Consider the following 144,179-nt stretch of genomic DNA (forward strand, 5'->3'; position numbering starts at 1 on the left):
GAGATTCATTGGTCTGTTCCATGCTTCTATGTCTCTGGATCTATTTTGTTCATTCGTTTATTTTGTTCATTAGATTTGAACAAATGAGTGAGATTGTGTGACTTATCTTTTTCTGACTGGCTTATTTCTCCTTCTTATTTTGAATATGGAAAATGTTGGTGAAAGTAAGCCATCCCTAGACAACAAGAAGTACCTTTTGTAAGTCGTTAGGTCTAAAAAACACACCCTCAAACTTAGGGTCCATTGCAAAAAAATAATACAAATCACTTGAAACCATTTAAAAAATTTTAATTCTTAAATAAGCACAATTAATCATTAATGGGATGTGTGCACTCATTAAGCACTGAAATCTTGAAACCAGACTGGATATCACCACCCTCATCTCCTGTTTCACATTATTGCACTGCAGTACTTTGTTCTTATCACTTCAATCTAGGAAACTCAGCAGTTTTGGAAGCTATGTGTCACTCAAAGGAATTTAACAATCTAAAGTCAAAACTGAAATTCCTTGAGCTAGTAGTTCAACCAGTATCTGACAGATCTCAGAAATTAGTGTGTTTCCACTGAAAAAGCTAAACATCCTCCCCACCACCCTTGTGAGTTTGCAGCAGCGGGCCAGGGCATGGTGACCCACAGCATCTCCTGGTTTGCAGGGCTCCTTCAACTCCAAGATGCTATAATTCTATGTTTAGAGAAGATTCTTGCACAAGAAAACATTCTGTGTTTACAGCAAGTAGATTTGAGGACAGCATTACATAGAGGAGTCAATAATTTGAAGCCAGGCACCTATGGATTTGTATCCTGCATCTACTACTACTCTCTGGGGGCCAGCGAGTCGTTTCAATTCCCTCAGCTTCTTCAAGTGAAAATTAAGATAATGTTACGCACACCTCACTGCAGCACTGTGATGATTAAATAATGTAAAGTTCTCAACCAAATGCCTAGTATATTATATAAGTGCTCAATACAAGTTAACTTTTAAAATGAAAATTTTAGCCATTGGTTGAGAAATGTTCTTAATATGTTGAGTTTTTCATAAGTAAATAAAGTATATCACTAAGTTAACTTAGAGAATTGAGACTGAAAAATAAAGATTTATGAACTTATTTAAGTAAATAGTAATTCATTTTCTGAGTACATTCTACCCTGTTTAAGAGCATACCAACTTTTAAAAATATAAGTATGCATAATTTCTACTTATTTCATGAACATATAACCCTCCAAAAAAATTCTGTTTTCCAGATTGTCCAGAGAATTACAAGATGGCACAATCCTGGGAAATTATTAACAACATTGATCACTTATCTTCTTTAAATACTTAAAAAAAACCCTATTTAAATTAATCATGTGATTTACATAAAAGTTTTGTTTAGTAAAAATTTATATCAATATAGCATTCCATTCATCAACATAAAGAATAAAAGATTGAATCTTTCTTTTTCCCCAATTAAGCTTATTGCCAGTTTCTGAAGCTTTCCACTCTGCGCCTGTCAAACATTGTTTCTCAATATGAGCAAAATAGATCTTGAAAACTATGGCATGTCTCATTTTTCTTCTGAAAGGAGAGTAGAACTTGGAGAGAAGAAGGGAGAGATGAAGGAAGGAGTGAGGAATGGGAAAAATCAACCTATACCTGTATTACAGATACATACTCAGGGGTAAAAGAGAAAACTTGTTATACTGGCTTTTCACATTCTTATCAGTTTGCATATCATTTATGATAGTTGTGCTTGGTTGAAGAGTTATTTAAAATCCTTGAATCATATCCTAATTTCTAGATAAGCTTCAGATCTGACATGAGTACATTTAATATCACGTTTGACAGTCTTGCAGCTGTGAGACATGATGAGTTTACCACAGGACCCAAGCTTGTGATTTTTATTGAGCAGCATTGTCCCTGTAAACTGACTTCATGGAATAGTAAAGGGTAACAATCAAGGGCTGGAACAGAGCTAGTCAGCAGTGCAATAACATTATTAGGCAGTAGCACCCTGGTTGATTTGGTGGGGCAGGGATTGCACAGCTCTAGTGAAGCAATCACCTCTGATACAGTAGGCAGAAGATGATCTGTAGGACTGAATCTGCACGCTAAAGCACAAGAAACTGGAGAACAATAGCAATGGACCAAAATCAACTAATATTCTTGGCACAAAAACATGTATGAGATCCCAGAAAAAAAAAAAAAATACTTACCCACCCGCAGGGAAAGCAACAGTATCCCAAGAGGAATCGAAAAACCTTCCTCTACTTGAAAAATTTATCTACATATTTTCTGTGCATTTTTCTCTACCTCTGCTCTCTCAATGTTACTCTAAAGAAAGATTTTCCTTCTCTGGCTCTACAATGGGAGAACATGGAAGCAAAATAATGACCCAGAGGAGCCACTGGCACAGAAAGATGACTGTACTTTTGCAGATTTTTGTGTGTGTAGAAACTAAATTTGATTGGGAATGGGGGCGGAGAAGACAGATAGAACTGAAAGGAAGGGCCTGGCTAAGAGGTAAGAGATAAGCAGTATCATGAGATAGAGACTCAACATTGAACAGCCTAACTCTGTACTAGTAGACCCTCTCTGGAATGTCTGTGTCCAGTTCTCTTTGCAAAATCCTAGACTTTTGTATGCCCATCTGCGAGTGGAAGTATCTTAGGTGGAGATGAAGGCATGAAAGGAAAATTCTACTCCTGACCGAAGTGAAAATAAACAAAACCATTTGGGCATCTCTCTTTGAGCCTGAGCAATAGTTAATACACTGCCAAAGTTAAAATCTTCATATGAGGCCATTGGTTTCAAACAACATTATGAGTTCTAGGAAATTCTGAAAAATTCTGCAACAAATGTCAAAAAATATTTCTAATGTTGAATAAAATTTTTAACAATAGGAATTACATAAATAAATGGGTTCTAATGAAATTGATGGAAATTCTCTGAAGCCAGGAATGAAGCAAGAACACAAGTCCAGGAGGTAACTGAATCCTGGAGCAGCCCAATGACCCAGGGAAAATACCTCTGGTAGCTTAGAACTTTGGTTTTTAATTATTGAAGACAGGCAAGACAAAGAGTAGAGCCATTATATAGTGAGGAATTAGATTGAAGACCCTTGTGTAAAGCCCAGAGTTGTAAATACCTAAATCATGGAAGGGATGAAATAGGAGACATCTCTGACTAGAACTGACTTGGCTAAAGGGAGAAGCAATAGTTTTTCCAAAATATTTTTGTCCATAGACCTGCTCCTTAGTGGGCTGGTAGCTTTCTGGGACATAGGAGAAGTAGGCACATTCTTTCTTAGTGAAACATTCTCATATTAAACCTCAACAAACTCCTGCAGAATTTTACCAAACGTATGCTCAGAATCAAAGATCATAAAACATCGAAGTAAAACAAGGACTTGTGAGTAAGAGATGCAGTACTAACAGATACCAGGAAGAGACAAATATTGGAATTATTAGAAATATAAAATGAGTATGACTAATACATTTATATAAATAAAAGATGGAATAAAAACCATGAGTAAGGATCAAGCACCTATCAAAGATGAGCAGACGTAGTTGAAGAAAAGCAAAATTGAACTTTCAGAAATGAAAAATGTAGTCAGTGAAATTAAAGCTCAGTAACAAAATAACAGTTTAAGAGATAATTACAAGTCAGAAGATATAAAGTGAGAAGTAATACAATTGTTACAGAGACAAAGTGATAGAAAAGTATAAAAGAGAGGTTGAGAAACATGGAAGACAGAATGAGCTAGTCCAACACATATGTAATCAAAGTTCTGGAAAAAATAATACACTGAAGAAGCAATATCTTAATAGACAATGGCTGAGAATTTCATGAGAACTAATGAACTAATTCTGATGAGCAACAACAAATCCAAAATAAGTTATCATATGTAGGTACAAAAATATTCTTCAGTGCACAGATGTAATTTTCTGCCATCAGATTTTCAGCAGGACCATTCTGTTATTGCCATTGTGTTGACCAGTAGTCCTTTCACCAGCCTTCCTTTAATTCCTAGCTTATTATTTTTACACTAGAGGCCTGGTGCATGAAATTTGTGCATGGGGGGGGGGTGTCCCTCAGCCCAGCCTGCACCCTCTCCAATCTGGGACCCCTCGAGGGATGTCCAACTGCCTGTTTAGGCCCAATCCTACCTGGATCGGGCCTAAACGGGCAGTCAGACATCCCTCTCACAATCCAGGACTGCTGGCTCCCAGCTGCTCACCTGCCTGCCTTCCTGATTGCCCCTAACCGCTTCTGCTTTCCAGCCTGATCACCCCCTAACCATTCCCCTGCCAGCCTGATTGATGCCTAACTGCTCCCCTGCCAGCCTGTTTTCCCCTAACTGCCCTCCCCTGCAGGCCTAGTCTCCCCCAACTGCCCTCCCCTGCAGGCCTGGTCAACCCTAACTGCCCTCCCCTGCAGGCCTGGTCCCCCCCAACTGCTCTCCCCTGCAGGCCTGGGTCATTCCCAACTGCCTTTCCCTGCAGGCCTGGTCTCCCCCAACTGCCCTCCCCTGCAGGCCTGGTCACCCCCAACTGCCCTCCCCTGCAGGCCTGTTCCCTCCCAACTGCCCTCCCTTGCTGGCCATCTTGTGGTGGCCATCTTGTGTCCACATGAAGGCAGGATCTTTGACCACATGGGGGTAGCCATCTTGTGTGTTGGAGTGATGGTCAATCTGCATATTACTCTTTTATTAGATAGGATAGAGGCCTGGTGCATGGGTGGGGGCCAGCTGGTTTGCCCTGAAGGGTGTCCCAGATCAGGGTGGGGATTCCCTTGGGGTGTGGAGCTGCCTGGGTGAGGGGCCTGTGGTGGTTTGCAGGCCGGCCATGCCGCCTGGTGACCCAGGTGGAGGCCCTGGTATCTGGGGTTTAGTTATCTTCTACAATTGAAACTTTGTAGCCTGGAGTGGAGCCAAGCCTTCTGCTTGCTCCGTGGCAGCAGTCATTTCTCTTGGGATTTATGTATCTTCTATAATTGAAACTTTGTAGCCTTAAGCGGAGGCCTCGGCCAGCCAGGGTGTGCGGAAAGCTTGGCTAACTCCATCGCTGGGGGCAGCCCTAGCCTCCTGCTCTTTCCAGCTCCATGGCTGCTGCCATTTCTGTTTGGGTTTATGTATCTTCTATCATTGAAACTTTGTAGCCTTGAGTGGAGGCCTAGGCCGGCAAGGGCAGGCGGAAATCTTGGCTTCCTCCATTGCCGGGGAAACCCAAGCCTCCCTCCTGCTCTCTATGGCCGTAGCCATCTTGGTTGGGTTTATTTGCATATTCACTCCTGATTGGCTGGTGGGCATGGCTTGTGGGCGTAGCTGGTGGGTGTAGCAGAGTGATGGTTAATTTGCATATTACTCTTTTATTAGATAGGAGGATAACATCCAATTGTCTCCTCAGCCTATTCTATACATGTGAAAAGAAAAACTGCAAAGCACCAAATAAAACAATAGGTATTTGTAAAATAACAGAGAGAAAGATAGATTACTGTATAGACAAAGGAATGGAAACTACACTAACGTGACTTCCCAACAGACTTCTCAATGGAAACCAGAAGGCATTAGAATCTTCAACATGCTGAATGTTTCTTTCAACCTAGAATTTACTCAGCAAAGGCATCAGTCAAAGAAAGACAAATTAAATACATTTTTGTATAATAAGTGGTCTACCACAACAGATTGTCCCTGAAGGAACATCTGAAAAATATACTTTAAGAAGAAGGAAAAGATATTAGGAAGAAGGTCTGAGCTGTATAGAAACATGGGACACAAAGAGAGATAGCTGGAGAGGGCTTACAGGAGACTTCAATAGCCTAGGTCAGGGGTCCTCAAACTTTTTAAACAGGGGGCCAGTTCACTGTCCCTCAGACTGTTGAAGAGCCAGACTATAGTTTAAAAAAAAAAACTATGAACAAATTCCTATGCGCACTGCGGGCCCGGGATGAGTCAGCTGCTAAGCAGGACAGGCAGCGGCACCCGGCGGGCTTGATAAATGTCCTCGGCGGGCCGCATGTGGCCCGTGGGCCATAATTTGAGGACCCCTGGCCTAGGTAATGTTCTATTTCATTCTACTTATTATATATACACTAGTGGCCCAATGCATGAATGAAGATTTGTGCAAGAATGGGCCTTGGTTCCCCTGGCTGCCAGCACCGCCTTCGTTCTGGCCTGAGCAGCCTTTCCGCTCCAGCCCAGAGCCACCTTTCTGCCTTCCCATGCTGCCCAGAGGCCAGGAGCGGCTGAGGTGGTATGGAATGTCTGCGTCATCACCATGGCGATGATGCAAGCGTCCCGCCCAGTCCCCTACCGCTTGGCGCCTATGTATGCAAATTAACCCACCATCTTTGTTGGGTTAATTTGCATACTCACTCCTGACTGGCTGGTGGGCATCGCAAAGGTACGGACAATTAGCATGTTACTTTTTTATTAGGTAGATATGTTCTTTTATGTACCAAGTGCATTACAATTTTATTTTTTTATCCAGAAGAGTACACTTTTATATGCAATACTTTTTCAAAATGGCAATGTATTTTGTAAAAAATCAATGGGAAAAGCTAATGCAATAAGGAGTGTTGGCAAAACTGTACACCCATTTGGAAAAACATAACATGAAATATCAATATGACATGATACAACCATACATGAAATTCCAAATAGATTTAAAATACAAAGTTCTTAAAGAAGATGAGAAGAGTGTTTGTGTAATTTTGAGGTGAAACAGAAAGATAGACTTGACTATGTACTACAGCTTTATGACAAGAGACACCATGAGCAAAATTAAAAGATTCATAACAAAAAAGACAAATATTGCATATAAAAATTATTTGTTGCTATATAAAGAGCTTTTATAGCTTATTAGGGAAAAGGGACAAAATAAACAAGTAAGCAATTCACAAGTAAAATAACTACAAAGGGCAAATATATTAGTCAACCATGTTAGTAATTAAAAAATACAAAGTAAAGATTGTTTAATCAGCTGTCAGATTAACAAAAATTAAAAATTATCTTTAGTGCCCAATGCTGTTATGAGAAAATGGGTAGCTCTTAAAATATTTAGATTATAAATTTAAAAATACTTTGGAGGTTAATTTGTTAATATGTGTCAAAATTTTTAATGTATATATACCTTGTTATAGCAACTTGACATCTTTCAATTTATTATAAGGCAGTAGTGATTTGATATATATACAAAGATGCATTTTCATTGTAATCTACACTAATAAAAGAGAAAGATGCAAATTGACCATACCTTCGTGACACCCACCAGCCAATCAGGAGTGAGCATGCAAATTAACCCAACAAAGATGGTGGGTTAATTTGCATATGCAGGCACTGAGCAGCCGGGGGTGGGGCAGGAAGCTTGTGTCGTCGCCATGGTGACGATGCAGGCATTCCACACCACCCCAGCTGCTCCAGGCCTCTGGGCAATGTGGGAAGGTGGAAAGGTGGCTCCGGGCTGGAGCGAAAGTAAAAAGGCGGTTCTGGGCCAGAGCAAAGGCAGTGCTGGCAGCCAGGGGAAGGAAGGCCCATTCTTGCAGTAATCTTTGTGCATCAGGCCTCTAGTATTTATAATAATGAAGAAATTATAACTAGCCTAGAATTTCATCAACAGGGGACACTTTATTTTTTTTATTTAATTTAATTTTTATTGAATTTATTGAATTTATTGGGGTCATATTGGTTAATAAAATTATATAGGTTTCAGTTGTACAATTCTATAATAGAACATCTGTAAATTGCATTGTGTGCTCACCACCCCAAATCAAGTCTCCTTCCATCATCACTTATCCCCTCTTTGCCCTTTTTAACCTCCCACCTCCCCCTTTCCCTCTGTTGTCTGTGTCTGAGTTTTTTGTTTTGTTTTGTTTTGCTTAATCCCTTCACCTTTGTTTACCAAGTCCTCCACTCCTTTCCCTCTAAGTACATTATAATTTTAAAAATAGATGAAACTCACTATATGATTCCTCTAGAAAAAAAAATACTGTAGTATAAGAAAAAGAGAAGCATGTTATTGTGACAATGCAGTGAAAATGAAATCTTTGGAAAAATCTATATATATAAAAAACCAGCGACTGGAACATCATAACGAAATGACCGGTCGCTATGACGCCCATTGTGGCCAGGGATCTGGCCCGATCTGGGGGTGGGGCCAGCCGGCCAACCTCTTGCAGCCCCACCCCCTGGCCAGCCCCACCCCCCGATCATCCTGCCCCACCCTGATTGAGCCCCCCCAGCTGGCCCTGCCCCTTATCTCCCCTTCCACCCTAATAGGGGGCAGGGCCAGCCAGCCAACCTCCTACAGCCCCTTCCCCCAGCCAGCCCCACCCCCAAAGGGCCCCCACCACTCCAATCAGCCTGCGGCCCCTCCCCCCAGGCAGCTCTGCCTCCGATCAGCCCCCCCTCCCACACCAATTGGGGGTGAGGCTGGCTATCCAACCTCCCACAACCCCTCCCCTGGCTGCTGACCCCTGATCAACTCCTCCCACCCCATTCGGGGGCAGGGCCTGCCAGCCAATCACCCGTGGCCCCTCCCCCTAGCCAGCCTGGCCTTGATCTGGCCCCAATCGGGGCAGGCCAGCTGACCAAACTTCCATTGTCTCCTCCTCCAAACAGGCCCGGCCCGATCTGCCAATTGGGGCCAGGCCGGCCGGACTCCACCTGTGCACGAATTCACACACTGGGCCTCTAGTAATTTATAAGAGGATGGAAAAAACTTTTAGACAACTGTCTGGATTGTAAAAATGGATTTTTGCAGTTGTTGTTCCTGAGAAATATGAACATCAGTCAAATCTATAGAACAGACTAAGGAGATAATTTCATGTTATCCTATATTATAAAGAGGTAATATGCAAATTGACCATCACTCCAACACACAAGATGGCCGCCCCCATGTGGACACAAGATGGCTGCCACAAGAGGGCTGGCAGGGGAGGGCAGTTGGGGGAAACCAGGCCTGCAGGGGAGGCCAGTTGGGGGGGACCCAGGTCTGCAGTGCAGGGCAGTTGAGGGTGACCAGGCCTTCAGGGGAGGGCAGTTGGGGGTGACCAGGAAGGCAGGCAGGTGAGCGGTTGGAAACCAGCAGTCCTGGATTGTGAGAGGGATGTCTGACTGCTCACTGGGATCGGGCCTAAACGGGTAGTCGGACGTACCTCGAGGGGTCCCAGATTGGAGAGAGTGCAGGCTGGGCTGAGGGACACCACCCTCCCCTCCCCCCCGTGCATGAATTTTGTGCACCGGACCTCTAGTGTAAAAATAAGAAGCTAGGAATTAAAGGACTATTGGTCAACACAATGGCAGTAGCACGATGAGCCATGCTGAAAATCTGATGCAGAAAATCTGTGCACTGAAGAAAAATTTCAGAGTTCTCTTAAAATAAGGAACAAAATAACAAGGTGAAGGAGATGATAAAAGGACGGTAAACATGAAAAACAGAGAAGGGAGATACAATATTAAAAGTATAGGTAGTGCTGAGGAAGGACAAAAACAGTAGGAATGTCCACAACATACTTATTGAGAGCCTCCTGTTTGCAGGGGCTGATATACACGTCAGGTCACTTACTAACAGGTGAGGTCAGTATTAGTTCCCCAGTTACAAACAGGAGATTAAGCCTCAGAGAAGGGTTTACTAAAGATCAATTAGTTGGAATTTGAACCCAGGTTTTTCTGATTCAAATGTTTGAACTGTTTATCTTTCCCAATAACATCATTAAAATTAAAATTCAAGTTACTTTGGATAAGGGAAGAGTCACTTTGTATGCATAACAGACAAAATCAATGAAAAAAATATTAAAATTTCATATTCCAAGTAATATAGCATGGAAATATTATATATGTGTGCATATATCATATAGATCAAAGGAGAAAATAAAGACACCAATATAATTTGAGTGTGCATACAGAACTCTAAAATAAAATCAACAACTACTGAATTCAGTAGCTGAGTTGCAAAAGAATAAAAACCACATGCATTGTTTAATCTTAAAATTTATGTAATATTTGATTTAGATATGTCATGGGAGAAAATGTATTATAACATCATTTATATAAACCAAAGAAGTTCAATTACAAGGTAATCTCAGTTGTACCCTAAAGGCATTTAATAACCTTAAAACTTTTCTATAATAAAATGACTTAATAAATGAGAATATACTTACGTCTTTCATATGCTGAAGAATATAGGGTGTCCTAAAAATGTATACATACTTTTTGAATAATTATAAAGGCAGTGTTTATTAAAATACATTTTGTTTTCAAAATTGAGCTATCAGCTGTTAAAGTGTGTATACATTTTTGGGGACACCCTATATTTTTCTAACCAACAGCCAAAATTACATTTAAAGGTTAAAATATCAGAACAATTTCCAATCAAATCGAGAAACAAGGCGGTGCTGCTCCTTCATGCACTCTCCAGGGAAAAGAGTGTCTTGATAAAATAACAGTTATTTGATTGTGTTTGATAGGACAAGGGTCTCAATGTCAGGGCACTTCTTACTAAATGCTATTTTTGCCAAATGTTAAAATGTATCACAGTATTTTGCAGATGCAGCTGTAAACAAGAAGAGCTTGAGAGGAGCCCAACAAGGTAAGTGTAGCCAACTGCAAAGAAGAAATTAACATGTAATAAACCAACTAGTCTAGTGTATATAAACAATGGCTAAGCCTCCCTTTCTGGAGACAGAACTTTGGATATGAATCCCCTTTCCTTTACTTGTTGCAAGTAAGTGAAGCTACTTAAGGACGACCACGTCTCTTTCTGGAGTAGAGCACCCCAAGTGGTGAACCCCATTGACTTTGGTAACAATTGGGCTACTGAGAAACAGGACAAGTGATATTATACTATTAAGCACTCAAATATATATCAGAGCCTGAACCATATTAAAATTGCTGAATTTAATATGGTGAGGCCTCCTGACAACCAAACAGCTGACCTTTGCTGGTAACAGCCTAAACCTGTTCACCCTGATGAAAACTTGATCATGTAAATTATCTCTTTCTTACTGATTGATTTGAGAGAGAGAGAGAGAGAGAGAGAGAAACATCGATGTGTTGTTCCACTTATTTATGCTTTCATTGGTTGCTTCGTGTATATGCCCTGACATGGGATCGAACCCACAGCCTTAACGTATTGGGACAATGCTCTAGCCAACTGAGCTATTTGGCCAGGGCCTCATATAAATTATCTTAAATTAGTTCTCACATTACTTTGAAAGTTTGTTATGCTTGCCAACACTTTACAAGTGGAAACTGCAGGATCACACAGAAATTAAATGGTGAATCAATATTTGAGCCTAGGTCTCCCTCTTACTCTCCAAAGCCCCATGTTCCTAGTATGTACTTACTGCCAACCATGTGCCAGGAACTCAGCTCTGATCCCAAAAGTAACATCACAAACAAGGGATTATTAAACAAACAAACAAGCACCCTGTTTTCTCTTCAATCTGTCCCAGCTCAAATACATTTATTTATCTGGTTTCTGAGAGGCTAATCATTGCCAAGCTTGTACCACCTCTCATTGAGGAAACATACACATCCAAAACAGCTGGAGAACAAATACATATCAGTATGAACAAGAACAAAGGAATTATTCTAAAGGAAGAAGAACATGACGTCAACATGGAAAGTCTCCTTGAAGGGGATATCTCTTGAGATGGCCTTTGAAAGAGGATTTGGCTTAATGTGTCAAATAAATATTAACCAGAAAAAAAAAAAAAAGAGCCAGAGAGGCACATTTAAAGAGACAGAAAAGTAGGAGGTAGCCAAATGATGTTTCTTCAGGGTAAATATAATTATACACATTTGTAAAGAGGGATGAAACTCAGTGGTTCAGCTAATGAAAAGCTAACCCTAAGGAGCTGGTGTCTGATTTTGTAAGCAGTTACCCTAAGGTTCAGCTGTGACTGCCACCCAGTATGTAAAGTTGGTGTTTGATCTTTTCCTATGCAAGTCAAAATAGCATGTTATCTTCTGTTTCTCTAATTAAAAAAGCTGTTTTACTGCTTATTCTGAGACTTTTTTGTTAAGATTTTAGATTCAGATATGCTTTTTTTCCTACTTATGAAAAATTATCTACTACACAAAAAATCTGATGACTCGTTTATAAAGCTGAATGATTTATAGGTTCCCAGAAAAATGTCCATTTCACAATTACATTGAAGTACTATCACAAGATCATTTTAATTGGCTGTGTTTTTTTTCCTATTGTTGTTTCTTGATTTAGTCTCCAAGGAAGTATATGTAAATTTGTGTGCGTTTTATTGAAACACAGGTGGAAGTATGAAAATATTACTTTATGTTATTTATTTAGCTAAATGTCCTTTGGCACATTATTTATTGAACCTACTTTTGCCATATGTAAATTGAAAATAATAACTCCGACCTTGTTGAGTTTAGTTTTAGGATTAACGATGACACATATTAAACCACAAGGGTATATACAACTGCCATATTTAGGCAGTGAGTAATATAACCATTGTTAATCATGTATGGGCTGATGTTCAGTGAGCTTACAAAATATTAGGGAAGATGTGGCTTTGCTAATTGAGATGGGTTCAAATATTGGATTCAACGCTTAATTTCTGCATGATCTTGGACAAGTTTATCTTAGATCTCTAGTTTCCAAAAGAAGCCAAATAGATTTAAAACTAGACCCAGCTTAGAGTATTTCCCAAATGTGCCATGCTGACATCACACAAAAAAATCTTTTCTCAGTGGATCCTCATCTGTGAGTTAAATTTGTATGGTTGATGGTACTTGCTTAAGTAGGTCAGAGTCTTTGAGTCTTTAATTCCAGGACTCCTTTCTCTCAATTTTTGAGTACACAAGAATAAGTATATATCTGGCATGAAAATTCTCATTAAACCATCCTAGCAGAAAAGCTAGCTAATTCAGCCCTGGCCGGTTTGGCTCAGGGGATAGAGCTTCCGTCGGCCTACGGACTGAAGGGTTAGATTCCAGTCAAGGACACATGTCGGCTTGCGGATCAATCATTATCTTTCATCAATGATGTTTCTACCTCTCTCTTCCTCTCTAAAGTCAATAAAAAGATATAAATAAAGCTAGCTAATTCAGATGATATTGTGATATTACCTCAAAGTAATTGTGATAGAAAATACTAGCAAAGATTTTTTGTATAGGGTTAGCTACAAATCATTATTTGTAGTCATACTAACCTACAAAAATCAACCACAACACATTCTAAACTTAATGTGGCAATTATGTCACATATTTTCCCTTTGGACAGGAGGGATTATACCTTATATTGTACTACTTCATAAAATCTGTGGCATGTAGTAAATTCTGAATGCAGAGTTAGCAATCAGTAAATGCTTGGGAAGGGATGATTTGATAGCATTAGTTTTTGGCCTGTCAAAGCCTATTTTGAAATCCACAAATCTTAGATTTCCCAAACTACTCCTTTTGTAAATGCAAGCAAAGGTAGGTTTTAAATGGAAGATCTGTATTTTTAGGGGTTAGACAAGCAAAAGAAGGAGCAAGGCTTCCAACACAATTCACGTATCAGTAACTAGCTCTTCATGTATGGGTGAAAGTACATTCAAATACTATGCATAATGATTTCCAACACTTCTTCTATTTTCACTATTTGTGAACATAAAAGTAAGCTTTGCAAAAGTAAGATTTTCCTTTGCCTGTACTATAAATTCATTTCTTACTTATGTTTCAAATAGAACAATATTGCCAACCCTCCCGTTTGAAAGTCATTTTTTTTTTTTCAGGGAAATGGCCATTCAATGTTTTTGTGAATTTCTGACTTTATGCAATCAATAGTAAATTTTGAAATGCTTTCTTGGAACATAGCACCATTTTCTATGTGCAGTATTGGGCAAGAATCCAAACAGGCATGATATTACATCTACCTAAAATTTGATTTGCAGTTTCAACTGCATGGGGGTGGTTATTTCTGTGGTTTGTTTAATTAACACAGTGTTTATTGACAACTCTTTCTTGTCTGGGATCAATGCTGGTTTTGGCTGAGTCCTTAAAGGGAATATTTTGAAATGTAATCATTATCGTCCCTTTTAATTTAAGATCTACAGCTGAGCAATTTTAGTGATATCCTTGTCACTTATTAAGACATCAATCCTGAGGTCTGCTATTACTTAGATATTTCATTAGATAAAAAGTACCTACTTTCTCTATGCCCCAGTTTCTTTCAAAATAAAGTAGAAATATAGGCTGAGTTTCTTTGTAAGACTAATGCCTCTTCCTGGCAATGTCTTCCAGATTCCTTTAACTAGAGTTTAAATTTGAGATTCTCCAGAGAATGTTTACATGACATTTTCTTCATTTTAATAAATCAAGCTGTAAATGACTATTAGTGGGTGAATAGTAAAGTTGTACAGCTATTAAAAATACTAGAGGCCCGGTGCACAGATTCGTGTACTGGTGGGGTCCCTTGGCCTGGCCTGCAGGGATCGGGCTGAAATCAGCTTTCCGGCATCCCCCAAGGGGTCTCAGATTACAAGAGGGCACAGGCCAGGCAGAGGGACCGTAGCAGGGCTCCAGGGTGTGTCTGGCCTGTCTTGCCCAGTCCCGATGGGCCGGACCCCAGCAGCAAGCTAACTGGTCGGAGCGTCTGCCCCCTGGTGGTCAGTGCATGTCACAGTGACTGGTCAAACTGTTGGACACTTAGCATATTAGGCTTTTATTATATAGGACAGGGGTGGGCAAACTTTTTGACTCGAGTGCCACAATGGGTTCTTAAACTGGACCGGAGGGCTGGAACAAAAGCATGGATGGAGTGTTTGTGTGAACTAATATAAATTCAAAGTAAACATCATTACATGAAAGGGTACGGTCTTTTTTTTTTATTTCAATAGTTTTATTCATTTCAAACATTTTAACAAGAAGAATGTAAACACTAATTATTATAATTTGAAACTTCAAAAAATGGAGGAATCATAGCACAATAACATACCTTATATTGAAGATGGCAAAGGCAAAATAAAATTGCCTAACAGAGGAAAGGTACAAAAGCCTTTCAAATTAAACTTAAATATAATAAAATAATTTAAAACGAAAACAAATAGAAAAGAACAAAATGTGTAAACAGTAAATTAAACATTTTCTTTAGTGCAACTTCCAAATTATGCCCGGGACGTAGATGTAGATGGCAATGTAGACTGGGTTGAAAGGTTTTTGGTCTTTAAAACATCAGCTTCAGTGGGAACAGTGTTGTTGGTCTCCTTTTTAGCTAATGCTCTGATACTGTGCTCTCCAGGGGCGTGTCTCCCTACATCACCACGATAACGTGTCTACGCATTCCCAGGGTGATGTCGGGGACGCGTCCGAGGGCATTACAAGGAGCCTCTGGAAGATTGAGAGGTTGTTCCTTCTACTGAATGGGTGGATTTGTTTCCCGACGTTGCCATGTTAACACTGCTGCTGGTGAAGGAGCGGAGGGGAGAGCAAGAGAACCCTTCGCTCTTTCGGGGCCGGATAGAACAGCCTAATGGGCCGGATCCGGCCTGCGGTCCGTAGTTTGCCCACGGCTGATATAGGATGTAGGTGAATCAAACACAGAGCATATACCATGACAAAAATAATTATTTGATGATTGTGGCTCTTCTCCCTCAATTAGCATTGATAATTTATTCCAGAAGCAAGTAATGTGTCTTTAATAACACTTTGCAAATGTGTTTTCTGGAATACAAGTTCTATATAAAATTAATTGGTCTTAGACCAATATATTTGAGAAATAAGTCAAACAATATCAAACAGGATTTGTAATTGCAGGATTCTCTGGAATTTTTAGTATTCTGGTATTCATTTTGGACTTTCTAAAAAGAGTTTATATTTTGATGAAATCCATTATACTTTTTTTTTTTCCTTTCATAGTACTTTTTTGTGTTCTGTCCAAGATATTTTCATTTACCTAAAGATTGCCAAATTTTTCTTCTATGCTTTCTTCTAAAAGGTTTATATTTTAGTTTTTACATTTAGGTCTCTGAACTACTTCTGTGTTCATTTTTATGAATGATATGAGTTTAGGAATTGAAAATAATTTTTTTCAACTAAAAATCTAGTTATTCCTATATTGTTTGTTGAAAGATAATTATTTCACACTTATCCTGCCACAACTGCCAAAAGCAAATGACCATGTGTCTATGGATTTTTTTTTCTGAACTCTTTATTCTGTTCTGTTGATTTTGTGTTTATTTTTATGCCAGTATTACACTGCTCAGGCCTTTTGTAGCTTTATATTAAGTCTCGATATCTGGTAGTATAAATCCTCCCACTTTTTAAAAAGTGTTTTGCCTCTTCTAGGTCCTCTGCATTTGCATATCAGTTTCAGAATCACCTAATCAAGTTGTACAAAAAAGCCTGCTGGATTACATTGAATCTATGAATAGGTTGGGGGGAAAGTGGCATCTTAACCTTGAATCCTCTAATTCATGAATATGGTATTTCTTCAAACATTTAGATAAAGACATTTAGGCAAATGTCTTCTGTAAAGTGTAGTGTAGTAAATGTTGTTTATGCTTTGCTAAATTATATGGTCTCTGTTGAAATTTCTCAACTGAAAAAGCTGCCATGCCCAAACGATACAAATGGGTGTGGCTGAATTCTAAAAACAAAATAGGCTAAAAGCTGTAGGCCATAGTTTATCAACCTTTGATTTAGATCACCTTCAGTTTCTCCCAGCAGTATTTTGTACTTTTCAGCATACATGTTGTTAAATTAATGCTTAGGTATTTTATGTTGGATACTTTTGTAAATTAATTTCTTAAAACTTTTAATCTCTAATTATTGATTGATGTATAAAACATATAATTTATGTTTATATACTTATCTTGTATCCTGCTAAATTCACTTACAGTACTAGGAATTTTACTGGTAGGGTCCTCAGGAACCTATTCTCTGGAAATAAAGACACTTTACCTATTTCTTTCCATTCTTTATGACTTTTTCTATCTTATTGCACTGTCTAGGTTCTCCAGTGTCAGTTGAATAGGAGTGATGAAAGCAAAGATCTTTGGTTGTAGTTGATTTTAGGGGTAAAGCATTCCTCTTTCACTATCAAGTAAAATGTTAGCTACAGACTTTTTTGTAGTTACCCTTTATTAGGTAGAGAGTTTTCCTCCATTTCTAGTTTGCTGAGAGGTTTCATCATGGCTGAATGTTGAATTTTGTCAAATGGTTTTTTCTTCTTTGTTCAATTACTACTGAGCTTTACATTGATTGGCTTTTACTGGTAAATGTTATCCTTTTTATACATTAGGTTAGAGTTTTAATATTTTGTTAAGAAATTTCGTGCCATGTTCAAAAAATATTCTGCTGTAGATTTCTTTTCATATAATATTTTTGCTGGTTTTGACAGAGTAATTAATGGCCTCATAAAATAAGTTCCTCCTATATTTTCTTAAACAGTTTGTGTAAGATTGGCATTATTTTTCCTTAATTCTTTAATGGAATTTGTCAATGAATCCATTCAAGTCTAGAGTTCTATTTGTGGAAAGGATTTTAATTATGCATTAAATTGCTATAATGGATATAGATGAATTTAAACATTCTGTGTGTGTGTGTGTGTTATCAGCTTGCGGCTTTCAAGGAACTGGTCTCTTTAAGATGTCAAATTTATTGCCACAAAGTTGTTTTTTATATTCTTTTTTTTTAATCTATTGTGTATGTAGTGATGTCTCCTTTTTCAATGTTGATATTGATAATTCTGCATTTTCTCTTTTTTCCTGATCAATTTAGCTAGAGATTTGTCAATTTTATTGATCTTTTCAAATGAATAACTTTTTTTCATTGATTTTCTGTTCATTTTAGCTTTTATCTATTGTTTCCTTCTTTATCTTTGTGTATATTGTCTTCTTTTTTTCCTAGTTTCTTAAGAGTGGAAGCTTATTCTATTAATTTTAACCCTTTTTATTGTAATATAAGTATTGACAACTATACATTCTTCTCTAAGACCTATGTTAGTTGCATCCCTTAAATTTTGATATATCTTGTTTTCATTATCACTCAGTTCAAAGTATTTCATAAGGTTAAAAAGTGTTTTTTAACCTCTGTGATTTCTTCTTTGATACATGGTTAATTTGAAAGCTTTTTGTTTATCTTGGAAAATTGTCAGAATACACTTTTAGAAAACTATTAAACACAATTCTCGTTTAAATCTAGGACTAAGGCATAGGTAGAAGGCCTCAGGACTAGCTTAATAATTCACTCTCATATTATCTTTTTGTATTTATGTAGATTAGATAGATATTGATATAAATATATACATTCTTATGTTACATATCTAAGTAAGGGAATTTGAACTAGATTTTGATTGATAAGGCCAGCCTTAAAACTGTTCAGAATAGTATTAGCACATTATTTCTTAATTTTATTTAAACCTCTTCTCTCCATTACTAAGTACCAAAACATTAAAGATTCCATTTACTTTTAAATATATTAAAAATTAAGTATGTTATTACATAACTATTTTTAATTGCTCTCGATCTTGAAACTAGGTGTCCTTTCCCCACTTCGATGGGTACACTTTTACACTTCAGTTCAAACAAAATCAACTATCTCTAAAAGGACCCAACCAGAGTCTGAAGGCTGCTAGTTCTGCTGTTTCTAACTCTGCTAGCCTTTTGTTAGTCACTTTATCAAAATACCCTATTTGTAGTGGCACTGTAACACCCAGACCAGCTTCATTACACAAACACAATGAGATCAGGAAGCATAAATTGAAGGGAACTGATGAGTTTCCTCCCTGGTGGTGGCTAAAACTACTCTCAGGAACTTTTTTGTGTTGGAAGCCATGGTGAGTAGGTGTCCATTTAGAGGCTGCAAAGGGTAGGGGATGCAAACTCAAGCCAGACCTGAGTTCCAGTTTTTGCTGGGCCACTCAATTGCATGTGACCTTAGGCAAGTCGTGTAATTTCTCTGGGTCTTGGTTTCTCCATCTGTAAGATGGACATAATAATAGCTCATATCTCACAGCATTGCCATGAGGGTTTAATGAATTATTATTTGTGCTTAGCAAGTACCTGGGGACACACCATAGAGACTACAGATGTGTTAACTGGTACGTACTGCTACAGCTCCAAAAAAGCGGTAGTTTAAGAAGCTCTTGAAAACTTAAGTCATCTTTAAGAGGAGGAGTATTACTCTATTGTCAGAACCACCAAAAAATCAGAGGTGGGAGCAACCTTGAGGTAAGGTTGCATTTCAGGTATGCTTTAACCAAAATGAAACTGGTGGTATCATGGGTCATGTTTTTCAAAGACCAGGAGACCAACTTGTTCCTGGCCTGTGATTTATTCTTAGAAGAATCATAAATAAGGCCATAGTTATGGACTTTGAACACCAAACCAGATGAGCTGACTTTCAACTTCTTCCACATAGTCTGAGAATCTATAGAAAATATTTACTAGTAGTTTATTTTAAAGACAATTGCCAAATTGTCAAACATTGTCTTTGGAATGAAAAAACAGACACTAAAATTTATTAAACTATAATTTTATTTTTAATTCTTTAAATTAAAAAAAATATTATGGTCAATTCTGTGAGTTTAGTTAATTTTTGCTGTTTTCCACATTATAATTGTATCAGTTATCTTCAGGCAGTTTCAAATTATTTCATCAATTTTGGTCTTTGCTTTTAACTTATATTGTGGAATATACTTGTTCATTGGTGTGAGTAATTTCCAATCGCTTGCCAAACAGCCTGTGGCAACTGAAAAGCAAGAATCATATATTAGACTTTTCTGTTTGTGTTCAATGCAGCAAAAACAATTTATGCTGAAAACCCAACTTTATTGAATTGCAGGCACTTACTAGTATATAACTAATTAAAAAAAAAATACTTCTCTTTCTGTAATTAAGAAAACAATATTGACCTATATAGTTGGCAGGCAAGTGGTAGAGCAAAGCATTTTTTATGGCTATAATCATTTTCCATTTCACTTTATTGTTATTTATGCTATTTTATCTCCTCAATCTGACTAAATGTATTCTATATCATCCCGCCCGTCTTGTAAGCTCGATCAATATTTGAGACCAATTTTATTTATCTATGTACTCAGATGGTGCTTTAAAGCTCAGCTCTAGGAAGAAAATTCCCATCAGTTTCAGTGTTGTGCAAACTTTTCAGTAGCTTAGAACATTCAAGATGGCCCTATACTCAAAGTGCACTGTCAGCCACTGATCCCTTCAGCCCTGGGGACAGCTGACAAGGTTCTGGAGCCCACCAGCCAGTGAGCCCAGCTAAGAGCAGAGTCTAGTTCTCCCAGGCAGCCCAAACGCAGAAGGATTTAGGATGTGAAAAAAACTCCTCTGGCAGCAGCCCTATCTGGCTCTGCTACTTGGTACTGAGGGCAGCCAGTGAGGGAGGGCCTTACTGTCTGGACATCTACTTCTGCCACCCGCTGCAGAGCACACAACCGCATTGATCACAGGGGTACAGCAGGAGTTCACTCTGTAGGAGCTCACGGAGCTCTGCGGTCCTCCAAGTTGAGGCTGGGGACAGATCCATTTCTCCATCCCTAAACTCTAGATTCACACAGACAACACTTGAGTCCTTTTGTGGCTGCCATATCTTTTGCAACGGACTCCAATCCAGATGCAGGCTTTCACAGAGCGTGCTCATGCTGCAAATCCAAATCAGAACTTCAGCATTTTGCTATGAAAAAATCTGATCAGATTTGAAATCATTAGCATCATCACGAGAAAACTGAACATTACATTGTCTTAGACAGAAAAGAATGATTGCTTCATTTCCAACTATGGTGGAATTTTGAATGATTGTAAAAAAAAACTTTTTACGTTGGAAAGAAAAGGGGGAAAAATAGATATACAGAGGCAAAGAAGCATTGAACAGACTGTCAAACTACAGCGGGAAGGCAGAGGAGGTTTGGTGGGGGGGCTGTAAGAGATCAACTGAAGGACTTGTACGCATGCATATAAGCATAACCAATGGATAAAAGACACTGGGGGGGGGGGCAGGTAAAGGCATGTACTGGGGGGAAGGGGAGGCCGGGGGGGGGGGGAGGTCAATGGGGAAAAAAAGAGACATATGTACTACTATTTGTAATACTTCAAACAATTAAAAAATAAATTAATTAAAAAAAGAATAAAAAAACAAAAAAACTTTTTACGTTTTATTTCACTTGTTTTGTTGATAGTGATTATCTAGAGATCAACTTTTTCGTAAAGATATGATTTTATGTAGAACTTTATGCAATCTAATATTTAAATCACTTCTCATATTCTTCTATTCTATTTTTAACCGTCAGGATGATATAGAATACATCGAGTCAGATAAATATTTTACTAAGCTCCAGGAAGCCTTATCATTTTTTCTATGACATAACCCTGAAAACTTTGGTGGAGTACCTTCCATTTGGGATTTTCGGTGGCTCACAAGTGTGCAAGGTTCTCCAAAGTGCTTCCAAAACTGGGCGCGAGCCCTTTTCTCCTGACCCTGGCACGCAGATCACTTAGCCTCAGCAATAGAATACAATAATAAAATTTCACAGGACCCCGTGAAATGAGGCCAAGTGTAATGTTTATACTCAACTACGCACTTGATCAGCAGACAGACTCATTCCCTTCACGTTCAGCCTCCGTGCCAATTGCCTTGGACAAAGTAGTTACTCAACATTTTCTCTTTAGACTTCAGAGCCTTCCTTCTTCTACCTTGCGCAGCGAGCCAAGGGGCTGGGCTGGAGAAGCCGCCCATTGCGATCCACACATTTTCCCCTTTCCTCTGGGCAGCGTGGACGCGCACCACGCCCCGGTCTCCAGGCTTCTTTGGGGCAGCCTCCTGCGCCATGCCTGGCTCCACAGACGCGGCCGGTGGGCTCCGAGCCATCGCCTCGTGCTATATCGGCAAATGCCCAAGGAGATACCGGCCGAAGCCGGAAACCAGCGCTCTCCGACCACCTCCCAAGACCCCTCCAGGTTGTGCGCCCCTGCGCGTGGTAGTGCCAGAAACCTGACCGGCATACCAAACCCAGGGGAAGGGCAGCGCGACACCTTGGGTAGTTATCCAGGAACTGCCATCCCACCCTTCCCCCATCGCCTTGGGTGTTTATCTTCGCGTCTGCTCCTCACCCGTTTCTCTTTCACTTTTCTTTTCGCTGGGGGGTTGGGGATCCCTGAGTTCAGAGCGCTCACCCAGTTCACTCGCTCTCCGTCGCAGTAGCTCAAAAGGAAAGGCAGTCGGGTGGCCGCGCCCTCTGGCTGCGCCACCTGCCGCCCCTCACCCTGCAGCCCGGACTCGATGGAGGTACAGAGCTCAGCCTCTCCGCTTTGGGAAGGGAGGTGTTGGTGGTTGAAAGGGCGATAGAATTCCCCCAACAGTCTCCGCCTTGGACCCCTCCCACCTCCAGCTGGACCCACCCGTCTCCGCCGGCCGGCTGCCCGCCCCGCCCTCTTATAGGGAGTACTTGACTGTGACTTTAGTTTTCACTTGCACTTCGTGCAGAGGTTTTTCACCTTCTGCCCTTTATTTCTCTTGTGTCCTCTTATCGCCATCCTCCGCTTCCAGAGGAGCGCACATTGCTGGTCACTTGGCCGTTCCCTAGCGCGCTCCTCTCTTTGCGCGTTGCCAACTGCAGGTGAGACTCCAGGTGGGTTGGCGGAAAGCAGTGACGCGTGCCTGACCACCCTCGCCAAGCCGCCGGTTCCGAGAGAAGACTGCATCTGGCTGCACAAAGCGCTGAGTTTCTCACCTAATTGAGCTCAGAAAGTTCAAGAAGGTACTGCATCTTCCCGCTCCTTCCCTGTTCCCTCCCAAACCCCCTGCAGTCCTGTGTGAGCCTGCGCGCGCAAGAACACACAGGACTGTCTCTACCTTTGCTGGCAAAATCAAATTACCCTCCTTTTCTTTGTTCAGGAACCTTGCCTTCCAGGGAGAGGAATTTGTAGGAATGGTCACTTTTGGCAGTCAGACCTGGGTCTGTATTTTTAGTTCCAACCCTGGACAAGACACCTGTCTCTTAGAAAAGCAGTATCAGAAACTTGGAAGAAATGCAGGAGATTTGCATTGCATTCGAATCCTGTTCAAGGTGGTTTTAAATTAAATTCCAGTTAATTTTTTCAAGTGTTATTGAGACTGCATTTGCAAGTGTATACAGTTTATTTTAATTTACATAATTCCATGCACTTAAGGGTTTCTTAACTTCTGTGTATGTATAAAGTATGGTAAGGTTACTCTTCAGTGATGCTTATAACAGATTCTTAAATAGTGAGTCAGACGTTTTGAAACTAGGAGTGAAGTGGTAGTCACTAGCTATTATTTTCCACTATGTTTTTTTAAAGCTACTTTCTTTTTTATTGAATGTATTGGGGGTGACATTGGTTAATAAAATTATATAGGCTTTAGGGGTACAATTCTATAATACAGCTTCTTCATCATGTTATGACACTGGTGATGGTGTCAACTTGTAGCTGATAGGCATCTTCATCTTGTCCATGTGCCCACAGAGGCTTTTTTCAGTCTGTATGTTATAGCGCCCTGCTGGGTGAACTGGGCAATATAGATGAAATTTCAAACTCTTGCCCTTTCATGAAAAAGCCGGGTCAGTGGGTGTGGTTGACAGAAGGAGGAGGTACTAAAGAAAGAATGTAAAAAAATATTTGAAAGAAAGGACTGAAGACAAAGCAATAGTCACTTTAGATTTTAAAAGTGATGAAAACTTTCCTTCCTATAGTTAAGAAGTGTCAGAAATTTCTGAAGTTTTTATGGTAGTGTTTTAATATCATATTCTTATATTTCTCCCTGTTTTATGTTCTCAAAGTTCTAGTCGTACTCAGAATGGCCTTCCCTGCAGCCCTCTGCTCTGGGACAAAGTGACAAAAAGGGGTTGGGTTGGCCACTGGTCCAGAAGTGTGTAATAGGCAGAGTGTTCGCAGGATTCTACTCAGCTTTTTAAATGGGTCTCAGACCCAAAACAGTTTTTAAAACATTTGAAATTCTTTAATCTGCTCTGCTGATTAGGAGTGGAAACTCCAGAACCTGATTTGAAGCTATAGTTCTGGAATTTGGAATTCACCTACGGATTACTGGTGGGCTTAAGAAAAACAATGGGATGCTTTTTGTTTTAATCCATGAGATTCAGATATAAGTATGAACAGCTGTATCACAAAACATGTTTCTCAATGAATTGCATGCTTATAAACTTCTTTGGAAGATGGGGGAAATAGCAGTTTAAAGTTTATTGGAATAGTTTGATAACTGGAGGATTTTAAACCCTAGGAGGTCCTCAAGTTTGCCTTCTCTGAGTAAACCTCAGGAAGACTGTGAAGGAAGTCCTGAAATTTGTGTATAAGTGTATTTTTCCAAGGAAAATACCCATAATTCTAATCAGCTTTTTAAATGGGTCTTGGACCCAAAACACTTTTTAAAACATTTTAAAATTTAGAAGACTGTCCTTTTTTCCTATCCTTACTATTAAGTTTTGCTCATTCTGTATCTATTCTTTTGAAGGTTAGGTAATGATAATACAGAATACTGTCTTTGGGCCCACAACTTGAATTATGGGAAATAATACTAATCCTAGCTAATTTTTTAAGATCTTATTATGTATCAGATGTTGTTCCAAGAACAGATCTATTTTTTAAATTGTCATAATAAACTTATGTGGTGATAAGGATTGTATTTTATAGCTCAGGAAATGGAAGCATAGCGTAATTTAGTAACTTCCCCAAAGTTACAGCTAAAAGGTGGTAGAGCTGGGATTTGAACCCAGACAGATTTGGTCACTGATATTTATGAAGGATGATATTATTTCCATAGAAATACTTCCCACAATTTGACAGTGACAGTCAACCCCTATTTCATTTTGATGCAGTGTTATAATGATAGAATGTTGGGTTTAAAGCAATGCTTACATGGTTCTTACATGATTGACATCATTAATTATATATTTAAGGATTGCCTTTATGATCAAATAATATTCACAGGAGTGTCTATATGTGTTTGATTATTTGGAGACATTTCATTTATGGTTCCTGAATGAAAACATTTGTCTAATTTGTACCAGTTTTTGCTGACAGAGATTGACAAGTAGTGGGCAAATGTGAATTGATCTATATGTTTCTATCTATTGATCTACCTATCTATTCATCCATCCAAACAGAAACCTGGGCTTCATGGGGAGATCAGGACAGAAGACTTTCCCATTCTATCACAACTGAGGTGGTAGAGTCAGCTGTTTGAGAAGTCTGCTTTCAGAAGGATTTAAGTATGACGGTTGGCAAAAAGCCAGCTTTTTTCTTCAGCTCAGTATTAGCTCTTGGATTAATTTACCTAGTGATTACAAATTACTGCATGAGTCTATTGAGACTGATCATTGCCTAAGTGCTTGCTGCTACCCTATTTGATGGATTGGATGGGAAAATCCCATAGGAGAGTTGAGAGGACATGTGGGGTTGTAGCCAGTATTGGAATGTGTTATAACTATTGCATTTATTACTTTGCTCTATGTCAAGGAATGGTTTCCTTTTAAAAAAAAGTTGTTTAGTGCTGGAATCAGAAATAGAAAATAAGAGGCCCTTTGATCTCACTTGTACATATTTTATATCAGGAGGCGGGTATTTGTATGCATATATTTTCCAGTGTTTTTATCCCACTTTGAGTCTATTGGTGTCTTGCCAGTCATTTTCAGAAGAGCAGAGGACTGTATACAGACCACATAAAAATGGACCAAGAACTCTGAGTCCCTATTAGCTGATCATGTTCAAATAATACACAATTGTTTCTTCCACCAATACTGACAGGATGCAGAGAAGATCAGGAGAATGACAGAAAGTGTTTACTCAGATAAAGGAATTGAAACTGAAAATGATCCTAGAAGAATATATGATGCTTTTAAGGTGGGGGGAGGGAAGCTCTACTTATCACAGGGACATGGAGAGAGACCAGTGACACATTCAAGGATCTCTTGTGTCATTTCTCCCCTTGCACACTGTTAGCACAGACTTCTGAAAATTTCAAATAATTATTCTTTAACTGAACATGTTACAGTTAGAAATCTTACAATATAGCTTTCCAATTTCTTTGACTTCCTTCATCCTCTGCAGCAACAAAAATAAGTATTGAAATGTAACCATTTAAGAAATAATTTTATTGTTGAAAACTATTATTTATGTTAAATATTATTAGTATGCAATTAACCAAAATAACTTACTAACTTTTGATAAGAAATTATTAGGCATAAAACTAAACTATTTTGGAAGTGTATATGTGTATAGATGAGATATGGGTGGTGTTGCGATCAAGGCTTTCATTGGAGAGGGTTTTCCTAACATCCCTTTTTCAGATTGCCCCTTTATTTGGCAAGAGGCAGGGTGAGAGAATGGATGGGGCGGTAGATGCCTTTCTTTTGTAAAATGGGAGGAGGCTGGTTATGAAAGGGGAAGAGGGAAAGGAGAACTTGCTAGAAATCTGCTTGCCTCAGGCACATTTCAGGCATATCACTCATAAAAAGAGTGAGTCTGGAAATAGGTTTCTTTAGAACTCTCTATGCCCATATAGACCTTGAAAAGCTGTCAGCTTCCTCAGGAATGTGTGCATTTCGCTTTGAAGGTCTCTAATCTAGTTCATTCTTATTGCCTGCCCCCCACCTGCTTAGAGGGGCGGGGGTGGGAATACTAGTCACACTTTATCTGGGCTCTAGACACACTTGCTATTTATTTGTCAGCTTTCCTGTGTCCTATTCAAAATGCCCGCCATCTGTAGCTTTTGCTGTCCCTTCTACTGCCCAGGCTGAATGATTTTCTCATATGAATGAGAAATATATGAATGTATTTGGTGCTGTCTGCATCCCCCTTTAATAGCTTTTGTCTCTGTAAATTCATCTTATTATGTGTTTGTCTCTGCAGTTATGTTTTAAATAAAGATAGGACAATGTGGCCTGTATGCCCAGCCAAGGGCAGGTCACATAGTTGACTTTTCTTGACTTCAGTGAGAGTAAGTCAGGTCACCCAACAGCTTGCCACCTAAGCAGAGGAATGGAAAACATGTAGAAAATATAAGTAATATAGCAAAACCAATGTTACAATATTATAATAAAAGCAGTATTTTAGGAAATTTGGTCTGGGGTAGGATTTATTGAGGAAAAAACACATTAGAGGTAAGGGAACGAGCCCTAAATTCACGGCAGTCTTTCAGGTGTGTAGTCTCCTTCCTGTCACCTGCTCAGGGGCATAGCTCTAATAATCCACCCTTGCTCTCCACCATCACTACTTTTCACTCTCTGATGGGTCTTTCCCATCACTATATAGCCATGCTATATTTTTTTCCCATTAAAAAAAAACAACACAAAAACGCTCATGCTTCTCTCCCTAGTTTTTCTGTCCCCATTTTGTGGAAAATTTTCAAAGTCAATTCAGTTCTCTGTCACCAATTTCTCTCTTCTTAGTCTCTCTTGAACCAGCCAGGTTGTGGTCTCCACTGCTCCACTAAAAATGTACTTGTCAGAGGTTCTAAGAACCCCCGTGCTAAATGCAGTGGTCAGTGCGTGGCTCCCACCTGTGCACACCCCTAGAGTTCTGGATTGGCTTGGAATACCTTATTTCCTTTTACCTCGCCAACACCTATCTGCCTCCTTTACTGGTTCTTTGTTTCCCTACCCTTTTAAATATAGGAGTTCGAGGGCCCAGTGCTTAGGCCTTTTCTCTGTCCATACTCACTCCCTTGGTGACATCATTCAGTCTCATGGCTTTTAATGTCTTCATACAGATACTTCTTATATTTATATCTCCAATCATGACATCTCTCTGAACTCCAGACCCAACAGTCTTTCAGCATCCCTGATTAGATATCTAGTACTCAGCAGATTCCTGAATTAATGCAAAACTGCTCCTTCCACTGTCTTCCCGATCTCAATTGATGGCAATTACATATTTTTAGGTGCAGAGACAGTTAATCAATGAATCTTGGATTTGTCCGTAACATCTCTTTTTCTCACACCTCACATTAACCTTCCACTAACCCCTTTACCTGTGCCTTCCAGCTGTTTCCCACATCTGACCTTGTCAGCCCCTTCACTGTGCCACCTCATTCCAGCCATTAATATCATATCTCATGGTATTATTGCAAGAGTTGGTCTCCCTGTTGCTACATTTCACCTTCCACCCAACCCCCTTCTCAGTACAACACAAGAGCCAGAATGTTTCACTTAACCTGTTTCTACTCTGCCTTCATCCTATCTAATAAAGAGGGAATATGCAAATTGACCATCATGCCATAACAAGATGGCTGCACCCACAGTGGAGGCAGAGTTCCCATAATGAGCCTTAACAAGCAATCAGCAGGGACCAGAGGCTGTGTGGCACTGGGCTGGGCCAGGGGACCTGAGGCTGTGCCCCCTGTTTGGTGGGGCTTGACAGGGGACCTCAGGCCACACCCTTTGCCCTGGGCCAGGGGACCTGAGGCCATGCCCTGGTGCCGGGCCGGGGAACCTCAGGCCATGACCCTGCCAAGTGTGGCTTGACGGGGGACCTCAAGGCATGCCCCCTGCCCCAGTGCCAGGCTGAGGGACATGAGGACACACCCCCCACCCCAGCGCCGGGCCAGGGGACCTGAGGCTGTGCCCCCTGCCCAGCAGGGCTTGATGGGGGTGGGGCTGGCCGGGTCTGGATCTCACTTGATTTCTATGCACGCATGGTTGGGTGGGGACTTGACTCTGCGTCCCATGGTGCACCCTGGACTCTGATAGGAGGAACATTTTCATATACATTTTACTAATTTTCTTTCATCTCTGACACTTCTATTATAGAGAAAGGGCAAATAGCAATATTAAAATATTTCCTCTAATTAAACCCCTTTTGATGTGCACGAATTTCATGCACCAGGCCACTAGTTAAATAATAAAAACAAAAACAAACCCACCTGAGAAAACAAAACAAAACAAAAAAATTCCTGAGAACAGTAACTTAAAAAAAAAAAATCCCACAATAATTTATTTGTCATTATTGTGCAACTGGACTACCTTCAGCTGGTTGGTTCTTCTTAGGTTGCTGGGATGAAACATTCAAGAAACTCAGCAGGGCTGGCTGGAAAGTTAAAGGCTTTCCTTTACTTTGTTCATGAGAGATAGCTCTTGTTAGCAGTTGAGAAGGCAGCTTCGTGTTCATAGAGAGTTAGGAATCTAGAGACCTTTTGTGTTCTCCCTTTTGTTTTGCTGGTGGTACTTTTTTTTTAGTAGAATTTTCTTATAAATCTTGGGGGCTTCCTGTAAATTTTTTCATTCCTTGAGAAAAAGACATGGCCACAAAACTCTTAAGACAGGCTCCTCTTGGCTTTGGCTGCAAGTCAGAATGCTGAAGGAGGAGCCCTTGGGGTTTCAGAGGCGCTTCTGTCTCCCTGGCAGAGCTACGAGGCACTACATTTTAAATCTTTCTGAGGTCTTAATGAGAGATTTTTTCCAGCCACACGCTTGATTTGATCTTTAACCTGAGAGCACATGGTGCTAACAGACCCCTGGATGTGATTTTTGCCCTAAAACTACTTCTTTCTTTAATAATCTTTTGCTGCCTAGACAAGCAAGCATGACAATAAATTTTCTTTTCCAACCTAGCAAGTCCTGATTTCCTCTAAATTCTGCTGAACATTTCAGTTCATCTTTCTCTTCCTATAATTAATCCTAGGCAGCAAAATGAAGTCAGTTATCACATTTAGAAATCTTAAGCATGTCCACAGTTCATGTGATACATTTCCTTAATTCTGTATTATTGCTGGTGACAGTATTGCCAAACATCTTACTATAATATAACACTAGAGGCCCACCTAGGCCTGGCTGGCAATCAGGGGTGATCACCGCCTTCTGGCTGCTGGCTGGGGCCTTCCTTCATTCCGCGCCACACCCTGGTGGTCAGCACATGTCATAGCGAGTGATCAAACTCCCAGTCTCCCAGTGGAACTCCCGAGGGGTTAATTTGCATATAAGGCTTTTATATATATAGATGAGTAGCCCTCTCTCTGATAATAATTTCATCAGTGCCCTTCTAGTTGACAGTGTCCTTGTTTCTCTTCAGGTGTTTCTCCACCATCTGGTCTCTTATTAATTTTCGTGCCAGTTCTTAATTGCTATGTAATAAACTACTCCCAAATTTGTTCAAGGTTTCCAGCTTAGAAATTTGGACAGAAAAAAAAAGGCAATGACTTGTCTCCACAGTGTCTATGGTCTCAGCTGGTATGACTCCAAAGCTCAAGGACTGTCTGAGATGGCTTAAGACATTGCGTAATATATATGGGGTCTCAGCTATGGCTGTTGTCTGATTCCTTCTTCTCCACTTGGCTTTTCCACCAGGCTAAATTGGGCTTTCTCACAGCATGATGTTCTCACAGTTGTCAGACTCCTTACATAATATCCAGCTTCTATAAAATAGAAAGTGGGAGCTTCAGATGCTCTTAAAAAGCCTGGGTATGAAATTCCCAGGCTGTCACATTTGTCTCATTCTATTGGAAAAGCAAGTCAGAAGGTCCTCCCAGATTCAAGGGGTGAGGACATTAACTCTCTCTCTCTCTAACTTCATCTCTTGATGGGTAATGTTGCCATGCTTGTTCATGGAAGGAAGGCATTGATTAATGGCAGCTATCTTTTGGAAATCTGCCACACATTGTGATCCTGTTTAAACAGTAATTCAGTCATGCCATTCCTCTATTCAAAACTCTCTACTGCTTTCTCACTTCATTAAAAACCAAATTGCATTGCAATGGTCAGTGAAGCGATAAGTGATTTTTATCTCCATGATCTCATCCACTACTTCTCCCTTAGCTCACCAATTCAGTCATATTGGCAAGCTTTCTATTCCTCAGCCACACTGCTCTATCCTTATCTAAGGGTCTTTGAACTTGGTGTCCCCCTGCCTAGAATGCTGTTCTCAGAGATCTGACCCACTCCCTCAACTCCTTCAGAGCTTGGCTCAAATATCCCTTTTGAGTGAGGGTTTCCCTGACTGGTGTACTTCAAACTGTACTGCCACCAGCACTCTGGGCTTAAACTCTGCTCCACGCACCTATTACTATTTGACATACTACCAGGTTTTTACAGTATTAGACCAAAACTCTTAGAGTCAGATATGTTTAGAATTCAGAGTCTTTTCCAGATTTTGGAAAGGTAATTGTTATAGACTGAATTGTGTCATGCCCTTCCCTCCTCCCTCCAATTTATATACTGAAGCCCTAACCGCAATGGGACTATATTTGAATAAAGGGGTTTCAGGAGATAATTAAGGGTAAATTAGGTTATTATAAGGGTAGGCCCTTAATCTGATAAGGCTGGTGTCTTTATAAGATTCGGAAGAGATACCAAGAGTGGACATGCAGTGAAAGACCGTGTACAGACATACTGAGGAAGTGGCTCTCTGAAAGGCAAGAACCAGAAACCAGCCCTTCCAACACTTTGGAGTTCCAGCCTCCAGAATTGTGAAAAAAAATTATTTTCTATAGTGTAAACCATCCAGTCTGTGGTATTCTGTGATGGAAGCCCTAGCAGAGCAGACTGAGATACAAATGCCTTTAATATATACCATGCAGCAATCAAGCTGATTCAGGTACCTCCCCAAAAGTGAAATAAGTGCAGATTATAGTCTTATGTCAGTTCAGTTTATGTTTGGTTAACCTGTGAATTAAGAAAAAACTTTCAGTTTTTAGAGCCTTTTTGATTTAAGTTTTCAGATAAGGGATTTAAATATGTTGTATTTGATTGTTTAATACATGCCTTTCTCTATTTGAATGTGAGCTACAGGAAAGCATGTACTTTTGTTATTTTGTTCATTGCAATAACTATCGTTTGTCATGACATATGGATGGTAGGCACTATTAAATATTTACAGAATGGGTGTTAAAGAGTAGGGTATGTTAAAAGTAAAGGGGAATAGAAAGAAGAGTTATTTCAAAGAAGATCAAATTTATTTCTTCATTGTGTTGATCTGTTTCCTTTGGCAACATAATCTTCAGTTCCAAATATGGGCAAGAGGCTCTTCTAAGTACTTGACAGGCCTTGATTCAGTGGGAGGGGCAAAGTGCAAAGAGAGTCTGGTGACCTCATCAAGATTTTAATCTTGGGAGACAGGAAAAATAAACATTGGAGGAACAGATATTGTTTATAGCTGGGAAATGGATGAACTTGATTTTGCAAATATTAAGACTGAGATAAAAGTGGAATATACAATTGCATATGTACTGTAATTTGTTAGAAATACTGGACTGAAGATTGGGTGAGGTATTTGTACAGATATTTTGTTTTGTGACTTAATAGTAAAGAATGATTGACTGAAGCAACTGTCAAGAGTATTTCCTCAGGAGGCCAATGCATGTATAAAAGGTTGTGGGAAGAAGACCAGAGGGACCTTTATATCACTGTGCTGGGCTCTGACAGAAGAAATATTCAGAAAATGTCTTCAAGAAGGTGTTGGCCAGTTTTTAGGTCTTCAGAGAGAATGTCAGACTTCACACCTTCCTGCCTTTGCTTCCCTGTCATACTTACTCTGTCTGATGCTCTCATATAACTAGTTTTTATATCCTCATATAACTAGTTTTATGTACTCATCTTTTCTCTTTTAATTACAATATAATTGACATAAAACATTATATTAGTTTCAGGTGTATAACCTACTGATTCAATATTTGTATAAATGGCAAAATGATAATCACAATAAGTTTAATTAACATTCATCACCACACATAGCTACTACATTTTTTTTCCTTGTAATGAGAACTTTTAGAGACTTACTCTCTTAGCAACTTTCCAATATACAGCATAGTATTGTATAGAGGTGTTCTCTCTTTTCCACCTCAGCACGGAAAAGGAACGGGTCCCATTCTGAGTGGAGGAGCTGGGGATTAAGAAATAAAAGAAAGAGACCAGATAGAAAGATAGAAACAAAGCTGGGAGCCAAGTGGGATGCCATCCTCGCTGATGGAGAGGCAGGGATGCCCGGAGCCCACGCAGCAAGTTTATTTTATACCCCCAAATACCAGGGGGTTTCACCAGAACTTAGGATCAAAGGAGCTTATTTGCATTCTTGAGTAGGCCTGAGCATTCCTGGTGCTTGACTGGATTTACATATCAAAGCCCGATCCCCTGCACCTGGACAAAGGTAAAAAGTCAGTACTGATAACAACGTCCCTCCCCACCCCCCCCACCCCCCCGCCTTCTTGGGGAGGGCGTAACCGAGATGCGGCTCTGCCAGTTGCCTTGGGCTCAGCTGACAACAATTTAAAGAAATGCCCATGTGCCTTCCCAGGCGGCCCTCTACATCTCACCCCTTTTTGTTTTTAAGCTACTATAATAAAAGTAAAATTTGAACATTAAGAATAAAGATCTAATATTAAAACAATTCCAAACAATGCCAATGCAAAAACTAAACTACATACATGTTATCATTTTCAAAACTTGAATGTCAAGAGCAAAACTCTGGCTATTAAATAATAACAAAACAATGCTAAAGCAAAACAATAAGAGAAATCAAAACTATAGACATGTTAACATTTTTTTGCTATTAAATGAAAGAAAGTCTCTTTTGCTGCTGGTGTATATTTACTCAGAGTCCTTGGACTTGGCTGTGCAAGAGTTTGCAGAAGACTGGCAGTCGGCCATGGGCAAACTTCGGCCCTCCGTTCGGCTGTTCTATCCGGCCCGTGGAGCCGAAAGAGCGGAGGGTTCTCTTGCTCTCCCCTCCGCTCCTTTACTTTGAATTTATATTAGTTCACACAAACACTCCATCCATGCTTTTGTTCCGGCCCTCCGGTCCAGTTTAAGAACCCATTGTGGCCCTCGAGTCAAAAAGTTTGCCCACCCCTGTAACAGATGCTAGCATGAGCAGGTACATGGTTGAAGAAGTAGCTTCAACTTCTTGCTTTTCCACAATCTGCTGCGCTTCAGTCGTTAACTTCTTCAGATGACCCTATATTGGCACCTCAGTCCCTTGCGTAGCTTTCAGTTTTCTTCTTCCGCTTTGCTGTCATGGGGGCAGTACTTAGTCCTTTTGAGTGAAGGGACACAGGAGCTTGTCTGGGTCCATTGTGGTGACACACGTAACGCTCTGGCACCCAAATTGGCTGCATTGCTCCTTCTGGAAAGATATAAAACACAACCTCTTCCCCACATCAGTACTGAATCTGATAAAACTCTTGTCTGGTTTGTGCTTCCTTCCACCTAGCTAACTGGGTGGAGGCTATTGTACAGGAGGCCTGATGCCTTTCACCTGCTGTACGATCCTCTGCATCACAATTCAGAAATTTTAAAGTATAAAGAGCATGACTGAGTTTGTTTTGAGGTGACACATAACATCTATCTCCCCCTTTTTGTTTTAGTAATTGATTTTAAGAGTTCGATTGGCTCTTTCCACTATTGAGTGACATTCATTTTGTCAGATTTGATTAGGTTTAAGTCCTCGGGGATTTACCCCTAAAGTTGGCACAGAGAGGTGGATAACACACTGAAGACAATGCTTCCAAGAAAACATGGAAATTGTCGTTCTCAAATAACATTTTAAAGGCTGAAAATTAAATGAAAAAGTTAAATATAAGAGGTTTGAAGGACCTTTGCTCCCCTGCTGCAGTAGATCCAGCCTTTCCAGAACTGGATCCATCTGTAAAAATGGTTAATGCCTGAGGTATAACATCTCTTTTAAATGTGGCAGTTAATACCATTCCCTGTGTTAGAAATAAGGCAAGGCCCCCAAGTCAGGGGTCCTAGTAGAAGACAAAACATCAAACATTTTGACTTCTATGCAGAAGGGTGCGCACACATGGTCTAGAAGTGTGCACACCGACTTTCCTTTGCCCTTGGTCCTGGGCAACCTGTAGCAATGTACAGCTGCTGACTGCTAGCATGGCAAGGCATCTTCACCATCTTTATTTCTGGACTGTTTTTCCTCTGTTCTCGGGAGCCACTACTTATCCTGTGGCTTGAACAGTCCTATTAGGTCCTCTCTGGGATCTGTTGTTGCAGGAATCCATATGGACTTTTCTGGAAATATGCAAACATATTCTCGACTAAGGTTAATAAAGAAATCTTTTTTATAAATTAGACTTGGGCCCTGACCGGTTTGGCTCAGTGGATAGAGCGTCGGCCTGCGGACTCAAGGGTCCCAGGTTCGATTCCGGTCAGGGGCATGTACCTTGGTTGTGGGCACATATCCGGTGGGGAGTGTGCAGGAGGCAGCTGATCGATGTTTCTCTCTCATTGATGTTTCTAACTCTATCCCTCTCCCTTCCTCTCTGTAAAAAAAAAAAAAAATCAATAAAATATATTTAAAAAAAAAAAAAAATAAATAAATAAATAAATTAGACTTGGGATCCTTTTGATTTTTGTCCAGACGATTTTTTTTTTTTGGCTTATTCTGACACCATAAGATTTTATGGGTGTTTTGTTATCAGCATTATAAATGAAAAATAATTTTAGAGTAAAATTTTAAAGCAATTAAAGCTTGATGTAATTTACTTACAGGATATTTCTTTCTTACAGGATATTAATCTATTAATCTCCCTTTTATTATTATGAGGCTTTTGTAAAATTTTTAATGCAGTCTTGATAACCTTGTATTTTTAATTTCTGCTTTGGATTCATTACATGTTAAGCAATTTTACTATGAGATGAACCATCAATAAACATTTTTGTTAATACTTCAGGAACAGTTTTTTTTTGTGCAGTACAATTAAGTTTTTATGAATATCCACTTATTTCAATTAGCCTATTTAAATTAATCTGAAATAAAGCTTTATTTTTTAACTGCACTTGTCCTAGATTATGGACAATAAATGACATTAAGTTTCTGCTATTAATCTTTAATTTTACATAAAACTTATGAGAGAAAAAAAACAAATTATTTACTTTAGTTTAAGAGACCAAATATATAAGCTTTCAATTACAATCCTTACAACATTTGAAGAAAATCTCTATTTCCTTCCAGAATAATTTTCAGGCTACAGAGTCTCATTTAAGAACCTTTGTCTTTCTTTTTCCAACATACAACTTTCTATCGCTAGGCCATGGCACATGAAACACTTTCTCTTAAGGTTATGGTGACCACTGGTACGGATCAGATTTAATATTTTAATAACGATCTTAGTTTACCCTGTAAATATTAGTGTAAGAGAATTCAAAACTTTAAAATTTCTCCTTTTTATTAAAATTATAATTATACTTTTAAAGTACCCTCTTAGGCTTATTTGCATATACAGAGGGATTATGGGAAGCCTTTAGTAACTTTCTTAAAAGACTTCTTTAAATTGCTTACAAAGACATTGGCTTATTTTAAAGGAAGGGGGTTGGCCTTTGTTATTTCAAGATGGCAGCCCCCATGGACAAGCCATGTGGCCAATATGGCAGCTGTCTAATCTGTTCTTTTAAAATACAATCAAAATCACATTGCAGACAAACAGAAATCTCACTAGCTGTTTCTGGTCTTTATTGGAATTGTTTATAAAAATATTGGCTCTTCATTTAGCTGAAAACCTTGATTATAATTTAATAAGCTAATTTATTTAAGTAATTAAAGTAGGTATCTTCATTTTAAAAGCAAAGCAAATTTAGTTGCCCTGTCTCTAGCTTAATTAAGAATGCAGACGGCTACCATGTCAGGCAGTAAATGGTGGCTTCTAATCTGTTCTTAAATTTTGCTTGGATTCAATTACTTATAAAAACATTGGCTTCTTATGTAACTTAATTTAATATGAGACCTTGATTATATTATAAAAAGCTAAATTATAAGGTAACTGAAGTAGGTATCTTTAATTAAAAGCAAAGAAACTTATTTAGTAAACTTATAGGTCTGATCCAAAAGCATAAACACTGTCCCACCCCGAGCCTATTCAAAATGCAGGCTGCTTGGGGCTTTTGTCTTTCTTAAAATTCTACTGCTGTTGAAAAATTTGGCTATATTTAAGAAATATATTGATTTTTCCCTCTTAGAGGCGAAAACCTTCATAACATTTAATATATATGTAAAATATATTGATTAAATTTTTATTTGATAAAGCTTTCCATGCGATTTCAAGTATCAATTGGTTTAATTAAAAAATATTTCTTTCAGGAGAGAACAGACTTTTGAAAAACATTTCAGGGCCCATGAAATGTCCAAAAGTTACTCTCAAAACCTTGAAATATACTTGGAAAGATCAAATATATATATTTATATATATGTTTATATATATGTTTTAAAGATTATATACTTAAATATCTTAAAAAGTATCAATTACATTATTAAAGAATTTGGTTGGAATCACAGAATCCTTTTTTAATTAGACCAAATAAGTAACATATTTTGAATTCCTAATTATCAGAGAAAACACAGTATTTTATTTTCTCAAAAACACGTTTTTTATATTTTAGGCATTTAATTACCACATTTATATAATTTCTCCCAATTAAATTTGAACCTTGAACTTTTAGAGCTGGCAAGTCAAATATTTAGCAGTTCCTAGATTAATAACACTTTTATACTTTTAAGAATATACTTCAAAATCCAATAACTTCAAACCGACCATGTTTTTTCTGCCCGGGGAAATTGAGAAGCAAACTTGTAGGTATTCAAATGCAAAATGTCCTTTAAAGAATGGCTACTGGCGGAAAGCTGATTTCAAAGGAGCCACTTTTTATTTAAGAGTTTGCCACTGCAGGAAAAACTGTTAGGCTAGCGCAGTGGTCGGCAAACTCATTAGTCAACAGAGCCAAATATCAACAGTACAACGATTGAAATTTCTTTTGAGAGCCAAATTTTTTAAACTTAAACTTCTTCTAATGCCACTTCTTCAAAATAGACTCACCCAGGCCGTGGTATTTTGTGGAAGAGCCAAAGAGCCGCATGTGACTCGCGAGCCGCAGTTTGCCGACCACTGGGCTAGCGAAACAGGTTTTTTGGCCTAGCCACTTGACCTTTTAGGGGAAGGGCGGCTAGCAAATGTGTAGCCATTTAAATGCAAATTAACGCATTCTTTAAAGATGGCTGCTGGCGGGAACTGGCCTACCAGTTCTTCTGGGGGAAGTGCGTCTACCCCTTCCTCCATTAACAAAGGGCGTTAGCTTTAAAACCTTTTCATAGTGAGAAAAGAGACCTTAAACTTTCAGAGCTTCAAATTTTAGGTAGCAAATTAAATACTTAGCATTTATCAAATCAATAATACTTTTGTTGTGGGATCGAACCCTGGACTCAGAATAAGACCACTGGAGGCTGCTGATTGATTAAAAAAAGCAGGCAAGGATTTATTGAGCTGGCCAGGACGGCCGCCAGAGCACCACACGCAGGTGGAGTCCACCCTCACGACCGCGCCGTTTCAGGTGTAGGCAGTCCTTTTAAAGGTCTAAACCACAAAAATTTTCCTTTGTTCTAAACAAGCCCCCAGCCACCTTCTGCTGGACATCGGATTGGAATGTGGACCTATCTTGCGAAAGCAGATTGTACAGAAGCAGAATTGAGCAAAGTTAATAATCTCTAAAAGTTGTCTGCAGTTTCAACTCCTGGAGCTACTGAGTCTGGGAATTAATCTCCTGTGGTTCTGGTCCACAGGCACAGGAAAATAACCTTTGTGATGTGGGATGGATTTATGTGCTGAGGTAACTACCCTATAGTTTAAGCAAGTAAGTGTGTGCAGAATCCAGAATAGCAGGGTTAAAATTCAAACAGCAGTTTTTACCCAAGTATGGTTGCTCCCATACTTCATTCCTCACTGATTTTATGTGTATGAGTCAAATCATGGGCTCATCCTTATTAGTTAGGGGATGGTACTGCCCCCTAACTTTAAGTAGTTTGATTGCATTAATTTTTCTAAACTACCTGCTTGGCACAATTAGTTTTCTATTTACTCATCCCACTTTCTTTAAGGGCATTCTCTGTTCTGGCCCTGCTCTCCTGTCCCCTAGCACATCTAGCCTTACTTAGCCCTGGACTTTCTCACTGGCTAGCAAAAATGTTCTTACAGTTACCAAGACCCCTAGTACCACGGTCCCCCATCAGTACTGTCATCACTGAAGTTCAGTTCCCCTCCTGCAGGCGACTAGTCTCCTCTTGTCCTGCGTGGAGCCCAGGCTAGGGATTTCACTGGTGAGGCCGCTGGTTGCCAGGATCCAGGCCGTTTCCTGATGCAGGAGCTGGGAGTGGTGTAGCCAGGTCTGGATGCCGTCTACTTCAACAGCCGTGGGCGTGCTCAGGATAACAGTGTAGTGTCCCTTTCAGGTTGGGGTGAGTCCTTGGGCAGTGAACTTCTTTACCCACCCCGAGTCCCCGGGCTGGAAGGGATGTACAGCGTCCGCGGTGGGCACTGGCAGTGCGTTTCAAACGAGCTTATGGGTGGCTCTCTGGGTATACTGCAGAGCCTGTAAGGACTTGAGCAAGGAATGGTTATGAATTCTAGTTTTCAGTTTCTCCCTGACCCTGGGAAGGATGGGGGGAGGTCAAGAAAAGCGGAGGAACCCCTCCAGGTAGAGAGTACACCTGGCCCATAAGAGGGCGAAGGGCAGGAGGTTGGTCTAGTTTTCACCGGTTCCTAGGACAAATTTAATTAAACTCCTTTTTTAGAGTCCTGCTCATGCCTATCCTGAATTTTGTGGCCGGTATGCACAATGGAGTTTCTAATTTATGCCTAAGGCTTGAGCTATACTTTGAGATCTACAAAGGCGGGCCGTTATCTGATCCTATGACTACTGGCAGCCCGAATCTAGGTATAATCTCCTGGAGTAATTTCCTGATTACTATAGAGGCAGTTTCTGTAACAGGTCCCATCGGCTCTGTCAAGACTGAATAGGCTGCCCCAGTGTCCACCAGGACACTAACAGGTTTGCCCCCAACTTGTAAGGTTACCCTGGGGGCTTAATGAAAAGGAGTCCCAGCCCTGTCAGTCCTCTTCCTTTAAGTTAAAAGATCCTTAGAATCTGAGTCTCCCCTTCTCATCACGTGCCTTCATAAAAACCTTCACAATTTCAAATTAGCCTTCAAACCTTCTTTCTATGTCCTTCAAAAATGTATAACCATGCTTTAAACCTTCTATTATTTTAAAATATTTAGAAAAGGTAGAGGGAGGAGGGAACAGGCCCAGCACCCAGTTCCCAAGCCTCCAGCTGCCACATTCTTCCTAAAGATAAAAGATCTGTTTCTGATAAGCCTGAAAAGGGGAATGGGGGAATTTCTAGCTGCCCTCTTTAAGCACCCTAACAGAACACGGTGAAAAGTGTCCAAGGAGTCGCCGGGGGTTCTTGGGTCTCATTGGGGCGCAGGGGGTCACAAGGGAATTTCCCTCCTTGCCACCGCCTCCAGCTACTCAAAACAACCCCTGGAGCGGATGGGCGCCGGGTGGGCGGAGGCCGGGGGCACGGCTCGAGTCCCAGGTGGCGAATGGAGGTGCTCCCACCGAGGCGTTGTCATCTGGCAGACCTCTCTCTGTTCTCACTGGGAAAAGCACTTGCCTCCTGCCAGCGAATGTGGCGTGTGGAGAACCGATGACCCTTACACTGTAATCAGACTTCCTGACCTCTCTGAAAAGCCCCTCTGCTTGAGTGTGTTTCCATTAAAAAGTACTGATTTTAGAGCCAATAACTTGAGAGTTGCCACACACAAAAGGACCAAGTGGCCCACAAAATATTTTCCTTTTCTTCTAAAGGTTTTACAATGTATTGTAATCATTAACCATATTAAACTTAAATGGCCAATTGGGACAAACAGTTCTGAGACCATTCCTCCACCACTGATTAAGACTGGGTGGCGGCAGGTGTCAGAAATAAGATTCATTTAGTTTTTGAGCTTTCTGGGCAGACTCGGTGACTTTGCCAGTTCTGGCTTCCTTCTTATAAATAGTTAACTTTAGAATTTGGTCCCTGCTTAAAACCTCTTCTGACTACAACTGTTACAACTTCATACCTTCAAATTAATAAACATAGACAGAAACGTTATTAGTTAGGTGGGCCGATTCCCCCTCTGACAGAGAGCGAGCACCTCTGGGAGAAAGGAATCCCAGTGGCCAATCGGGGCGGTTTGCTATGTGTCAGAGCACTCAGCCTTAAATGAATTAAATGTTTCTTTCTTCTTTTTTTCACAGACTTCCACACTTACATGAACAAATAATTATACCCAGGCAGACAAAATATCAAACATCTGTCCCATAACGAGGGCGGGACCAGGAGGGGCAGGGCAGGGAGACGGAGGGCTCAGGAAGCGAACACCCTGAGGGAGGGGAGGGTGTGCAAGCCACTGCACCGCTTTTTCTGGCTCCACTGCCACCGCCACAGGCCAGTGAGCGGACCGGTGTGTGTGAAGGAAAGAGGTTAAAACCACTCGTGGAGTCCGCCAGGGACTGAGGGGAAAGCCATCCTGCACTCTGGTGTTGACCTGGGAAAAAGAGTGCTTAGTCGGGAGGGGCAGGCTACACACAGAGGGTTATTTCAGGAAAGGCAAAACCCTGCAAGGAACCTTGATAAAAAGATCAGCAATCCAGTCACACAGTCAAAGGTTAAACAGGAAGGGAAGAACCACTCCATGTCCCCCAAGATTTCAACAACCTGACAAAATCTTTACAAATCAATAGCATTAACATCAGAGCCATAGTCGTCCACCCGTTTCTTGAAGTCCTGAAAATTTTTCAAAAAACATGGTAAAGGGGAACACGGAGACACAGAGGAACCTTGACCCATTTTGACGAAGACCAAAACACAAAACAAATAGTCCCGACACCAACACAACAAAACACAAGACAACCAGTCCGGACACCTGTCAGAGTCTGGAGGTTATGCTGTGCTGAGTCCAGCCCTCCGACAGACTCTTACCCTTGAGATCTCAACCTAGGCGCCTTACCTCCTGTGAGACCGGTCTCCCCGTTTTCAATAAATCCTTGCGGCTCCTGTCTCCGGATAAGATCCCCGAAAGGAGGAAGAGCTTCCAGCCCCTTCTGGGGGGTCCCTCTCTCCTCCCTCAGGAGGGAGAGCCTCCAGCCCCTTCTGGGGGTCCCTCTCCTCTCCTCTCCCTCTCCTCTCCCTCTCCCTCTCCCTCTCCCTCTCCCTCTCCTCTCCTCTCCTCTCCCTCTCCTCTCCTCTCCCTCTCCTCTCGCTGGGGCCTCCAAATGTTGTGGGTTCAAACCCTGGACTCAGAATAAGACCACTGGAGGCTGCTGATTGATTAAAAAAAAGCAGGCAAGGATTTATTGAGCTGGCCAGGACAGCCGCCAGAGCACCACACGCAGGTGGAGTCCACCCTCACGACCGCGCCGTTTCAGGTGTAGGCAGTCCTTTTAAAGGTCTAAACCACAAAAATTTTCCTTTGTTCTAAACAAGCCCCCAGCCAAATCCTGCTGGACATCGAATTGGAATGTGGACCTATCTTGCGAAAGCAGATTGTACAGAAGCAGAATTGAGCAAAGTTAATAATCTCTAAAAGTTGTCTGCAGTTTCAACTCCTGGAGCTACTGAGTCAGTGGGAATCGATCTCCTGTGGTTCTGGTCCACAGGCACAGGAAAATAACCTTTGTGATGTGGGATGGATTTATGTGCTGAGGTAACTACCCTATTGTTTAAGCAAGTAAGTGTGTGCAGAAGCCAGAATAGCAGGGTTAAAATTCAAACAGCAGTTTTTACCCAAGTATGGTTGCTACCATACTTCACTTTTACTTTTTTTAAGGATACATTTCAAATAAAATATAAGGCATATTCAATTAATAGATTAACTTCTATCCTCTAGACTTCATGCTAGGCATACTCAGATCAATATTTCAGTATTATATCATTTCAATACATTTTTATCTAAGTTTTTATCATTTGATTTAGTAAACTTCCAAGTTCTTTTAAGTTTCCAGCCGATAGGCCTGGCCCAGCAGCTAACTTTCAAAAAGGTCACAATTTTCCTGCTGGGGAAGTCAAGAAGCAAACAGGTAGCTATTCACAAGTAAACTTGCTATCTACTTCCTGCTGGTTACTTGCCTCTGGGCGGGAAATTTCAAAAAAGCTACTTTAGATTGCCTTGGGAAACTAGCCTGTATTTTTTCCCGGTTCATATCCTCCATCTTTCTTAGGCTAAAAACAGTCTCGGGTTTTTATTCTGTACACAGTAAAAGCTTAAGCTCAGCTCAAAAACTCTATACTGTGTCTTTAAACTGGCCTTTCCCTTTACATGTGCACAGAAATCCCCGATGCATTTATGAATTTGTAGAAGCTTTAAGTCACTAGCTGGAAAAAGGCATGGCGAAGATGAAGCCTTTTAAAATGGCTTTCTCGGGGAGTGGCGTCCATATTGGATTGCCACGTGTCTCCCTTCCCCCACCTCCTTCTTTCTTTGGGGGAAAAATTCAGTGATGTTCTGGCGTATACTGTTTTTATTTTATTTTTCAATTTTTATTTATTTTTATTTTTAAGGAAAGAAAAAGATTTTTTAAGATAAAGAATTATTGGCAGTTGCTGAGAAATTCCTTTAATCCTTTCTACTAATACAAGTAGTTTGAGCCTCCAACAAAATGAAGTCACTGTCAGCCAAGCGCCTGCATCCAGCCATAAAGGCTGGGCAGCTGCGAGCAATACCTTTCCCGCTCACAGTGATGCTTGTCCCGCTCTGCCTCAAACTCCTGCTCATAATTACGAGATAAATCTTTATCAGGTGGGCTTTTGGCTGCGGGCGCAGGAACGACACGTGGAGGCGGAGGAGGTGCAGATGGTATTCTTTTTGCACCCTTCCACTGCAGGCTGTAAGGCCGTGGCTGCACCCCACTTAGACATCCTTAAACTATCCTGTGCTGAATCAAGAATTAAAGTAGGAAAAGGAATTTTCTCTGGACCTTCTGCTGAGTATCAGTCACGCAACTGCTTTCTGCCCTTTTCCCACGTTTCATCAACAGAACTTAAGAAATCAAGAATCTGACTACGCTTAACAGAGCATCTTTGAGTTTTGGGCATAGTTTTAACATTTGAGGATTACCCATATTTTACACCTAGCTAATTCAATTCAATTCAATTCACAACAATCCACTCCTCTTCTTACCTTATTCCTTTAATCTGTGGTGCGCACACTTCTAGGAGTGACCCCCTCGCTCATTGCCTCCGTACTCAGCGGGACCACGTTAGGTGCCAAATGTAGAGGTGTTCTCTCTTTTCCGCGTCAGCACGGGAAAGGAACAGGTCCGATTCTGTGTGGAGGAGCTGGGGATTAAGAAATAAAAGAAAAAAAGAGACCAGATAGAAAGATAGAAACAAAGCTGGGAGCCAAGTGGGACGCCATCCTCTCCGATGGAGAGGCAGGGATGCCCGGAGCCCACGCAGCAAGTTTATTTTATATCCCCAAATACCAGGGGGTTTCACCAGAACTTAGGATCAAATGAGCTTATTGGCATTCTTGAGTAGGCCCGAGAATTCCTGGTGCTTGACTGGATTTACATATCAAAGCCCGCTCCCAGGCACCTGGACAAAGGTAAAAAGTCAGTACTGATAACACCCCCTCACCGCCCCGCCCCGCCTTCTTGGGGAGGGCGTAACCGAGATGCGGCTCTGCCAGTTGCCTTGGGCTCAGCTGACAACAATTTAAAGAAATGCCCATGTGCCTTCCCAGGCGGCCCTCTACAGTATTGTTAACTATTGTCACTATATTGTATATTACATCCCCATGCCTTCTTTATTTATCTGGAAGTTTTGTACCTTTTAACAACCTTCAGTCATTTCACCCACCCCCAACCCTGCCTCCAGCAACCACCAATATCTTCTCTATATCTATTAGCTCATTATTTAAAAAACATATCCACTTTAAGGAATCACTTCCCTATGAAGTTCTCCTGGCAAACCCCCAATTTTGCCACCTCTCTGGCCCCCTGAAAAATATTGACCACATCTCTCCTTTATGTTCTCTCCACTGATACTTTTCTAATACTATGTGCAGTATTATACAATATTGACTTGTGTTCACATAGCCTCTCTGTGGTAATTGGTAATGGTGGTCCTAAGAATGGCCAGAATGTGATGGTGGAGTTGGAAGGGCTAAAGTTTGGGAAACATTGCATCCTGTGTGACTAGCACCTTGCCCAGCACATAGCAGATCTTTAATTATGTTCTTTTTGTTGTCAGTAATTATCACATATTGCTGAGGGGTCAAGTAACATAAGGTTCTGAGAAAAGGAGCTTGACTAGATTTAATTGGAAATAAACCATCAGTGATCACATAACTTTTGGGAAACCATTCCCAGCATATTCAAAAAAAGGCAAATTCAATTTCTTGAGGGTTGAGGGCCTAATTGAGGCCAAGCTACAGATAGAATCCTTACATTCATTATTTGGATGATGCTTATGAGCTCTTTAGATTAGTATGACCTTCATAGAACTAAACAAAAAAAAGAAAGAAAAGGACTGTTTAACATTGTGTGCCAATTTGTTCACTGAAGAGATACTTTTACAAATTGCGAAATAAATTCTTTAATAAATGCAAGGGAAAAAAACAAGGCACACCCTATTGTCTCTAACTTGCTTCAAATAAAAAACCTTTCATTTTCCTAATTCCAGTTACCAAATGTTTTGAAAAAAAAATTTCAGCCGAAACTGGTTTGGCTCAGTGGATAGAGCATCGGCCTGCAGACTGAAGGGTCCTGGGTTCGATTCCGGTCAAGGGCATGTGCCTTGGTTGCGGGCACATCCTCAGTGGGAGGTGTGCAGGAGGCAGCTGATCGATGTTTCTCTCTCATCGATGTTTCTAGCTCTCTATCCCTCTCCCTTCCTCTCTGTGAAATACCAATAAAATATATAAAAAAAAATTTCAATAGACAAAAACAATGAGAGAATTTTATAAAAATAGTAGTAGCCTATAAATAAAAGCCTAATATGCTAAGTGTCCAGTCATCCGGTCATCCATTCAACCATAATATGCTAATGATATGCTAAGGCCATTCAACTGCTCGCTATGGTATGCACTGACCACCAGGGGGCAGACAGTCAACCAGTTGACCAGTCGCTATGATGTGCACGGACCACTAGGGGGCAGATGTTCCGACCCGTAGGTTATCATGCTGATCAGAACTGAGCAAGATGGGCCGGACATGCCCCGGAGCCCTCCCACAGTCTCTCTCTGGCTGGCCAACCTCCCGCGTCCCTCCCCAGCCCAGATCGTGCACTGGTGGGGTCCCTCAGCCTGGCCTGCACCCTCTCTCAATCCAGGACCCCTTGGGGGATGTTGGAGAACAGGTTTTGGCCTGATCCCACAGGCCAGGCCAAGGGACCCCACTGGTGCACGAATCCATGCAGCAGGCCCCTAGTAGTTGATAATTATTTCGTGCTTCTTCTCTTGAGAATGCAAGAGAACAAATACACAGTCATAACAACATTACTCTGTCACTTTAAAATTTGTAATAATCCCAAATGTCAGATTTTTAAAATCTATAATTTATATCTTTAGAGTCTACTCCTAGAAAGTAAGATTCTAGTTCTTGTTGTTTTGTGAAGGGCCTTTAAAACTTCAGACATGTGACTTTATGATGATTTTAGGTTTGATATTGAGCTATTTCTCTTCTAAATCCTTGACCTCTCTTAATTCAAGGCACATTCAAAGTTTATAAAACATTTGCTTTCAGGCTACAGGTTTGAATCCAGATAGGCTGACAACAGACCAGATTGAAGAGCTTATACTATTGTATTCTGGATTTAACAAGCCCATGACTCTCTACTCCTCCAATACCTCATTCCCCAAGGTTCCTTCCCAGACTTTTGCTCTAGGTACCCTTCTGTCTGGTGGTAGTGATGGGATGAGCAATTGCTTAGATCTAAGATATAGACATATGCAGTTGTGTTGCCAACTGCATAAGTTCTGTGTGCCCCACAGTCCAGGCCCAGACTGCAAGTACCAGTCAAGGTTAAGACATGCAGTGAAGCAGGCTTCTCCCAGGTCCTACCTTTCATGGAAAAGGGGGGTGAGAACAAGATACTGCCATGTAGAACCCTCCTCTCCATCTCCCCCTCACTTCTGGGTCCTGACTGTCCAGCTCTGAGCTGCCAAAAATTCCCTTCTCCTCCTATGGGATTTCCACAGATGTGGCATCAGTTCCTGAGCATTCCACAAACCACCTTATTTCTCTGGAACCTACAGGGCGGATTTCCAAAGAAGCAGCCAGCTTCCCTTGCTGGTTCTTCATCTAACTGATTCATACAAGAAAGAGTAGCTATATAAATATATGATGCTATATATCAACCCACACTGGGCAAAGATCCCAAAAATCTGCGTGTGAAAGCAAGAGTGTGGTAGCTTAGCCACAGTGAGGAGATTTCCATCTTCTCATTCATCCAAGGTGGAAAGGTGATAATTGTGCTGTGATGAGTTATGAGAAGCAGAACTGTCTCAGAGCAGTTGTGGATGGCATGTTTACTTTAGTTGTTCAGACCCAGAAAGTAGCGGTATGCAAATAAGTGGAATGAAGTAGATTGCACTGTAGAAGTATTTTGCCGGTGGTACTAGTGTTGTTGCAGGATAGTTACATCTAAGATAGAAAATTAAAACAAGCCAAAATCTACAGCCCTTCAGTTATTGTCAATACATATGGGGTTATGAAACCCCTTCCGGGCCTATTGTAACCCTAGATTTTGGGGATAAGTTGACCTCTTTTGAAATTGAAGCTAACATGGAGAGACAGCACAATGGATCACACATGCCTTGTGCTCTCTTTTCACTGAATGAGCTACTAGTGAAGAACTGAACTGGGAACCCAAGACACATGGTCAATCCCAATATTACCTCTTTGTGTAAAACTGCAACAATACATTTAGTTTCTCTGCACTTTAGTTCTCTTCTGGAAAATTAGGATGATTAGACTGGACGCATTACTTCAGGTGTCAAATCTGAGGGTTTTGAGGCTTAATACAAGGTAGGTGAATTTTATCATATGCTGCTAACCACTCTGTGACTGTCACAGATGAACTTAGGCACTGGAAGGAACTTCAGACATGGACCAACCTGGCCTCCTTATCTATACTAATAAAAGGGTAATATGCAAATTGGTCATGACGCCCTCACAGTAACAACCGAACAGCAGGCTGCATGGGGCGACAAGGTCAGCAGGGGGGTTAGCGAGCGACGACCAAATGACTGACCAGCAGGCTGCATGGAGCGACCAGGCTGGCAGGGGGGTTAGCGAGGAATGGCCAAATGACTGACTAGCAGGCTGCATGGGGCTGGCAGGGGGGTCAGTGAGGGGTGACCAGGCCAGCAGGGGGGGGGGGCAGTTGGGGGCAACCAGGCCGCCAAGGGGGCACCAAGGGGTGACCAGGCTGGCAGGGGGACAGTTGGGAGTGACCAGGCCGGTAGGGGGGCAGTCAGGGGCAATCAGACTGGCAGGCAGAGGCAGTTAGGAGTGATCAGGCTGGCGGGGGGGGGGGGGGGTGTAGTTAGAGACAATCAGGCAGACAGGCAGGCAGGTGAGCAGTTAGGAGCCAGCAGTCCTGGATTGTGAGAGGGATGTCCAACTGTCAGTTTAGGCCCAATCAGGCCTAAACCGGCAGTCGGACATCCCCCGAGGGGTCCTGGATTGGAGAGAGTCCAGGCTGGGCTGAGGGGACCGCCCCTCCTCCCCCCCCACCCCCCCGGGGCATGAATTTTGTGCACCGGGCCTCTAGTTTTAAAGATAAAGAAACTGAGGCTAAGAGACATGAAGAACCCTGCTAAGGCCACTTAGCTATCTAAAGACAAAACCAGGAGCAGGCAAGTCTCTGGCTTCCAGTCCACTCCATGGTTTTATAAATTTGGAAGGTTCCCATTGCCATCAAAGAGCCTTCAGTCTCAATATTGCATGAACTATGGTTTTGGAAATTGTAACATGCTAACGATGCATAGACTAGAAATATGGTAGTCTGCATGGAGTCTAGTAAATGACAGGATGGTGAACACCTCTGTCACGTTTACACAAGTCCAAAGCGGTGATTCTATGTCTGCAAAAATGAATGTTTGTGGTCCAAGCACATGACAGCAACACCTTTAATGTTAATTGCCTAGAAGGCTATGTTCTATAACTGAATGGAGATAATCTCTATTTTGTATTCTAACCTAGATGATATATTCTACAAGACTTTCCAGGTTCCTTTGTTCTTACTCCACCATTTGTCAAGAAATCTTATTAGTAATTTGATCATTTAAGTTAATAGTGCAGCCTCGGTTATTTAAGGATGGCCCTGGTTCAAGAAGTGGCCACCCACTTTTAGCCATTATACCATTCCACACCTCCTTCTAAAAAATAATAAAAACCCAAAGAACACCCAGTAGAAAGGGGCAAAATCTTAAAGACTGTAACAAATGTGAAATCTTATAGAATGAATGAGGCACATTGGGTGTTTGAAAATGTCTATCAGCCCATGTTCTTTGCACAAAAGCTGAGGATCATGAAAGAGAAACATGAAAAGCAAAGAATAGAAAAAAGAAAGACATGGTAATCCATTTATAGTAGTAGTTTTAGGAACACTATTTAAATAAGAACATTTAATGAGACCCATGAAAGAGGAGGTAAAGAACTCAAACTGTCTGTCTCCTAATGTAGGGGCAGGCATTCTGATAGCTGTGTCCCACGTAATTAGACACAGTGCTGGGGGGTGGGGGGGGGGAGTGAAGAAAGAACCAGCAATGCCATGAAAGGCAGACAAGTCCTGCTGTCCAGTCCAAGGAAAAGAAGGCCAGCAACCACAAGGACCACACTGCAACTTAAGGGTCCAAGCACTCGACCAGTTGCCAAATAAACTACACTAATAGAAAGAGTCTGCCCCTTAGCAGTTGTATAAACACTGTTGCTTTGCTATAGAGACTGGGGAAGTTTAGTTTACCTGTCACAAGCAGCCTGTCAAGCAATGCTTTAGAAACAAGACCTATGGGACTTCTACTGCAAATTTGTGGCCACTGTGTTGATTCAGAGATCCAAAGTTCAAGGTACATTTTATAAAAAAGCCAAGTATTTGGAGTGGGAGACACCAGAGGCCCCGTCGGTAGGAATAATTAAACCCTGGAAGAGTGACAACCAGCTCTAGTGAAACTGTCTGGAGACAGGGGACTGAGGGATTATGTGGTCTAAAGTGCATCTGTGTTTAATAAAAGATCAGCTTCGCCTTAGACTTTTTAACTTAATTGTAAGTGTTACTTCTGAGGATTGTGGCAATGGTACCCCTTTGCTTCTATAAGGGATGGGTGAGAAGCAATAGAAATGTTAGAATCCAGCGGGAGATGTGCGGTGTAATTAAGCTGTTGCTTTCACTGATAGGCTATTATCAACAGGTAATAAGAAATGTGCATCATTCCAAATTGTCATACGGCATCGAGTGCTGCAACAGATGAGGTATGTCTTCCGTGGCAGCAGCAAGCAATCATATAGAGATGGGTGCCATTATGGCTGTTATAAATCATAACATACACTTTAATAGTTAAACAATTATCTATAGTGGCATACTGGAAAATTGTTTGGTAATGATTGGCTGATTTTTATGTTGAAGAATAATTTTTATGTGAATCTTTTTATATAAATACCCGAACAATTCAAAAGAAGAAAATTCTTTTTAAACATATACTTGGGAACTTTTTATTGGTTGGCTCATTTATCTTTAATTAGAAATATTTGAAGGACCAGAAAGGCATCAAAATAGCTTTATAAATATAGGGTGTCCAAAAAAAGTATACACATGCTTTGAATAATTTATAAAGGCAGTGTTTATTAAAATACATTTCATTTTTAAAAATGAGCTATCAGCTTTACGGTGTGTATACATTTTTGGGGGACACCCTGTAATATTTTATACATATATATGTAGTATTCCTATTATATGAAGATGTTGCATAGTAGGACCAAAGAGGTAAAAACTGGCCACTAGATTTAGACCTCTCTAGTTTTCTGTTGTTGAAGCCACAAGTTAACAAGGGATAAAAGGAAAACCTTTCTTCTTGAAGGGCTAAAACTACAAGGCTTCTCTCCTTTCTTTCTCTTTCCTTTCTCTTGGTATTGTTTCTTTGTCCACTTAACTCTCTTTCCTCACCATGATTTTCATGTTCTTCGAATCTTAGCTCAACATTACCAGCAGTAAAAACCTGACCTTGACCTACCTGGCTGTCTTCTTCCACTTCAATTCTGCTGTACTAGCTGCGCCTTTCCATGACCGTTCGACAGCCTTTTTCTCTATGAGAATTTTAAAATGATACCAAGGGGTATGTCTTGCCAAATGTTCATTTCAAGAAAAAGCTGGCACCGGGGAGTAAGTCAATCACATCACTAACTCATGTTTAATTTGCCACCATTTTTTCATAGCAAGGCTTCCCTGAAGAAGAAATTAGTGCAAGTTTTATTCACTGTAGAGTGGCACTTTAATAGCACTGAACTAGGTGGTAAGGGTGTTAATGGCCATTTTCCTCTTGCCAGTCCTATGGGAAGGTGGAACAGCCTGATATGAGGGATCCAATGACTGGCTCATGGTGAGGTGTTATCTTCACAGAGTGATAATCACTAATAGGAGGTGAGACTTGTGAGTGTTCACTCTATGTCAAGGCATGTTCTATGTAGTTTGCATGAATGAGCTCACTTTAACCTTACAATGACCAGTGAGGTGGGTACTCATATTGTCCCCGTTCTGCAGAGGGAGAAACTGAGGCCCTAAGAGATTCATTAACTTTCCCTAAACCTTAATGTTAGTAAGTGGCTATGTCAGAATTCAAATCCAAATCTGTTTGAAACCAAAGTCGTGCTATAGCTAGATCACAGTTGTACAACAGAAACTTCTGCAGTGATGAAAATATTCTGTGTCTGGCAGGTGTGGCTCAGGGGTTGAGCATCAACCCATGCACCAGGAGGTCACCAGTTCGATTCCTGGTCATGGTACAAGCGAGGATTGTGGGCTTGATCCCCAGCAGGGGGCGTGCAGGAGCAGCCAATCGATGTTATTGTTTCTCATTGATGTTTCTATCTCTCCTACTCCCTTCCTTTCTCTCTAAAAATCAATAAAAACATTTTTAAAAAATGTTTTGAATCTGCTGTGTGCAGCATGGTAGCCAATAACCACACGAGTACTTGAAATGTGGCTAGTTCAACTGAGGAAGTGAATTTCCAGTTTAATTTTATTTTAATTAACTTATGATTATATTTAAGTAGCCATATGTGGCTAGTGGCTACTAAATTGGACAGCACAGCTCTGGACACTTTTTGTATGTTGCAGACTACAAGCTAATGGGAAAACCAAGCCAGGAAAATACATTAATAGAATATGCTATTCTTTCTCCATTTCTAGAGTTACCCCCCCAAAAAGACTGTCAAATCTGTTGCCATATGGAAGATTTAATTTAAAAATTATTTAGTGCCCTAACCAGTTTGGCTCAGTGGATAGAGTGTCGGCCTGCGGACTGAAAGGTCCCAGGTTCGATTCCGGTCAAGGGCATGTACCTTGGTTGCGGGCACATCCCCAGTAGGAGGTGTGCAGGAGGCAGCTGATCGATGTTTCTCTCTCATCGATGTTTCTAACTCTCTATCCCTCTCTCTTCCTCTCTGTAAAAAATCAATAAAATATTAAAAATTAATTAGTGACTGCCTCCTCTGGTTCAGGTACTGTACTAGGTTTTGAGCATTCTAAATTTCTAAGCTATGGTTCCTGTCTTCATGGAGCTCATTATCTCAGTAACTCTGCAGAATATGTTACACATTTTTTTCCAGAATTTCTTCATAGATGATAGCACAAAAATTTAAATATCTCCTCTCTAATTCTTTGCAGTTTTGCCTTTATTTTTAACTAGAGGCCCAGTGCACGAATTCATGTACCAGTGGGGACCCTTGGCCTGGCCTGTGGGATCAGGCCGAAACCGGCTCTCTGACATCTCCTGAGGGGTCCCAGATTGGGAGAGGGCACAGGCCAGGCCAAGGGATCTCACTGGTGCACGACCGGGGCAGGGGAGGGACGCGGGAAGTTGGCCAGCTGGGGAGTGACTGTGGGAGGGCTCCATAGAGTGTTTGGCCCATCTCGCTTAGTCCTGATCGGCTGGACCCCAGCAGCAAGCTAACCTATCAGTTGGAGCGTCTGCCCCCCTGTGGTCAGTGCACATCATAGCAACTGTTCAACCGGTTGACTGTCTGCCCCCTGGTGGTCAGTGCACGTCATAGTGAGCAGTTGAGTGCCTTCACATATCATTAGCATATTACACTTTGATTGGTTGAACGGCTGACCAGTTGACTGGACACTTAGCATATTAGGCTTTTATTAAATAGGATATTTTCTTAACAAACATAGACTATTCTTTTTTTACTGTAAAATAGACTTATTGATGCCAACTCTGAAATGTTGCTGGAATCACTCTCCTCATAATCCATTTACATTATCCATTGGAGAAGTGTCAGTCCTGTAGTGTTCTGGTCACTTCCAATTATTTGTCTAGTCTATTTAAAATCCCAACCTCATCTCCATATGTACCTCCAGTTCAAGTTATAACTGTGGGACTAGTGGGCGGGGGGGAGGTGTGCCTTCTAGCATTCTAGTTCTAATTGTTGGAAGTTAGAGACTGAGAGGGTGGCATAGGACCAAAGGGCCAGATGTCCCCTGCTTAACTAGGCCATCCTCTGTTGATTGCTGCTTCTTTTCCTGGCTAACAGTAACTAAACTTTGATACCTTCTGTATGAGAAGGTTCTAAAGTTGGGCTCTCTTATAGGATATGTGTGTGAGTTCTTCCACACTACATATAGTGGCCTCCCCACTGGCCTTCTGTGGGTGATCAGGCTTAACCTCCCCTGGTGGTGCAGCTCAATAGTTCTGATTATCTGAGTCCCACTGGAGGCCAGGCTTGATCACAGCTTTGCTGGATCAAACACTGGAAACAAACTCCAATACTTTTGTCCATTATTTTTTTTCTTTTGCCAGGTAAGTTTAAAAGCAAATCAATAATACCATTATCTGATATGATATCCAGCCAAGGGATAAAATGCCAGTCTGTATTAATCATCTCTGGCTGCCATATAAATACCATACCTGGACTTCTGGAGGCTGGGAAGTCCAAGATCAAGATGCTGGCTGATTCAGTTCTCTGATGAGGACTCTTCCTGGATTGCAGACGGCTGCCTTCTCACTATGTCCTCACATGGTGGGGAGGAGAGAGGAAGCAAGCTCTCTAGTGTCTCTTCTTATGAAGGCACTAATTTTATTATGAGGGCCCCACCTTTATGCATTCACTTAACCTGATTACCTCCCAAAAGCCCCATCTCCGAATACCTAAACATTGGAGGGTAGGGTTTCAATGTGAGAATTTGGGGGGGGGGACATAAATTCAGCCCAAAACATAATCTCTCTGTGTATATCCACATAGCAATTTTCATCCTGCCCTCGGCTTGTGATTTCAATCTTTGTCTTTCCCTGACTGGTATTTTAGTCTCCTGAATATGCACTGGGGTTGGGGTCTTGAAGTGGAGTTAGTGATTTGTAAGTCATAGACTTATTAAGGGTTTGCCTACCTCTGAGTTAGTTCTGGAGCAGGTATCTGACCTAGCTATGAAACTCCTTTAGACTGTGGGCCAACCTAATGCTTCTTTATTCCCAACATTGGGTTTTAGTCTTCAGTTCCAGGGAAAATGTAAAGCTACATTTAAAATCCTATTAAAATATCATTCCTCACCCACCCTCTAGAATTCTGAGCTTCCACAAGAAACGCTACTTCAAGGCTGCCTACTCACTGAATTCTTTCCAAGTTCCTTATCTTCCTCATCTCTACAGGATTAATTGCCTCACTCTGTTTTTACATGGGGCTTTCTTCACTCTTCTATTGGAACACTAACAGCTTTATTTAGTTGTTTGAAGTTTTCCTCCCCACACAGGTTGGTGAGTTCCTTAAGTATTAAAACCAGTTATTAGAGCATCTAGTATAGGTATTTATATATAGTTTTGAGTAAATATTTTTCAGTACATAACACAGGAAAGTACCAGTATGCAAACATATATATTGAAAGTCTAAACTTTTGGACTTAAAATTGTATTAACCTTTAACTATATCAGTAATAGTCCAAAAAAAATCATACATACACTTTTATTATTAATATAGATATTCTTTATATCATGAACCATTCTGAGCCTTGGTTAAAGTGTTTCTTGATTTATTTTATAAAATAGGAGTTATAATGCTTAACTCTTTTAAATGCTGTAATTAAGTTACACTACCTTTTAAGTAGGAAATATACTACTCTATGGTTTCCTAATGGTATAATCTGTTGGCATATTTAAACTCCTTCAAAATGACATATTCCTTGAAAACATGATGTATTTTACTACTGAGTGTCTGCAGGGAGACTTTGTCACTTCACTCTTAGAATAAATGTTGGCAACTTATTTTCAGCATCTTCCTTAGAGATGGTCAGTAACAAAATCGAGTCCACAAACACATTTGACATCGTATTTGCTTTGTGGGTTTTTTTTTTTTTTGTGTGTGTGAGAAAATAAAAAACATTTTACTAGAGAACTGTATGAAATATAGTTTCTTTTAAATAATGTATAATTATTTGTCTTCCAAATGAAATAGTCAACATGGATTTGAGTTAAGTTATGGGGAAGTCTGAAGGTTTTAGGAAAAATTAACCCCCCAAAATTCCTGTTGACTTCTGAAGCTTTCTCCATATTAGTCTCCCTGTTTTTTCTAGCCTGATCTGTGTGGAGGTAACTAAATGCGAGGATGGGAGAATCGTTCAATACGTAATTTTAAATCATTTTACCTTTCTCCTTGACTTCTACAGAATTCATTTCCACATATGGCCATCTGGTTCTTTGAAGCAGTGTCCTATCATGTGCCATGCTGGTAATGTCACAGGACGCAGAGAAGTCAATGTTAGCATATAGCCAGCCACCAGGAAGTCATGTAAGTAAGGTTTTAAGAATTATATCAGGCAGCATAGATTTTTTAATGTAAGTATGTAATGAGTAATAATGAAGATGTGGCAAACCAGGTGAAGTTATATATAGGGTGTCCCAAAAAGTGCATATATACACTTTTAATATTTATAAAGGTAGTGTTTATTAAAATATATTTCATTTTCAAACTTGAGCTATCAGCTGTTGAAGTGTGCATACATTTTTTGGGCACCTGTATATGCTCAGAAATTTTTAAATGAGCATCTTGGCTAAAAAGGAAAGTGTCATTTGTCATAGAATATTTAAGGCATTTTCTGAGGACAGAGAACATTGCATGTATCAGGCAATATATATTTGTTCTGAAAAGAGCCATGTGGTAAATATGGTAGGCTTTGTAAGCCAAATGATCTTAGTCATAACTGCTCAACTCGGCCGTATTGTTGTCATAGGTAGGCAGTCATAGACAGGATGGGTGTGGCTTTCTTCCAACAAAATCTTATTTACAAAACAGGTGACAGGTTTGGCCTGTGGGTCATAGTTTGTCCACCCTTGGCACATAAGATGAAGACATTCTACATCTCATTTTCTGTTATTATTTAGGTTAATTTGAAAGGAACTGGAGAGCTTAAAATTAAATAATGAATACAATTCAACTACTCAATTTCTGAGTGATTTTACCACTGTCAAGAAAGTAGAGAATAATGTAGATTAGATTTTTTTGAATGGCATATTGAAACTTTTGAAAAATATTTTGGTATAATGTAAATTGAAGTTCAGCCTCAAGAACTAAACAAAATAAAGTTACAGACATGGAAACCCAAGAAACTGACTCTTTCTTGATAAAGTGAACACACACGTGTATTTTATTTTTACTTTCAGTAATTTTAGCTCCTTCAGAAAAAATCCTGAAGCATGTGTATACATCAGGAAAAAATATGAAATAAAGGGTTTATGAAAACTGAAACTCTTTATAAGAATCTTAGGAGGAAAAGGTAAATTCCTGCCTTGGGCAATCATTTCCGGCATCAGAAAATAATAAGTAAATTGAAAGGAAAGGTATGAAGAACATGCTTTTTTCCTATAATTACCTACAAAGTAAAACTTATCCTCTAACTTCATATTCTTCCTAGAAACTGCTCTATTTCCTAGAATTTTAATTAAGAATTCCCCAAACTCAAGAAACGTACTGACAGTCTTAGGGATAAACACATATTAGGTATTGCTACCATTGAGGAACCCAGCAATCATTAAAGAAGTAATATGTCAGGATAAAGTAGGGTTCATTCTAGGAATGAAATACTTTGATTTCTATTAGAGCAATTCATCATATTCATTGATCTAAGGGATAAAAAGCATATGTTAATCTCTATAGATGCTGAATAGTCATTGACAAAAATCAAGTCATTCTGGATGTTAAAAACAAAATGATGACTCAATAAAGTAAGAGTTAAACATATCATGACCATGACAAACTGACAGACTATTTATGCACTAACATACACATACCCAAACTTCTGAGCCCGGACACAGCCTTATAAATAATGTCAAAATGCTACAGGCTTTCTGCTGTGTCTGCTGTAAGTACAAATGAAATAAGGGTGCATAGTTCTCACCATTAGTGACGTTCTGCCTGAGTTATTAGTCAGCAAAGCTAGACAGGAGAAAGGAATGTGAGGATAACACTTAGAAAGGTGAAAGTAAAACTATTATTTGTGGATGACTTAATACTTAGAAAACCCAAAAGAAGCTAAAATGTTTCAATTTCAACATCTAAAAGAGAAAAAAAGATAAATCTGACACATACAAAAAAATTCTTTGGTTGGCAAAAACAAATCAAAACAAAATAAAAAACCCCAGCTACTCTGAGGAAATTCTAAAGGAGAATGATAAGCTAAGAAAAAATACCTGCCTCTCAAATAACCAAGATTTTCTCTCTAATATGTTAAATTGTGGGGGTGTGGGGAAGTGCAAAGCAATAGAACAATGGACAAAGATTATGAAGGGATAGTTTGCCTTAAAAGAAATACAAATTCCATTTCAACTCATAACAATATTCAACCTCCTATAAAATACTAGTTTTTTAAATTTTATTTAAGACCTATGGGAATATAAGTATATACTTTTACGTTTGCTTGCATTTCACAAGGGCATTTTCAAGAACCCACAGGAACTAATAAAAATGGTTGTCTGAATAAAGACAAGAGGGTGGAGGGAAAATAGGGCGGACAGGGACGGGAATCAGGGCACAATTTCTAAATGAATATCTCCTATATTGTTTTGTTTTTCAACCATGTGAATAGATTACCTTTATAGAAAAAATATTATAAAATGTATTTTTTTTTTTGCAAATTTGTAAAGCGAGGACTTGCATCTCATTTTATTTTGTATTCTTGATTATTGTAGACATGGAATTTCTTTAAGTTTTCATTTATTATTCATATTTTCATTTTTTGAAATTATCTCTTCAGTTCCCTACATTTAAAGATATTTTCATTTTTGTAAACCAAATTTTATAATTCCCTACAATATAAGCAACCAGTACATTTTAACATACTTATTTCACTTTTTAAAAATCTGTTTATCTTATCATTTTGTTTATTGTTATGGGGCGACCCGCAAGAGACGACCACCAGAGACAGAGATCAAAATTTATGAGCCTTTGTTAAGCTGGCCAGCGACTACAGTTGCAGCACTTCACCGCGGCAAAGGCCAAACTGCAGTGCAGACCACAGGTGTTACAGCAAATTTACACTCGGGAACCACAAGAGGGAGTTAGGACAGTTACAATGACAACCCAAAGGTTACAAAAGCCATTTCAGCCCATTCCCAAGAAACTCAGGGCACAGGTGCAACGCCTGGGCATGCTTGGCCGGAGCGTGAACCACCACCTTCCTCCAAACTCCAACCAACCCATTGTTCCGTGACCTACTCCATCTCCCTCTGTCTTAAGGCATCCTGCCCCCAGGCAACGGAGGAGCTGTGCAATGTTTGCGGCCCAGAACATTTACTATACATTAACTTAAGGGACTTAGGGATTTTTATTTTGTCAAATCTATCAATCTTATTTTCTTAAGTATTTAAAAATTATTTTAAAGCCTCTCCAGGATGAGATACTTATATATTTTTTTTCTAGAATGTCTTTTTTTTTAATCCTCACCTGAGGATATTTTTTCCATTGATTTTTTTTTTTTTAGAGAGAGTGGAAGGGAGGGTGGAGGGGGAGAGAGAGAAAAAAATCAACGTAAGAGAGATACATGGAATAGTTGCCTCCTGCTGGAGGGTTCTTTCTTTTTTATTGATTAAGGTATTACATATGTGTCCTTATCCCCCCCCCCCCCCCCCGCAACCCTCCACCCCCCAGCTCATGCCCTCACCCCCCTGGTGTTTGTCCATTGGTTATGCTTATATGCATGCATACAAGTCCTTTGGTTGATCTCTCCCCCCTTGCTGGAGGGTCCTTGACCAGGAATCGAAACTGGTCAAGACTGAGGGCTGATGCTCTAACACTGAGCAACCTGGCAGGGCTAGAATGCCTTTTTTTTTTAAAAAACTGGAATTTGTCATATGATGTGAGATGAGAATATTATTCTTCTCCTAAATAGCGAACCAATAGCTTCTCAGAATCTTTGTTCAATAATGTTCCCTTACCTGCTGTGTCATGATTCAGTGTTTCATTAAGTCATCTATTCATACTTCAGTGACAAATTTATATTTATTTGTGGTAAATTTTAACATCTACTAGGTCTAGTTCCTATTTATTACTTCTCTATCTCAAAATTATTTTCGCCAGTGGATTATTCCCCATCAACTTTAAGATCATAGTGTCAATTTAACTTTCTATATCCACTTTTATGTCAAGTTCACTTCCAATTTTATTTCTTCTGAGATAATTTGGAAAAATAATAGCTCTGTAGTATATAGTGTTCCCATCCAGGAATAAAGTATACTTCTCAAATTATTTGTCAGATTTTATTGACTTTTATGTAAATTCAGTACATTCCTTATCATATTCATTCCTAAGAATGATATAATTTTGTCATTAATATGGACTAAATAATTTTTCTACATATTGCTAAGATATAGAAGGATGAATATGAAAATTTTTGTTTACTTAATATTTATTTATAATTTATTTTGTTCTAAACCATCCCATAGAACTTGCTATTTTAGTTCTTATGATGCCTCATGTAATTTGCTTAGCTTGTTAATTAAATAATTGTAGAAGAATATACCAGTAGTGGTTTTATTATTTTGAATAATTATAAGTATAGTTTCTATTTTTCTGCCATTATTTGTGTTAAGCAGAAATTCCAGAAAAATGCCAAATAATATCACCAGAGTATCTTATTCTGATTCCTGAATACAATGGGAATACCTATTGTGATTTGCTAGTAAGCTTGAAGTTGGTATTAGATTAGAGGAGATTTTTATTATCTTAAGAAATTATTATTCTATTCCTTTGATTAAGAATTTATTATTTTTTTTTAAAAAAGAACAGGTGCTGACTTTTGTCAAATGCATTTTTAGGGCACTGTTGGTAGTGTTTGGAGATTGGCTCACTAGAATTTGAAGCTCTATCTTCCACTTAGTAGCATTGCTCTCAGTTTTATCATTTGTCATATGGACACAGCAATGAGGTTCTATAAATAGCACATGAGCTAAGCCTTTAACCTGTTATACATGGCCTTATTACTTAATAAGCAATAACTATTATTATCATCTATTCAGATAATGGCACATTTTTTCTATGGAACAATTTAAAATGAAAGAATGTGAGCACAGCAAGTCTGACATGAATCAGAAAACAGTGACTTACCTTATTAAAGCATATATCTCTCTACCCTGTGTTGGAGCACCTATGGTTCAATTCACACCCTATTTTCTTCCTTCTCAGTATGTCACTTACCTTTAAAAAAATGGGTTTGCTTTGTCCAGTCAGCAAGATTATGAAACAAGTTTGTTTTCTGCTTTTCAGAACTCTATTTATTCACTTATGGGGAGGAAGGGTAGAGTTAAATCAAATACTAATTTTTGAAACTCTTCGGATTTTTTAGTGATAATGTGAGATAATGTGAGATGTATTTATTTTTTGTCATGTAGCAGTGATATTTTATCACATATTTTTGTTTGTTTTGTTTGGTTTATTTTTTATTTTGAAAGGCCAGGGAAGAGAGACAGGCGGAGGAGTGTAATGAGTTTGGAGAAGTAGACAGGAACTAGAACATGTATTGCTTTCAAGGTTATTCCAGGTATTTTGGACTGAATCCTAAAGTCAACAAGAAACTTCTAGAGGATTTTAAGCAGGGGAGAGACATGATACAATCTATGTTTTACCAGGATCTCTAGTCCAAGAAGAACAAACTTGGGAGGGGGCGGTTCTTGGATAGTGAAGAGAGCATTAGGAAGTAGTCCAAGTGAAATTATATGGTGGTTTGGACTCAGATTCAAGAAAGATCGTGACAGGTTGAGAATAATCAGCAGGAGACAGAATAAAATGCTTGAAGTGACATATCATTGTAGTTAATAGGCCCAAAAACTACTGTGAAGAAATCTGAGACATCCAACAGATATTGGATAACTAATGGGACTCCCAGAAAATGGAGGCAGAACATACATTTTTAATAGCACTATGGAATTTATCAGATCTAAAAGACATGAGTCTCAGGATTGAAAGTTTCACCAGGTATTCAAGCATAATCAATAGGAAAAAAAAAAAAAGAACAATCAATACAGTTCATTGGGAAATCTCAAAATGTGAATGATAAGAAGAATGCCTTTTGACCTTCTAAATAGGAATTCAGAAAACTAGAGCTCTTGTACCAAATCTGGCCTACCATTTGTTTTTTATAAATAAAGTTTTATTGGAACATAAAAAAAAAACACCAAACTACTCTGCGTCATTGATGTGGCTCAAGACAGATCAATAGCCTTTGCTTTAGATAATACTTGCTGTCCAGAAAGGCTGGCTTAAAGTTTCTTTTCTATGGAGTGCTCCTAATTAACCATTGACCTCATGTACAAAGTTTGAAATGCAATGCCACTGTGATTGAGGATGGATGAAAATTGTGATATGGGAGAATCACACTTCGTTAACTGCTTTGGGCCCTGGTGGGTACATATTGCCAGGCCCTAGCATGCTGTAGGTCCTCCATCTACCTTACCAGGTCATGCTGTTAAGGTATCTGTATTGGGCTCAGCTTCCTTTCCGTCACCTCACCACACCTCACCCATGCAAGCCTCTGGCTCTCTCTTCAGCCGTCTTCTATACTCCATATGGACTTTGACAGAAACTTCTGGATTCCTTCCAAAGAGGAAGCTTGGGTGTGTTAACACAATCCTTTCCACTTAACCAATTCTCAGCTTTGTTTTTCATTCACATTTGGCTGCCTCTTGATTGTGGCTTCCCGTCATGTTGGTATTTATCCATGATCCCAAGGTGGGTGGGATGTAGGGGGCAACTCTAAGCCTGCCACCAAATACGCTCTCAAACTGCTCCTGAGGAGAGTATCAACCCTTGCTTGGGGGATTTATCACACACCTGTCTTCTTCTACCTCTGTTTCTCTTAGCCTTCCCACTCTCCTGGCTGAAACATCTCTTATGACATCTTTTTTATCCTCAGGGCAACCTGTCTTCTCACCTCTGCAAGAAGCCCTATAGACCAAGTTTCATTTTCAAGGGAGGGGCCTCTGGAAAGCTGGGCGGTAGGGATTTTCCAAGCAGACAGTGACTTTGCTTTAATTTCTGAGGAGCGTAGTCGAGTGGTAGAAACATGGGTGCAAGCTGGGCTCTCTGGTTCCTGCTCTGAGGCTGCCACTTACTCGCTGTGTAAGTTTGGGCAAGTCACATAATTTCTCTGTTCCTCAGATTTCTCATCTTTAAAATGATGATACTGGCAGAACCTTTGTTATACAGTGGTTGTAAGGAAAAAAAAATGTGGAAGTAGCTCAGAACAGTGACTGATAAGTAGTATTTGATAATTGTTAGCAGTTATTCTTTTATTATTATTAATAGTAAAAATTATCTGTCTTCTATATATCTGAAGACATAATATCAATAGAATATGATAAAGTGATAAATGTAAAATTTTTTCTATATAGAATGGCTGTTGTATTTTTTGTATTTTAATAATCATTGCTAGCAACTAATGATATGAAATAAGGTATAGTTGAAGGCCTTCTGTCTGGTTCAGAGTCATTTTAACTCTGTAGTTGTTTATAATTAAAGAAAGATGGCAACAACTTCTAACCCCTGTGTTGCATCAAGGGTCTGTCTGTATATATGAGAAAATCTACTAGTTTGAGAGCGTTAAAATCTCATTATTGATCATTACACTGTTCCCAGTGATTTAGCAATAAGAAGTAAGTGGTTTCTTAATACCTGTAACTTTTATTCCGTCATGACACGAAGATAAGTATATTTTAATCTTGTTTTCTTTTCATCTCAGTGCTTAACGGAGGCTCAGAGAGCCTAGTGTTGGGATGGGGAGTGACTTTGTTTTCTTTTTTGTTTCAATCTAGTAGTTTCAATGCCATTTTTTACTGATTAGTCTCCTTTCTTTTCACATGACCTCACAACAAAATATTATTTTGTGTCATTAATCCATCTTTGATTTATAATCTCAGTGACTTTATCATTTATATACTGTACCACAAAATCTTAAGGGTGTGTATGACAAAACAAAACATAAACTTTTCCATGTTGCTCAAGATAAGGGATTTCAAACATTTGTGAATAGCAAGAATTTTCCATTGACAAATATTCACAGGATCAAGATTGAACAGGAGACTTAATACATTATAACGGGGAACACTCCTAACCACTTATGATTTGGTGTTGCCTGGTTTTTTTAAAAAAATACATAGAGCAGTGACAACAAAGTAAAAATAATTCTGTTTGTAGACCATTATATATGTTGATTGTAGTCTCTAGCTATAGGGAATGGCTTTGATTTTCTTGAAAATATAATGAAGTCCTAATCTTCTAGCCTTTAGCTACACAGCCTCTCAACTTAGAACATATCCACCCCCCTCCCTTCAGGAATATCTGCTTGCCCTGTAGGTCCCAGCTTCCTTGTTATTCCCTCCTGAAAGTGTCATCTCTATGCATGTTTTTATAGCCTCCCCCTTGAATATGTCCACTATTATATAACTAGAGGCCTGGTGCATGAAATTCGTGCATGGGGGCGGGGGGTCCCTCAGCCCGGCCTGCACCCTCTCCAATCCGGGACCCCTCAGGGGATGTCCGACTGCTAGTTTAGGCCCGATCCTGCAGTCAGACATCCCTCTCACAATCTGGGACCTTTGGCTCCTATCTGCTTGCCTGCCTGCCTGCCTGATAGCCCCTAACCACTCTGCCTGCCTGCCTGATGCCCCTAACTACTCTGCCTGCCTGCCTGATGCCCCTAACTGCTCCCCTGCCTGCCTGGTTGCCCTTAAGTGCCCTCCCCTGCCAGCCTGGTTGCCCCTAACTGCCCTCCCCTGCCAGCCTGGTCGCCCCTAACTGCCCTCTCCTGCCAGTCCGGTTGCCCCTAACTGCCCTCCCCTGCTGGCCTAGTCACCCCTAACTGCCTCTGCCTCGGCCCCTGCCACCATGGCTTTGTCCGGAAGGACGTCCGAATGGATGTCCGGTCTAATTAGCATATTACCCTTTTATTAGTATAGATTGCTGTGAGTGTATCTGTCTTCCTCATTGGACTGTGAGCTCAGTGAGGACAGGCATGACATTGGCCTTGATCATGTGGTAGCTTTACTTCAGAGCATAGCACTTAGAGCATTTCAGTGGGCAATCAATATTTGTTGAACAAATTAATTTGGAGTAGACTGGAATAAGATTTTGTTTTTACCTTTGTGTATTCTTTATCTAATTACTAATACAATAGAAGCCCCTTTTCTGGATCAGGACCCATAGCTGTTTGGCATTGAGTAAGAGAAAACACACAGTGATCTGTGTTTTCACTGTGTGCAACAGATCAGACATTCAGATCAAGTATTCAAATGGTCTCTCATTAAAGTGGTTGCTGAATAAGATCAAGGAGGTGATGTGATTTGATTGACTTTGTATTTTGGGCAGTTCCCTTAGCACATTGCTATGGGGATTATGGTCATCCAGATCAGATACCTCAATTTTGCCTTACCTTATCACCATACTTCCTGCTTTGATGATATCTTTCTGCTTCCTATAGCTTTTCTACAGCTTCCTTAGGCCCTCTGGAATGGTACTAACCTCAGGGTCCCACTGTCCTTAGAGCTCTACATTGTTATATGGAAGCTTTTCGATCACATCTGCCTTCTGTGACATACATAAGAGATAGCATGTTTATTATCATCTCACAATATATTTCAACTCACATTCTGCAGTTTACCACCTTTCCCTAACTTTGGTCTATTTATCTCATGTATATAAAAATTCCCGCTGTCATCCTAATAATGGTCTCCGAGATTCACTCTTTTTAATTGTATTATATAGTTTATCTTTTCTCAAAACAAATGTTCTAGTTCTTTATCCTCTTTCTAATATTCCAACATAATGAATAATCTGCCCTTTTCTCTCAACCTACATTTGCACTTTCACACCAATGCATTATTTGGACAGTTGAACAATGTAAGCAAATTGAACATTCATAAGGAACTGGATCTTTCCTCTTTGGGGCTAAATTTAGAGAGTTTTGCTAAAGTTGATATTAAATATATGCAGTTTTCAAGTAATTTTTCAGCTATTCGTTATGGTAATAGAGACCCACAGCCAAGAGCATTTAGGACCTTTGTTTACTTATTAGGATCCTAACACTTTTTAAGGATATTTAGTTTTTGTTATTGTTGTGTTGTTTTATGCTCAACTGGTGTAGCATGTTTAGGATGGAAATACAGATTAACCAGACTTATTTTCACATGTGCTTTGTGGAATTATCTGGTTAATTTATTGTGATATCTTATATGAAAGCTTATTTTAATTTCACAAACCTATAAGTCTCTTCAAGGTATAGGTGAACCAAGGCAGTAGTAATATCCAGCAGTTTTGCAGGGTATTCCCAGAAAGCTTGACTTATCAAATGTGTCAGAAATCTCTGAAGTTTCATAAAATAAAGTATTTATTTAATCCTCAATTTTAATTTTCTGATACAATTTAAAGGTACAGTAATTGCCTCTTAAATTACTACTGCATGCTAAATACTGTGCTGGGCACATTGCATACATGATCTCATTTTTCTCCTTACAACAATTTATGATTCGTATCATCTCTGTTTTTCAGAAGCTCTAGAAGTTAAATAAATGTATTTGTTTTCTATCCACTGTAATAAATCATCACAAACTTAGTGACTTCAAATCACACTCATTAATTATATCACAGTTCTTCAGAAACAAAGTTCAGACATGCTTGACTGGGTATTCTTCCCAGGGTCTGACAAGGTGATACGGTGTCTGCCAGTCTGGGCTCTTAGCTGGAGGCTCTGGACAGAGCTCACTGCCATGCTTACTCAGGTTACTGGCAGAATTCAGTTCCTGTGGTTGCAGGGGTGAGGTCCTTGTTTCCTTGCAGCCTGTCAGCAGGGGCCACTCACCACTCCTAGAAGCCACCAATGTTCCCTCTTACATGGCTCACCCACTCTTCAGACCAGCCAAGGCATGTGTAGTCTTTCTTATGATTTCAGTCTCTTTAGGTTCCCTTTCTGCCACCACCCAGAAAAAATGTTCTCTGCTTTTAAGGGTTCATGTGATTAAATTAACCACTTCTTCCTCCCTCCTGACCCCAATAATCTTCCCACTCTGCCATATAACATAACACAACCAGGGATGATATCATGTGCACAGTTAGGGTGGGATTTGGGGGTGGGGTATATAATTTTGCTTGCCACACCCTATTACTCAAAACAGTAATTGACAGGTTGGGGGTCAAGCCTAGGTTGGTTGAACTACAGAGCTTGTCCCTGTACCATATTCATCAGGGAGCCTGATTTTATCCATGGGCATTAGTTATGGAAACCAGCCTTACTGCTGTGGAGCCAGACTGTGTTGGTACCACAGAATGCTATTAAAAACATTGCCTTAAAGAGTTCCAACGCAAGCTTTACATGCACACTGGTCCTGTAAAATATGAGATCCACACCCTATTACTCAAAATAGTAATTGACAAGAATCACATAAATTAGATTTTATTGTGCACTACACATTTCTATGAATTGTACTTATGTCAGTTCAGTTTGCCCTCTTTCATTTCAGACTTTGATTTGTACTTTGCACCCTGTCTCTCCCCTCTGCTTATTTTATGAATACACTTTTAATAACTTGGTCAACTAAGAATCATGTTCATATCAGTATCTTTTGAAAATTTGAAGTCAATCATAGTTTTTCTCCTTATTTAAATACTTTTCAGATAATTGATTTTAATTCCTATAGCAATGTGCGAAGGGACCTGCTAAAGCTATAAAGTCTATCAAGAGAAATCCTATTCTTGATCATATAAAGCTGCCATTAACTAGAGACCACGTGGACTTGTATGAAGCATAATATTTGATCTAGTGCACACAGTGACTAAAAAACAGCTAAATGTCATTTTGTTGATTTTAAATAACTCAAGCACATATATGGCATATATTTCTTCAGCTATCGAGTGTATAATTTTGTTTTTGAAAGAACCATTGATTTTTTGTTGGCAGCTTTTGAATCTTCTTTTTTTCTTCCTTAAGATAAGGATAGGAATCTTTTTTTCCCCATGGTTCACCAGGTTAGGCAGAACGTCACAGACCCTAACCAGCTCAGTAGTATTTGGAACAGTGTAGATTGTGTGTGAAACAAAAGCCAGTCGTGGGTTACTCAATTACTAAGTCATTTGGGACAAGTCACTACACATCTCTGAAGCTCATTGTCTCCAACTATAAAATGAGCAATTCTAAAATTCTATTCTTTTCAACACATGTTTGACATACTTTGGTCAGTGTCCAGGTCTTTGGAAGTATTTAATTTATTGCAGCTTCACTGCTTTGAAATTTGTTTGTTGGGTCTTATAAAGACACATGTGAAAAATTTACATTGTGTGTGAATATTATAGTAAAATTGATTGGAATGTGCTGGGGCTTATCGTACTTAATCAACTATGGGATTGTTTTTCTATTTTTACAAAGTGAAACTCCTTCTTGGGTTCTAATATTTTATACACTCTGCTCTTCTCAAATAAATAAGTTTTCCATTTTTTTCCTTTTGTCTCTTATTTCACCAGAAATACCTTTCACAGTATTTGAATATTCTTTGGTCACAATTTATGCATGATTGTTCTTACTTTAATGAGGCATTACTGTTTCTGCTGTCTAGGGTAAATTCCCAAACACTTAAACACAGACATCATGAGGGTTGACTGTGGCCAGGGTGTTTAGCAAAGTTGTTGTTGTTGTTTTTTTCTTTGTTTCTTTGTGAAATAGGTTGTATGAGACACTGGTGTTGTCATTCTGATGGGTTCTCTTTGAAATTGATGGCCCAGTTGTGACAAGCCAAAGCATCCATATGATGTTATAAAGTGCTAAAGAAAATTAAATGAACAGTTAATTTAGAAATGGGGTCTGAGCTATAACTCCCCTCCCTGAAAGGGAGGATATTATGGACAGCATGCACATGGGGAATGATTTTTCTGGTAATAAAGTTGGGAAAATAGCAACCAGAACAGAACAAAACTATTCATGATGCCGTTCAGTATGTAAAGAACAAAAAGAATTTTCACTATGCAAGAACCTCTACTACTATATGTTTGCAATGATGCCTTCATGCAAGGAGAAACAGATGTTTATCTGTTTTTCTTTTGGTTTTATTTTCTCTTTAACACTGCCATTCTGTCAGTACGTGGTTTCATAAAGCTGTAGGATTCTCATAGGAAAACTACCGAGGCCGTGTGCTTTGGAAGCCGATGTGTTGATTTCCAGGCTGGATAGCAATATTTTATTGTAGCTGGGGGGAGTGTGTGACTAGGAGTGTTAGAGGCAGGAAGCCTAACGCCACCAATACCATGTCCAGAACTGAGCTATTGCCTGTGTTTTATGTGCTTCATTCCATTGAATGAATATTGTATTACTGTGGGTTGTTTTTATCCTTTTGTTGTTTGAATATCAGAGGTTTATCAGATGGCTCTGTTTCTTTGGAACACTTGATGGGAAGTTTTGTTGCAAAGCTTCTTTCATGATGATAACTTTATGTCTTGGTGATAAAGTCCCATAAAACTTGATCGGAAATCATCTTTATGAGTTGCCACCCTGTGTGCTATTAAAAGGTCGGAAGTGGAGCATTAGTTTTAACTCATAGCTGTTTGCCCAGTGTGTCTTTTGGCCACATTCTTCATCTTACCACTTTCTGCCTACAGAACATCGCTCCCACCAGCCTTTCTTCAGGGACTCAATAGCCTTGTACAACCCATCCCTGCTGTACATTACAACCAAGCTTTGTGGGCATCTTCCTTGGCTATTTGCATCGCCAATACTATATATCATTTATGTTCAGTCATTCACCTCTCCTGTCATGGAGTCCTCAATGAGTATTAATTGAACATTTTGGGCAGATATATATATATATTTTACTGAAATGAGTATACTTTAATGCCAATTCCTCCTTATTAAAACTTGTTTGTTTCCACTTGCATTCTGCACTTACATTTTGTAGCCATGTTACCTTGGTTTTATGTCTTACTGGTTGTCATCTTAAGATATTCATTTCAGCTGGTACACACCTATATCCTCCCTGTAATTTTGTGCCTGATTAATGTTCTATCGTATATAGTTAAGCAAAGCCTGAGAGAGTGTCTGTCTTCCAGTATTGTACACCATTTATCTTCTTTCCCAAAAGCACTTTTTTTTTTTTTAATCTTCACCCAAGGATATGTTTCTATTGATTTTTTTTTTTTGAGAGAGATATTGATTGGCTGCCTTGTTGGGGAGCACAAGAGACTTGGTTGGAAAGTTGTAAGGAGGACATTCTGAGAAAAGGCAAGTGTGTGGAAGGCCGCCTGCCCTGTTTATCGAAATTCCGACTTAGGGGAGATTTAGGGAGTGTTGAAGGCGACTTCCCTAATTATTCCTTTACTTTTCCAAACAAGTCTGTACACATGCAGACCCCCAGGTGTTTACTGGAATCCTTATGCTTAATTCCTGGATGCCCTTGCCTAGAGGACAATGTAAACACATGTGTCCTCCCAAGATTACTCACCCTACTGATTGTATCTAAAAATAAAAATTCCAATAAAAGGCAGGCAATCAAGGCTGCCTGGCTTCTTCAACTGGGCAGTCCCTTAGCCCTCTCCCCAACAGTGAAACTGTGTCAGAATAATCTGTTCATCCGTCATTGAGGGGCTGCTGGTCAGCCCCAGCACTGCCTCTCATATGCACCCTGACTGGGGATGAAACTGTAACCTAGGAATGCATCCTGACTGGGAATTGAACCCGCCACCTTTGGTTCAAGGGACAATGGCTGCAGCCAACTGAGGCACTTGGCCAGGCCCCCCTAGAACACCTTTTGATTGTTACTTCAAACTCTTCTATGAGATGCACTGTGTGAAACACGATTTCTTTCCTTCCTTGCCTCCCTTTTTTTCCTTAGGAATTGCATGTTTAATTAACCTGAGTGAAAAGAAGGGGGAGAAGACATTTTTAAAGGGGAATAGAAGTCAGAGTAATCTTTTGCTTTCCCTGGAAACAGGTTGCTCAGCATCCAGGGTGGACACTGACAAGGTGGAGTGTGGACCAGTGTGGACAGGCTGTTTCTTTGTGCCTTAATGGCCACAGTAGCCCAGATGTTGAAATGCTTTAAGTGGGAAAATAATTTTCTTTTCTTTTTTAGCATGTTAGGCGTTTACTATATAGGATTGTTTAAAAAATAATTTATTTTAGGTGGAGAAATGAAATATTTCTTTTTTCTTCCCTGTCATCCAGTTCTTGGTTTTATTTTTATTTTTTTATTTCTTTATTGATTAAGGGTTTACATATGTGTCCTTATCCCCCTATTACTCCCCCGTCCCCCCACTCATGCCCTCACCCCCCTGTTGTCTGTGTCCATTCGTTAGGCTTATATGTATGCATACAAGTCCTTTGGTTGATCTCTCCCCCTTACCCCCACCCTCCCCTACCTTCCCTCTGAGGTTTGACGGTCTGATCGATACTTCTCTGTCTCTGGATCTGTTTTTGTTCATCAGTTTATGTTGTTCATTATATTCCATAAATGAGTGAGATCATGTGATATTTATCTTTCTCTGACTGGCTTATTTCACTAAGCATATTGCTCTCCAGTTCCATCCATGCTGTTGCAAATGATAAGAATTCCTTCTTTTTTATAGCAGCATAGTATTCCATGGTGTAGATGTACTACAGTTTTTAGTCCACTCATCTGCTGATGGGCACTTAGGCTGTTTCCAAATCTTAGCTATGGTGAAGTGTGCTGTTAGGAACATAGGGGTGCATATATCCTTTCTGATTGGTGTTTCTAGTTTCTTGGGATATATTCCTAGAAGTGGGATCACTGGGTCAAATGGGAGTTTCATTTTTAGTTTTTTGAGGAAACTCCATACTGTTCTTCACAGTGGCTGCACCAGTCTGCATTTCCACTGAGGGTTCTTTATTCTCTGCATCCTTGCCAGCACTTGTCATTTGTTGATGATAGCCATTCTGACAGGTGTGAGATGGTACCGCATTGTCGTTTTGATTTGAATCTCTCAGATGGCTAGTGACTTTGAGCATGTTTTCATATGTCTCATGGCTTTCCTTCTGTCTTCTTTTGAAAATTATCTATTTAGGTCCGTTGCCCATTTTTTGATTGGATTGTTTATCTTCCTTTTGTTAAGTTGTATGAGTTCCCTGTGAATGTTGGAGATTAAACCCTTATCGGTGATAACATTGGCAAATATGTTCTCCCATGTAGTGGGCTTTCTTGTTGTGTTGTTTATGGTTTCTTTTGCTGTACAAAAGCTTTTTATTTTGATGTAGTCCCATTTGTTTATTTTCTCTTTAGTTTCCATTGCCCTAGGCCCTAGGAGCAGTATCAGTGAATAAATTGTTTTGGCATATGTCTGAGATTTTGCTGCCTGTGGATTACTCTAGTATTTTTATGGTCTCCCATCTTATGTTTAAGTCCTTTATCCATTTTGAGTTTATTTTTGTGTATGGTGTAAGTTGGTGGTCTAGTTTCATTTTTTTGCATGTATCTGTCCAATTTTCCCAGCACCATTTATTGAAGAGACTGTCTTGACTCCATTGTATGTTCATGCCTCCTTTGTTGATATTAATTGGGCATAGTGGTTTGGGTCGATTCCTGGGTTCTCTATTCTATCCCATTGATCTATATGACTGTTCTCATGTCAGTACCAGGCTGTTTTGAGAACAGTGGCTTTGTAATACAGCTTGATATCTGGTATTGAGATCCCACCTACTTTGTTCTTTCTCAGGATTGCTTTGGCTATTTGGGGTCTTTTTTCATTCCAGATGAATTTTTGGAAAGTTCGTTCTAGGTCTGTGAAATATGCCATTGGTATTTTAATGGGGATTTTAATGCATTGAATCTATAGATTGCTTTGGGTAGAATGGACATTTTGATGTTGTTGATTCTACCAATCCATGAACATGGTATGTTCTTCCATTGGTTTATTGTGGGAACCCCTTTCACGTCCCGCGTGGTTCAGGGCCCACTCAGGGTCCGGTTTCTGGAGAAGGCCGCACACAAATGAAGAGAGAGACTAGAAAAGTATTAATTTGGAAATATTGGGGGGCCAGGCGGGAGCCCACCTCTAGTGGGAGGACTACCCCTTGCTCTGGCCTTGCAATCCCTTTTATTGAGACTATGGGATACGCCCATAACCTTTAGGCAGGAAATTCCAATAACAGAAATTTACATAGGAGTAACAGGTGGAGGCTGCTTCAACTACCAATGTCTCAACTAAACAATGAGTGATTAGCTCCAACCTTTCAGAGCATTTCCACATCTATTAGTGGGACAATGATCAGTTTCCGGCAGTTTATGTCTTCCTCTATCTCTTTTTTCAGTGTCCTATAGTTTTCCACGTATAGGTCTTTTACCTCTTTAGTTAAGTTTATTCCTAGGTATTTTATTATTTTTTTTTTTTTTGGTGCGATGGTAAATGGGATTGCTTTTTTAGTCTCTCTTTCTATAAATTCATTATTGGTGTATAGAAATGCCATAGATTTCTGGGGCTTAATTTTGTATCCTGCTACATTGCTGAATTCATTTATTAAGTCTAATAATTTTTTGATGGAGTCTTTAGGGTTTTCTATGTACAGTATCATGTCATCTGCGAATAAGGACAGTTTTACTTCTTCTTTTTCAATTTGGATGCCTTTTATTTCTTCTTCTTTTCTTATCACAATGGCTAGTATTTCTAGTACTATGTCGAACAGGAGTGGTGAGAGTGGGCATCCCTGACTTGTTCCTGTACTTAGGGGAAATTGTTTTAGTTTTTGCCCATTGAGTATGATGTTGGCTGTGGGTTTGTCATTTATGGCTTTTATTATGTTGAGGTATGATCCTTCTATTCCCACTTTGCTGAGAGTTTTTATCAAGAAAGGGTGTTGGGTTTTGCCAAATGCCTTTTCTGTGTCAATTGATATGACTGTGATTTTTATCTCTCAATTTGTTTATGTGATGTATCACGTTTATTGATTTGAGGATGTTGTACCATCCTTGCATCCCTGGGATAAATCCTACTTGGTCAGGGTGTATGATCTTTCTGATGTATTGCTGGATCTGATTTGCTAGAATTTTGTAGAGGATTTTGGCATCTATGTTCATGAGGGATATTGGCCTGTAATTCTCTTTCATTGTGTTGTCTTTATCTGGTTTTGGTATTAGGGTGATGCTGGCTTCATAAAATGAGCTTGGAAGTATTCCTTCCTCTTGAATTGTTTGGAATAGTCTGAGGAGGATAGGTTTTAGTTCTTCCTTCAATGTTTGGTAAAACTCTCCTGTGAAGCCATCAGTCCTCAGGCAAGAATTTTCTTTCATCTTCTTTTCTGCTAATAGTGTTTATTTGATGTAAATATTCAGTTCTTAGCTTGATAATTGGTGTCCCAGGATATCAAAGAGATATAAGAGGATTCTTAACATATGTTTATTCCCATTTAAATTTATGTTTTATATCTTTCTACTGGAAACTGAAAAAAAATGTTTTTCCCCCAAAAGCCAATTACTCTGCATGGCCTTGTTACCCCAAGGTTGGGCTTTCTTTCTTTTCAGGTGATAACCCACAGAATTGGCTTCATATAAAGGGTTAGTGCAGAAAGCTCATCCTCTCCTTTGGTTCTACATAACTCCCAGGCGTTTAGCAATCCATTTCGTTGTTTCCGAGGCCAATAATCTTTCTTTTCTTTTGGCATTTGGCAGGCTGTGGATTTCAATTTAATTAAAAAACTTATAGCTCGTGTTGAAGTAATTTCTGCTAAGAAGTGATTTTTCTAGCCAGTTGTTCAAATTTTTCAGTTAACAGTCAACATTCGATAGAATGTTTGAATGGGTATACTGGGCTATAGATTGTCAGTATAAGACTTTGTTCTTTTAGTCTACCTTTTCTCCTTCAGAACTGTAGGATTTTCTGAATATTTGTTCAGAGTTAACCAAGACAAGTTTAACTATTATCTTCCCATGTAAATGATTAATGCATTAATACCCAGCTTTGTTCTCCTCATTTATACCTCCATCTACTTAAACCTAGATCCATATCTGTTAAAAAAAAAAAAGTGAACACTAGGAAGACTTTACTCAGTGATGACTAACTGAATTTTCTTTGCTGAGTCTAACCTTGATAATTAAATTCTACAAACAAAATTAATCGTATCTACTAGTAGTTACAGATTTTTTCCTTATCAAACTTTTGAACAAAACTACTTAAAGTATAAGGTACTAGCTAGAAATTCAATCAGAAAGTTAGTGCTAGTTTACCTCTGTATGTTCATAACCCATACACGTAATCTATAGTCACATTTAAAAATATATAAGCTCTATAAGAGCAGAGATGTTTTTCTCTCATTCTATGCAGCAGCGAACGTACATGTTTGTGTGTTCAGACACACACGCACACATACATGCATGCACAGGCACACATACATATACTGGAAAGTCAACATTGGAAAGTTCCCTGAACAGTTAGGAAAGGAGAGAGACATTGTGGTGTCATAAAAACAATCTGGAATTGGTATCTGCTCTGGGTTGTTCTACTAACTGTGGGAATCTGGAACAAGTTATTAATAGCTTCTGGCTCACTTTATCTTGTCTTTATATTAAGACAACATTCGAAGTTTACTTTTACATCTGTTATTAGTATAACATTTGTTTGAAGGTGGAGAAGATGATGCTGCTGAAGGGGAAGAATAAAGCTTTAGGCTGGAGAGAGGGAGGTCCAGATTTTCGGGGGAAGGGGCATTTCTCACTTTTCACTCTTACCTATAGTTAGAGTTCTTTAGGGGGCTATAACCCAAACGTACTGTGAATGGATTTGTACAGAGATTGAATAGGCAGGTCAAAATGCAGAAACAATATGAATACTTGAAAAAGCAAATTTTTTGAAAATATAGCAAAGGAAGCAACAGTAACAAAGAGTGTCACAATACAGATGGAAGTTCCTATCAGGCATATGTGCTGGGGAGGCCGGGAAATTTCATGTAGGATCTCAACCAATTGTGACCCAATCCTGAACCTATCTAGCTAATAATTAACACATGGACTCATCATGCAATCAACTGTAAATTCTCACTCTTGAAGAATCGGCAGTCTTTCCTTTCCCATAAAAGGATGAGTGTTGATGACTATGAATCATAAATTAAGTTATGAAAGTAGGATTATTTAATGGATTAGGCTCATAGTTTTTTTAATAAGTAAACAGCTGGTCTGAGTGTTTATACTAGCTGAAGTTAAAAAATGATTTGTGATTTTTTTCTCTTTGGTTACGCATTTATTTATTTATTTATTTTTATTTATTTTTTTAAATAAACCTTTATTCAGATTATTACAATTATTTCTCCTTTTTCCCCCCATATCTCCACTCCACCCATTTCCCACCCCACCTTCTGCCCTTACCTCCCCCCCACTGTCCTCATCCATAGGTGTTTGATTTTTGTCCAGTCTCTTCATGAACCCCCCATATCCGTTTCCCCCTGAGAATTATCAGTCCACTCCCTTTCTATGCCCCTGATTCTATTATATTCACCAGATTATTCTGTCCCTCAGGTTTTTAATTCATTTGATTTTTAGGTTCACTTGTTGATAGATATGTATTTGTTGTTCATAATTTTTATCTTTACTTTTTTCTTCTTCCTCTTCTTTAAGAATACCTTTCAGCATTTCATATAATACTGGTTTGGTGGTGATGAACTCCTTTAGCTTTTTCTTGTCTGTGAAACTCTTTATCTGCCCTTCAATTCTGAATGATAGCTTTGCTGGGTAGAGTAATCTTGGTTGTAGGTTCTTGCTATTCATCACATTGAAAATTTCTTGCCACTCCCGTCTGGCCTGCATAGTTTCTGTTGAAAAGTCAGCTGACAGTCGTATGGGTGCTCCCTTGTAGGTAACTAACTGTTTTTCTCTTGCTGCTTTTAATATTCTCTCTTTGTCTTTTGCTCTTGGCATTTTAATTATGATGTGTTTTGGTGTGGTCCTCTTTGGATTCCTTTTGTTTGGGGTTCTGTGGGCTTCCTGGACTTGTAAGTCTATTTCTTTCACCAGGTGGGGGAAGTTTTCGGTCATTATTTCTTCAAATAGGTTTTCAGTATCTTGCTCTCTCTCTTCTTCTGGCACCCCCATAATTCTGATGTTGGTACGCTTGAAGTTGTCCCAGAGTCTCCTTACATTATCTTCAACTTTTTGGATTTTTTTTTTGCTTTTTGCTTTTTCGGTTGAGTGTTTTTTGCTTCTTTGTAATTCAATTCTTTGACTTGATTTTTGTGTTCCTCTTGGCTGTTTTTGGGTCTCTGTATAATATTTTTTATTTCAGTCAGTGTATGTTTAATTTCTAGTTGGTCCTTTTTCATATCTTCGAGGGTCTCGTTATATTTATTGGCCTTTTCTAGGATATTCTTAAAAAGCCTTATAACCGTGGTTTTGAGTTCTATATCCAGTCGTTTTTTTTCCTCCATTTCTTTTGTTTGTGATCTGATTCTTTGACGCTGCATTTTCACTGATTCCCTGAGTTGGTAAGGTAGATTTGTGTGTTAGGTTTCCAATATGGCCCAGTGGGTCTGCCTCCCCAGTTAACCTGAGGTGGACACTCTTGATGCACCCCTTTGTGTACTGTGTGTACAACCTTGTTGTAATTAAGTCTTTATTGTTGTTGGTATCACTGGGAAGAATTGACCTCCAGGCCAGTTGGCTGTAAGGATCAGCTGTGTCTATGCTGGGGGAAGTTCGGTGCTGGAGACAGCCTTATAGGATTAGACTTGCCAAATTGCAATAGCCTCTGTGCTCAGCTTGGATGGGGTGGAGTCTCAGTCTTGGCTTCCCGTCAGCCTTGCCCTTGCGCGCACGTGCGTGCCTTCAGACCTCTGCCTTCCCGGCTCCCGAGTCTCGGCCCGAGAGTCCAGACTCCCCCCACAAGAGCGTGGGTCCCCAGGGGCTCGCCTGGAACTGGGGTTCACTGCAGTCAGAACTGGGGCTCAGTGCAGTCAGGAGCCTCTGACTCCCTTCCACTAGGGAAAGCCTGTGGCAACCTCCGCAGCCTTTGTGCGCACTGGCGCGCGCGCACTTTCAGTCCTCCGCCTTCCCTGGCTCCCGAGTCTCCGCCCGAGAGTCCAGACTCCCCCCGTAAGAGCGTGGGTCCCCAGGGGCTCGCCCGGGACTGGGGTTCAGTGCAGTCAGAACTGGGGTTCAGTGCGGTCGGGGGCTTCCTTCCCCCTTCCACCAGAGAAAGTCAGCCAGGCTCTCAGCCGCCCTTCCTCTCTGCGCGCACAAAGACCCTTTGCTGTACCTCCATTTCTCTGTGAGCTTTTCTCTTTCCTTCTAGTTGTAGAATTTTCACTCAGCCAGCTTTCCTGTGGTTCTGGATGGTGTCTGTTCTGTCTTTTAGTTGTAGTTTTGAAATTGTTGTGCCAGGCAGCAGTTTAGGTGTTTACCTATGCCGCCATCTTGTTTTCTCCTGGTTACGCATTTAATTACTAACTGTTGTCAAGTACAATTGTTAGGTTACATCACTAAGAATCTAAAATTGTATTCCATTGCCCAGAAAATTAAATCAGATTCCTTAGCTTGACTGAACGTCACATGTAATCCAAATGCCTATTCAAGTGCATTTTCTTTCAATACTTTCTAGTCAGTGGTGCCTCAGGTTTTCTCACTCTCAGATGGTATTATTTACACTGGATCTGTATTAGCTGGAATATGCTCCTACTTTGGATTCAAATTTTATTCAGTCTTTAGTATTAACCTCAATTGCCACCCCATCCACAGCCTTCTCTGTTTGCAGCAGCATTTATTCATTCTTATTTATTATTCATTTATTCATGTATTCACAACCACTCCACAAATATTTATTGAGTACCTTCTTTGGTACAGGTTGTCCTTTCCTAAACATGAGTTTTATTGCAGGTAGAGTCATATCCAAGTAATTATACTGAGATTGTATTTTAATGTTTATTTTCCCGCCTCTGTAAAAGTGATCTCATTATGGCAATGATTATGGGTTGTTTGTTTGTTTTTTTAGGAGAGATTATGATAGTGTAAAACATGACTAGGCAGGGAGTTAGGAAGCTGGTTCTCTGTCTCCTATTGGCTGCAACTTAATTTGGGGCTAATTCAAGCAAGACATTTATTAAGCTTCTCTCAAGTTTATTGCAGTGTTAGGCACTATAGGTGTTACACAAATAAATGTATTTTATGTATGTTTGTTACTGACATGCATTAAAAATTTATTTTATGGAGCCAACAATCTAGAAGAAAGACCCTTAACCTGAGACCTCTAAAGGAATGAATGTTTTAGCTCTAGATGATTTTAATCTAAATTTTTGGATATGCACTTATATGCATTTTTATGAGGAGATGGTGAATAGCTTTTAGATGTTAAAAGGGTCACTGAGCCTTAGCTGGGTGACTCAGTTGGTTGGAGCATCATCCCGTGCGCCAATAGGTTTCTGGTTTGATTCCTGGTCAGGACAGGTACAGAAGGCAACTGACGGATGTTTCTCTCTCTCTCTCTCTCTCTCTCTCTCTCTCTCTCTCTCTCAAAATCAATAGAAACGTATCCTTGGGTGAGGATTTAAAAAAAAAGGAAAGGTGCCATTGATCATTAAAAAAAAAAAAAGGTTATAAAACTCAAGATCTCAGTGACCCAGCTCAAAAACCAAGAGCCATAGAAGAACAATAATATGCTAAGCTGGGTTTGGAAAAAGGTGAAATGGTACCTGACTGTGGTCATTTAAGGAAAGGCTTTCTGAAAAAATAACTCTTGGAATATATGCTATGTATCTTTTGGCTTCAGCTTCCTCATGGAAAAAGAAGATAAACTATAGGATCTCCGTTATTCTTCCCAGTTATAAAATTTATTTTTTCCTTGATTAGATTATGAAATGCCTATCAAAATGCCAGCCACATCATGGGGATTCAGAAAACATCTGTTCATTATTCCTGAAATGAAACTTTTAAAATGTGTTGTCCCAAACATATCCACTATCTTGAGTTAAAATTTCAGAATATTATAGCATTAGCTCCATGAATGAAAGGAAACTTAACAGATGTTTATGTCATTGCTCACACTCTTTCACTTGGCAGATCAGAAAGTTTAATTTATTAGGCTCCTTTATTGATTCATAGCATTTTTAATACCTTTATATTTTTATTATGCTTTCCATTACAGCATTTTGGGTCTCTTCATTATCTTTATGCTTTGTGGGGGTAGGAACTATCTCAAATCCATCCAATATTATCCAGCACCTAACACATTTAACCAAAAAGAAGCTTAATAAGTGATGAATGACAAGTGAAATACAGTGGAACCTCGTTTCTCGACCTTAATTAGTTCTGGAAGGCTGTTTCAAAACTGACTCATTTATTCCCATTAGAAATAATGTAAATTAAATTAATCTGTTACAGACCCCCAAATGATTTCCTGTTTTAACCTTTCTCATGTACAGTACATGTCTATTGTACTGTTTAATCTATAAACACTTTAAAAACAAAAAGTACATGAAATGTAAATGAAAATGTAACAAAAAGGAAAGGAAATGTAAAGTAAAATGAAAATTTAAAAATAATTATAAGCAGCAATAAAAGCAAAAAACGAAAAACAAAAACATTCATAGCACAGCATCCTGAGGTTTTAACAGTGGTAAACTGACTCATATTCGTGCATTCTCTCCTTTGTCTGTCTGCCACCTGAGCAGTGCGTGACTGATCATACAGATATCAGCATGAAAGGGTTGTTGGGTTGAGAAACGAGTTGTTCAAGATGGGAGATGTTCGAGAAACAAAGTTCCACTGTAGTCTGTAAATTGCCTACTTCAGTATAGCACAGACGGCAGGTTCAGGTTCCCACACTGCCTTGTCCTCTGTGAGTTATTATGGAAAAGTTTCTTAAACTCCCTGCCCTCAACTTCTTCATCTGTAAAGTAGAATAATTTTACCTGATTAAAATTAATTAAGTGCTTGGGAGAATGTCATAAGTGAGGAGAATCCAGGTTTGTGGGGACCTCAAGCTTGTATAGTGCCTCTTCCTTTTTAAGAAAGAGTATTAATGGTGAATACAAAATTTGCCAACTAGAACATTTTTAAGGCTTTATTTAGATTGGTAGAAGAAATCATAAATTACAGAAACAAAAACATTGGAAAATGCCAAAATATTACCATCATGATTAGTAAACATCCGGATTCATCTTTATATACTTTATTTCCTACAAATTTTTGTCTGCATGCACTCATACTTCCTCTTTTATATGATAATGATTTTTAATATTTTCTATAGCGAGAACGGAAAGAAATGTTATTCTTTTTTCTACCAAAGTAAATTGAAAAAATTTTTTTAAATTATTGATGGTTTAGGAAATATTTTTATTTACCTTTATAATGCATTACCGGAATTAACACATTCTAACTTCCTCCAGGGCTTCACCCTCAGGCAGTTCTTATTTGGAGGGAAATCTGGGAGAAGTCCACCTTTGGGGTTTCACTTGGCATGATCTCAGAGAGGCATGTGCCTCTGCAGTGGCTCCAGCTTGGCTAGGTTTTCACTGCTCCCTCTTGACTCCCCATCCCCACCCTTGTGAGAATGTCTTGTTGTGAGAGTTGAGGGAAAAGTGGCTGAAAGCCTAGGACACAGTGACCCTGACGCATCATATTCACATCCTTAGAGTCACGGATAAGGTCCAGACTTTCCTTGAGGTCTATTGGGGTTAGATTGTCTTTGAAGGCCAAGTGGATTGAAGGAAGTGCTGGCAGCCTGCCAGATGATTATACTTGCTGGTAGTATCTGCTGCAGACCATGGGTGACTTCTAGGAGGTATAAGGTGACCACCCACTGGGGCCATCTTCCATGCCCCCCCAGTCTCCTGAGCTACGGCAGTTGCTTCCTCACTACAGGCAATGCAAAATGCAGGCATTGGGGCTCTACTGATTTTGTGTTATATCTGCCTCTCATTCCAAGTACTCCATAAGTTAGAACTTACCCTTGTTATTTTACACTTTTATTGCCAAATGATTTTTTGGTAAATGCCTAGGAATTGTGCAGTGAATATCATTTGTGATCTCATATACTTTTTAAAAAAAATTTTAGGAATAATTATTTTTCTCCACTTTACCCCAAACAGGGTAGAATTTCAGATGACCTGAACTTTTAATGTAATGGATTTTTAAATGGGTTGCACCAGACAAAATTTGTGTTTAATACTTCGTGAGTATATTAATATAAATCTTGTTGAAATAAAAACGCTTTATTTCATTTATTCTCTTTTTTAAATATCTTTTTTTATTGATTTCAGAGAGGAAGGGAGAGAGAGAAAGATCAATGATGAGAATCATTGATCGGCTGCCTCCTCCATGCCCCGCACTGGGGATTGAGCCCACAACTCAGGCAGAATCCAACTGTGACCTCCTGGTTCAAAGGTCAACACACTCAACCACTGAGCCATGCCGGCTGGGCTATTTCACTTCATTCTTAAATATTATTTGTAGTGGATGTCATTCTGTGGCCATATTATCTTTCAGGAATGAAGAACTTGTTATCTCACCTAGTGGGAGTGCTACTTGCTTGAGTTTTCAGCTGACAGTCTTCTCTGGGAGAAATTTTCCTTTCAAAGAGCACACGCAGTCCCCAGGGCAACCAGTGTTCTTTGAAGGGAGGGGAGGGTCATAAAGGCCCTTGTTTCCCCAATCTGTACAACTGCAGAGGGCCACCCGGCTCCTTGGCTCCACAAAACCCAGTCACTGAGTGCAGAGTGGCCTCCCTTCTTCCTCTGCCCATTTCTGCTTTCTTGCCTTCCCCCACAGGAGTGATTCTGCAAACCTTCCCCAATCTACCTCCTGCATGTGAATCAGTCAGAATCTCCTTCCCAGAGAACCTGCTGTGAAACACCATCAATTTTTTAAGCACAATCTTTTTAATAACAGCTTTTCTGGGGATGAGGATAGAGATCATTTATACGATGTGACCCAATTTCAGAAACATTCAAATTGAAAAAAAAAAAATGCTTCTTACAGTCAAGGAAGGGTGCTCCCCACATGTGCTGTAATTGCTTCCTGCGTGAACACACTGGCTGCCACCAATAACCTGAAGCACTTAGAAGCCTTTCATGGAAGCCATTATCTGAAGAAAGGTTAAAGATTGTTGTTCTTTTCTTTTCTCACTGCAGTTTTCTCTCTACATGCTCTCCCAGCTTGATCTCCTCTGAACTTAAGGTTTTAAGCCAATGCATTATTTCTCTAGTACTGCCACCTCTTGAGCTTCTAATTTGCATATTTGTCTGTCTGCCAGAGCATTTCTTTGATAGCCCACCAACCTCCCAAAAGTAACATGTCCAACACTGGATGAGTCATCTTCCCTCACACCAAACCTATCTCTGTCCAATCTCAATCATCACTGCCATGACCTTCCAAACCATAAAACCTGTTAGTCATCTTAGACTCCTCTTCCTCCCTCATCCGACATAGTACTTGCCAATTTTGCTGGGACATAGTACTCCAATAAGCAATACTTTTCAGTTCCTATTGCTACTTCCTCAGTTTAGCTCCTTAGCTGGATTGCTACAATAATAATTGATTCATTTTCCTACCTTCTGTCTTGATTCCTTTAAATACATTTTTTTTGCACAATGGTCAAGATGAATTGCATCACACACTCTTCATTTATTGCTCTCCACACCATCAGCCATACTTTCTAATTACTTGTTTATTTGTTTTCTGACTTTCTGGGCTGTGTCCTTAGAAGAAGAGTGACTGGCGCATAGTAGGGCAATAAATATTTGATGAATGTGTAAGTGAATGAAGGAACCAGGACTAAATTTCAGTTGTCTTCTTTCTTGGCATGTATAATGGGCAAATTGCTTACTTCCTCTGAGTTTTACTTTATTTGTAAAATGAGGCTGATATTAATGATGCCGCCCATATTTTTCTCAAAAGTTCTTTATGAGATAGCAATGCAATATTAATAGATGGTGTTATAAGTCCTTATGCCTCTTGCACAATCTCAAGTGCTATACATGTAAAATTTAATCTTCACAATAATCATAGGAGGTATGTTCAATGAGCATCTCCACTTTGCTGATTTTGGGTGGAGGAAATGAATCAAGGAGTATCCATGTCTTGAAGTCACCTGGAGAGTAAAGAAGAGCCAGGACTTACAGGCACATAGCTGGGACCACGGCAGCCTTGACTGTGTGCTTCCTCATTCTGTGCCTATACTTAGTGAAAATGACTTTAGATAGGAATCCTATGGCTTTAGGATATTGAATTGAATAATATTGAATTACAATAGTATCAATTACACTGAAAAAAAATTTTCATGTAAGTCATTATATTTTTAAAACTTTTTCTAGACTTTTATTATTGATTTTTTTAAAATCCTTACCCGAGGATATGTTTATTGATTTTAGAGAATGAGGAAGGAAGAGAGGAAAGATAGAGAGAGAGTAAGGCATAGATCTGAGAGAGAAACATCGACTAGTTGCCTCCCTTATGTGCCCTGACTGGGATTGAACCTGAAATTTAGGTATGTGCCCTTACCTAGAATCAAAACCACAACCTTTTGTTGTATGGAACAAGGCTCGTACTTGCCCAGGGCTTATTATTGATTTTTTTTCAGTATACTTTCTAAGAAAATATATATTATCAATAGTATCAGTACTATTGATATTATTGTAATTCAGTATTACTCAATTCAGTAGTCCAATATACCAATATTGATTTGTGATCACAAAATGTGTCAGGTATAATTTCAGATTTTTGTAATTTTTTGAAACTTTATTTTACGTCTAGTACATAGACATTTTTTGTCTAGGTCATTGATGACATGTTATGAATGTTTGATGTGTTCATTTTTTTATGTGCTATTTCTGTAAGGTAGAATGTTTTCCTCTATTCCTATATATTTAACCTAATATACATATACATTGTTTATTCTTCTAAAATTTGCCATAGGCAGTTTGGTTAATTGGAGCCAGCTCTAATGGGCTTGTGAGAGCCAGTGGTTCAGTATTCAGGCATTTTGTGAATCAGTTGTTAAACCACTGGCTGGAAATCAGTGTGGTAACATATTTACATAATATAAATTGGCAAATGTTGCAAATCAGTGTGTTTTTTATTTTTATTTCTGAGAGCCAGCTTATTTGCATACCACAGACCATAGCCCTTTCATTTTTTGTTTAGTATAAATTTCTAAAAAATGTTTAAGATCTTTAATAACTTCTTATTTTTCCTCTGTATAATTTTAAGCTATATTGTTAGGTGCATGAAGGTTCATGATTAATATATCTTATTATAGGTTGTAAATTTTATACATGTGCATTATCCTTTGTACTGCTTAGTAATTATCATTTGAATTCTATTATTCTAGTATTAGTATTACTATACTTTTTAATTATTTGCATTTTCACGTTTTTGTACCATTTAAATTTTTTTATTAAATTATTGGGGTAACATTGGTTAATAAAGTTATATAGATTTTAAATGTACAATTCTATGATACATCATCTGTATATTTCATTGTGTGTCTACCACCTAAAGTCGATCTTCCATCACCATATATCTGACCCCCTTTATTCTTTTTTTTTTATATGCTACTTTTATTTCTGTAAGGATACACTGAAATGTTAGATGATATTAGCTAATGACAAAATGTAGAAATGAGGCATTGGCTTCTCTAACCATAGCTACAAGAATGTTAATATGTATTGTCATTACATGTTCACTTTGATATCATTTCATTCTATTATGTAATATAACAATTAGATAGAATACATAAGTAGGTGATACGGCATCTCAGGTAAGCACTACATGGAAATCTGCCTGTGAGGACGGTGACCTCCCCACTCCCCCAGAAATCGAGCTAAGCTCTTGAGGAATAGTCCTAAGAATCACAAGAGACATTGGTGAACCTCTTTAACAAATCAACAAAAGAGCAACAACTACTATGTTACAAGGGATTCAACTTGCCACTGTTTGGAAATGTCACATCCATGTCAATGACAGTCCTGATGCCTGCTCAGCTACCCCTCTATAGATTTATGGTTACTTTTATAGGATGATTTCAAACTGCAGGAACGTTTGAGGGGGCTAAAATATTTTCATGCAAGTCTCCAAACCCATAATCTATGTTGCTCTTAATTAAAACAAAATATTATTAATTAAAAAACACACCCAACAGGTGGGTTAGTTTTGTTAAGCTTCCAGAAGTATTCACTGTGACGATGTTCCTCTGAAACAGGCTCGTTCTCTCTTATCTGCCTCTACTTTCCACCTCACCTGCACGTTCCATGCTTGAAAGTAAGAACGTTCAGAAAACACGGCACACGGGGAACTCAAATGTTAGTACGGGGGAAAGGTCAATCTAGAATCACAGCTAAGTTCAAATGTTAATTTTCTAGAAATTCGTATTAGTCGATCAAAAGCACAAAAGAACAGAAGGGAGGTTTTGATGAGGAAGTTAAACCATGCATTTCGGTAAATTCTCTTTCTGCTCACAGAACACAGGGTGAGCAGCGAGTTGAAGCAACTCTTGTGTGTCGTGTGATGACACGGTGGATCCCAGCTGAGTCACGAAGGGCATCTCAGTGGGGGCTTTATTTCTTAGGCTTGTTGCTTACATCACTAAGCAGCTAAATGGTTAGCACTTTTCTGCTCTATGATAAACATGCAGAAGAGTCCATCTCAGTGTTCATTTTTTAATGCAGCCATTGCAAAATTAACTTTGCTGCAGAGTTGTTTTTGCTAAATTCTAGAATGATCACTGTGCCCTTATTTGAGTAATACTGTAAAATGGGAGAAAAGATAGGAACAACTTTGAAGAGGTGAAAGGCCGCTCTTTCCCTATGGATGGTATAGGGCAGAGGGTGAGGACACAAATAACAAGACTCAGTTCCATTTTACAGGACAGGAGCCCCTGGCACTTCACAGCTTTTGGGCTCAGTCGGGACAATACACATGCTCCTGATGGAAAACAAAGCGCTTGTTGGCCAGAGTCACGGAGCATTTTTTGCAGTGGAAGCAGTAGTCGTGCCAGGATTGTCCTTCAAAGGCCACCACACTGGAGCCTTTACCAAACCCAGTGATGGGGTTCTTGTATCCAGCACACTTCTTGGCCACAAAGTTCTTGTAGCAATCCACGCAGTAATACTGGTCCTCCATAGCGGTGAAACGCTGCCCAGCCAGCTCCTTAGAGCAGGTAACACACACAAAGCACTCGGCGTGCCAGGGCTGATCCTGGTAAGTGATTCCTCCAGATGTGGTGGCCTTGTTGCACTTCACGCAATGCTTGGCAAATTTGGACTCATGGCAAGTCAAGCAGTAGAAGTCCTCCCCTTTTGGGAAGAAGCTTCCAGAGCCGATGACTTGCTTGCAGTTGCTGCAGGTGAAGCAGTCTTTGTGCCAGACGGTCCCCTTGTACTCCACATTCTGATCTCCTGCCACAATTGGCTGGAAGCAGCCCTTGCAGTTGGGGGAGTCCTCCCGAGCGGTGCGCTTATTGCGCAGGATCTTGTTGTCCTTGGACATAAAAGTCTCATTGGCCAAGGGGTGCAGGCACTTGGCACAGCGGAAGCAGGTGTCGTGCCAGGAGCGGTTCTTATAGTGCACCTCCTTGGAGTTCGCACCGATGGCTTGCGGCATTCCACACAGGTGTCGGCGCAGAACTTGTCAAAGCACTTCAGGCAGCAGTGGTGGCCATCCTCCACGTACTTCTTCCCCTGCAGGGGGTCCCTGCAGTAGTGGCAATCAAACTTCTCAGCCATGGTGCCCACCTTGTACCTGGAGGGACCTCACACTGGATGTGTGGACAATGGGATGTATTTGGCAAGGACTGGATATAGTTGTCAAGTTCCAGCGTGCTGCCTGGGGATGCTCGGCAGCGCAGATGTCCCGGCGTCAGCCGCTACCTGCACCGAGACGGAAGCTCGGTAGCGGTGGTGGCGGGGGCGGATTGAGCCCCCTCAGCCAGGCGTGAGATGTAGGGCGCAGGAGGGACGCGAGGGGAGGGGTACGGGAGGGGGCGGGGAGGGGGAGGGGGACCCCTTTTATTCTTTACTACCTTCCTCCCCTCCCTTTCCCTTTGGTAACCACCATACCGTTGTCTGTACCATTTTATTTTTGTTCCATTTCTTATAAATGACATTTTAAAATTTATCTCTCTGTCCTCTTTATTTTTAAAACACAATCTAAGTGTCTGTCATTTAGTAAGCAGATAAAGATTTTATCCCATTTTTGCATGTGTGGGTAGGTATACTTGTATGTTTAGACTAACTACTGCCACATTATGTTTTATGTATATTTTTTACTGTGCTTCTTTTGTTTAAATTTTCTTTTTTGCCTACCGTGGCCTTCCATTAGATAGGTTAAGTGTCATTTCCTTTTGGTTTGGAAATTATAATGATATATCTCGGGTTTCCTTTTCCTGCAGTAAACTTTTCTTTTGATTTTTGCAATTAATCATCATGAATCTATTTCACTTTCTTCAAATTATCTTAACTTGAGTTTACTTCTCCCACATTATTTTCCATATGGAGATTACTTAAGATTTTTCTTCCACTTTGCTGGTTGGAAAGGTGTATGTTAGGTCAGTGGTTGCCCCTGGTGGTGGGAATTGGGAATGCAGTGACTGCAAGTTGGCATGAGAGAAATTTGATTATAGATGTTTTATAATCTGTTGGTGATGGTGCTTTCCTGGATGTATACACTTGTCAACATTCTGCATATCATATACCTAAAATGGGTGTATTTTATTATTGAAATTATACCTCAGTAAAGTTGATATTAAACGTGTGATGGAGAATGTCAGCAAGAGCAAAGCTGTAGGATATAGAAAAGGCCCATTACCAGTTGCATCTCAGGGAATTATAATGGCACATAGGTTCCAGCAATACTTCGTAGCTTGGAATTTGAAATTGGCAAAATAGATGTAGCAGAAAGATAAAATGTGGGGGAAATTCAGGGTGCTACATAGGATATGACAGTGACTGAGCCATCTGCTGGATAGGGAGGCAAGTGCATCTAAGAGGCTAATAGTTGTGACAATGGGGACAATGTAGTTATAAATAAATTAAAAATAAAATCCAACAAACATGTAATATGCACTTATCATGTATCATGGATACTTTTCTGTGTTGGAGGTACAGGACTAAACGAACTAAACAAGGGTTCTGACCACAAGAATGTCACATTTTTGCAAAATAAATAAATGAATGAGGTTTTAAAAAAGTACTTAGACCCAATTATACTAAATGTTAACTTGTTTAATGCCCCGAACTTCCTTAAATATCACTTTATACCTGCCTTAGAGAAGCGTACCAACTAGCAATTTTCAAAAATCCACAAACCCTTTTCAAGAATGTTTGCACCTAATGATTAAAAAAAAAAAAAAAAGCACATGGCCCTGGTCAGTCTGGCTTAGTTGGAGTGTCATCCTGTGCACCAAAAGGTTGCTTGTTCAATTCCTGAACAGGGCATGTGCCAGGTTGTGGGTTTGAATCCCCAGTCCAGGTGCATGTGGGAGGCAACCAATTGATGTTTCTCTCTCACATTGATGTGTTTTTTTCCCTCCCTCTCTCTCTTCCTCTCTCTAAAATCAATAAAAAATGTAAAAAATATTTTTTTAAAGCACATGAACATATTGCTACATAGAACTCTACTAAGAGATATGCCCTCTAGCTACGTATATGCATCATCATTGTCTAGCTTATATGATAAACTTCCTGAGGTGTGTTTTTATTCACCTTTTATGATACCATCTATTTAACAAATGTTTTTTGAATAGTCATGATAACCTAGCTATCCAAATTTTATCACTGCCTTTGTCCTTGGCATTAGAGATATTTAAATGTGTACAATTTGCTTTGGAGACTTTCCAGTATAATTTAGCAATTTGTATTGTTTTAAGTATTCCCAAGAAAAACATTTTATTTAAAAATTTATATTTAAAATACATATATTTTATAAACCATGTATGAAATTGTATTTTTAAAAGAAGAAACATCCTACCTAATCATTTACTTTTGTTGTTTTGATAAGCTGAGATTTATGGGCCCGATTATCATGTGTGTGGCTTTACGAGAGCATTAAATACCAACTTCAGATCTTATCTTTGTATGGATTACTTTTTCAAAATCACAGTAGGAACCATGGTAACATAGTTCATATATTTTTTTAACTTACTGGTGAACACAGATTATTTCACAAAATTTTATGCTTGACATTTTCATAATATGGGTGTCAATTAAAAGTAGTATGAAAGCAATTACTGAAAAATGCTAGTACCCTTAACAACAGCCAGGAAAATCTGAGACATCTGAAGATATCAGTTTCTCAGCTGTACTCAAATGGGACTGATTAAGAGATCCACAGGAGTCATAGGTCTGCAAACTATAAACTGTGGGTCAAATTCACCAATTGTTTTGATAAATCAAGTTGTATTGGAACACAGCCATACCTATTCATTCATGCATGGTCTATGGCTGTTTTCACAATGGAATAGCAGAGTAACATCCTCAAGACAGACCCTACAAGACCTATTACTACAAAGCCTGATGTACTGTCTGGTCCTTTTGAGAAAATGTTTACCAATTCCTGCTTTATACAGGGGCAACATATTTGTCCACTCTTACCTACCACTACTTTCAGACTGTTATCAAATGACTCACTTTTCTCTGAATACACACTGAATTGGTTTGTGTATGTTCTTGCTCAGCTCCTTCTTCCACCTAGAATGTTGTTTCCTTTTAAAAACTCATGTCTAAAATCTGCCCATCCTTTATGGTGTGATTCCAATAACACTTCCTCCATGAAGTTTTATAATAAAAAGAAAATAAAATTCCATGGACGTAGCTCCCTTACATCCCCTAACATATTTGCTACAGCCCTTGCCTCTCTCTTTCTTACGCTTGCCTGGCATACACAGCTATGATTCAGTCCAGTTTTATACCTATTCCAGGCCTACCTGTTCCTTGCAGCTTAATGTGGCTGGAGAAAACACACACTAATCTTACCTCCTGGCCATTCTTGACCATGAACTTCCAATAGGCATGGCTCTCATCCTATACTTTAGTTTATTCTCTTTCTTACCTTGATGGTGATTTCTTTCATTCTCCTCTGTCCTCAACCCCTAACACCTCTTCCCCTTCATCACTCTCTGCTGATGACTGTTAGTCCTAATTAACTGGGAAAATCAAAGCCATAGTTGAGAACTTACACCTCCACATCGACCCACCTTCCAATAAAGAACAGTTACACTCCCTTACATTCTTTATATTGTACATTCTATCTTGGTTTGCCCTCATTTTTAGTGTGTTTGAGTGATCGATAAATATCTTTACTGTCTAAACTAATATTTAGAACTCTTGTTGTTAAGTCTATGAAAATTTATTTTACATGTGCAGCTAGGCAATAAACAAAGAGAATAAAACAAAGCAAAACAGTCATGTGTTAGATTATATTTTCTCAGTGGGATAAACTACAATATTGGTATAGAATGTAACATATTTACAACTCTTTTCACAAGTCACTCCAGAATTAAAGCGCTTAGAACTGGCCAGATGTATTGATGTGCCTGTCCACTCTTCTTGTGTTTACCCCTGGGCAGTGACATCCTGCGAGGCTAGCAGTGCCGGTCATCAGGTCAACAAGCACTGTGCAGTGAGACCCAGTCACAGGACTGCCAAAACTTCCTGTTTAAACTCTGTGAGCTCTCTGAGGGTCAGGCTAGGACTTAGTCTTTTTTTAATTCCCAGATGCAGGCACCCAGGTGAATGAAGGACAAACAAAAGATGCTGATTAAGAGGACATTTTATGACTGCATGTAATTTGTATGCCAGGCTTAAACACTCTTCTGTAGTTCTCCAAAAATATGGCAGCAAAGGAAGTGGACAATGTATTTCATCCCTATGTTTGCCTCTCATAAAGTAGTGAACCTGGTTTCAGCCACTTCCCTCTGACAGGTTTTTGGTGAGAGTCAAATGAGATAATGCCTGTGGGAGAACTTGAGTTCTGCTTTGGAAGACCTGCTTTTATGTTAGCAGATATGGTGGCTTTTTATTTATTATTCACTTAGAGTGGGCCAGGTTCTTCCTACAGTAAGGAGCCTATACTTCCCAACCACAGAATTTGTGAAATTCCTTGCATGCCTACTCCCCCTGCCCAACCTGGATTGTGAGGTCATATTTTATGGCCACATGAATGACATTTACCTGAAGCAAACTGCTTAATCTCTCAGAACTTCAATTTCTTCACTGTTAAATAAGAGTAATATCTTCCACAAAACAATATTGCCAGGATTGAATTTGATAATGTACATGAAAATAATTGTACACATTGAATCCTGACCAAAGAGAAAGGAATAGAATATTTTACCTTTTCAGGTGTTTTTTTGACCAACATGGATTACACACACACACACACACACACACACACACATTTTTTTTTTCCAAGAGAGATGTGAGAGAGAACCATCTATTGCAGGGGTGGGCAAACTTTTTGACTCGAGGGCCACAATGGGTTCTTAAACTGGACCGGAGGGCCGGAACAAAAGCATGGATGGAGTGTTTGTGTGAACTAATATAAATTCAAAGTAAAGGAGCGGAGAGGAGAGCAAGAGAACAGGATAGAACAGCCGGATCCGGCCCGCGGGCCGTAGTTTGCCCAAGGCTGATCTATTGGTTGGTCTCTAATCTTGGCTATCTTAGACTTGCTGTGGGGCCCAGAGAGCTTACCAAATGCTGCTAACCCTACCCCATAGGATTGTTGTGAGGATTAAATGTGATGCATATATTCAGTGACTAATGGAGTGCCTGTGGGAAAAAATAGGTGCTCAATAAATATTAATCCCCTTTCCTTTCTTCCCCCCACCCCCTGTATTTTATTTGCGTTTTTAATGGATCATTATTTCACCTGGATTTTATTATAGGAAGTATTCTGGATGGATGGCTGCTGGAAACCCATTGCCATAGCCAGCTCTTCTTCAATATTTAAGGCTTTATCTGGGCATTGAGTAATGAGAATTTCGGTAAGAATAATTAGATGAAGATAGTACTGTATATGGACTTTTCTAAAAGGTCACTTAAATCTCAGATATTTCATAATGTGACTCTTCTTTAGAGATCTTGGGATGTAAGAGATGTCTGTTCTCACATGGATTTTTCTTATTTTGAAAGTAAATATAATGGGGTTTTTTTTAAACTCTGTTAACAACCTTGTTATACTCTCTTTGTCTTGTTTGTAAATGTATTATTTCACTTACCTCATTCTGTTGTTCTTTAAATATATATCTCCTCAGTGAATGTGCAGTATGGGTGTTTATTACTAATCCCTTCAGCATATACTAAATTAATCACAGAGTCTTAGTGGTTAAGGTGACAGTCAACACTGCCCTCTGAAATTCTAAAGCTTTGACAACATGAAAGAGGCAGACAAAAGTATCTAAATTCTGGGAGGTCCTAAGAGAGGTGATATTTCTAAATCACCAAGAAAGGTTATTATACAGTGGCTCTCATGATGGCATGAGTGTCTTCAGTTACTTCCATTTCTATCCATTTTGTTCTCCAAATGATATTATTAATTTATAATTAATTTTCATACAGTTGCATGAAGTTAATCTAGAACTATAAACCTAGGTTAGTATTTTGTGTTATTAATCTATGCTGCATAAAATATGTTGAACTATTTAAAAATGAAGAAGGATGAGAAGAAGATTAAGGGTAATAAAAAATTAATGGTGATATTATTAGATTTGTACATTTTCTTAAAATGGTATGTATTAAAAACATATCAAAGAATTTTGTCCACAAGAAACAAAGCTGGAGGGCAGGCAACACAGCAGATAAATTCTAGTTTTATTAATTCTGAAAAGGAACATTAATTCTTAAATTTTGATTTAAAGATATGATAAACTACTAATCTTAATATCACCTTTTAACTAAAATATTTAATCATTTTCTCTATGATTTTATTTTCCAGAAACCATATTTGAGGAGTACATCCATCCAGTGCTATTTGTGTTTACTTCTGAACAGTCATTTCTTAACTGAGGCTGGCATTCATGTCTTCATTTGGGGGTAATTTTATCTTTAGGCATAAATATCATCATGCTAATTGCTGCTCTTCCTCAATATCTTCCCTATGAAATGGTGTATGTTCAGTCGGCTTACACCTTAGGTAGTCAGTATTTGGGGTATGAGAGAGGGCTGATTATGGAGACTCAGGAGGTTTGGTAAACACTGACCATTTCTATATTCTAATAGGATCGCGAAGAGTATTAACGTACTGCAGATAAAATGGACCTTTTGGTATATAACTACACTTGAAAGTACCTTCCTTATTAATATCCTGCATTATTTTCATGGCAGTAACAAAATAGATATTTAGGATTCAATCACGTTACTTTTTTTTTAATCTATTTCCTGACACTGGCTTCTCCTATCCTTTGAGCCCTATCCTAGTTCATTTGGAACCATTTCTATCTTTAGACCTTTTGTCTTTCCTCCTAATAAACATTCGTATTTTCCATGCCGATTAACTCTTTTCTTCTTTCTTAGATGCAACTAGTAAACCGTGCTGCTTGACCTAAGCACCCATCCTCTAGCTCTGTAATCTGACTCAGGTCAGCCTTTATCTCACAGTGTGGGGAACCGATAGATTTGCACAGGTAAACCTTCCTCGCAAGAAGAATTAGTGTTGGTTCCATGCTTCTATGAAAATCCATGAGGGCGCAGATATTTTTAGTGAAGCTTTCAGAATCATGCCATAGTCATTTGGTCAGTGTACGTGTCTTTTGTCCAGATTCAAAATTTCTGTTTTACCAAAATGAGTAAGTATATGATCACTCAGCCTAGATTGGGCTTAAAGTCTGTCATGTTTATGGAGAAGGCAGCTGCAAGCATAGCAATGATGTGCACAGCATACAAGGGGCATGTTTAATGTACTGTAAAGAACATTTCAGTTCAAAATCATTATATGAAAGTGATTATTGTTCACTTTTACCTATTTATTAGACTTAAAAAGTCTGATGGGACCTCTACTTAAAGAAAAATAGTCATTCATTCAAAAACATTTACTGAGCCATACCACACATTAGGTACTGTTTTTATTCATTATAATCAATTGCACCCGGTTTTTATATGTTATGTCTTCATAACTTGGTCAGTCCCCAAATTAACTTCAAATTAACACGAGGTTGTCTTATGTGTTCAGTGTTTCTGTTCCTCTCCAGGGATGTTGATGCATGAAGGCAAGACTAGCACTCACCTTTTCACTCATCAGGACAAAACATTCTTGCTTGCTCTTTTGCCGTTAGTATTTATCATGACGATATTATGTTCATTCAAAATGCTTTACTTTTTGATTTTGCTTTCAGCTGTATCAGTGCAAGTCTTCCAAAAACAGAGGCAAACTGGCAGGATGTAATAAGTGATTTGGAAAAATTTGAAAATCTTATTCAAGTAAGTCCTGATTTTTCCGTAAACTATCTGATGTAATTGTTGTGGAGTAGCCCCGTCCCTGTGTTTTGCTATCAGTCTTAATACAATCTCACTTGAAACAATACGATTTTTGTAGAAATTAGTGGGCCTTGTAGAACCTCAATTGAAATCTTTTACCTCCAGTTTTTGGATCCTAATTATCTTTAAACTCAATTTATAAAAGGCCCAGCATGAAGAGCTCTCTGTCACAACAGCCCAGAGATTCCCAAACCAGACATCTTTGGGGCAATTGCAAGGGGAATAGCCTGACCCTAGGAAAGGCTCTCTGTCTGTGGGCTAGAGAACCCCTCTCCAACCTAACGTCACCCACTGGCCTGATAGCCCTACAGGGTGTAGGGGCAGAGAAGAGGAGCCCACTGACAACTGTGTTTAATGAAGTGTCTTCTGCCCCCCTGGGTGACACAGCAGGGACTGAGGGAGTCCCAGGGGCATGAAGTGAGCCACCCTTCCAAATTAGCACAACAAAAATTCTGAAAACAGAACTTCATTGGAATCTAAGCACACAAACATAGGTCAGACCCCACAGACTAAAACTAATCAAGGTGACTGCAGGCTAAATTAGAACATTTAAATAGGACCAAGGTCTCCTGATGTAATGGCCAAAGTACCTGAATACAATTGAAACTCACTCAACGTTTTGAGAAGCAGGAAAAATTACAACTTGAGTGAAAAAAGATAATCAACACATTCTGAAACTGATATGGATTAGATGTCAGAATTATTACACAAGGATTTTCAAGCAATATCATAAAATTGCACCCACAAGCAATTACAGATATTCTTGAAACAACTGAAAAAAAATCAAAGTTTTGGCAGAGTAATACATTATATAAAAGGAACCAAATAGAAATTACAGAAATGAAAATATAATAACTGAAATACAAACCACTGATACAATTGCATAGAACAACACACACACACGCACATACACGCACACACACACTTTATTGCATATAAATATGGTGAGATCTGAACAAGGTGGGTGGATTATATCAATGTAATTTTCTGGTTGTAATCTTGTACTGTGGTTATGCAGGATATTACCATTGAGGGTAAATGGTGAAGAATATACAGGGTCTCACTGTAATTTCTCTTATAATTATATACAAGTCTAAATTTATCTCAAAGAATTTAATTTAAAAAGCTTAATTTAATGTTGTCAGTAGGTTGTTCTCATATCTAAAGCAGTGCATAATTTTTTATATTATCTAATTTTCTTCCCTTTCAGTCTATACATATTGATGCCACTTTATATACTGAAAGTGATGTTCAGGTGAGTATAGTTTTTGTTTCAAAATTGCTATATTTTCCAGTTTTCAAAGTCTAAGAAGTATATTTTTTATAAATTTACTACAATATGTAGTTTTAAAATCTAAATTTTGGTGTTTTCTTATACAATCAATGAATTTTTATAAGTAATTGTTGAGATTGTGGGGCTTTGGAACAAAGAGCTACATAGATGCTTTTTTGGTACAATATATAAAAGCCTTTTTCATCAATGTCAAACAAAATATATCATATAATTTTGTGATGCAATTAAATGCAAGAATCAGGTTTACTGATTTAATTTAAAAGTATCCAACATATCAGTTGTTTCCAGTGCTGTAGTATATTACCATCTTTAATCATATTTTCTACAAATTGCTTAAATGCATTTATGACCACATTTTGCATGAATCTCTACAATAGTCAGAAAAGGATTCTGGCTGGTTTCTCTCTGAGAAAAGAAACAAACACAACACAGGAAACCTATCAGAATTAAAAAATAATATTGAACTTGTTACATAAATACTCTGGCATTGCCCACGGCATGTATGACTTCAGGCATGTTGCTGGTCCTTTTCTTGATTGGTTACTAAAAATCAAGAAACAATTCCTTGACTTCTTCACCTCATGGAAAACAAACTATGTCATGTATTGCTCAGAATAGTGAGTCCTTTTTGTTATTTCTCAATTAGAACTTCCCTGAAATAGAAGGGTTTGCCCCCACCAGGACTTTCTAAGTACTATTGGAAAGAAGCCATAGCCAGAAACTAGGAAAAATAGATATTCATCGACCATTTAGATAGTGCAGTGCACACAAAAATTGTCTCCCTTCTTTGGCTTCAGCATGCTTTCCATTTTTCTTTGCATTTATTCAAAGTAGACAGTAGTCAATTAACCACCAACTCTTAGCATCCTGAAGTTGCTTTTTTTATTTTATTTTATTTTTTATTTTTTATTTTAAAATATATTTTATTGATATTTTACAGAGAGGAAGGGAGAGGGATAGAGAGCTAGAAACATCGATGAGAGAGAAACATCGATCAGCTGCCTCCTGCACACCTCCCACTGGGGATGTGCCCGCAACCAAGGTACATGCCCTTGACCGGAATCGAACCTGGGACCCTTCAGTCCACAGGCCGACGCTCTATCCACTGAGCCAAACCGGTTTCGGCAGTGAAGTTGCTTTTTTTAACCTTGCAACTCTTGGGTTGTAGAAAGAAGCTGAGACTGACATTGAGATTTAAATCCTGACTCAGCCACTTCCTAGCTGTGTTACCTGGGTCTGAACCGTGGTTTTATTTCTTATTATTCTACTAGAGGCCCGGATTCGTGCATGGGTAGGGTCCCTAGCGGCTGCTGGTGCTGGCTGGGGCCTTCCTTCATTCCGCGCTGCCCCCTGGTCAGCGCATGTCATAGCAAGCAATTGAACTCCTGAGGGGACACTTTGCATATTAGGATTTTATATATATAGATTGTATTTATTATTTATTTTATTACCAGCTTGGTGATGGTATTTGCTCTTTTGATCCTGCACAGCTGCTCTGGGGGAAAAGGAATGCATTAGTCTCCTTTTATCCATGTAGGATACAATACATTCCACGAACCCCAGTGGATGCTGGAACCATGGATAGAACCGAATTCTATATATACAATGTTTGAGAGAAAGAGAGAAAGACCGTATTTGTATAATTTTTTTATAGTACATTATTGTAATTGTTCTAGTTTGTTATTATTTCCTGTACATACCTAAATATATATGCTAAAGTTATTTTATAAATTAGGCACAGTAAGAGATTAGCAACAATAAATAACATCAAACTACAACAATTACAATAATATACTGTAAAAAAGTTGTATAAAGTGGTCTCTCTCAAAATATCTTAATGTACTGTATTCACCCTTCTTATGATGATGTGAGCTATACAGTGCCTCTGTGATCAGATGAAGTGAAAAGATGGAGTATTATTAAGCTACTGTTTACCTTCTGATGACATGTCAGGAGGATCATAGAGCCATGACCTATGAATTGTTTTTTCCTGGAATTTTCCATTTAATATTTTCAGACTGTGATTGGCCACGGGTAACTGAAACCATGGAAAACAAAACCACCAATAAAGGAATGACTACTGTGTTGCCAGTGCCAGGCACATGAGCGTGTTTTTCTTCCATTCACCTGTGCAGTAAGCATTGTTCAGGGCCTGCAGGGTCCCAGCACTGTGCAACTCATGGAGTCAAGCATCTCATGGGCAAATCCCCAGGTGTTCATTAAATGCCTCTTTTCTTTTCAGTTTAGGTTTTTGTTAAGGTAACCCTTGTGGAAAACTATTTTTGTGGTACCTATAAGGTACCTTTCTGATTTGGCCAACCAGGTACTACCCCAGCTTTGATTTTTCTAATAAATTTCCTGGAATCCCATCTGCCTCTGAAACTTGGGAACTTTCAGGAATAGCATGATTGACAGCTACTACTATTTCAAATGTTAACAGCACCACCTGATCCTAAAAGTTCTTTCACTATAGATATTAGTGTTTTCAGAGTCTCAGACAGTATCCTCACCCTTCTACACAGAGGAACTGTGCTCAGTGAGTAAAGGTGGCCTAGGATTTCCACGTTTTCCAGTTTCATTCTTTCTTCTGCACAATATCATCATCATCCTTGATTGCTTTGTTAGCAGTTGGCTTTGGTTTCAATTTCAATGCTAAAAAAATCAAGCTGCTTCCTATGTAAAAAATTTTAGTGGTATTGTGTTTCTTTATAAAATATTTGGATTGACTTTTTTAAAAAAATCAAAGTTACATCTATGTAAAAATGAAAAATGGGAAAATAATGTGTTTCTCAAAGTGGTTCTTTGTAACTCTATTTTCAGCCCAATTGCAAAGTCACAGCGATGAAGTGCTTTCTCTTGGAATTATGTGTTATTTGGCAGGAGTCGAATAATATGGACATTAGAGAGGTGATAGATAACGTTATCATCCTAGCAAACTCCAGTTTATCATCTGATGGGGTAAGTTACCAATAGTCGTACAGTTACGGCAGATGTTTCTGGCTTGACTGGGGGAAGTCATGAGTTGGGTAGAATGGACAAGCAGACCCTCCGAAGGGAGGAGGAGTTAATTCCTGTGCAGTGGCATCCAGAATGGCAGCATCACTAGTATGCACATGATCCTAAACTGCTCATTGACTTATTCATTCAACACATGTGTACTGCATGGTGCCAGGCAGGGTGCTTCGGTGCTAGAGTGACAGTGGTGAACCAGTCAGGTCACTGGTTTTTACCAGCAGGTGCAGTGAGTAGACATTACTCCACATAATTAAGGGTTTGGCATGAATACTAGTAATCCATGTTTATTGGATTATTACTCCACCAGACACGATCTTCAGGGGTTAATTGGTAATTCACCGAGTCCTTCCAATAAATCTGTGAGAGAGTTATACTTGTTTGTTTCAATGTTGAAGAAATTGGAGCACTGAGAGCTTGAATTACTTCCTCCAATTCATGCAGCTAAGAAAATGGGAAGCCAGGATTCACACCCGAGCAGTTTCATGTCAGAGTCTGCCTTCTTATAAATGCTGTAAAAGGATAACAATAAAAATGTGAATAATTTGAGTATTAAATATTAATAATTTAGACTATCTCAGGCAACTTAAGCAATATGGGGTTCCAGGAAGGCAAATACTGGGAGCTCCTCCTGTAGGCTGGGAGATCAGAAGGTACAACAGATTATGGCTCTCGTGGCAAAACGCTAGTGGCCAAAGCAAAGTGGATAGAAAGAAGTTTTATGAACGAAGAAGATATAATAATTAATTAATTAAACAAGTACTTTTTGAGCCCCATTGTAGGCCCTCAGGAAAATAGAAGTGAAAAACACATATGGGTCCTGCTCTTAAGGAGGGGGGAACCATAAATAAACTGATCAATTACCAAATGCATACATCAGTTACTCACTAAATCCCATGGCCAAAAAGAAGGCAGCTAAAGGCACTGGGATTCTACTTTAGAGAAGGCTTACCTACCAAGCTGACATTTGGCAAAGTCGTGAGGGAATGAGCATTAAGGATACTTGGGGGCGTTATGTTCAGGCGGAGGGAACTCTAAGTGCAAAGAGCCTAAGCTTGTGTGGCTGGACACCTTGGATTTTTCCCTAAGAATTCCAGGCTGCTTTAAGTCTTTACTTAAATGTCACCTTCTCAGTGATGTCACCACTTTACAGTTTGCAGTCCATGTCCATGTAAGCATGCTATGTCCCCTTCTTTGCATGTCTTACTCTCTGACATACTATGCATTTTACTTAATGAATATTGTCTGCTTTTCCCCACTCAAATGTCAGTTTTAAAGGGGCAGGTTTTATTTTTTGTTTTGTTTTGTTTTTTCAGTGCTGGATCCCAACTCCCAGAACAATGCCTGGCATATACTTCCTACTCAATATATTTATGAAAAGAATATGTTAATGTTTGAAATACTCTTATGATGTGTCATTTCTATCTTATTGATAGAAAGACTGAGTCATGCAACAAATAATTCATAACAGTATCAGTGGTCAGCTCTTTTATGCAATGGTGTGGCACATGTAGTGGAAGGAGTGGGCGGGACTGCACAGTCAAAAGACCTGGACGTGGAGAATTTCATTGATTATGTCAACTGAGCTGTGTCATTTAATATCTCTGCCTTCCTATCTGACATAATTATTTTCGGGATTAAATCAGACAGCGTTATATGGAATATGACAGTGCCTGGCATAGAATCTGTGCTTGATGAGTACTGGTGAATCTGAATTTCAAGTGCTTAATGGATATTGAATCTAATTTTGTTTTTTGCTGGTAGAGCTTTCATGGTTCAGCTGATCTCAAAAAGTGAAAAAAAAAGTGTATTTATGACTGCCACATTTGAAATATTCTAGTTATCCGTGAAACTATGTTTGAATTACAAGGAATTGTGGTATTCACCGAAATAGTTCAATTCAACCAGCAATGATTTCATGGATACTATGTGTACAGCCCTATGCTAAATACTCGGGAAACAAAATTTCATGGCCGTGCTCTCCTGGAAGCATTTAAAAATAGTGGTATAAAAAGCATAAAACTCCATAACGTCCGTGTAATATGCGATGCGCTGTAAAGGAGAATCCACACCAGGGATTCTGATGGGACATCTAGTAATCATGGGAGCTCTCAGGTTCAGGAAAAACTTCCTAGTCCAGACAGCAGCTGAGTAATCTTAGCTGAAATAGGAAGTGTTGAACAGACAGAGAGAGAAGCAAAGGCAGTGAGGCATCTAAAAGCATGGCCTATGTGGGGACAAAGGTGTGAGCTCAGTGTTCCTAGGGCAGAATGTTTGAGACAGTGGGGAAAGGTGCGAGAAATAGGTAAGGAGGGCCTGTGTGCCATGCTGGGAGGCATGGACTTCATTCGAGGGTGGATGAGCAGAAACCATTGAAGGCTCTAAGTAGGGAGTCCATAGTCTGATAGACACGGCTTACTTTTGTCAATGTCCTTAATCCATTATAAAAATAAGCCCACATCAAATCTCCCAGTTCTTTCTAATATGATATTAACTTGCCCAAGTTTTCAAGACCTCACTGTATGATTCAAACAATGTGATATTCCCAGGAAAGAAAGATATCAGACTTTCCATTCTAATCCTTTCTTCTTATTTTGCAGAATATAACTGAATCTGGATGCAAAGAATGTGAGGAACTGGAGGAAAAAAATGTTAAAGAATTTTTGCGAAGTTTTGTAAATATTGTGCAAATGTTCATCAACACTTCCTGATTGCAGTGATCCTTTTCAGCATTTCTGTTATTTACAAACACTTTCCCATTGCTCAGAGGCACTGAAACACTTTGCATTTCCAGTGTGCTGCAAAAGCAAGTTTTTCCAGCAGGAAGATGATCAGGATCTTGCGTCGGGTGAACTCTTAGAAATGAAGGCAGAAAAATGGCATTGAGTAACACGATGTAAATGAACATTTATTTTTAATTTATTATTGAAATTGTACATATTTGTAGCATAATATAAATTGTTGAATAAAATTATGTACATATTTTATCCTTTGAAATTGCACTGTTTTACTTCTTATAAGAAAATAAGGGACATTTGTTAAGGGTGATAGTCAAATTATTTAACAACTGCTGGGTCTGGGACCACTGACTACCAGCCTTCATTTACTTCTCAGCTAGGTGTGGCACCAGAGGGAAAATTGACTGATTGTCAACAAGATAGGAGGAACTAGGTGCTAAATCAGGGATTTCCTCTGTAATTTGGTTATTGACATATGAAGAATTGTTATGAAAGAAAGAAATTGCAACTTCCTGACATGTACCAGTAATGTGGCAATAAAACCTTCACTGATAAGTAGAATTGTATGTAGAAAACGAATGGTTGCAATGATACTTTATTTCAGGCTTTCCCAAGTACAGGTACTTTATTTTCAGTTATTTTGTGTGTGTGCTATATTTGTATAATTAACTTACTTGTTAGAGCCAACACTTTCTGTCATAAAATAAATATATATATAGCTTTGCAATATACTAAGATTTGTAAGCTCTCTTTTAGTGAACTACGACTTAAATGAAATGTTCTCATCTCATTACAAATTTCTTTCACTCAATTCACTTCTGACTCTTCACTGAGAGACCATAGGGTAGAAATTGATCTTCTATAGATTTGTTCTCTCTCCATTGCACAATACAAACTGGTTCTCTATTGCAACATACTTTTGTCACCCAGTGTACCATTCATGCTCATGTAACTCATCAATATACACTTCAAATTTTCTTTCAAGATAGTTTTGGAGAAATCTGTATCCTATTTGATCTTCAGAGTCATGTGTTGGCTCCCACTTGCTCCTTGATCTCAGTCCAGACAAATAGTACTTGGAAGCCACACTTTAAAGTTTAGGGATTGGGATGGTGGCAGTTGTTTGTTGCTTGTTTTTGTTTGTTTGTTTGTTTTAATTCATCTGAAAAGAAATTTTTAAAATTTATCTTTTGTTTGTCCCCCCTAGATTTCTATTGATAAAAGGTAGGGAAAATGCACCATTTAAACTGTAAGTTTCCAATTCAATCCTTAAAGTTAGCCTCCCTTCAGTGTTTGCTGGGATGGGGAAAGGAAAATCATAGCAGCAGTCACATCACCAATAATAACAATGGATATTATAGTGACCAAATATCCATTCTGGTGTATAAGCAGGCAAGTGGGTTTAAAATTTGGCACTTTTTAGTCCTCAAAAGTGGGATTCCTCCCCATTAGTAACTTAACATGGATCTTAAGAAACCCAAAGCAGCCAGGCCCTGGCCAGAGCTCGGGCAGGAGGCAACCAATCAATATGTTTCTCTCACATCAACGTTTCTCTCTGTTTTTCCCTCTCTCTTCACTCTTCCTAAAAATCAATGGAAAAATATCCTCGGGTGATGATTAACAAAGAAATAAAATGGAGAGAGAGAAAAAAAAGCCCAAAGCATTGATATGCAACTTCTTAAAACACTCTTAGCTAACTTAAGAACAAAATAACAATGTAAAACATTACCTTTTATTTTTCATTTCTATATTCTTAACAAAATCAGTCTTTCATTTTTATTTCAAAGTTTTTCCTTCTTGAGTTGTCCTCCGCAATTAACCAGCCCAATGTCATTTGCCTGGACAAAGACACTGCGTTCCTGTCTCACCTACTGCCCTAATTGCTGAAAGTGTTTGCTGAATGTCATATAATAAAGCACACATCTGTAGGCTTAGAACCTCACATAGTAAAGGTAAAGCTAATAAAAGTCAGGTTTACAGTCCAAAGTCCTATTGATGACTTATAATCTCATCTTTTCTTCATTGCAGAGACAGAAAAAGATGTATGAGAAAATATCATTTCTAACCTCTCCCAGAATAAGCAAAAAGGACTAGAAGGCAGAGGACATTGAAGTGCAAACAGGAACAAGACAGAATTGGTGAGCACAGGGATTTTAAAAACCCAGTCACAGGTCTAGTTTTATATACTCTGATTCTTTATCCTAGAACAGAGAGTCAATGGAATTACTTTGATTTGCTGCTTTTGTGCGAGGAGCTTATATTTTTATGTGTTACTGTTTATGGCCATCAAATTTAATGGCTCATAGGTGAAACTGACGTACACAATAATAAAATCAAGCAATAATTTTAAAATCAAGTAATATTCTCCTCCCCCAAACACGGAAATACTAGCAAATGCATTTTTGTTCCTTCATCTGTGTTATATCAGGCTTTGTGTAAGCTTTCTGCATTCATGTGTGAGTCACAGTTAGCAGATGCATACCATGTATAAACATTTTGCCCAGGGGAAATCCCATTTCCATAGAGATTTGGTTCCAAGCTTCTGAGTGTGTCTTATGGCTGAATTTTTGTTTTGACTAAGGAATTTATTATGCAAGGTAAGTTTTAGCTTCATTGAAAAGTCCCAAATTGTATAATCTATCTGATGAGACACAGAAGAAAAATTAATGAATCATTAATGAAGAGTCGTGATATTTTACTTTTTCAATCCGAGACTTCAAAATAAGCTTGAGAGGAATTGCAGAGGAACTCATTACACAGAAGCAGAATTGAGAATTGCTCATTCAGTTTTTAGAACGTTGTCAACACTTCCTGAATGTTATCAGTGCCTGAATGTTATCAAAAATCACCTACAGGTGGTTCATCATCATCATTGTCACTGTGTCCTTTCAGTAAGGAATTCACTCCTTCAGGTATATTGTAATCCAATTTGTTGAAAACCTACTGTGTGAACATAATGCTGGGTGCTGCAGTTACAGCTGTGAATAAGGCAGTGGTAGTCTCAGACTTCATGCAGTTTATGTTCTAGCAAGAAAGTCATATGACCCAATTAATCACTTGAGTGCTTGTTCAGTTATACCAATTCTATGAAGGGCTCCAGCAGAGCATATACAGGGATTGGTTCAAGATGTCAGAGAGAGCTTCTTTGAGACAGTGGCATCTGAGTTCAACTATAAATTATAATTAGGAATTATTTGGAGCAGGGGAGGAGTGGGAAGAAGCAATTGGAGAAACAGCCTGCCAAAACCTGGGTCAGGAAGGATTATGGCATGTTCAAAGAGTGGCAGGAAGGCCAGAGTGGCCAGGCTCAGAGAAAGCACTGAAATAAACTGGGAAACGAAGTATCATCTGATGGGATGGGCTCTGGTAAGGATTTTGCTTTATACTCCAAAAGAAAGGGCTTTTTATTCTGACATGTCTGTGTCTAGTATCCAGAGAAGAGTTGAAGTAAAAACCTCCCGACCACTAAATCCCAGGGTAAAAAGCATATTTCTGATACCATCATTTTACAGGGGCCTCATTATTGCAGTCATTTAATGAATTCCTTGCAACACTTACTGGAGATCGACTTCTGCAAGAAATTATTCATTCACTGTCAACTACAACAAACCTCTTTACTGTTCATAGGATGTGAGAGACTAAAGGTCATGAGGATCAACATGTAAGCTCAGTGTTGGGTTCTGCAATAGTCAGAATTGAGCTGTGGTCTACATCTTAACACAGGGAAGGCTTCTTGCAAGAAGGACTTTCTAAATCAATTTTAATGAGAACCATGTGATGTGATGGAGGCAGGTCCTTCTCATCCAGAAAAATGGGGTAGAGGAAGGCTCCAGAGTATCTGCTGACTGGTGATGGGCACGTTTAAAACCAGACACGGAAAGAGGCAAGACAGATGTGGTGGGGTGGAGAGAAAGCGCAGTTATACTCCATGAAATCAGGGACTCGTGGGGTCAGGATGTGGAGGAGCTTAGAAGAAACAAAGGCTGGTGTGTTTAAGGAGACGATGAGAAAGGAGCAAAATTCCTGAATAAGTGACAGTGAGGAGCTTAAAGGTGAGGCTAGAAAGTTGGTGCAGTGATGGTCCCACTTGACAAGTACTCTCTCTTCAAGGGTATTAAAGATCATGATCATCAGCCACGTTTGGCTTCCTGAGTTGATTTAATAACATCAGAGCTCTCAGGGTGGCTCTCTGAGGACACACCAGGCTGATGGAAATAATAACCCTCTTGCACTTTTATGGTTCTTTAATGTTCACAAAGCACTTTCACCTGTATTATTATTTTATCTTATAAGAGGTTCTGTCCCTCATGGGTATTGATGAGAAGAGATGCGGAACCTGTGAAACATTTTGCTTAAGTTACTGATGTGTAAAAAACAAGAAGGAGAGAAATCACCCGAAACTTTTGTCCGGGTTCAGCTGGATATTTATTCTATGCCCTATTGCCTTTTATATTTTCTGTCAAATAAAGCATGAACATAATACTTGGGGTGGAAAATTGTTTGTAGTTAAAGAAATCAAAATACAGTTTAAGCACATATTTTTATCCCATATTTTGATTATTTTACTTCACACAATTCTATTCTGGTGTTTTGTTTGTTTTGCCCAGATGGCAAACGCACCATTAAGTTTATCCAACCTGAATTAATTGTCTTTTTATAGGAAAAGAAAACCCTTTCCTTTTGACAAGTAAGATGTTTGTGCTGTATTTATGAATAAATATAAGCCATTGTTATACACAGCATTATTAATAGCATTGCTTTAAAGACCGCTGCAAACAGAAAGCTAACATGCAGCCACAGGCAGACTTTATCTTCAAGGCCACAATGATGCTATTACCTGCTTTTCAGTTGGGTGGCTTTTTGATAGGTGACATGGGCATTGGAAAGGGGATTTTTCTTTGGTAAAGGAAAGCAGGTTTACAAAACAGAGGAACTCTTTACCACCACCCTGCCCCCACCCCCCACCCGAGAGATCTTTTGAACTCTGAACCAGAAAAGGGAAGACAAAGTATAACTAACCTTTGTCACCACCATGAGATCTTTTCTCTTAGAAACACTTGCTTGGGCTTCAGACTCTCCCTGGTTGAAGGAACATGGTTTCCCATGAAGTGACATGGTTTTTTTCTCAGCAGAGCTGACTTGTCCCTAAGGATTCATTTCATTCCTCGATCATCTTTATTTTATTTCCAAAATCAAACATAAAATGTGCCCAAAGGAATGAGTATTTGCAAATAGTGTTGTTCTGAAGGCTGGCTGTGGGAGCCCTGAGTGCAGGCTTCAAGGGGGTGCATTGTCTATAGAGAATTGAAAAACAATAGTAGAATTGTACACTTGAAACCTATATAATTTTATTAATCAATGTCACTCCATTAAATTTTAAAATTTAATAAAAATTTTAAAAACCTGGCTGAAAGTCTGTCTGCCTTTATGGATTTTAAATGATGCTAGTGGTAAAATACAGACAGCCCCAATTTCCTGATTTACAGTGGTTCAACTTAATGATTTTTTTTGTCTTTATGATGGCGTGAAAGTGATAAGCATTCAAGTAGAAGCCACACTTCAAATTCTGAATTCTGTTCCTTTCCTAGGTTAGCGATACACACCACAATATTTTCATGATGTTGGACAGGGGTGTATTTTTTGCCTTTGAAACTCTTTATACTGCTTTGATTTCTCTGTCACCTTAATCACCTCTCAACAACATTTTTTAAAAATATATATTTTTATTGATTTCAGAGAGGAAGGGAGAGAGACAGAAACATCAATGATGAGAGTGAATCATTGATTGGCTGCCTCCTGCATGCCCCCTACTGGGGATGGAACCCACAATCCTGGGTATGTGCCCTTGACTGGAATTGAACCTGGGACCCTTTGGTCTGCAAGCCGATGCTCTATCCACTGAGCCTAACCAGCAAGGGCTCAACAACATTTTTAACCTGGGATCTACAGATAGCTAGGTTGTCCATGCATAGGTTTCAGGAAATCCCTACCCCTCGGAAGAAAATGTAGGCATTATGACAGTGTGTATATATTGTTTTTCAGGAGAGGGCCCATAGTTTCCATCAGATTCTTAGGTTGTTCCATGAATCAAAATGATTTTAAAATGCCACTCTAAGAATCCCCTTCATTTCCCATTAAGTTGAAGGGCCAGTCAGTATTATATCTTGTGAAACTTGCATCATGTTTTACTGCGCATCTCAGGGTCTTATTAAAATGCAGCTTCTGACTCATTAGCTCCCCTAAAATCTGTTGCTATTGGTCCATGGGTCACACATTGAGCCACAAGGATATAGAACTCATAATGTTTGACATCAGATAGCTTTTGCCTCTGAGCTATTCCCGGAAGCCACAACTATGACTGAATAGACACCACAGAGATGTGAAACCAGATGTGGTCCCAGCCATCTGATCTTGGACAACGTGTCTAACCACTCAGAGCCTCTTCTCTTGTCTCTAAAAAGGAAATTACCATATTATCTGCCTGCTGGAATCCCTGTGAGTTACATTAGATGCTGACTACAGTTCCTGGTACAGAATAGTACTACATAGCTTTCTTCCCTCCCCCGTCCCCTGAGCACATTTTTGGCTTCCTTTTACTCTAGTGATTGTTTCGGAGTTATAATCAGCAAAACTGAGTGCCATATTTTATATGCCCCAATTTTTCTTGAAAAAGTTCTTTCTATTTTAGTGCCTCAAGAGAAATAGCATTCCAGCCTTTTCTGCCCATCACATTTCACCAGTCGACTGCCTATTGGTCTATTTGCTGTGTTTTTTGGCTTAGCAGCTGGTTGCCCTTGGAAATGCTGCCTTTAAGCCAATTTGACCAGTGCCTTCTCTCACCCTTATTCCAACTTCAGCGCTTAGTTGCACCAGTTTTATTGGTTAACTCTCACCTACTGCAGCAAATCCTACAATATTACCAAATTCTTATCCACTATCCCAATTCATTTTCAAGCTATCCCACCTGCTAGATTTCACCTATCTCCCCATAGCAACAACTGCAATTTTACCTTATTACTGCCCTGAATGTAATAGCTTGCTTACATTATTGACATTAATTATTGACTTGATGTTTGACTTCGGTTACTCATCTTCTTAATTTTTGTCCTCAGATTGTCAAGAATCAAATATGTCTAGGTTGCATTGCATCCAGCTCCTATGTTTGCTGACGCTGGGGGCTTACATGCTTTGGAATAGGTCATGGTTATTCCTTCTTGAACTTTAGATCATTGCCCTTGCTAATGAAGGATTTCATGTTCCCATCATTAAGCCAGAAAGGCAGGATGATTTGGTCACTATTCTTTTCTTGGCAAAACATCAAGGTGGTGATTAACATGGAACTTTTGTTAATCTGACCTACTACAAATTCTCGTCATTGAAAAAGTCTCTCAGCAGATAGTAGTGAACAATAGTGGAAGAAAACAGAGGTCCTAATCTATAATTTTTCAGTTTTTGAACTTGCCACTTGTAAAAAGAGACTATAGTGTGAAAAAAATGGAGGGAAAGGAAGACTGTTGTGTTTTTCTTGAAGACTATTAGGCTCAAGGTTAGCAGCCAAGCATAATTCTTCTTTAATTGTCCCGTACCACCTAGTCCTATTTATGTCAGCAACACCTTTAATAGAATGTCACTTCAAATCACTGAATACAAAGACAGGCACTTAATTTACATTACCTACACAATGAGTACCCCTTCCAAAGGAACCCCTGAGCTATCAAGTACATCAGTGACGATGCATGTTGCCTCTGAGATTTCTCTAGAAGCCACAGCCACTAATGTAATGGATACCACCCTCCTGGTGCTTTCCTCCCCTTTCTGAAGAAGATTTTGGGTGCCAATCCAAGATTTGTGGTTTCTAACACCATTGTTTTGTTTTAGAGTCTCTGTCTAAAAAAGGGAGGGTTTTATTTCCTGGTGTTAGTTCTGCAGTCCTGAGTGTTTTGATGTTGCCAAGGGCCTATGACTATCTTCACTGAGTAGTGTGACCTCATGAGAAGAATTCCCTAATGCTTGACTTTTCAGATGTAATTGAAATCTGTGTTAATATCATTAACATTGCACTGGTCCATATATATATATATATATATATATATATATATATATATATATATATATATTGAGGCCATGTATATAGTTGTCCATTGACAGCTAGAGACAAGAAAATACGACAGTAAAATTCATTCAGAGAACATTAAAGAGACCATTTGCATAATAAATCTCTAGGAATGAAACCCCTTGTAGAAATATCATATGGCCCTGACCGGTTTGGCTCAGTGGATAGAGCGTTGGCCTGCGGACTGAAGGGTCCCAGGTTCGATTCCGGTCAAGGGCATGTACCTTGGTTGTGGGCACATCCCCAGTGGGGGGTGTGCAGGAGGCAGCTGATCGATGTTTCTCTCTCATTGATGTTTCTAACTCTCTGTCCCTCTCACTTCCTCTCTGTAAAAAATCAATAAAATATATTTAAAAAAAAAAAAAAGAAATATCATATGATTTCATCAATAAAGCATGGATATAAATTGATGACTATGCCATTTGGTGCCAAAAACAAACCTAACGATTGTTGTCAGCCATAAATTAGGGCAGTAGAATATTCTTTAATTCCAGAAGCAATTGAAATGTATGGAAATCATTGTTAGGATGGCTAATAGAATTTGTTGCATGACCAACAAATTCCCACAACAAATTTACCATCTTATAGGTAACTTACCATTGGACATACTTTGTAGATGCAAAGCCACAGCATTTCCCCCTTGTCTCTATAATGTGTATTGCAGAACTTTGGGAACCGTAACTCTGAGTTTTCTACATTTCTGAGCTAAATTGCTCAGAGCTCAAGGAAGACGAGGTGGGGCAAAAGGAGGCAGAGTCACACTTCTGTCTATCTCTGACTCAACAGAGAGCACACGGAAGCCTAGTGTTGGCTAACTATATTCCCGGGAGTGTTATGGGAGCTCAGGAGTCTGGAGAGGAGCCTGGCGGAGGTGAAACCAAGTCTCTCAAAGCAGCGAACATCAACCATTTCATGGATGAGTTAGAAAGTTCACAAAAAAGGTGGTTAGAGAAATCCATTCCAATATCTTTGCCCTGACCTCAGGATTTTTGCTGTTGCCACTTTACCCTCATCACTTTCACCTGTTTTGAACTTTCTCTCTCTGCTTCTGCTACTGTTTCAATCTTCCTCATTCTTACAGCAATGAATATATCTCTCATTCCAGGCTCATTTTGGAGTAAAGTTTTTACAATCTTTTGACCCTAAGTGCTTCACTGATTGTTCTGTCAAAACAAGGACAATATTATATTTTATTTTCAAACCACCACACTTTCCCCAGGGACTAAGAATTTGACCTTTTCCATACAGCTGTTTCCTCACATAACAAAATTGTTACTCTGGAGCGGTGATTTTCAACCTTTTTTATCTCCTGGCACACATAAATTAATTGCTAAAATTCTGCGGCACACCAAAAAATACATTATATATTTTTTGCCAATCTGACAAAAAAAGGTATAATTTTGATTTATTCACACCAGATGGCTATTGTTGTGTTGACTGTTCTCATTTTTTTTTAAATTGACAATCTAAGGGAAAAGAGATGAATGCCCCTGACTAAATAGTCACTTATTGCAGGTGTTAAAAATTCTTACGGCACCCCGATTGAAAAATGCTGCTCTGGAGGATCCTGCTTGGATGCTCTAGCCATCAGAAACAGAAAAATTAATCAATCCAAAATGCTGATTGGTGTTTGAAAAAGAAGGCAGGGTCTACAGAGGCACTGGGCCTAAACAATCCACCAGGAAATTCTGGTGGCTTATTCCACATGGAGGCTGTTATATTCAGGAAGAATTATTGAGTGCATGACCCTTGGCTTTTCTAATAATCTTAGATTTTTTTTGTGTTGTTGGCATTTCAGACTTTTCTGACCAATTCTGGTGAGTTTTCTGAGCGATTATGATGGTTTTTCTGAGTTCACTTTGTGAATTTCTGTACTACCCAGCTTAGTCCTATGTCTCTTCCATCAATGGCATAGACACTCCATAGTCTCAGGTCCCATCACACCTGCCTGGTTTTGACATCTGTACAACTTTATGGTCTCTGCTGCTATTTGATTATACAACTACTGAAAGACCTTCACACTTAGGTTTTACATTAAGGTGTTATCTTAGAAACCCTGAACTTGGAGCACAAATTCAGGCTGCCAGCCACCTTTTCCACAGAGGTTTCTGGGGAAGATATATGTCCAAAAAAAAAAAAAAAAAAAAAAAAAGAAGGCAGACAGCAACTTGTAGCAGCAGCTATCACTGCCTTGGCTTTTGGTACTTCCCAGTAGCAGTGTGGACGCTTTGCCAGCTATGCTGGATGATGACACTAGAGCAGCCGTGGGCAAACTACAGCCCGCGGGCCGGATCCGGCTGTTCTATCCGGTTCTCTTGCTCTCCCCTCCGCTCCTTTACTTTGAATTTATATTAGTTCACACAAACACTCCATCCATGCTTTTGTTCCGGCCCTCCAGTCCAGTTTAAGAACCCATTGTGGCCCTCGAGTCAAAAAGTTTGCCCACCCCTGCACTAGAGTCTCTCTTGACTTTGAAACTATAAGCCCATCCCCTGAATCTCAATGCTCAGCACCAAAGTCAAGAGGATTTAAAAAAATCAGTGAGGAAAAACAAAGAATGGAAAATTTCCTTAATCCTTAGATGGAGGCAAGTTCACCTACATAGCCCCGGAATTCTTAGGATTGCTTACATTGCCAGCTCCAAGAGAAGAAGAGAGTCCCCTACAGCAGAGTAAAAAAGACCCCCCCCCCCCCGACACACACACTGACTCAGACCTTTAATCCTTCCCTATCACATAAGCTTTGCAGCATTTTTTAGCACAAAGGTCCAATAGAACATCTTTGAGGCTAACTATACCATGTCTTCCAGTTATGAGGATGTTTCTGTGTGGCTGAAGAGAGCTGTTGAGAGTTCACCTTGCACAGAGGTCTTAGAGAGGATCTTGTTGGTCGTTGGTGATATTGCCTGGAAATGGTAAAATGGGAAAGAAGCAGCCTTGAACCCCCTTAAAGCACCCAACAATGGGCTTTATAGGAAAGTTGCGGGGGCATTATGGAGAATTGAATTATTGAGACCAGTTCAAACATTTCTCTTAATTTTTTAAGTTCAGTAGAAATTCTTCAATCTAGATTCGGAAGTTTTCCATCAAATGAGCCCCCTTTACTTTTCCAACCTCATCTCTCTATTTCCCTAAAAATTTCCCTTCCCCTAACCTCATCAGTTGTGCCATCCTGAAATAATTAAGTTCTTCCTTTCTTTGGGTCTAAATCCCATGTACTCTGAGGTTCAGGGTAAGCAGCACCTTCTCCAATTCTTTTACCACAACACCCTGGGACATTCCGATCTGTCCCAGTCTTCATAATCCTTGGTAATAACCTATGCATCATGCCACATTATCATATTATCTTGTGAGTGCAATCAAGTTCTTTTCAAGCAGGTATGATTTGTTTCTCAAAATAGGCATCAAGTTGGCATCAAGTTTCTCTCAGGAGAAATCTTTTTCTTTTTTGCATTCCCAGGGCACTAGTAGATCATGCATTTATTCTGCTTGTAAATGTGTGTGACCAGATGGATAGATGAGCAAATCTACATATCTCCAAAATTAGTTCACCTGCCAGTGATAGTGAATAATCTAGGGTCAAAAAAAGGAAAAGATAAAGCCAGATGACATTCAGTACTTTAGCAGAAACCCATTTGAGAGAGTCAGATAACAATTTTTAATAGTAGGCCCAAATTAAGATTTTTGAGTCAATTACTGAGTAGTTGAGAAGTGGTTCCTGCATAAACTAGATACTTATATTGTTCCTTAATTCCTGACACAGCTATTCTTTTCATTATGATTGATCTAATAAACTGTTTTTTAATTATTTTTTAAAAAATATGTTTTTATTGATTTCAGAGTGAGGAAGAGAGAGGAAGGAGAAACAGAAATATCAATGAGAGAGAAATATCAATTGGCTGCCTCTTGTACAACCTCTCCTGTGGATCAAGCCCAAAACCCAATCATGTGCCCTGACTGGAAATTGAACCTGTGACCTCCTGGTACATAGGATGATGCTCAACCAACTGAGCCACACTGGCTGGGCTTCTTTCATTATTTTTTTAAATTATATAAGTTACACATGTTTGTTATGGGAAGATTAGATAATTCAGATTCTAGTAGAGAAAAAAAAAATTGAAATCCTGCATAGTACTACCATTTAGAAATCATCACTGTGAACAATTCTTTTTTTAAAAAATAATTTGACTCTCTATTTTCAGTTAATTATTTTCCACCAAAGTTAACCAATTTCATTTCACGAAATGACTAGAGGCCCGGTGCACTAAATTCGTGCATGGGGAGGGGGGTGTCCCTCAGTCCAGCCTGCACCCTCTCCAATCTGGGACCCCTCCAGGGATGTCTGACTGCCTGTTTACAGGGATTGGGCCCTGGGAGTGTGGGCAGCCTGGGTGAGGGGCTGAGGGCTGTTTTCAGGCTGGACACACCCCTTTCAGGGTGGGGGTCCCCACTGGGGTGCCTGGCCAGCCTGGGTGAGGGGCTGAGAGCTATTTTCAGGCTGGCCACACCCCCCGGCGACCCAAGCTCCCAGCCCCTCTGTTTTTTCTTTCTATTTTTTTTTTCAGCGCCTCCTTGAGTAGAGGCCAGGGCCAGCTGGAAGAAGGTATCTGGGATTTATTTATCTTCTATAATTGAAACTTCATAGCCTTGAGCAGAGGACAGGGCCGGCCAGGGCGGGCAGGAAGCTTGGTTTCCTCCATCACCAGGGCAACCCAAGCCTCCTGCTCATTCCAGCTCTGTGGCCACTGCCATCTTTGTTGGATTAATTTGCATACTCTCTCCTGATTGGCTGGTGGGTGTAGCAGAGTGATGGTCAATTTGCATGTTTCTCTTTTATTAGTGTAGATTATTCTTCCACATATATACTTAAATCCTTTTCTAGATGCTAATATTTTTCTTCTTCTGCCTGTTAATATTTGAGCAGACCAAAACATTCTGAGGGTATTGGCGATATTAACAAGTAAAAATGTGGACAATAACACAAAAGGTTAGATTTGGAAGAAAATGTAAAGGAAAAGTTTTACCTTGCACAGAATGAATGTAAAGTTTTGCAAAGTCTTCTAAAAGAAGCACAGAGTGGCTTATAGGGATATAGGGGAGTCTTTCAGTTCATTATCTCTATAACTATAGGGATAGAGTTAATATAACTAAAAAATGAGTGAGTCTGTGATAAGAAGTTTTGGTCATAAATGGAACAAAGATAAAGGAGTGTCACAGAGGCAAACAAATGTAGGGGAAGCTCTACGACTGCTCCCTGGAAAAGGGGTTCTTTGGTTCAAGATTTGAATTATTCATTGCCAGAGATAGCTGTAGTATTCCTCTCACAGTGATGTGTATACCAACCTGTCAGAGCCTGACCTTCACTAAATGTTTGATTTTTACTTGTTTCCTTTTCTCTGACTTGCTGCTTACTGAGCTAATCTCTTACTGAGCTGGCTTCCTATTGGCTTGTTACAAGGAGAGAAGGTGCTGGCCTGAGGATGCATGTGTCTGGTCCCTTGGCATTTATTTATCTCATTATAAATGCTTAAGTTACCATCCATCCTCTTCTGAGTTAGGTTATGTTGGTGTCACTGAGATTTGAGTCTGCACATATAGAAGCAGCATGATGACTTTAAAATAGCTTTTCTCTGAGCAGAGCTAACAAGACATGTAATAAATAGACATTCAACCTAGGTTTCAACTGAACCAAACAATTTAGATACCTAAAAGGACACTTTATGTATTTCCATAAATTAATATTCACCCCCACCTTTTTTCTATTTTAAATAGGAAGAAAAGAGGGTCTCTAGGACCCACACTTTAAAGCCAATGACTTTAAAGAAGATTTAAGAACTTACAGATATTAATTATTTACTCAAAAAAGAAAGCATACTCATGTTAAAAATAGATGAACTCCTCTTAGAAAGAGAATAGGCTGGCTTAAGAGTTTGGAAACTCTGAGTGTCCTGTACACAGGGCAATCTACATGCCCTGCCAACCTCTCAGCACAGGACTTCCCTGAGTGCTCACCAGAGAGACTGGTGGCAAGGCAGAATAGAGCACCCTCCACACTCCAGGCTTTTTACTGAATATGAGATAGCAGCAATCTATAACGGGGTCGGGCAGGACAGCTGAGAAAGACCCTTCTGAAGCACACACATATGGCTCCGTCTAATAATGACCTGAGATAAACTTCACAAGGACTCCTAACCTCCTACCTAGTGCTATGTAATGGCGGTCAATCATTGGAGAAAGACTAAAAGCTGAGAGACTCCCCCTCCCCCCCCCCACACGCAGGTGCAAAGGCACCGTGGTTGAGGAGCAGAACCGAGGGGAACCCCTAGCACTCTAGGTCTTATTTGCAAACAGACCTGTATGTAATAAGTTTAAATGTTTTCAAACAAGGATACCAAAGCAATTCTATGGAGAAACCAAAATCTTTCAATGAACAGTGCTTGAAGAAGTGCATCTCCATATAGAAAAAAAGAACATCTGACACCATGCATGAAAAATAATTTGAAACGAATTGTAGTCTTAGACCTAAAGCTAAAAGTTTAAAGCTCCTATAAGATAACATAGGAAAATTTTCACCACTTTGATTTAGGCAAATGTTTCCTAGAGCAAACTCAGCATTAATCATAAAGAAAAATATTGATAAACTGCACGTCATGAAAATTAAAACCTGTGTTCATGAAAATTCACTACTAAGAAAACAAGTAAGCCAGCCTCAGACTGGAGAAAATATTCTTTCAAACTAGTCTCTTTCCTGGCTCTTCTCAGGCTATGCCGGTGCCTCCCCCTACCCAATCCCTTTGCTGGATCTTGAAGGGCGGGACTTCCTGCCCTTATTGTATTGGCCCTTTTTTCAGTTTTTCTCAGGCCAGACTCCCCCCCTTGTTGGTCGCCATTTTGGTTCCCCCTGCACATGCCTTAGTTTTGCTTCATCATCTGGCTTCTGCTGTGCGTGCCTCAGCAGAGGAATTTCCGCCTCACTGTTTATCCTGCCCCAGGTAATCCAGTAATCTGCCAGTCCGGGGAAACTGCCGATTGTTTACCTGGGAGATTGGAAAGCTGGTCTTTCCTGCCTGCTCGGTTAATGTCCCTTTGGTGAAGGATGCGGCTGTAACCTAGGGAGTCCATGAAGCCCGTAGCTTCCAGACTTAATCAGGCTTAGCCAGTTTAGCTCCCTTCGCTTTTGTTAATACCTACCTAGCTACCTAGGTAATGCTAACACCTTGATGAAGGTGTGGATTATACACATGTATGAATTTGTCAAAACCCTGGACATGTACACTGAAGATTTCATTTTTTTAAAAAATTGATTTTAGAGAGAAAGTAAGTGAGAAGGAGAAACATTGATGGGAGAAACATCAGTTGGCTCTCTCCCGCACGCCCCCTACTGGGGACCGGGCTCATAACCCAGGGCAGGTACCCTGACTGGAAATAGAACCTGCGACCTTTTGTGCATGGGAGGATGCTCAACCAACAGAGCCACACCGGCCAGAACAACACTGAAGATTTCTGTACTTCACTGTATGTAAATTATATTCAACAGAAAATATTTTAAAAGTTTTTCCAATCTTACTTTATATCAAATACACATGACTTGAGACACTTCCCCCTCTGTGGAGCTAACTTAATATAGCCAGATTTTATCAATCCTTAGAGTAACTTTTAAAGAATGTCTTTTTCCTCCTAAGACTTTGGGAATATAAATAATTCATGTTCATAGGTAAGAACCCAACCTTAAATTGAACTAAGCATGCTTAGGGAGTGAAGTTCATTCACTAGCAGGTGTAAGGCAGCTGCTCTTCGGGGAACTGACTGAGGGTTACAAGCAGCCTGACTAATGGATTCATTATCACATGGAGCATGACTTTACAGTGTGGCAATTGTGTAAAAAATTTTAAGCCAGAGGAGTACTCCCTATTTTGGTGTGATGTCTTAAACAGTGGGATATTTCAAAATGTTTAGTCAACATATATTTACTAAAAACTCTCAGAAGACACAGTCCTACTCAGAGCTGCCAGTGAAGCACCAAAACTAATTTGTAAACAAGCATATCAATCTCATTTACCTAAGTCAGTGTTGTCCTTGAAAGTCTTTGGATCTAGGTCCTCATTTAAATGATAATCTTTTTTCTTAAAATCTTAAGAGCTAATTTTTTAAAATTACAGGAAAAAATGTTTATTGCAGATTTCTTAAAATTGGCTTAATCATATTCTTTATTCAAATGTAGTTCCAAATTATACTTGATTATTATTTTTTAAAATTCTACCCTGAAAAGACGGTGATTTGCTACCATTAAGAACATTTAAGAGCCCCATTTGTAGGTCCTGGTATTATTTCTAAAAACTGTCTCTATAATTTAGTTGAAAAATATTAAAGGAGTACTTTCAAGGTAATTGGCATGATGATGGGTGGTAGGAATATAATATGAAAAACATACAACTTCTACCTACTCTTGCTGCAACCCTCAAAAAACTCAGAAATACCTTGAAGGGACCAAATTTCTGCCACCCTCAAAAAAACTCTTGTATCCTCCTTCCATTCCTGCCCAAGAAATTCAAACAGAGAAACCTACTTCAGGAAGGAAGTCTTAGGATGCTGCCTTACCCTATTTTAAATTAAGTATGGTAAACAAGAGGGCTTCGGGCAGGTGCCTCTTAGCTAGGTACCCTATGTCCCATGTTTTTGAGTCACCTAGCAAGGATTTTTCTGCCATGTGTATTCCACTGTTCCTCAACTACCTGTAAATCGCCCACTCTCACTTTTGAAATCCAATACTTCGTTGCCCCGTTTTATCTTTTGTCCAAAATGTCTTATATATCCAATGTTGCCTCACTGTCTTTGAAATTTTCATGGATATATCATGTCTATGTGAATTTCCCATGCACATGTATTGCATTTTTATTTTCTTCTGTTAATCTATCTCTATTAATTTGGTTATTAGGCCAGCCAGAAGAACTTAGAAGGTGGGAGGAAAAGTATTAATATTTTTAGCCCCCACAACCTCATGATAGTACAATTTTTATAAGTCCATACTAGAATCATGTAAAAGTTGCTATGTGATTAGTGAAGCAGTAAATAACTTCATCTGAGATAGGCCCCACAGAGGCATAACAAAGAAGAAATATGATTTTAGTAGGCAAACAAGGCAGGAAAACATATCCCCAATAGAAAGGTCAGCTTGTATGATGGCGTGAAGGCATAGAGCCAAGGAAGATATGCTATGTTTAGAGATTTGCAAAAAATCCAAAAGCATAGAGCACAGAAAAGTCATTAGAGCTGCATAATAAGAAAGGTCTTGGAGGACAATGTTAGAAATTTCAGTTTTATCCTATATAAGTGCAAAAACCAAAGATTCTTAAGCAGGGAACTAATATATTCATACTAGAGGCCTGGTGCATGGGTGGGGGCCAGCTGGTTTGCTCTGAAGGGTGTCCCAGATCAGGGTGGGGGTTCCGTTGGGGCATGGGCGGCCTGGGCGACGGACCTGTGGTGGTTTGCAGGCTGGCCACACCCCCTGGCGACCCAAGCAGAGGCCCTGGGATCTGGGGTTTATTTATCTTCTATAATTGAATCTTTGTACCCTTGAGCGGAGCCAAGCCTCCTGCTCGCTCCATGGCAGCAGCCATTTCTGTTGGGATTTATTTATCTTCTATAATTGAAACTTTGTAGCCTTGAGTGTAGGCCTGGGCCGGCCAGGGTGGCAGGGAAGCTTGGCTTCCTCCATTGCCGGGGAAACCCAAGCCTCCTGCTTGCTGCAGCTCCATGGCCACAGCCATCTTGGTTTGGGTTAATTCGCTCCTGATTGGCTGGTGGGTGTGGCTTTGTGGGTGTAGTGGAGGTGCAGTCAATTTGCATATTACTCTTTTATTAGATAGGATTCGTATTTCAGAAAGATTCCTTTACTGCTGGTGACTAAGAAAGCCTTATAGTTTCCTTCAGCTTGACTTAAATATTAGATTTCTTGAAAAATGTTGTTGGAGGAGAGCTCTACGGATTCCCTGGACCACCAGAAAGATGAGCAAGTGGGTCCTCAAGCAAACTAAGCCTTCAACATTGCTGGAGGGGAAAATTGGCAAAATGGAAGGTGTCCTACTTTGGGCACATCATGAGACGGCAGAATTCTTTTGAAAAGACAATGATGTCAGTAAAAATAGAAGGCGACAAGCAAAGAAGACCAAATATGAAATGGACTGACTCCATAAAAGAAGTCTAGGCATGAGTCTGCAGGAGCTGAGCAGGCTGTTGAGGACAAGACATTGTGGACATCATTTATTCATAGGGTCACCAGGAGATAGAGCCAACTCAATAGCATAGCATGTAGCACATGTAGGTTTTTGACCTCCCTTTTCATAGAGCATTTACTTTAGAAAATTTATAATTACAAATTATTTTTCTGTCCCTGTGAAATGTATGTAAATCCCATTAAGAACCTCTTGCCAATTTTACAACACAGGGAATATCTTTCTCAAAAACCTAGGAACCATCCCTTTGAAATATAAGCATCAAGAAAGATAGCTCCCATATCTCTATCTCTGTGGTAGGTAAGAACCTAGCTACCTTGGGCTACTTGTTCCAAATTATAAAACTATGTCCTGTCATGTAAATAAGAGAGAGTTTACTTTTCAATTGTCAATTGGCAAACATAGGTGGCATACAATTACTCCAACACAAGCTCTTAAAAAATGTCCAGCCTTTTGTGTTAGCAGAGTTCAGTCTCTCTTCCCTATTGCAATGGTATGGAATAAAGTCTTCCTTGTCTGTTTAACTGTGTCCAGCGCAATCTTTTACTTTGACAACAGCATGGACAAATATTTTACAGATAAGAGGGAGGGAGCACTGAGTACAGGTGATTAATTATGAATATTTACCATATGTAGGCAGAACTATTGAGATTCCACCAAGAAATTAGCAGAGGAAGAGACAAATAAAAAATATTTAGAGCCCTAGCTGGTTTGGCTTGGTGTATAGAGTGTCAGCCTTCGGACTGAAGGGTCCTGGGTTCGATTCCAGTCAAGGGCACATGCCCCAGTTGTGGGTATGATCCCTAATGAGGGGGGTTGTGCAGGAGGCAGCCGATCAATGATTCTCTCTCATCATCAATGTTTCTATCTCTCTCTCTCCCTCTTCTACCTATCTGAAATCAATAAAATATATATTTAGAAAAAGAAATATTTAGAGAATAGAATCTATAGGATTTGGTGACTATAGATTTTTATATATGAATGGAGAATGATTCTCAAGGTTGTTTTTGTTATTATTTTTACAAGAATCAAACCTTTAAGATTCATTGATGAAGAGTATTAAAATGTATGAAAATGGAGATGGGTAAGTACATTTTCCTCAACCCAACTTTCTGAGTTGATATTTGGAGGTCTGCACAAACTATATACCTCAGAGAAAGTTTACCTACATTTGTTGAAGGCACAGTCCTCAGAGAAAAGAATGTGGTAGCAGGTGAGATTGACAGACCTCCTCTTGAGAAAGTGGAATTTCTCTCATAGTTCTTCCTTTCAGTGCCCACCATGAGCTCTTGTAAATACATTGCTGGTTGTGAGTATTAGGAGATAAACATCTTGCATCTGACCTCTATATTCATCAAGGCAATCTCATCACTTCTATTTGATTAGATTTAGCACTAGAAAGAAGAGTCCATTTGAGAGATATTGGCTAATAATAGCATCAAACAGATTTGGTTTTCTGCATATTTTCAATGAGAACATAAAACTCTGTCTCCAGGGCCATTCTCTACATTTCATCAACAGACGGTGTCACAGTCGATTGCTGTGCTCTTGTACCAGCATATAAAATCTAAGCAGCTATCCAAGGGAGCATTAAATATAAAACGCCTGAGTCATTCTGTCTTACAAGGAAACATATGGGGACCTTTGCTTCCTAATAAAAAAAAACAATGGGGGTGGAGACAGTAGCCACAGGATTAATCTGAATCACAAAGTTTTCACACTCAGCAAACAGCTTGAAATGTGCAACAGTTTTAGACTGTTAAGTTTCAAGTAAAATGGAATTTTGGAGGGGGGTATTCATTTTTCAAAATTTCCGATAAACTCTATCGTTGGGCCCCAAAGGCCCAGATGAGTTCATAAACTTAATATTCAGCTTCCTTAGTCAATACTTTATTAGTCATGTTTAGTACACACTTTATTTCCCCCAATAAAACCCCAGATCACTCCCAAATTTTAGCCATCCTCCCAACAAGAAAAATCCAGAAGAAAGGTGCTTAAGCTCATCTTTCCATGCTAAGTTTAGAGATTAGCAAAAATCTCTCAAAAAACTCAGAAATACCTTGAAGGGACCAAAATTCTGCCATCCTCAGAAAGAACCTTGGACCCTCCTCCCACTCCTGCCCAAGAGATTCAGAGAAACCTACTTCGGAAGGCAGTCTTAGGATGCTGCCTTACCCTAATTTAAATTAAGTATGGTAAACAAGAGGGCTTGACTAAACATTAGATTTCTTGAAGAGTCAGTCTGATGTGGGAGAGGCCATTTGGCTCTATCACTGAACTAAATTGTGCTTGGAATAGAGACAGAAATGCAAGAGCAAAGAGCGGAAGCTTTGAAACAGGGATGAAGCTAAATTCCAGAGGTTTTGTCTCTGCCTTAGGGAATACTTAACTGGTGGCATCATATTCTATTGAACAGTAGCATGATGAGTTATGCTGCTCATACTTGGAAAAGTACAGAGAAGAGAAAGAACATCTTTTGCCTTGCCAGATGTAAACCTATGGAAGTGTATTCTTCCTGCTAATTCTGTGAATTTACCCACGTTCAAGATTAGCCACAGGTTAGAGAAAGGAGCTGCTTTGTACATGTGGACCCTCCTTCCCTTCTCCCTTTCTTTCTTCTGTCCTTCCATCTGTCCTTCTTCTCTCCTCCCTCCCCAAGTGGTTAGAGACCAGTCATCCTCTTGCTGCTTAATGCTGTTGGCCCATCATTGAGGTCTTTAAAACAATTCCAACTTAATGGCTAAAAATTTCATTTCTCACTAAAACCAAGATAACACTTTAAGGCTTCTTGTAGCTATCCTCTCTCTTTGAAGGTCTAGACATAAATCATATTGACAATATCATTTAGTATGTTCTAGTTCTAACATATTAATAAATAGTTTATTTTCATCCCAGTAAGTTATAGAACCAGTGTACTCTAATGATATAGAAAATTCATATTCTTTCCTCCTCAGTACTGTATCATAATTCAAAATGACAAAACTCCAAATAGTTGGGTCTCAAGAATATATTTAGGTAGAAAGAATGTGCACTTCTAAGTTGGAGTATAGAAAATGTTGGCTAATCTATATATATAAAAGCCTTAGTGACCCGCCGACTGACCAACTGGCTGACCAACTGCCCGGTAGCTATGACAAACACTGACCACTAAGGGGCAGACGCTCAATGCAGGAGTGGAAACCACAGGCATAGAAACATGGAACAGACTGATGAATCTCAGAGGGAAGGGAGAAGGGGGAGGGTGAGAAGAGATTAACCAAAGATCTTATATGCATACTAGAGGCCCAGTGCATGGATTCATGCACTGGTGGGGTCCCTCAGCCTGGCCTGTGGGGATCGGGCCTAAACAGGCTCTCTGACATCCCCCGAGGGGTCCTGGATTACCAGAGGGCATAGGCCAAGCTGAGGGACCCCACAGGTGCACAAATCCATGCACAGGGCCAGTAGTTTTTGAATAAAAAATTTAAAATAATTTATTTTAGACAATTAAAACTAATAACATAATTTTCCTTTCACACAATCTTCCTGCCCATTCTCCCCTCATTCCATTTTCTGAAGGGCCCCTCACTTTTCACTTAACACTTTTCCCTCTTAGCATCTCCTAGCAAGGAGGTCAGCCTCCCTCCTAACTGGGCCTCTGGAGATAAATCCAAACAAACATCCCTGCATCTTTCAGAGTCTTTGTGCTCAGTGAGGTCAGGGTCCAGAGCTTCCAGTCTGTGATGGTCCTTGATCTTCTTTCCAGCAAACCTCTCCACCTGACATTTATAGAAAACACAGGTTAGCAAAGTGCTTCATGCATTTTCCCTCAGGAAACAATAGTAGAATATTTCAGCTGTTCAGCAAATGGAAAAGACATGGTTTGCTTATTCAGAATTTTTATATTTTCTCCAATGAATGTATTTTCAGTCTGTTCCCTATTAATTACTACTGGCTTCTAATCTGACTTTTATCTGTTGTTAAGATTATGTTTTTACTTTCTTTAATAAACCATATAAATGTTCCTAAGCTGAACTAGTTATTAATTTTGTGATTTATTAAAAATTACTAATTTTATTATCTCCTTTTAGAATTATTTTAATGTGAATTCCGCACCCACCCCCCCCCCACCCCCCGCTCCTAAAATCTACTTTTGCAAACCCAGGGTTTATTTCTTTTCTGAGTGAAATCATATGGTGACTATAATTTGAGTTAATTCCAATAAGCAAGAAAAAGATTACTGTATACCCAAATCAGCAATCTGGTCCTCTTTTACAGCCTCTCTTTCCAAAATGCCTCCCTTTTTAGCCCTCTGCCTTTGGGCATGGTATTCTGATTTCACTATTACCTCTACAGCATTGGGCTCCAGGGGCACAGACATATTTTCCCAAATGATTTCCAAACTCAATCCATCCTTGAGTAATTACATTTGTAGATAATGGAAAAGGAACCATTAACCATGGAGTGCTTTTAAATCATAATTAATTGCACATGCAAATGCACTGCTAAATTTGGATGCTCAATTAGACAGCTAATTGCATCGAAAATGAAAGTGCGGCCTTAAATTGATGACATGGGCCCTGGCCCACCGTGTGCATTCTCACACTTAAACAAACAACAATCTCCCTTCTTGATGCAATTATAGGTGTGGAAAGGAGGGAAAATGCCACCTGCAGAAGGTGGAAGATGTGGCCCGTCATAACTGTCCCACAATTTATATCTGTAATACAGATGGTTTATTGTCTATTTTAAACCAGATCCTCTGAAGATGAGGCACCCTGGAGATTACAGGAGTTTTAGGGCTTTCTATAAACATTTACTCATGAAGGAAATGCTGTACTTATACAGTAGCTTATTCTTTAAAAATGCAGGAGACATTTTCCTATGGGCTTTGAACTAACTCCTATAATGTTTAGTATCTTGAAGTTCTGTGATAAGGAACTAGGAGTTAAATTGGAAAATTTAAATTATTATAACCAATGTTATTGCTCATAGATACATTGTCTCATATTTGTAGAGCGATGACAATTAATGTTTGAATATATATTTGCTCATCTCATCATAGCTCCATGAGATGAGTAGGATACGTGAAATTATCCACATGTGATGAGCAAGAAACTACCTTTCAGAGAAGTGATGTGATTCGCCCCAGAAAGCCAATGGTATTTTCTCTATTTTAAAACTCAGTCTGGTGGTCTTTCCTGAAACCAGCAGTGATATGCTTTGTGAAATAAGTGAGCCTAAAATCTCTAGCACTCTAAGAGAAATTTGAAAAATTTCAGATGATTTTGTAATTTAAAAAATAAACCATCTTAAGAGCAAAAGTATTATCTTAGACAGAATAATGGCCGCCAAAGATGCCTAAGTACTATTCCCTGAACCTGTGAATATGTTAGGGTATATCACAAAGGGGAATTAAAGTTCGTAACCAGCTGATCTTAAAATAGGACCTTAAAATAGGTCCTGGATTATATAGGTGGGCTCAGTGTAGTCATAGGAGTCCTTAGACATGGCAGAGGGAGATGGAAGAGAGACTGAGGGAGCTGTGACAACAGCAGAAAGATGCAACGTTTCGGGCTTTGAGGGTGGAGAAAGGAAGCCAGGAGTTAAAGAATGTGGGTGACCGCTAGAAACTGGTAAATAAAGGCAATGACATCCATTCTCCTCTAGAGTCACCAGAAAGGAACACAGCTCTGCTGACACCTTGATGTTGGCCCAATGAGATCTGTGTCAGACTATTGACCTCCAATGTTGCAAGATAAAAATTTGTGTTGTTTCAAGCCACTTAGCTTGTGGTAATCAGTTCTGGCAGCCATGGGGAAACTAATACAAATTATGTCTAAAAGGGACTCAGCTGAACTGTAAACAAATGCTTGCAAAATAAATGAAAAATGTCTCCTTAACATTGTGTCTGTATCGGTATGACCTAACGACAAATGGCATTTGCCTCTTAGCCCATGTCACCCCATTAGAGCTAAAAAACCATTCCTTATCTTTTCCTGAGAGTTTACCCATACTTATTGAAATTGCTGGTTATGAGAGATTCATGAGCCCTTGATCTGCAAAGACAGTTGCTTTTATTTTCTATTTTACCTAAATAAGTCTTGTCGGGCTCTGTCAATGTCGATGTAAACTGCTTTGATGGCTGACTCTCAACTCTTTTGCACTTCAGACTTAGTATTTTGAATTGATTTTTTACTTATTCTTGAGAAATCCTAAACATAGTGTAACAGAAAAGTTGCTTGAGGGTATAACAAGTGAGGTAAAAGAGGCCTGATTTGGATTTAGCTAGATTGAATTGAAATTAACCAAGTTGTGTCCCAGATAACCACTGTTAGAGTAAAACTTGGCCAGTAATAGAATTTCATTGATTCCAAGACAGTTAGCCTTTCCTATTTTGACATATTAGAAATCAACATTCATTATAGAACCGACAACATTTTATCACCGCTTCCAGCCAGGTGGGTATGTACAACTTGGTTCTAACTGTTCTTATTTTCATCACTTCAATTAACTTACTAAAATGTGCATTGTTCCGACTGCAGATCAAGTCTAATTAGCATTGAATGAAAAGTTGTTATGTAAGCAAAAAGGTGAAGAAACTGTATTGCCGAGCAGTTGCTCTTAGTAAAACAAATATTCATTACTGATGGAATAACTATATTATACATTTTTTTCGTTGTTATTGGCAAAGCAGAGGATTAAAGAAATAAAATACTGACAAATAAATAATGAAGCTATATTATGTCCTAATGGGGTATAAGCAAAAAGATTGCCGTTTAGATTCCAAGCAATACAACTGAAGGCAGGGAAAATTGACAAGTTCCTCAGGGGAGATGAAAAAAAAAAAAATTCAGGGCAATGAGAGGCTAGTGTGACTAATTCATGAATTGTGCAGGACTTTCATTAAAGCATTGATTCATAATTTCATCAGCAGCATTCTTTCCTAGTAGGACAGCCATTGATGTCTCTGATTAGGTAAACAATAATGAGAAGTAGAGAAATGGAGGAACAGGATGGGTGCTTTAGTTTATATATTGCTCCTATAGCATGATACAGAGGCCATTTAGAATAACAGATTATGGAGACATTTGAAATCACTATAAATTAGGTTTTACTTTTTAGCCTATTTACATAACTAGAGCAAGGTAACTTCTCTAACCTTTATTCTGAAGCATAAAATGAGATAATATTTACTTAGGGCTGTAATGCAAGACTTGAATAAGCTTTTCATCTGCTTCTCTTTCCCTATAACCAAAAGGAATGTTTGTGGGTCTGTTGTGGAGAATTCCCAAGGAATTTGAAATCAGAGAGAGGAATTCAATTCCTGGCTCCGCCTTTCATAGTGTGACCTTATCCTTGTTAGCCAGCTTCTCAGTTCTGGTGACAGTCAGCCTCCAAGGTGGCCTTCCGTGAGCCCTTGTGTAATCCACTCCCTCACCGGACAAGGTTTCATCTGTGTGATCAATGGCAGAAATAATGTTAGTTCACCTTTGAGTTTGTTATAGAAACTGCAGTTTCTGTCTTAGGCAGTATGTGCTTGGTGGAAGACAGCTGCCTTGTCTTGAACCTACTCAGGCAACCCCGTGGAGAGACCCACATGGCAAGACACAGAGACTTCCAGACAGAAGCCAGCAGGGAACTGGGAGTTCCAGCTGGTAGCCATTAGGATGAGTCTTCTCAGAAGCAGAGCCTGGAATTGTAGTCAAGGCTTCCCAATCCCAGGTGATTAAAACCAAATGACAGAACCTGGGCCACTCAGGGACTCCTGACTCAGAAACTGGGAGGTAATACTTGTTTCTTGTTTGAATCCAGTAAGTTCTGAGGTAATTGTTTCCATAGTAATAAAAACGAATACAGTCGCTCATCTAAAAATAAAAAGAAGATAATATTCACTTCATAGAGTTTTGGAATGATCAAAAGAGAGCATATGGTAAAATATCAATATAAATGCTAATTACTATGATTTTACAGGTCTATTTATCACACCTCAGGTAACCTTGGTGCCCTTAGACTTCCCCTTAATTCTGAATAAGCCACTAAGAGGTATTGTGTCAGGGTTCCCAAGCCAAGACCTTCCTCAGGTTTAATGATTTGCTAGAAGGATTCACAGAACACTGATAAGCTGTTATACTTATGGTTATGGTTTATTACAGTGAACACAGATTAAAATGAACAAAGTTAGAAGGTACATAAGGCAGCGTCCAAGAGAAACCAGACAGAAACCTCTGGTTGTTCTTTCCAGTGGAGTTGTACAGACAGCACTTAGCTCACTCATTAACAATCCTATATAATAAAGAGGTAATATGCAAATTGACCATCACACCCTCGCACAAGATAGCTGCCCCCATGTGGTCACAAGATGGCTGCCACAAGATGGCCAGCAGGAAAGGGCAGTTGTGGGCAATCAGGCCAGCAGGGGAGGGCAGTTGGGGGAGACCAAGCCAGCAGGGGAGGGCAGTTAGGGGCGACCAGGCTGGCAGGGGAGGGCAGTTAGGGGTGACCGGGCTGGCAGGGGAGGGCAGTTGGGGGCGATCAGGCCTGCAGGGGAGGGCAGTTAGGGACAACCAGGCCAGCAGGGAAGGGCAGTTGGGGGCAACCAGGCTGGCAGGGGAGGGCAGTTGGGGATAACCAGGCCAGCAGGGGAGGGCAGTTGGGGGAGATTGGGCCAGTAGGAGAGGGCAGTTGGGGGCAGTCAGGCCAGCAGGGGAGCAGTTAGGTGTTGATCAGGCTGGCAGGGGAGTGGTTAGGGGCAATTAGGCAGGCAGGCAGGTGAGCAGTTGGGAGCCAGCAGTCCCAGATTGTGAGAGGGGTCTTAGATTAGAGAGGGTGAAGGCTGGGCTGAGGGACACCCCACCCCCCCAGTGCACGAATTTCATGCATTGGGCCTCTAGTGGGTAATAAGACATGTAGAATATTGTCAACCAGGAAAGCTCACTTGAATCTTGGTGTTTAGTGTTTTAATCAAAGATTGGCCATGTCTGCATAGAGTACCCATGTGGCTGACCTTAGTTATTCTTCAGCTTCTTCAGAGATCAAACTGATACAGTATGGTTCAAGGCCCTCACCATATGCCATTGTTAGCATGAACTCTCCAGTGTGTCCTAAGGCCCATACAAAGACACTCATCAGGGAGGATATTCCAGGCTTTGAGGTTATCTCCCAGGAGCTGGCAAAGGCCAATCTTTATTGAGAATGTGCAGGGTTTGAGCTCCCCAAACCTGCTGAGTTAACTCTTTACTGCAAAGGTGTGGTCCTATAGATTTATAGGTTTGCATTTATTCCTTCATCTATGAAACATCCTGACCATGCACTCTGCTCTACCTCTTATTACCAACTAGTGACTCGGTGCACAGATTCATGCACATTGAAAGGAAATTAATTAGAAGGTGGCCGACAGGGCGGGACTGGGTGAGATGGACCAGACAGGCCCTGGAGCCAACCTCCTGTGGTCCCTCCCTGGCTGTTGCACCTGGGGTGACCCTGTGGCTCGAAGGGTGTCTACGGAGTGAGTGGGGTCCCTCCGGCAGGTGGGGTCCTTCAGCCTGGCCTGCGGGGATTGGGCCAAAACCAGCTCTCTGACATCCCCAGAGGGGTCTCAGAGTGTGAGAGGGCACGCTGCAAAGTTGCTACAGGGTGTGGAACGCAAACACAAGTGTGCAATAAACCAGATTCAGGACCAACAGTGCCCCAGCAACAACATAAGCCATGGCTGAAGGTGGAATCACTGGTTTCAGGGTGCGTCATCCAAAAACCTCCACTGCCAAGTCACTGCAGCTCAGCAGCTCCTGCGTTGAGCATCTGCTTCCCGGTGGTCAGTGCGCGCCATAGCGACCAGTCAGATGGGTGGAGGGACACTTAGCATATTAGCCTTTTATATATATACTAGAGGCCTGGTGCACGAAATTCGTGTACGGAGAGGGGCGTATCCCTCAGCCCAGCCTGCACCTTCTCCAATCTGGGACCCCTTGAGGGATGTCCGACTGCCCGTTTAGGCCTGATCCCACTGGGATCGGGCCTAAACGGGCAGTCGGACATCCCTTTCACAATCCAGGACTGCTGGCTCCCAACTGCTCACCTGCTTGCCTTCCTGATTGTCCCTGTTTATGCCTGCCAGCCTGATCACCCCCTAACCACTCCCCTGCCAGCCTGGTTGATGCCTAACTGCTCCCCTGCCAGCCTGGTCGCCCCTAACTGCCCTCCCCTGCAGGCCTGGTCACCCCTAACTGCCCTCCCCTGCAGGCCTGGTACCCCCCAACTGCTCTCCCCTGCAGGCCTTGGGTCACCCCTAACTGCCCTCCCCAGCAGGCTTGATTGCCCCCAACTGCCCTCCCTTGCAGGCCTGGTCCCTCCCAACTGCCCTCCCCTGCTGGCCATATTGTGGTGGCCATCTTGTGTCTACATAGGGGCAGGATCTTTGACAACATGGGGGCAGCCATCTTGTGTGTTGGAGTGATGGTCAATCTGCATATTACTCTTATTAGATAGGATAGAGGCCTAGTGCATGGGTGGGAGCCAGCTGGTTTGCCCTGAAGGGTGTCCCGGATCATGGTGGGGGTTCCCTTGGGGTGTGGGGCAGCCTGGGCGAGGGGCCTGTGGTGGTTTTCAGGCCAGCCACGCCCCCCGGCAACCCATGCCAAGGCCCTGGTATCTGGGATTTATTTATCTTCTACAATTAAAACTTTGTAGCCTGGAGTGGAGCCAAGCCTTCTGCTTGCTCCGTGGCGGCAGCCATTTATGTTGGGATTTATGTATCTTCTATAAATGAAACTGTGTAGCCTTAAGCGGAGGCCAAAGCAGGCCAGGGCTGCAGAAGCTTGACTTCCTCCATCACCGCGGGCAACCCTAGCCTCCTGCTCTCTCCAGCTCCGTGGCTGCCGCCATTTCTGTTGGGCTTTATTCATCTTCTATAATTGAAACTTTGTAGCATTGAATGGAGCCCTGGGCTGGCAAGGGCAGGCGGAAAGCTTGACTTCCTCCATTGCCAGGGAAACCCACACCTCCCTCCTGCTCTCTGTGGCTGCAGCCATCTTGGTTGGGTTTATTTGCATATTCCCTCCTGATTGGCTTGTGGGCGTGGCTTGTGGGTGTAGCGGATGTACAGTCAATTTGCATATTACTGTTTTATTAGATAGGACTAGAGGCCTGGTGCATAAATTTGTGCATTGGTGGGGTCCCTCTAGGTGGCCTGCAGGGATCGGGCCAAAACCTGCAGTCCAACACTGCCTGCAGCTCCTACCTGCCGCTCCCACTCATCCCAGCCACACTGTGCCTGCCACGAGCTCACGCCCAATCTGTCCCGATCAGGAGAGGCTCGCGCTGCTGCAGCAGCACTCACCAGTCATAAGCCCTGCATCTGGTGCCCTCCCAAGGGCAGCTGCCTGTGGGATTGGGCTGAGGGGTCCCGGATTGGGAGAGGGCGCAGGCCAGGCTGAGGGACCCCACTGGTGCACAATCAGGCAGGGGAGGGACTGCAGGAGGGCTCCAGGGCGTGTCTGGCCCATCTCGCTCAGTCTCGATTGGCCAGACTCCAGCAGCAAGCTAACCTACCAGTGGGAGCATCTGCCCCCTGGTGGTCAGTGCATGTCACAGAGAGTGGTTGAGCAGCCTTAGCATATCATTAGCATATTATGGTTTGATTGGTTGTTAGGTTGTTCTGCTGTTCGGTCTATTTGCATATCGCCTTTTTATTATATAGAATAGATTATGATAGGGCTTTCTTAGAATTATGCTACTCTCATAAGGGTATATCTGATTGGCTCTGCACTACAAATAATTCCTTCTTTTTCCAGAGAACCAGTAGGAAGAGCCCCAGATGTCCTTAATATCACTGGACCTCAGTAATACTGGGTGGGGAGTTAGCATCGGTAGCCCTACAGAAGAAAGGAGCATACTGTAGGGAGAAAGCTGCAAGCATCAATGTCAGGGCTTGGCATTCTTGTCTTCTTTCTCCCCTGACTAGTCAGGGGACTTTCTTTGTGGCTTTGATTGAAAAGTAATCATGGTTGCAAATTAAAAAAATAAAATTTTTCTGGTTTTCCCATTGAAGGTCAGCAAATCTCCTAATGCTGGGTTGACTAAAGGTTGGAGTCTGTATCTTGAAACTAGTTCCTAGAATTCTTATACAAACATGCTGTTTACCTACAAGTTACATATTAGTCAGAGTTAGCTTTTATAGAAACAATACTGAAAGACTTGTGGGGTGGGTTACAATTCCCCACTGTTACAATTAGGGTAGAGTTTTAGTGTCCTGGTTTAGGAAACCCCAAGCAGAATTCAGAGGTTCCATACTTAATCATTTCCACATGGCATATTTAAATTATTATTAAGGAAATACACATTGATCTCCAAGTAAAGGGGGACCTCCCCACCCCCTCTCCCCCCTTTAACCTGGACTGTTCTTCTAAACTCAGTATTTTCATCTGACTGTGTTTTGCTTCCCATCTATCTTGTCACCTTTTAATCTTGCTACTTTTTCTGTCCATTTTTATCCTCATCTTCCTACTTGGGCTTTATATTCAACATTTTCTTTTGCCCCGGCTCTTCTCCACAGTTGTTCCATGATTTTACACTGTCTAAATATGTCCACTGAAGTTTCTCCAGATAAATTCCTTCTCAACTCTGTCATCCAGACCCCTCTTCCTTGGTCTGCTGACAAATCCATGTGCCTGATGCCTGTGAGATTCTCATTATAAATGAATAAATTAGAATTTTGATTTATACCAAACCATAGAAAGGCGTGGCCTTAAATCTTGAGACAATCAACTTTGTACTTGAAGCTGTTTATTTTCTCCATCCACATTGAGTAACCTCTCCTGCCTTCAGGTGGGTCTCTATGGAAGACTTTATTAGGGAGAGGAAACTGGCCTGTGGTCAGAGGCACTACATGGCCTCCACAAACAATTTATGTATAGGGTGAATCAGTTTCCACCTTCTGGATTCCTGTTCCACAAACTTAGCCTTTATATCACACTAGAGGCCCAGTGCATGAAATTTGTACACGGGGGTGGGGTGTCCCTCAGCCCAGCCTGCACCCTCTCCAATCTGGGATCCCTCGAGGTATGTCTGACTGCCCGTTTAGGCTCAATCCCACCAACGGGCAGTCAGACATCCCTCTCATAATCCAGGACTGCTGGCTCCCAACTGCTTGCCTGCCTGCCTGCCTGCCTGATTGCCCCTAACTGCTTCTGCCTGCCAGCCTGATCAACCCCTAACCACTCCCCTGCCAGCCTGATCGATGCCTAACTGCTCCCCTGCTGGCCTGATTGCCCCTAACTGCCGTCCCCTGCTGGCCGGTCACCCTTAACTGCCCTCCCCTGCAGACCTGGTCCCTCCCTACTGCCCTCCCCTGTTGGCCTGATTGCATACAACTGCCCTCTCCTGCCAGCCATCTTGTGGTGGCCATCTTGTGTCCACATGGGGGTGGCCATCTTTGACCATATGGGGGAGGCCATCTTGTGTGTTGGAGTGATGGTCAATTTGCATATTACCTTTTTATTAGATAGGAGGATAGTTCAGCCTCTAGTCACAAAAATCTCTTTTGTAAGCTGCAAAAAGAACACAAGGTGATGCCCATAAGCCAGACATACATATGGGTATAGGAAGGGATGATGCTAAGACTGATTGGTGCAGCCCAGGTCCAGCCTTAATGATGTGTCAGGAGCAGGTTGGTGGGTTGGGCGAACTGCCTTTCTGCCAGGGGAACCCTACAGCACTGTAGGCCCATCAGAGGTCCACCTTTCATTATTTATACCACCAGTGTCTCCTTGTCTGGGCAGAGTGTGAATCCCTTCCTGTGTTATGGTTTAAGAAAATTTAAAACAACTGTGGTGGTTTTCACAGATGAGGGGTCACAATATCAGGGTTTTCAGATGGCTTAAAACTAAACATAATATCTGTTGCAAAGATGTGGTCATTTTGAACTTCTGGAGCTCCTTGAGTATTCACTGTTAAGAGGTCAGCTCATCTTCTCTGGCCACATGCTTTGTCTTAAGTTGTTCCCTTAGATACTGGGTCACTGTTTCAGTGTCTGATAATATACCCTCTCTGATATCCATAAAAGTTATTAGTACAACAATCATTAAAATTCTAAGCGATTTAATGCTTCATTTGAGGTATAGTAAAGAAACAGGGTACTGAAATGAATAGACGCTATTCCTCACCTCATCTTTGAAGAAAGCAATTCCAAGAAATAAATGACAGAGCAAAATCACCAAAGCTATAAAGGAAAGCTCTGGATACTTGCGAAGGAAGAACACAGATGACCGAAAGATAGTGAAGGGGCTTGATTAGAGTGAGCATATGTTCTAGTTTGCTTGGGGCAGAGTTTGTTTATAACTATTGCCCTGGAATGATTATTATGAACACCAGTCTTGCTCTAAAAAGTATCCTAGTTTAGGTGATAGGTTATATGGTGACCCTAAAATTAACTGGCAAATAGCCTACATGTTCACATGTAGAAAACTGAAAACCAGGTGGAGCATTCTTAGGAGAAGCAAAGGTGTGTGATCCAGAAGTGCCTGAATGCCCCAGGATGGGGAGAAAGAGCAAGAATTCTGACTGAGAAGACACGATTAATGGGGTAATTATGAGGTCACTGGTGACTTCTAGGGAGAAGCTTCTGAGCATTTTTGAGGCAGAGGTTGCAATTTCAATGGAAAGGGAAGTGAGTTAGAGGGTCTGCACTGGCCACCAACTGTCTAGAAAAATGTGATAGAGGAAGGAAAAGTGGTACAAGTCTATAAATGAATTGATCTTTAAAAAAAAAAGAGAAATTGAAATGCAAAAGGCTCTTGAACATATGGAAAAATGCTTAGCATAAAAAGGTAATTGAAATTAGAATTGTGCTGCAATATCATTTCTTAACTGTCACATTAGCAGTGGTGAGAGAAAAGAGGCACTCTCATATCACTGTTGGTAGAGAATAAATTATTATAATCTGAATGGAGAGTGGCTTGGCAATATGTATGAAGATATAAAATGCATGTTCCGTTTGACCTAGAAATTTCTACTTTCAGAAATTATCCTCCAGGTATACTTGCATCAGTACAGAATGACTTTATGTGAGGATATTTATTATTGAATTATTTGTAACACCAAAATATTGGAAACCTAATGCCTTACAATAGGGAACTGAATAAATTATAATAGAAAAGTGTGGAGTGCTCAGTATGTATCAGGCATTATTTTAAGTGTTTTATTGGTAGTGTTTATTTTATTTTCTCTAAACCTGTGGTAACAGATGACAATCACCATCCTTTTATAGATGTGGAACTGAGGCACAGAGAGGTAAGTATCTTGCCCAGAGTAAAATAGTAGTAAATGGTAGATCTGGGATTTGAACTCAGAGCCTAGTCTTATAACCACTGATATAGACATGCCTGTTCTATAAAACAATGCGTTCTTTTACTGTTTGTATTTTTTAAAAATGAGGTAGACCTATAGGTAGTTATATGGAATGATCTCCAAGGCATAATTTTAAGTGAAAAAAACTGTATATTATATATTATAATTTGCTTGAAAAAATATTTATGCCTGTCTATGCAGAGACTTCCTTCAGAAGACCACACAATAAGTAGGAGTTGTCTCTGAGAATACAGTTGGTGGCTGTGAGAGAGCAGTAAGACGTAGAAGACATGTTTTACTGTATTTTCTTTTGTATATTTTGGATTTATATCATGTGTTTCTAATACTTTTTAAAATAATTTTTTTTTAATTAAAGTACAGTTGGCATACAATATTCTATTGGTTTCAGGTGTACAACACAGTGACTCAACATTTATGTACTTTACAAAGTGGTCACCATGTTAAGTCTAAGAACCATTCATTACCATACAAAGTGATTGCAATATTATTGACTATGCAATATTATTGACTACTAGAGGCCCAGTGCATGAAATTCGTGCGGGGGGGGGGGGGGTGTCACTCAGCCCAGCCTGCACCCTCTCCAATCCAGGACCCTTTGAGGGATGTCCGACTTCCCGTTTAGGCCCGATCTGGGCAGTCAGACATCCCTCTCACACTCCGGGACTGCTGGCTCCCAACTGCTTGCCTGCCTGCCAGCCTGATCAACCCCTAACCACTCCCCTGCCAGCCTGATTGATGCCTAACTGCTCCCCTGCTGGCCCAATTGCCCCTCACTGCCTTCCCTTGCCAGCCTGGTTGCCCCTAACTGCCCTCCCCTGCTGCCCTGATCACCCCCAACTGCCCTCCCCTGCAGGCCTGGTCCCCCCCAACTGTCCTACCCTGCTGGCCAGGTCACCCTTATCGGCCCTCTTCTGCCAGCCTGGTCACCCCTAACTGCCCTCCCCTGCAGGCCTCATTGTCCCCAACTACCCTCCCCTACAGACCTGTCCCCCCCAACTGCCATTTCCTTCAGGCCTGGGTCCTTCCCAACTGCCCTCCCCTGCAGGCCTGGTCCCCCCCCTCCCCCCGACTGTGCTCCCTTGCAGGCCTGGTCACCCTCAACTGCCCTCCTCTGCTGGCCTGGTCACCCCTAACTGCCCTTCCCTGCTGGCCATCTTGTGGCAGCCATCTTGTGTGCACATGGGGGCAGCCATCTTTGACCACATGGGGGTGGCCATCGTGTGTGTTGGAGTGACAGTCAATTTGCATATTATTCTTTTATTAGATAGGATTGCAATATTATTGACTATATTTCCTATGCTGTGCCTTATACCACAGTAACTTCTTTATTTTATAACCAGATATTTATACCTCTTAGTTCTTCTCACCTTTTTCACCTATTATCCCACTTCTCTCCCCTCTGGCAACTGCCAGTTTGTTCTCTGTATCTATAAATCTATTTCTGTTTTGTTGTGTTTGTTCATTTGTTTTGTTTTCAATAAAATTAATTTTTAAAAGTAAAAATAAAATAAAGGGTGATACAAAACAATAAAAAGAAAATATAGGTAATAATGACAAAATGTGGGTGGTAATTGAAAACCCTGATGCATGCAGGAATAGGACAGGGGCTTAAAGGAACACACTGGGCAACCTGAGGCTTTATAAAAACACCACTACATATTTTTTTATTGGATAAAATACGTACAAAAATGAGATCAACCCTCTTTACAAAATTTAAGTATACCATATTATATTGTTAACTATATGCATACTTTTGTACAGCAGATTTCTAGAACTTATTCCTCCTTCAAGACTGAAACTCAACACTCATTTGTATTATTCAGCTCAAGCTTCTGTAACAAACTGCATTAGACAGGACCGCTTAAATAACAGACACTTATTTTCTCACTGTTGTGGAGGCTGCAGGTCTGAGATAGAAAGCAAGCATCGTGGGTTTCCTGTGAGGTCTCTCTTCTTGGCTTATAGGTGGCTGCCATCTTGCTCTGTGCTCACGTGGCTTCTTGGGGGTGGGTTTCTTCCTATAGGGCATTAATCCCATCACACTAGGACTCTATTCTAATGACCCAGTTTAACCATAATCACCTCAAAGGCCCTGCCTGTCTCCAGTATAGTCATGTAGGGGTTAGGGTTTCAATATGTGAGTTTGAGGGGGACACAATGCAGTCCATAGCACCATGGAAAAACAGCTCTGCACTTCCCTTTCCTCTCAACCCCTGGCAATCCCATTCTACTTTTTGCCTCTATGACTTTGGCTACTTTAGATAACCCATAGAAGTGGACTCATTCTGTGACTGGCTTATCTCACTTAATATAATGTCCTCAAGGTTCAATCACATTGTAGCATTTGATGGTATTTCTTTCTTTTTGAAGGCTGAATAATATTCCAATGTTTGTTTATAACATATTTATGTATCCATTTAGCTGTCTATGGACATTTCAGTTGTTTCCATAGCTTGGTTGTTGTGAATTATGCTTCAATGAAAATGGATGTGATTTCTTTGGATTTAGGCAGGTAAATTCCCAACTAGATGGCTTTGCTGATTTCTTTTTTAGGAGCTCATAATCGCTCGATCCCCCTGGTGTCTGCCTACAGTACTGCAGCTTTGGTATTACAGAGTTTTGTATTTGTCTGTCAGCAATTTTCAACCAGTGTGCAGCAAGACTTTTTAAAACATGCAATATCTGACCTCCTTTCCATTAGATTGTTAAATAAAAAAGGACAACAGCCACTACAAGGATAACTTTTTTGTGTGAATGAATCAAAATTATAACTATTTTTTGTCAGATTGGCAAAAAAATATATTTTTTTGATGTGCTGCAGGATTTCAGTAATTAGTTTATGTGTGTCATGAGATGAAAAAAGTTGAAAATCATTGGTCTATATATTTACCTTTAATGCAGATTTTCTGGAGCTGCTGCAAGCCCTCCAGCTCTCTTTTGTTCTCAGTAATCCCAAGCTTCTAGAGTATGCTGGGCCCATCAGCTCTGAGTTGGGTGAATATGACTCTTATACGACTTTTTCTACATGTTAGGTTACTTCTCTAGGGCAGTATCTCAAACGTGGTTTATTGTGTTTAATAAGTATACACATAATGTTATTTTTTAATTCTTATTAGTGATTTTGCTAAACACTTTAAGCACATTAAAAAAAATACTAGCTCTATATCCAAGGTTTGTGTTTTAACCCCATATCTGGCTAGGTTATCTTAAGCTTAGAGAGGTGGACTGGCTTATTCAAGATCACACAGCTGGCAGATGGGTGAAACTGGATATGAACTCAAAGTAGAGAACCTGAAATTAGAAGCTAAAATCTTGTACAAGTTGCAATCCAGTAAAGAAGGTGGATGTGGAGTTTGCTGTTGATATCTACTATTTCAATGCTATGTAAAGGGAAAAATCAGCCTTTTGACTTCAGTACCATTTTGTTCTGTATAAGGAACCTAAAAGACTCCATATGCCCCTAGCAACTAAAGAATAAGATCAAAGCACTCTGTTTATCATTCATTCCTTTGAACTAAGAGAGGATTGTATATAATGTTGACAGCTGAAATAGACACATTGGACATTAAGGTGGCTTTAATTATGGGTTTAATGAGTAACCATATATGTCAAACCAAAAGCTTTAAGACCTGCATTTCAGACTCACTTAATTCACTGATACCCCTTTTAATCATAGATACCATAGAGATATAACTCCCTCTAGAATTAAACTTCTGTCAATAAACTGAACTAAATAATAACTATTGATTTCAACAATGGATTCCAACCAGTATAAACATTGAAGTGCCATGGTTAAAATTAAGTAAAAATGTTCAATGATATGGTCTTAAAAATGATCTGTCTGTTTTTAAATGGGGGCTTCAACAAATGACTATGGACAGTTAAATCAAAATCCCAAAAGTGTATTATGGACAGTAAACAAACACCCAGGGTTTTTTAATTAGAAACTATTATCTGTACTTTAGTTACAAAGCTGAGTCAACTCTTGCCCAAGACTGTTTGGTCCTTTTTAATATCTCATCAGTATTCTGTACGTTATTGATGAGTCAAAATATATGATCTGAACCCAAGCCTATAGACTTTTTTTTTCTGCTTTCTCAGAGGGATTCATCAGAAGCAAAATGAAATTCAATCCTATGAAAAGAACTTTAGAAGCATCTGCAGTGAACTGAAATAATACGGCAGGAATGGAAAAAAAATAAATTATTCACCAGAAAAAGAAGAATAAGCTTTTAAAATCCTAACAGGAAAATATGCTGCTGCTACCTAAGAAATGGATCACTAAGTTGTGTCCCATGATGTGGGGAAGTTATTCCTTCATCTTTATATAGCACATGTCTAGGGTAGACTTTATTTTCTTTATCAAACCTGATGTAATTCTGTTCAAGTCTAGAAGAGACTAAGCTTTTTCTCTCAATACTCTTTGCTAGCTTCTTTCTCAAGGTGCCTCAACTTCAGTTTCCTTACTTGAGGTTTTTATAAGATTGTAAATGTAAACATTAAGGAACAAAATTTAAAGAGAGGGAATCCATAATGCTCATGAATATTTAAATAAAATATATATCCTGTACCAAATATAGCAAAAAGCTTTTACTATTTAAGTGGATACACAGCAAATGTCCCTTCATAAAATACCTGTGTTCTGCAAAATGCTTTTCCAATACCTTACACTCATATTTATCAGAACTGACTGAACATTATGCATTTGACTCTGTCATTTCACAGCCATACTTGGAAGTATGGAAATGTAGCTGGTGATGAAATTGGAACAGATCATATAAGTTTATATTGTTCAAGTGACTGAGTGACTGAGTGGCAAGGTCTGGAAACTCTTGAAGGCACATCACAGTGGGAAAAGTAATCCAAGTGGGAAGTCCTCTCCATCTTTAACCAGTCTACTATACAAGGTCAGGACTGGAGAAGCATGGCCATCAGAAATAAAGGAGGAATGAAGGCTTCTGTGCCACCTACTCAGGCAATGTTAAATTGCTTGTGAGGTTGATTTTACTTGTTGCAATATCTTGATTTTTAGTGATTACATGAACTACCATGTTTCCCCGAAAATAAGACAGTGTCTTATATTAATTTTTGCCCCCAAAGACACGCTAGGTCTTATTTTCAGGGGATGTCTTATTTTTTCCATGAAGAAGAATACGGTACACATTTATTGTTAAATGAAAATAAAGGAAATTTATTACCTGTATATGGTACGGTAGTACAGTAGTTGTCAACACAAACCAGACAAACTGTGAATCCTACAGTATCAAGAATTTACTCATTTATTCAATGACAATCATGTCATCATCTTCTGGAACATCATCATAACAATCCAATTCCTGAATTTCCTGGTGAATTTCTTGTGACTCCATTTCTTTCAGAATCAGTGGACCAAATCTCTCATGTTTAGCAATAGCACTGTCTTTAAATGAGTACTTCTTGTCAAGGTAGCCTGCTCGCAGTGCATTTGCAATGCAACTGTCAGTGATTTTCTCCCATGAATTCTTCACCCAAGTCACAACTTCTTGCAGTTTAGGTTTCACAAAGTTTCCACGCTGATTTCTCTCCATTCTATTTTCAATGTAGTCATTAATTTCCGTGCGCAAATTGTCTTTGAATGGCTTGTTTATTGCAATATCAAGAGCCTGGAGATAGGCCGTCATTCCTGCGGGAATCATTATCTGATCTATTTTTCTTTTGTGAAGAAATGTCTTCATGTCTTTAGCGCGGTGAGTGCTGGCTGCATCCCAGACTAGCAGACCTCTTTGGCTCCCTCACATAACAGGCGGCAGCATTAAATCGACCCACTTCCTTATAACTGCTTGTGTGGCCCAGGCTTTTTCAGTTTCAAGAATAAAAACGCCCAAAGCACATTCAATCTTTTCCTTCTTGCCCTTAGAAATGATTAAAGGTGGGATTTTAGTGCCATCCAGACAAATTGCCAAAACACAGGAAACATGTGCACTTTCGTAAGCAGTGGAGGGAATGTACACTAAGGAGGCACCCCACTGTTCAATTGTTGTTTGAGATGATTGGCCCATAAACACTGCAGTTTCATCCATAGCAATCATGTTGGAAAGATTGTATTTAGAGAAATCAGCATCATCAATAAAGGACTTGAATGCAAGTGCTCGCTTAATAACTTGAGTATCTTCCAACCTAAACAATGTTGTAGATCTTCTTAAAGACAGTTCACTTCGCTGAAGGAAATTATCCAGCCAGTGTTGTGATGCTTTGAAGTCTTTGAGGGCTATGTCAAACTGGTGCCATTGCAAGGGCAAATTCTTGAATCTGAGCCCTATTCACAACCAAAGCCTTTGCTCTCCTGTCAACAACCCATTCACAGATCAGGTCTTCCAGCGCGGAAAATAATGGTTGCCGACCTGATCCACACTTGCGCTTTTTAGCATTTCCCTTGTCCACTTGTTCAATGAGGTTACCATACTCTGCTCGCCATTTTCGGACCAATCGGATACTCAACATCTTCTCTTTGCAGAAAGCAGTAAGATTTTGGCCCCAAGAGTCTTCCACGATTTCTTTCTTGTACTCCACGGAGTAGCTTTTTCTTTTTGCGCTCATTTCTAGGGGTAAAAAAAAAAAGGAATTGGGGTATCAAGGTGGGGGGAGGGGGATCACTCAAAATGACACAGGGGGGATCAGAGGGGGAATCAAAATGGCACAGGAGAATCAGAGGGGGGATTACCATTTTAGTAACCCCTTTTGATCCTCCTGTGTCATTTTGATTGACCCCTCTGATCCTCCTGTGTCATTTTAAGTGATCCCCCTCCTCCCACCCCTGTGCCACTGAACACCTTCACCAGACATCCCCCCTACCCCTTTATCAGACATTTACCCCCTGGGGCCTGCCTGGGGACTGTCACTGGGCTTGCTGGGGCCTGGATCTGGGCTGGAGCAGGGTCTGCCACTGACTGAGAACCTTCAGTCATCATGAAGGCGGCCGCGAGCATCAGGTAGTGTCACCAGAGACAGACCAGCACTCACCACCTTCGCCGTGTCCCGTCCACTCTAATCCTCCTGTTCTTCTACACGCATCTGCGAAAGTCTCCTCCTCTCTCCCGCCCCGCGCTCACCGCTCACTCCGACCTCCGCTCCGCCTCCACACAGCAGTGACGTCAGGACTCCGCGTAACGTCACTGGTCGCTAGACGCCAGTCGGGGAGGCCCTAGCGACCAGTTTACGGTAAATTAATTTTCATTCTGAGACAGAGCCTGGGGGCCTTATTTTCGGGGGATGCCTTATATTTCACTCAGAAGGAAACCTGTAAGTAGGTCTTATTTTCGGAGGATGTATTATTTTCGGGGAAACACGGTAGGTTCATTTGATATACATCCAGGTATAAAGCATGCTAAAAAAATGCAAGATTCTTTGTCAGATTCAAAACCTAATCCCTCTGAGAAAACAATAACAGATACAGAAATAATTTCTGTCATAGTAAATGTAGGTAAATTTCAAAGCTTCATGTCAGGAACACAAATGCATAATCCCAAAGTCATCCTCTCCCACTGGATTATGAGTGGTAGACACCAGTGATATGTTTGTTATTAGTTGCACACATAGCTTTGTTCATTTCTATGAAAATTTTATGTAGGGGAGCTTCTGCATTAAGCTATGTATCAATTAATATTAACATTACCTAAATTTTATTAAAATGGAGAAGAGAAGCAGGGAATAAGCTTTATTTTATTAAGATACTCTGCCAAATGTAGGGTTAATTTTTATCCCATACATCAATTCTTGATTTCCAGGAATAAGATGCTGTAGACAGAATTAGAAGTTCAAGATATTGATTGGGAAAACATCTGTGAAGCTTATAGGAGAGAGAGAGGAGAGAGAGAGAACAGAAGTAGGCAGAGAGAGCATTCAGACTGTTGTAGGTGGTGGGAACAGCACTGAGTGTTAGACCATTGGGGTCAGACTGGACCTGGGTTCAGCAACCTTGGTACTTGAGTTCTGGCTAGGAAGGAATTCAGAGCCGAGACCCAAACTATAAGAGAACATGTATTTATGAAGCCACAGAGGCAGAAGAAGTAATTCCTAGAAGAAGTAGGCTTAGGAAACAAGTTATAGAGGCAAAGGAAGGCTCTTGGAGTTTGGGAGTGAGGGAGGTAATGGTAATGCCCCTGGGGGAGGGGAGGAGGAAAGGAAAGGCTTGTGTGTGCTCCTGGGAGGGAGAGTTCACTGGGTCCTCTGTACTAAGGGTTTGTTTTTAGAAAATATGTTTTTATTGATTTATTTTTATTTTTATTTTTTAGAAAGAGAAAAAGGGCGAGGGATAGAGAGATAGAAACATTAATGAGAGAGAAACATCAATTGGCTGCCTCCTGCACACCCCCTACTGGGGATCTAGCCCACAACCTGGGCATGTGTCTTGACCTAGAATTGATCCTGTGACCTCTTGGTTCGTGAGTTGAAGCTCAACCACTGAGCAACACCGGCCAAGCTGTAGTAAGGCTTTTTTATTTTATTTATTTATTTATTTTTTAATAAATCTTTATTCAGATTATTACAATTTTTTCTCCTTTTCCCCCCCCCATAGCTCCCCTCCACCCGGTTCCCACCCCACCTTCTGCCCTT

The 144,179-nt window shown here is 39.9% G+C and overlaps 1 protein-coding gene, 1 long non-coding RNA gene and 1 pseudogene across 5 annotated transcripts; 1 reads left to right on the forward strand and 2 right to left on the reverse strand.

Moving 5' to 3' along the window:
* Window positions 1–19,444: 19,444 nt before the first annotated feature.
* Window positions 19,445–22,295, reverse strand: LOC308251610. Its single transcript, XR_013960945.1, has 3 exons — window positions 22,115–22,295; window positions 21,523–21,818; window positions 19,445–19,673 (listed from the first exon to the last, which is right to left on the reverse strand). It is a non-coding gene; the product is annotated as an uncharacterized lncRNA (long non-coding RNA).
* Window positions 21,609–102,625, forward strand: IL15 (interleukin 15; the record flags this gene model as incomplete). Of its 3 annotated transcripts, XM_080675340.1 has the most annotated exons (8): window positions 22,105–22,226; window positions 22,488–22,698; window positions 92,265–92,363; window positions 93,314–93,411; window positions 94,710–94,794; window positions 96,062–96,106; window positions 98,966–99,103; window positions 101,758–102,625. In XM_080675340.1, 6 exons carry the CDS (start codon window positions 92,352–92,354, stop codon window positions 101,866–101,868), a joined length of 489 nt encoding a protein of 162 aa, XP_080531466.1. In that variant the 3' UTR covers window positions 101,869–102,625. The 3 variants fall into 3 exon arrangements, with proteins under 3 accessions (XP_080531465.1, XP_080531466.1, XP_080531467.1); XM_080675339.1 differs by having other exon boundaries at window positions 21,609–22,698; XM_080675341.1 differs by lacking the exons at window positions 22,105–22,226; window positions 22,488–22,698; window positions 92,265–92,363 and adding an exon at window positions 55,662–55,727.
* Window positions 86,282–87,126, reverse strand: LOC308251820 (four and a half LIM domains protein 1-like; annotated as a pseudogene). Its single transcript has one exon. The product of its transcript is annotated as a four and a half LIM domains protein 1-like (transcript).
* Window positions 102,626–144,179: the final 41,554 nt, after the last annotated feature.

This window comes from Plecotus auritus (assembly GCF_963455305.1).
Source record: "Plecotus auritus genome assembly, chromosome: 6".
Taxonomy (NCBI): Eukaryota; Metazoa; Chordata; class Mammalia; order Chiroptera; family Vespertilionidae; genus Plecotus; species Plecotus auritus.